The 115,572-nt window shown below is 45.5% G+C and overlaps 1 protein-coding gene and 2 long non-coding RNA genes across 6 annotated transcripts; 2 read left to right on the top strand and 1 right to left on the bottom strand.

The window, feature by feature from the left end:
- Positions 1 to 4,416: 4,416 nt before the first annotated feature.
- Positions 4,417 to 97,611, bottom strand: FOXO3 (forkhead box O3). 4 transcript variants are annotated; one of them, XR_012834486.1, is made up of 4 exons: positions 95,607 to 97,611; positions 18,677 to 20,111; positions 16,381 to 17,396; positions 4,417 to 5,780 (listed from the first exon to the last, which is right to left on the bottom strand). XR_012834486.1 is itself a non-coding variant. In XM_075747842.1 (4 exons), exons 2-3 carry the CDS (start codon positions 96,186 to 96,188, stop codon positions 18,711 to 18,713), a joined length of 1,983 nt encoding a protein of 660 aa, XP_075603957.1. In that variant the 5' UTR covers positions 96,189 to 96,806; positions 97,263 to 97,608; the 3' UTR covers positions 4,417 to 5,780; positions 18,677 to 18,710. The 4 variants fall into 4 exon arrangements, 3 of the variants coding, with proteins under 3 accessions (XP_075603957.1, XP_075603956.1, XP_075603958.1); XM_075747842.1 differs by lacking the exon at positions 16,381 to 17,396 and having other exon boundaries at positions 95,607 to 96,806; positions 97,263 to 97,608; XM_075747841.1 differs by lacking the exon at positions 16,381 to 17,396 and having other exon boundaries at positions 95,607 to 97,608.
- On the top strand, positions 35,372 to 47,976 carry LOC142600970 (uncharacterized). The gene is made up of 2 exons (XR_012834487.1): positions 35,372 to 40,294; positions 40,401 to 47,976. It is a non-coding gene; the product is annotated as an uncharacterized LOC142600970 (long non-coding RNA).
- Positions 97,612 to 103,423: 5,812 nt separating the features above from the next.
- LOC142600969 (uncharacterized) lies at positions 103,424 to 115,067 on the top strand. Its single transcript, XR_012834485.1, has 4 exons — positions 103,424 to 103,745; positions 104,784 to 104,959; positions 107,992 to 108,179; positions 111,290 to 115,067. It is a non-coding gene; the product is annotated as an uncharacterized LOC142600969 (long non-coding RNA).
- Positions 115,068 to 115,572: the final 505 nt, after the last annotated feature.

Here is a 115,572-nt window from a genome sequence, read left to right as displayed (position 1 = left end):
GCTCCACTTCACCCAAGAAGTCCTCCTTTTCAACAGGGAGATACCAGTCACAATGACTCCATCAGAAAAAGAGGTAGCCTCCCAGATTTGCTTATCTCGATCTTCTTGAAAGCACCCCTAACTTCCTTGGCAGCGGAAGCCAAACAAGAGCTGTTAAAACACTGTTTTCCCTGGTCTGGTCGAACTCGCAACTCAGCGTATGTGGTGGGGAGCTCCCAAAATAACTCTCGGTTGCCTCACCAGCCTCGGCAGCAGCTCGAAAAGCCTTTTGTCTTCTGGGACAACTTGGAGAAGTTTAAAATATTTGGACTTATTTTGAAAGTACTCTGAAAGATAAGAATGATCTATTCCAAGGCCGGGTGAACTGAAGGTCACAGCTAAGGCATTGCACAACACAACCAAGTAGGTTCGGCACAAAACTCGCATGGGATTTGATCAGCTCATCGTCGCTGCTGCTGCCCCTCCCTAAATTCAGGTCAAAGCTAAGACCCTTCCACCTGGCACCTCACCGGTCCAAATGCTCTCATCATTTGTCCTAAATACCAGTGGGGCGATGCCAACGAGGCGGAGGACGCGGGTCCTTCCCTGCCAGAGCGCTGATGGAGGAGCCTTCAGAAAAATCAAGCAAAACAGCTCCATTGCCAAGAAGCAGCTGTAATTGCTGCAGGACGAGTACGCTCTCACTCTGGGAAGGTTAATGCACACTTCATCCTGCTCAAAGGCTGTTTTCTGACTGGAGCTTGTAATGTTTCAGGCTATCTCTAGTCAGGACAAAGCTTGAGTGGCTCTTGCTATGTTAACCAAGGGATATCCCCGAGCTGCTCTTTATACTGCAGTACTTGAGCACAATGCTCCCGTGGGCTTTGCACGGACGACACGGCGATCGTCCCCCCCGGAGTCATGGGAAACCCCTCCCTGCTGCGCGTAAAGGCTCCTCTTTCTTGAAAATATCATTTGCTCTTGAAAAATGACTCAAAAAACCCATATACATCTGTGGCTTCCCGTCAGGGTGGGAGAAGAGTGTTTTGTCGACGTGTCTCATGTTTCTCAGCACGCTCTCCTGTGCCTCGGCCAGAGCCCGACTCGGTGTAACTTTCTGCTGAGTCAGGCTGCTGGTTTTCTTATCCCAAATCCCAAACGAGTGGTTTCAAGTACTCCAGGCATTTTTCAAAGACAGTTTGAAACCCAGCCAAGCCCACAGGGGGTTTAACTCTTCTCCTGACCAACTTGCAGTTGGGCTGGTTGTCTCCCAGCATGGGCGAGCTGGGCTGCAGCTGGAGGGTGCGGCTTCCATCCCAGGGGACAATTTCCCCTGCCCCCCAAAATCAAGTGATCTCTGTGACTTTTAGCAGCAGTAAATGATCCCATTGGGGGGGTATTTGACCACCAATACTACGCTGACATGGCTGAAGGGTTGAAGTGCAGAAGTCCACACAGATATACATTTACAGACTCCAGCAGATGCAGGATCAGGCCCCCTCCCCAGTCCCAAACTCCCCACCCGCTGCTTGGAAAGTCACCCCTTTTCCAGGTCCTGCATTTAGATGTCCATCCACGACACGACGAAAGACAGCAAAGGCAAATATGCAATGTAGGGATCCATTATGCTTTATTTACATGCGTCACCATCTCTTTTACAAACTAGATTACAATTTAAAATGGAATACACAAGGCAATATCTACTAACACCAAGTGGAGTAAGCACTGCGTCTCTACTTTGTTTGGAAAGGGGCAGGTTTTGCTCCAAAACAAACTTCCTTCCAACCTCTGTGTAGTAAGGTAGTATATTCCTCCAGGGCAGCATCTTTTTTCTTTTTTTTTTTTTTCTTTTTTTTAATATAAAATCCTCAGTAAGACTGCAAGATGAGAGTGTCTGCTTTCAAATGAAAGTACAAGATAGCCCAAATGAAAAGTATAAACTGTTCAGCTCTTCGGTATGTAAAGACGGCCATGCGCGATAAGGCTGTGGATTTAATATTCTTCCAATTTACATGGCTTGAAACAAAAACAGATAAAACAGTTTTACAGATACTGTATACATATTTTTTCCAATCATGCAACTTTTTTTAAAAAAAAGTTAAACATGTGAAGCCAAATGTACAATCCATTTTTTTCCAACCCATAGTAACGAAATGTATCTGGTCCCCCTTCACATCTGTTGGCAATTCCTAATGTATATCATGTACTAGAAACAATTACAGGACACCGATTGCCAAGCAATGACATCATTTTTAGAGAAATACATTACCTGAAAGGTAAATTTTTGAAGCGGTGGCACAGCAGTAGTGAACTATCTGATTGTTCTCAAGAGAAATTTTTTTTAACAAAATTATTAAATCAAGCCCCAAACCTGTGACTAGGAACTGCATAAATGTCACTTTTTTAGACCTTTTGTTTAGACCAAATGTTAAAACAATACCTACGTAATTGTTCTGGACCTTTATCTGTTTTACATGGTTTCAGAAGGAAAACTTCTAGGCATAAACATGTTCAAAGACTCAAAGCCCAAGGTTTTCAAAAGGTGGGTTCCCAAAATTAGCCATTCAAGTCCACATTTTGACACCTAAACACACGGCCCTTTGAATTCAGCAAGATTTATTCAGCGCCTCTGGAGAGGAGGGCATTTGCTGGGCACCTCAGCAGGCGTAGAGGGTGTTGACCTTCCCCTGGACCTGGGGGGACCCGGCACCCCTCCTTCCTTCGAGAAGCGACGAGAGCAGAGCAGCTCGTCCCCTGCAACCACGCTGCAGTCCCCCACGTTCGGTGCCTGACACTGGGCACTTGTGCTTGAAAATTTTGGCCGCAAAAAAGAGCAACAGAAACCAAACCAAACCAAACCTGAAGAGGTTGGCCAAATCCACTCCTCTTCGGCAAGCGCTGGGACGTTCTCCACAGCAGAGGCCCCATGTGTCCCAGACACACCAATGGAAATGCTTTCCTTGTCATTGCTGGGAGGCAGGTTAAGCCTTTCAGCTGCTAATGCTTTCATTTTTAAAAAAAAAACAACTCTGCCATTGATGGGCTGTCTCTGAATCTGTTTTTTTTTCTCCATTTTCTGAGCAGAGCGGACCATAGTTTTCTCTCTCATTTCTGCCCGCAGGAGCTAGCTCTGTTGAACTCAAGGGAGCTAGGCTGCTGTAGCAGAGCAGAAGTTCCCCCGTTTGGTTTAAGCTAATGGGCCTTCCCTTGCCTTTGACAAGAACTGTATCTGTACCAAGAAAATAAAATAAAATGATGGATTTTGGTCACCTCGGCCATACCGTCAAGTCAGGGCTTATTGGTGCTGTCAGTGACCTGGTTGGTGGTGTTTTGGCAGGCATCCCAGGTCCCACCGGAGGCTCACCCGTGCAGGGGCCAAACGCTGCGCCCCAGCACAGGGAGCCATTGAGTGAGCTCTGCGGGCAGCCGAAAGCAAGGGGCGGGGGGACAAGCCCAGTCACAGAGCAGCAGCCACGGGGGAGCCTCAGGGAAAGGAGCACCAGAGGGAAGTCCTTCGTACACTCGCATTTCAGGGCGTACTGGGAAGCAGAGTAGGCGGATGATAAAGCTCTCAGCCAATTTGGTAAGGTGTCTGCAACTGGACTCTGATAAGCAAAGAGACCCCTAGCCCCGGTGACCACTGTGCCACACCAGTGTCCTGGGTAGCTGGCTGCTGACAGAGATGGGCAATGAGCATCAGCTAACTCCAACAAAGTCAATAAACTAGTCCCCACACTGACAAATAGACCATGTCAGTGTAAAACAAAAAGACAAGGTTTTTTAAAAGGCAAATGATAAACCCTTGGCTGCTTGGAAAAGTCGATAGGCTACAGGGCTACGATAACCACAACTGCACAGAGTCTACACAGTCATAACTGCGGGGAGAAACCAAGAGGTGCATCTTTACGAGAGAACAGTGTGGGGGCTACGATACAAAACCAAAACTTCCATCACACTAGGAGCTGTGGTTTCACCAATATCACCTCAGGGACCTGGAAAATAAGGGGCGAGGAAGGGCCCATGAATGCACTTTGTGTGTGTGTGTGTGTGTGAGCACGCACGCGCACATGTGCGTGCGCGTGCATGACTCTGCGTGTGCGGTGGCAGTGGCGAGAGGGAGTCACTCCACATTGCACGGGACACGGGTCTGTGGGAACTCATGCACTGAGACTTTGGGTTAAAATGCTAGTTGGTTTTCCTAACATCCATGCATAATGATCCATTTCTGTACATAATAAAATATATTTATATATTTATATGCATAATGCTTTTATGCAAAGAAAAAAAACTTCATATATCGCTTTGGAGAATTATGTATACACTGTCCTATTCAGAACCTCTTCATACCGAGTTCCTATGTACCATTGGTGTTTTCCCCTCTTTTTTTGTATTCCCCCCCCCCCAAGACACTAATAAAAAGTAATCAAACTTTCCAGATTATAGAGAGGATCTATACAGCACCATACCTTTTATTATTATTATTATTAATTATTATTCATTTTACAAAAGAAAATTTTAGAAGCAAAATATATAAAACTGCCTTGTCTTTCAGTGTCATTTATCCCGTTACAATCTATGCTCATATGAAAAGCCATTTTTATGATACTGTCACCTTGCCATTCCCTCTCCTGCTTCTTCTGCCACAATGGATTATACATAATGAGAAGGAAAAAAATAATAAGGATATGTCCAAAACAACAACAACAGAAAAGAATCGCTGATGCAGTAACACACCCTGCAACGACTTGTGCCTCAACTCCCGGCGTTGCCACTTCAGGTCACCTGCCGATGCCCAGCTTCTACGCTTAGCTTTTCTGCCAAGTGGCATACTTCCCTTAATTTTTGGTTTTTTAAACACATCTTTACAGGTGGTTATGTTCAACTTGTCTGGCAGCTCAGCTTATAACTCCTTACCAGCTCGCTGCGGCAGTAGGGGCAGCCCTGCTAACGTAAGGGAGGAGGGGAGCCTGCTCCGGCGGGCAGCAAACAGGGTCCTGCCTCGGTGCGCAACAGCACCCGCTGTCAGTCCGTCCTCACGAGCCAAGAGGCAAACATCGCCGGCTTCCCTTGTTTTGCAATCAACCCTGGTTTGACGCTTACAGAAAACAAGGGTGTACCATTAAATTTAAGGATAGAAATAAGAAAGAAAGAAACAAACCAACCCAACAAACAAAGAGACCACACACATCACCTCTCTCTGGAATTAAGCCGGTTGATCAGTATAACGAACGCTGTATATTCAGAAAACCCTGACGTCTGAGCAGTGTTGGGTTATGATCGTTTCCTTGCGCATGCGCAGTATTTCAGATTCCCCAGGGAGAGAAAGCAAAAATGGTCAAAAATCTAAGGAAATCAAACTGGAGGTTGTGGGGGAGGAGGGTGGGCAGAAGGGGAAAACCTCCAAAAAGAAAAGCCAACTTAAAACATCCCATAAACCATTAATATATCGAAACACCACATACTCATTGACAAGTAACTACTGTAAGGGCTACACAGTGTGTTCTCAACAGGATGGTGCTGAACATTGTCTCCACAGCAGATGCTTGGCCATCCCAGAAAAGGAAGATTTTGCATACTTCAGAATGAGTTCAATTCCCAAAAAAAAGAAAAGAAAAAAAAAAAAAAGGAAAAAAAAAAAAGAGGATCTTCACTCAGGTAAAGGGCCTATTAATAGTCTGCTTCGTTAGGAAAATAATGCAGGGTTCACAAAGGTCATAAGCTGTAAACAGTATCACTGTCCACTTGCTGACAGCATATTTGGCAAAGGGTTCTCTCTCTACATCTCGTGTCAGTTTGAGGGCCTGGAAAGGAAGAAGAAAAAGAAGAAAAGACAGTGAGACTGCTGCATATAGGGAAAACAACAACAACAACAACAACAAAGGCAATCAAGCAAACCTCAAAACCCAACAACAGCTTACACTGACAAGTAATTTTAATTTGTTTGCACCCAGAAGCTTCAAACTTATAGCAAGGAGTAAGTTGTTCTGTGACCCTGCCTGAAAATGCTTCTCCTTTGCCAAGGTTTGAGCGTGCTTCTTTGCTGGCTTAGCTGCTCCCAAGCAGGAAAGAAAAAAACCTCTCTCTCCAGAGAAAAACAGCAGCCAAGTCTGATTTACAGTGCATCGTCTATTTGTTAAGCATATTTCCAGGTGAAGCACGGAAGGATCCTCCAGCTTTTCTCCATTTGTCATGACCCTTTCTCATTATCACCAAAAGGCTGGACAAATCTTCATCAGCATTTGATATCAACCATCACCCTTGAAGGACAGTCGAAGGAGGCTGCTCAAGACAGGAAGCAAGGAGCCCCAAATTTCAGTTCGGACTTTGGAGTTCTCCATTTTCCTGTTTGTGTGACACACCATCAATAGACATGGTCCACCCAGCTTTAAAAACGGGGTTAGGGTCCAGCTTATTCTGTAGCCATGAAACTTCTCTGCAGAGGGAGACTTGAAAGACACCTTGGATGCAGCATTGAGGTGACTACCAGGGGACAGAGTAAGTAGGTAAAACACTGAAAACGGATGAACATTTCAACCAAGGAGGCCAAGGGCCCAGGTTTTTAAAAGTACTCAGTAGCTTAAAGATACAGGCAGGCATTAAGTAGGCTTTTGGAAAGTAGGTACATTTAAACATTTCCATAAAACCTTTCACATCTTCAGAAAGTTCACCTGGTATCCATCTGCGTTGCTGGGTATGTAACTTCTGGCTCTGAAATGGCTTCTGAAACCAGGGCTCAGTCCCCTACACCACTGACAACCTGTCGAGGATTTTCCCTGAGATGACTGATTGGTAATTTTTTTATACAGTACAAGAACAAGGTGACACTTGCTGAAACCAAAAAGCCACTGGAGTTGATTACAGGAATGTCTTTAGTCTCAAGATCCTGGTATCAGGTGCCCTCAGGAAAAATGGCGGATTTAGGGGGACTGCTGGATTAATCTGGACCAGCATCTCCTGCAAGGGGGGTCACCCAAAGGCTTTCACACGATGACTCTCCATCACTGCCCCTCTCCTTTCTAAGGTGCCAGGCACTGATCTCATGATAACATTTTATTAAAATGACCTATTCTGATAATGCTAAATGATTGATGGAAATTTAATCATTTTGTCTCATGGTTATTAGAGCAACAGTGTGACAGCTGCTGCCTGCGCCATTAGGGGAGAACTTCATTCAGCACAGCTTAGGGAGCAGACAGATTGCGCGGTTCACCCAAACAAAATTTGGCTTTAGCCTTAATTATGTGGAGGGGTTTGGGGTAGACTGTTTGGTGAATAAAGGGATTTCCGACTGGATCAACATATTGATTTCTTCAGTTTCAAAGAGCAAATTAACGCTAGCCATTCGTTAATGTGACTGCCTGGCAACAACTCTATTTGGTAAGCGTGTCCTGATGGCCGTAACAAGGTCAGCAAAAGATACCCAGACAGGCCTGGTAGCCCCCAATAAAACCTGGCTAGTGGCTTGTATGCAGCTCAAACGAGTATATGCTCTTTTCTCTACTTCTCCTTAAAGCCTTGGCACCAGTGGTGACTTCCCAAAGCACAAACTGATCCGAAGGCAAGGCTCAGGTCCTGCGCATCGCAGCCCAGCAAGCCAGCTCGCTCTCAGGCAGCAGCCAGTTATGCTGAGCATGGGCTTAACTTCGGCATGTGTTGTGAGAAGTCTTGCCGAATTCAAATGGAGCTATTAATTAAAAGTAAATGAGTACAGAAACTCCCGATGAAGTACCAGAGTAGTGTTTAACATTTAAATTAAAAATGTATGTAAAATATTATACTATGAAACAAAGTGAAAAGAGAAAAAAACGGAAGACGGATGACGATGAGCATTATTTGTGGAAGCAGCACTGCCCGATATGTTTTCCTGAGGACGGCCGTCCTTCAGACAGTGCCAACGTTTAGGAGACAGATGCACAGCTGAGGTGAGATTTGCTCATAGCAGAACCAAATCACGCTCCATTTTCACAGCTCTGTTTACGTGGACTTTGCAAATGGATTAAAAAATGTAAAGAAGTAGATCGAAGTCTTAACCTGCATGCCTTCACGTTACCCCATTAAAGTCCGTAACAGATCCCCACACTCTCGCTGTCTCACCACAAAAAGCCTCCATTAACCCTGAGTTAGCGGCCTGCTGCTTCGCAGCAATGAAAATCGTGTCAGGCGGGGAAGTAAGCACTCCAGTTACGTCTCCATTTATCAGTGGTCCTCAGCCACAACTCCCCAGTAGTCCCCTCCCCCTGTCCCCAAATATCTCCAGCTGCATCCTGAGCCACCACAAGGTTTTCTCCCATTCCCAGCGGCTGTGGGAAAAGCTCGTCCTCTGGAGTGTCACCCTGAATTTGCAGAGGCAGATGGGGTTTCTCCTCTGGTGAGCCAGATGGTGTCCTCTAAGGGCAACACGCAGCTCTCCTCGTAAAGTACTCCTGTCCCTACTTTATCCTTTTTCCTGGACTTTACTATTGTGATGAAAAAAAAAAAAAAAGTAGAACAGAGGTCAAGGAGGGATACAAGAAAGGTGAAGTCTAGCAGAGCTGGTGGGTTAGAGCAGCATTTGCTAACTTGCTGCAGCAAAGTCATAGAGCCTTCTCCTACGTGTGACACGGTTTCTTGTTTCTTAGGCTGGGGGGAACTTCCAAACAGGGCACGACTGAAAAGCGTCCTCTGTCTGTATTTCTTAAGCCACTCCCTGGAAAATTCATTTCTCCCTTGAGAAGCTCCTCTGCCAAACCTGAAGCCCGTTTTCAATCATTAGGAAGTGGAAAGGAAGGAGGAACTTTAAGATCTTCTCCCAAAGTTTCCGAGACTTTCTTTTTAGCCTTAGACTTTCTTTTCTTAAGTCTTTTCTTAAGACTTTCTTCTGAAGAAAATGAAGACTTCCTCCTGAAGTGCAGTCTTCACAACTGAATTGATACCTGGGCTCTGTCACACGCAGAAAGTAGAGGCAATTCCACTATGGCTGTTTCTATCCCCTGGGTACAGAAGGTTGGAACAAGACACATCTGCTGGGCATCAGAAGAATCCATAATACTATATCAAACTATAGCTTATGCATGTGCATGTAGTCAGTAAAAATAATGAGATTAAAACAGAAACAGAAAAAACATTAAATGAGGGGTGAGGATGAACTCCTGCTTTGTCACATCCCACAGACATTTTGAACCCTAGGTGCTACATCTGTTTATCCTATTTGGTGGAAGAATATAAACCAAAAAGCAAATACTTCTATGTTTTCTAATTCTTCAGCTTGCAAGCAATTATGTGATAGCTGAGATGCCCCTTTCTTCTGTCCTTTTCTCTGCCCTCCCATCCTCTACCTTGCTACTGATCAGTTACAAATGCCACTCTTGCTTTGTGGCTGAGCTGTTGGTTGCGATTTCCCTCCAAGCAACAACATTTCCTCACCTCTCTCTCGCACCATTCCACCACTTAACTGGATGGCGGTCTCGCAAGCCCCACGCCAGCTCGCGCACCATCAGGGCAGCTCTGAAGGATCATCTGCTGCCTCCTGCTTTCTCCCTTTGATTCCCACTGGTGCCAATTACGCAGCACTGGAAATTTCTTCAGAATAGAAAGGTGACGCATTGACACTCCCCAAGAGCAAGGCACAGATAACGTGCACTGGCGGTGAAGTTTCTCAGTAAGCTAACGTAACAATCAGCAGATACAGTTTTTTGTTAAAAGTTATGTGCTCCTTTTCTTAATTATGATATGACAAACTACACTATCATAGAATCATAGAATTGTAGAATCAGTTAGGGCAGAAAAGACCTTTAAGATCATTGAGTCCAACTAGCACTGCCAAGTCCACCACTAAACCACGTCCCTAAGCACCACATCTACACGTCTTTTAAATGCCTTCAGGGATGGTGACTCAACCACTTCCCTGGGCAGCCTGGTCCGGTGCTTGACAACCCTTTCGGTGAAGAAATTGTTCCTCATATCCAATCTAAACCTACCCTGGCACAACTTGAGGCCACTTCCTCTGGTCCTATTGCTTGTTACTTGGGAGAAGAGACTCACATCCACCTGGCTACAACCTCCTTTCAGGAAGTACTGAACACAGTACTCGAGGTGCGGCCTCACCAGTGCTGAGTACAGGGGGACGATCACTTCCCTAGTCCTGCTGGCCACACCATTTCTGATACAAGCCAGGATGCTGTTGGCCTTCTTGGCCACCTGGGCACACTGCTGGCTCATATTCAGCTGGCTGTCAACCAACACCCCCAGGTCCTTTTCCGCCAGGCAGCTTTCCAGCCACTCTCTTCCCTGAGCCTGTAGCACCGCATGTATCAACACACAGCTCCTCTGTATGGCAACTTGCTGAGGACGTCCTGATTTGGCTGGAAGGCTTGTTGAGTGGATCGCATCTTGAAAAATACCACTCAAAGTTCTGTAGAACAAGTCTTTTTCCTGGGTACCACTCTGTATGACTCCCCAGGGACAGGAAATCCCAGTAACTACTTTTACTGTCCAGAGCCTGGGGATGCAAACATTTTGAAGGAAATTTGTATCCTTTAGTGAAAGATGTACGTTCGATCTAGCGCCTCTGCCCCTTGATTTGTCATCCTGCCGGCAGTACAGCTTCTACTCCAAAATGGGGGTAGGCTCAAAAAGCAAGACTTGATTAGGTGTGGGTAGAAGTTAATATTCTGCCTGAGGTTTTCACAGCTCAAGGCTGAAGAATACACAGTATTTTCTTAGAAACAGGGAAGGTAACTATTGCAGCCAATCCTTCTACAATGATAGAATTCCAACGTAAGATTTTTTTGTTTGACCAGGATAAAAATTAGGAATCCAGATGCCATGGCAGGTATGGCACAGTGACACGCTACAGGCATAGCATACGCTGCACTAGGACGGCTCTGTGCTGAGAGACAACGCTGAGGTCAGGGTGTGGAGACCAAGGGGAAAAAAGAGCTGGCAACAACGTATTTTTCTTTCTAAGGCCTGAACTTTAAGGCATGTTGCAACTTCACTTTTTCTTATTCTACTCATAAAAATAGATTTTTTCCAGCTCAAAATTGAGGACAGAGAGTGAGGGAGAAGGATGGAAAGAGGAAGAACGCTGGCACAGAACTAAGACTTATGGGAGCTAAAAAGTTGCTGTGCTGGTACTCACACAGACAAATAAAGCACAAAAGCGTCTCTTCCTTCTGTTGCTGCTCTTCCACTCCAAGAAACATTGCAAACCATAGCAGACAACTAAGTATTTTGGAAGTAAATGTAACTAAGGACAGCAGATCATTCTCTCACCCTGTATGAGCTCCCTGGGATGAAAGACTTGCCCAGAACTGTAGTGAGGTGCCACAACTATGGATATGTTATTCTGATATCCCACTTGTCTACAGAATCACAGAAACGTCCAACCTTCTGTTGAAGGCCGGGCCTTAGGTTAAGTTATTCAGGGCCCTGTCAAGCCAAGTCTGGAATATTTCCAGCAAGTAAGAGTCCACCACTCCTCTGGGCAGTTCTTTTTACCCTCAAAGGTGGGTAAGGTCCCTTCTACCCATTTTACAGATGAAAAGGAGACAGCCAGAAACTAGTCCGCTCATACTCCCACACTTAAAAGGAAAAGTAGATTGGGGTTTTCCTAATGTATCGAGACCTGATACTGAACAACTAAATTCACAGTTAATTCTGCACTTGCTTGCAAGAGGAGCAGGCGTGGGCAGACTCCACTACATATGTCACTGTGTTGTTGCCCATACAAGATGACCATATGCTGACACACTTGTTCTTACACCTACAGACATGTCAGCGTACAGTTATGCCGGCTTTCCAGCACAAGCACTGCCGATACCCAACTGCTGTTGAGAACCACCACATCTGGCTGGTTCAATCCTCTGCCCTGCCCAACAGAGAAAAGTTTAGATACAGGACATTATCTCTCTACAAGGTCTGCAGGCTTCTTACTTGACAACCTTATGGTAAATTTTATCCCTTTATCCCCTGCCTTTTGTTCAGGGGCCTGAGCAATGGGGTGGAAGCCCTGCCAGTTATGGGTGACACTGCCACTGACTGAGAGGCATCAGCCTGGGTGCTCAACACAGCACCTTTTAGGCAGGATGCTGCTGGACTAGAAGAAGAAGGGGGCCAAAAATGCTTGCAAAATACATCTTCTGTTAGGGGTAAAGTACATTGGCTGGATTAAGAGTGCTCTCTTTAGGGACTTGGGAGCACTGAGAAAGAGACCTCTACTGTGAATCAGAAAAGGATGGATAACTACTGCACCTGTGCAAGACCAGAGAAGGATTTTGCTTGCACTTTTGAATCTGAAGAATGAGAGCTGCTTTTAGAGTTAAAGCTACCTGTGTGCCTGGAAAAATCCTGAACTATGCATTTATAGTGCTATGGAAACGTGCTACATACTCTTTATTCTGAATGTCCTCATAGTTTCTTTTTCTCTGCCAGGTACCAAGCCTGTTTTAAAAACACTCTCTCTGCTATGGAGTCTTCTCATTTTCCTCTGTGGTTAGTTGAAAATGACAGGCCAATAATGCTCACACAGGTCACTCACAAGGATTTCCACCATGCTGGTATAAGGCAGAACATCCTCTGTCCCAACTTAGAAGTGGTAGAAAAGGCGAGAGAGGGAAGGTCCTTCCTCAAAACCAGATTTGCTCTACATTTGTATGAAATAAATTATCTATGAAAGCCAGGAGAAGCAGGCAGTACAAGGGAAAAACAATAGGCAAGATAACCAGCTTAGCTGAAAAAGTGCATAAACACAAGCCATTCTCCATGGCATCATCTGAGGAGAGAGGCTTTTTTCCTGGAACAACGGCAGACAACCATGGCTACACAGTGGCCTCCGTTAGCTGAGCTGCGCCTCCGTCCGATTACTGGTCAGCAGATGTCCACTCCACCAGACTCCAACAACTGCCACCGCGCGCAGTAATCTGAGAGGAAAAGCTGATTAAATGGCCCCCGTAGACTGGACCAGAGCGGAGCGGTCCCACCACCCAGCCACAGGTACCTGATGTAACGGGGTCAGTGTCCCCACGCGGTCGATCAGGAGCAGCGCTGATGGGAGCATCCTGCTGGAGACCCTCCAGCAGTGGCACTGGGAATCTGGGAGGGCATTGCGTGAGCATCCTTCCTTCACCCTGCCTCCCCAGGCCAGGAGAGAAAGGCCAGCTATTTGCGTATGGTACTACTCAAATACGTGCACTCCTGCTGGCCTACGCTATACCTGTGCTCTTCGGCTGTCATCAACATGAGACTTAAACCTCTCCAGCTGTCAGTTCATCACTTTGGCTGAGTGCTAAATTGCTATGAAAAAAGATCTCAACCTTTCCTCAGCTGCATGACGCTATGTTTCTAAAAAGGATCTCTTATTACGCACTTCTTCAAGAAAATATGTTTTTAGGGGTGCTATTTAAAAGTCTGGCTCAAAAGAAGGAAAGAAAAAAGAAGAAAGACCTGTAACCATCCCAGCTATCAGGCAACGGCATGTCTGGGGACCAACACTGATCTGTAGCTCTAAACAATCATTACAGCTCATTCACATGAAAAAGACGATTTGTGAAGACTCATTCTGTAATAAAACCTGCGTGCTGCCAATCCAGGGAGGAAAGCACTGGAGAGACCAGTTGATGCGGGTTGTTCTAAAAATATCAGTTTGTGCTGTCATCTGGTGAGAGTATGTCATCCTGTAATCTTGGCATCTGCAGGGACAGCAAGTTTCTGCCTAATTATTGCTGCTGAATCACATGACAAAGCACGAGGTACTAAAAAATGTATCTATATAAAACACCAACAGAAGAACACCCAAACCACAGGATCAGACCACTGTCCTGGCTTCAGCTGCTCTACACTCACAACACAAGCCTGCGGAGGCAATCCTGTTTTTTACAGATCTTTTTCCTCGGTTAATAAAACCCTAAAACATAAACCCAGATTAAAAAAACCACCAAAACCAAAAAGCCTTACTCCCAGGAAGAGCGAGCGATTCATCTGTTTGTGTTTCAGCTCCTGCTGCCTTCACACAGCAAAAGCCACAGCATCCCTGCAAGTGTAGGACTGGCCCCTACGTGCAAGGGGCTTCGAGGGGCACTGCAGCCAGCGGGACCGCACAGGGGGCTGCCCCAGTGGGGTTTGCCTGGCTTTCCCCTCTCCTCCCCTCCAGCAGCCATGAGCGTTGAGTTTGCTCCTGTCCTGCTGGTGTGTGCCCGGGGAGCGAGGAGTTTGCTCAGGGCAGGCCTTCCTTGCAGTTAATGGGATCCCTGTTCCCAGCAAAATACATTTTCTACACAGGTATTTTTGTTCAAAGACCAAACTTGGCGCGTGTGATGTTCAGCTAGTCACAAAACCACCTTTCAAAACTTGGGCTGACTGAAACAACACTTAAATGTTAGAAGCACGCCACCGCCTTAACCACTAACCTGTTAGAAATGGAGCAGAAGAATTTGCTGCTCCTGAATTTCCTTTAGATTTTTTTAAAGGCAACCAGTCCCATCTTGGCTCTGTGTAAGAAACCTGCCAGCCCTACCCCTAAGACCTCATTTTTGAAAATAAGAGAGCAAGAAGCACAGCTATGGTCCTGAGGCTGTCAGCATCCTCAGGCAAGAGGTCCATCAATTCTGGTTTCTACATTTCACCTTTAATGAATAGACAAAAAGCTTTCTGCTAAAGAATAAAAATCATCTTCCTTGTGACGTATTGTCCAGAAGCCTCTGATTCAAAACTGTATCCAAATGGAGATCTTTTCACTATCTACTTCAACTTTTAAGATGGTGGTGTAGTGAATAGTAAGTCATCGTCAGGCCTATGCATTCATCTTTAGTATGAACTTCACACAGAAACAGGTTGAACGCCAATTAATAAATTGGCAATGAGTCCAAACTGATATGAACTAATGAAATACCAACAGGCATTTTGTTATGTTTCCTAGGATTTTGCTTTATCAGAGATGTTAATCATCAAATTGTGCGAACATTACATGATGTTGCTATTAGTAGCTTCTGCACTCTACTGCTACAGTAAGATGATGTGGGACCTAGATGATGCTAGGGCAAAATGAGTGACTTTAACTGATCTCTGAAGTATTTTACTTGCAATTTTCGAACGAGTCAACGTGACTCCAGCACAGCTCTGTTACAGAGCCCAGAGGCATGCTGCTAAATGGTACATCGAAATCTCTCTCAGGAGACGCAGCTAGATGAGTTTTTCAGATGGAGAAATCAGCTCAAGAAGTTCCTGCCCTTCTTGCACTTAGCCATCCTTCAGCCCCTGCCTGAGCCCTGCCAGCATCGCTGCCTGTGCAACGCCGTTGTAAACTGGATCACTGAAACAATCGAGGTAAAAACGCAGTCTGTTTGGGACTACACTTTGGTGGATGCCAAGTCCCTTGGGACTCGCTGGCTGAGAAGGACCACAGAGCAAAGTGCAGAGCCGTGGGAACCCCAGGCTCAGAGAGGACCCATTGATTTGAAAAATAAAAAGTATTCTAGAGACAGGCGAGGGGATGGTGACGTCTATTTATTGATAAACAAGCTGAAAAACCAAGGTGATGGTTATTGGAGTGGGTGGTGGGCATATCCAGTGCTCTTGGGAAGCAGGCAGAGATAGAGGAACAGAGGCCCCAGACAGCTTAAGAGGGGAAAATTATGGCTGAGTGAATAAAGCAACAAAAAAGCATATTGATTTTCTCCTTTCTTGTAAGAGAAAAAACCAAAACAACCCCAAATTCGTTTATATGCCTTAATTACAGCCCTCTGAAAGGCTGGGCAGGGCCAGTGCGGTGGGACCAGGCAAGGCTCTCTCCAGGGACCGTGCACAGGCTTACATGCAGCAAATGTGCACAGTCGCTAAACCTGCAATGGTGGCGTCTCCTGCAAGGGTTTTTTCACTTCCCCTATGAAGAAACTGTAGTTGATTTTCTTCCAAAGTAAACCCCCCTCTATACCTAGAGTATGTATAAACGAAATACCTATGTATTTGGCTGCTTTCTTTTCTTCCCCAAAACTGACTCCAACGTTTCTCTTATTTTTCACAGAAAACACAGCACTCAGTATTCCCAGGTATGCCAATAACCCATTGTAAGTGCCTCTGCCTGCCTGCAAAAAGCACCTGGCTGCCCTCGTGAAACGGATTTAGCATGAGCAAGCGCCAGGCTGCTCTGCTGAAAGCATTCCCCAGTCTTCAAGCCTGTAAAGATTCATTCTTGGGATCATGAACATTGCAGAGAGAAGATTTTAATTGAACGGTCCCTATTGCTACAGCGAAGCGGAGAAGTAACCGAGAAAGCAATTCAGAATGATTGCATCCGATGTCACGCGAGGCACCCCTATATCAAAATGTGAGATGCTCATAGGGAAGCAAACTCTCAAACAGCGCTGCTTAACAGATGAGGAAGGGTGCATGATGAACCAGCTCAGCAGAAATCACCTGTGCTTGCACCTGATATCGGAGGCACCCCGCAACAGCCGGTCCACTTGTCAGAGAGGGAGAGAGGCTTCCACAGATGACTGGACAGTAATCCGCCGAGGAGAGCTGTCTGGTTAATACATCTGTCCTCTGCAATGAGACTCTGCTCACACACATGTGTCAGTTCCTTTATTTGGAGGGAGCAGCCTGAAAAAGATCACGGTGGCTACGCTTTCTGTGAATGGCACAGGCCATGACGAAGAGGCAGAGGCAAGCGTCGGTGAGGAGGTGGTGTGGTCTGCCTCCTCCGTGCTGCCTAGGTAGGTCTCCCCATGGGCATCTTCTACCCATACACAGCAAACGAAGATACGAAAGCAAGAGGCTGCCCTATTTGCCTGTGTCAAGCACAGCTGTCAATAACATCTATTTTTTAGGCCTCATTTGGCAGATTGTACTGTTGGATGTTTCACAGTGATAAAGTTCCTACCGCATTTTATTTTTTTCTTTTTTTTACCTCATGCAAAAAGGGTTTTTAAATCCTAACAGCTAATGCACGTGGAGGAAGAGAGACCTGGTCAGCAAGCGTGACCTTCTGCAAGTTTTTCCTTCCTGGTTCATGAGTCAATTTTTCTTTTTTTCCCTTTTCTTTCTTAAATTCTCCAGCACTGGAACTGAAGGAAAACCAGAATTCAGCTGTAGCCCTGGCCTTGCCAAGCTGCTGTCTCATGCAGGGTCAGCAGGACATGGCATTCTCTACAGCCTGCCCCCACAGCCCCTATCCTGGCTGTGCACTGCAACGCTCTCACTTTCAGCGAGAAGATGTGAAAGAACCAGAGGAAATCCTCCCACCAAAAGAGAAAGGACTGTGCAAACCAACTGCTCCACTGGAGCGAGGCAGCTTTGCAGAATGACTCCTGTGTGGTCTTGTTCTTCCTCACAGCCAGCGGATCACAGCACACGTCTCCTGTGGTACTCCACACACACAGAAGACATTTGGGAGGTTCACCACTGCTATTCACCTACTGCAAAGCTTCCCCTTGAACATCTAACTGTGAAACAGAGAATGAAAACTCAATTAAAGATGAAAGGTGGAAATTATGAACCATAAAGTCAGATGACACCGACTCCTTCTTTCCATCCTTCGTCCAGAAAATAAGAAAGTTGGAAGTAAGCTGCAAACTGAATGTATGCCTCATTTAACCTCACCACTGGGATACTCTACATACTATTCTGAAGTTAATAGAACACTTTCAATAATTTATAGCTAACCTTTTATCCTACTATATTGTGAAATCTACTCCCTTATACTAATAAATAAACAAAGGAGAAAGGGCACTTTGTCTGGCATCTACCCTGTAAGTCAGTGAATATGAACGTATGAGTGGGCAGAAGTATGGGCAGGAGCCTGCAGAATCACAAAAGGATGACAGAAATAATGTCTACAAGTTCAAATGCCCCCAGCTGTGGAAAAGAAGCAATGGAAAAAACCACATCAATCTGGAAAAAATTAATCTGAAGAGGCTAATATTTGAAAAGCACCTATGTCAGAACCCAAGCCTACGGAGATTCTCTTGGTGGAGTCCAAAAGAAAATGATACCCACCCCAGTCCTGGGGCAGACCAACGACTTTTGCATATTTAAAACATTAAACCCAGGACATTCCTGGGACCAAGATCCCACCTTTGCTATTTCAATATATAATTCCTCGATTTGCTACTTTTTTCTTTTTTTGCCAGGAAACGCAATTTAAAAAAAAAACGAAAATTTTGCTAGACTTGCTGTACCACGGCAGCAGTGCAACTCTAATTCAGTCCAGACCTGTCCCACACACCCGATCCTCAGTGCGTGCACTGGTCTTGCAAAGCCACTCTTCCTCCTTTCCTGCAGTACTATCGCTCCACTGACTGCAAAGCCCCTTGCCCCATCCCTACGTAACAAAGCTTGGCTACCTGCGGCATCAGCTGCAGAGAAGAATCCATCTGTTGTGACTTCAAAGAAGACAAGTTGGAGCTCTGTGATTCCTAAAACCCACAAATATTCCACCTTGGTTTGCCTGATCTGTCATTAACATTTCTCATGCCTAAATTAAGAAGGACACATAGCATCAGATGTGTGCTGACAGTGTTGCAGCTGAACAGCTTTTATAGCTTAGCCTCGTTTCCCTCCACATCTCCAAATGTTTCTTGGTTGTGCCTGTTGCATACCAACACATAGCAAGCCATCACAAGCAAAATTAATATTATTAGTGTGCACTAACTATTCAAGGTTTGGTGCAAACTCCAATAAAACTAAGGAATCAAGTATTTTACCACATCTAGGGGGCACTGACCTGTTTGCCCATTTTCCCTGTTCTCAAAGATCCTTCAGCCTGGTACCCAACTCTGTGATGAAGCCTGTTTAGCACCAGTGAAGTTCCCCACATTCAGACTGACAACATTCTGAGCTGAGATGAGGGAATCAAAGTTAAAATCCAGCCCATCTGCATCCATGAGTTCACTGCGGATAATGGACTCCATGTCACACTCCAAGCTCCCATTGAAAATATCCAAGTCCAAGTCACTTGGGAATTTCTCATGTCCCATGACCGGGAGGTTCACGCTAGAAGAGTACAAAGAGGAGCCTGAGAGCGGGTCAGAAAGTGTTTGCATAGACTGATTGACAGGTGACTGCTGATGTTTGGTGGATCCCAAGCTGTTTGAGTCACTCAAGCCTATGTTACTGATGGAATTGGACAAGGCACGGCTGCCACTGAGAGAGGAGTTGTGGGACTGGTGCTGGTGATGAGGCAGGCTCTGATTGACCAGACCGCCCTGGCTGGACTGCGCAGCAAACGACATCATGGGATCGTTGCGGAGCATTATATTCCTGCGGGAATTCTGGGCGGACACAGCTGTGCTGGCTTGTGACATGAGTGGGTCAGACTGTGTCATCATGACATCGCTGTGACTAAGTGCATCAGAGGCGAGGAGATCCTGCAGCGTCTGGTTGTTGTAATGAGAAATGGAAGAGAAGGTGGTCTGCTTGTTCTCCTGAATGGTCTGCATGGGCGACTGGCGGAGGGAATTCAGGGACGACGGCCCAAACACGGCATTGTTGAAACTACTTGATGGGGAACCCAGCCCTGAACCTTTGGAACCATATGGAAAACTGGAGCTTCTCTGCATTATCCCTCCTGTGGGCGACTGCTGGGATGGAGGGAGTGTTATATTGTCCAAGAGGTCATCCATGAGGTTATCTGTCAGTCCATCATTCAAATTCATTGTCCCAGCCATATCAGTCAACCTAGGCAACTCCACAGTACATGGTTTGTTTACTGATGGGGACAAGCTCGATGGACTACTGTACAGCATGGGAGAAAGCGGAGCGTCATCATCTTGAACATCATCTAGTTCGGTGCTTGCCAAAATCGGTGACAAGCGGCCACTGATCGTACTGGCATTTGAATTTGTACGGGAACGAAAATCTGTCCATGCATCCAGCTCGTCGCTGCTGCGGGAGGTAGGACTCCCTGGCCACTTGGAGAGCTGAGAAGGGCTGTCCTCGCTCGTCTCCTGGGCAGTCTGCAGGGCTGCCTTTTTCTTAGCCGCCCGCCCTCTGCTCTTCGTGTACTTGTTGCTGTTGTCCATCGACACAGCACGTCTCCGGGGCGCCTTGCCACCTTTTCCACCATCTGGATTGATCATCCACCAAGAGCTTTTGCCGGTGCCTTCATTCTGCACCCTGACGAATCGGCTGTGGAGTGACAAGTTGTGCCGGATTGAATTCTGCAGGAAAGGAACAAATCAAAACGTTAAAACCAGCACCCCTCTTCTTTTGCTACCCAAATCTCAATCACAAAATCAACATCACATGAAAACAGCAATATGAATAAAAGCATTGGGCCCTCCAGGACATCAACATGGGTTTTTTGGGTGGTAAATACGGGAGGGCTGGGGCATGACTGCAGCATGGCTGCATGCTGCTGCAAAGCAAACCCCGTGCTTGTAGTAGCTGTGCATTCCTAGGACCCACTTTTAAACCCCAAAAGTTGCATCCTAAGGAAAGAAGGGTGACACAGCTCCACTCCTGCTAGCAAGGAGGTAGACATTTCTCCCTTACTTTTGACTTAGGAGAAACACTCTATGCTATCAGCAATCTTGCCATCAGTTCCTTGAAATAAAAACTGCAAAGACACTGCAAAAATCTGACTGGAGGGGTAGTCACGCTCACTGCAGCCTCTGCAAATGTCTTTTAAATTGTTCATGGGCATGTGTGTTGCGTATTTGTTATAATAATTCTTGAGAAAACTGCAAGTGCTATTGCTCCTCTCCCACAGGCACTCTGTGCATGACTAAGCTGTACTTTCTCTCTCGATTAGAGGCACCAGAATTATGCCCGTACCGCAGTAGCCGGCCAGCTGTCCCCTCGTTATAGTATCCTCACAGTCTTCAAAACATGCTGTGACACAGTACACGATGATATCCCTGTCCCTGTAAGCTGCCAGATACAGAGTTGTACAAAGTTGCTGTACACAGTTGGATACCCCATGCTGTACAGGATGCTACGAAATACAGTACTTTTAGGGGAGCCCTTGCACAGTATTTCAGGGGAGCCAGCTTGCACTAGTCAGCAACATCTACTGTCCAAAAACCACGTTGGCTCAAACCGATGATATCACCTCAGGATGAGAAAGAGGTCAAGAAAACCAGCCCACACACTGTACCCCTAGTGAAATGGCTCTAGATTTAAATCAAAATAACTGAGATGAAAATCCCACTCCACTGCTCCTGCTGATCATGGGCTTAAAATACGGTTCAAAGGACAAGCAAATAGTATTTGTTGAGTGAGAATGTTTCCAGGTTTGGTTTTGGGCTTTTTTTCCATGTGCAAGTCAAAAGATTTTTGGCGCTATCCCATATTCCTTTGACAAAATAGTTGTGCTATTCTTCCAGGTTAAAGATGATCCAGTTTAAAAAGTTGCACGAGTTCTTTTTTCTTAATTTTTGGCAATTAACAGGTATATCTATAAAGAGGATAAAATCACATTTGTTCTACCAGCATGCTTTAAAAACACAAAGTCAACAGGACCATAGCATAATCAAACCATCCCGGATAAGTGTCCTTCATTTACAAAGCACTTAAGAAATTCCAGATTTAAATGGGCAAAGAATGAATCAATCAACAAATCATTCACAAGCATCTCGACATTTGCATCCTTAGGATAAATGGATGTTTGACATAAGTGCACTGGAGACACATTTGATGTACAAAGAAATACAACCCAGCTTTTTTAAAACAATTTTTTTCAGTATAAAATGCCTTTTTTTCCCCCCCCTGTTAAGTGTTGTGGTTTTTGTCAGATTGTGAAATGGAAAACACGCCTGAAGTTCTTCTCGCACGCAGACAGCAGACGCGGCTGTGATTATCACTTAATGAAAAGAGAAATCATATGGACCATGGTTCAAAATAGCAACTGTTATGTTTTAAACAATTTGCACAAAACAGCAGACCAGACTTCGCAGACATACTCAAGAGTAGTTTGGGTCAGTGCCTCAGCTATAAACTTGTCCATTTCTAAGTGACTATCATGCCATCAAAACATGGTGGATTGAGTTGCAGCATAATAGTTCTACAGTCTAAGGAAGGAAAGAGCTTTTTATTATTTAACTGATGACATTTTAACTGTATTTTGAGTCTGGCAACAGTCTGTTTCTAACTTCTAATAACTAGGCACCACTGCTTACTTCCTCAGGTTTCTCCCAACTGGCTGGGGAAATGTTTTTTTAAAAAATAACCTTTGTGCATATTCCAGCTTGTACTGCATCAATGCTGGTAGCTCTCACATTCATCACTTGTGACTTTCATGGACAACCACTAGTCAGAACATCTGCATGGGCATCCCTCCTCGCAAAGAGCTGGCGGTAGGACAAGGACAACCAGAGCTAGACCACCACACCAAGCCAGGCGACAAGAGGCATACAAACCATGCCATTCCCCACCTAAAAATGCTGGATGTGAGAATACACAGCACTGTGATTCTTGCTAGTGAAAAAAATCTTAGAAAACAGAAAAGAAACACCCAAGGTGGCATACACAGCATGCCACATAGCTTCAGATATAAAAACACTCAGCCAAAGTGCCAGCAGCTAGCAGTTTTCAACCTACAGTATTCTCATAAAATGGCTTATTTCTGCTGGTGATAGCCATAGCATGATACTATTTGGCCTAAACCCATGAAAAATCCTAAATGGTAAAATTGTGAGACTGAGGCACCTTTCAGGATGGGATCTCCTGCATGTGTGGATAGGTGTGTGCACATGTGTACTTTTCTTCTTATTGTATCTCTTTGCTCAGTGTTGGTATTACACAAATAAGAAAAGAATGTAATAATACTTTTGCATTGAAAATTGGTGGTTAGAAAAAATCCAAGCAGTTTGTTTTCCTTTACATTAAGCAATATGCCACGTATATTCCGGCTTCTGTTTTTCTTTACTTTTCTTCTGTAGGAAGATTGTTTTCTTAAGCATAATTATGGGCCAATTTATTTTTGTGTACCCCATCTCCACCCTCTGTTCAAACACTGCCTTAAAAACCACTTCTTTCATGTAACCTCCTCCCCCGCTAACCTCTTCAGCAACTGTATCTGAGTTTCTTGGTTTCTCCTTGTGTTGGATGCTCTGCCAAATCAAATTAGGACTGGATCATATTATCCTTTCACATGCAAGTTTTGCTACAGAAGTCACCGGGATTGACAACTCACATCAGTAAAGGCTATTGCGCTGTGCTACCAGGCTGCAATCTGGATGGAAATAACCATATTTTCTACCTGGTTTCTGAGCTGTCAAAGAATGTTCCTGTCTGCTGAAAATATAGGAAAAGATCATGGGACAATCTTTGCTCATGACCATGAGCATTAGTAATATATGACCATGCAACAAACTGCAAAGGAGGTGGGGAAGCAAAGAAAATAGAGTTTATCATTTGAACCCGCTGCTGATCAAATTAATGGGAATTTGTCTTTGACTTATGTGGGAGATGGATTAGGCCATGATGATGGAAACATAACACATTTTTCCATTCCAAAGTACATTGAGAAACTTTAAAAGATCTATAAAGGAACTTCCATCAATCTGTCCTGGAGACCATATGTAGATGGGCCAGATGCTAGCCAGGCTGCAGACACCTTGGGAAAAGCTCAGATACCACCGATGGGCACAACATATGGACTGTACAAGAGCAGAGGAGAAAAGAAATACGATGAGCTCCTCCCTTTATTAGTGTTAACTATTTATACCAGACTTAAAGAACGCTGTGTGTTCTGCTAAGAGCCAGAAGACCAAAGTTCCTGCAGATAAGATCAAGAGCATCCCATACAGCATTAAGCCCAGCTGGGTCCCGGTCCCCTGGGGAAGTGGTCCTGCAGGGAAGAATGACCAGCCCTGGAGATGAGGAAGACCCAGGGCAAAGGAAGAGACAAGGCAGGTCAGACGTGGTGTGAGCAGAGGGTGGTACAGTGGCACAGGCAAGCAGCGCTGCTACCCTACCTTGGCTTAGGCTGACGGCATCAGGAGAAGGGGTGCAGCTGGGTGCCCAGAGAAGCAACACGAGGGGTGACAGCACTTTCCCCAAACTCGGAGCCACGCTATCAGCTTTTATAAATGTCAATCCACTGCACCGCATTTTACTCAGTTAATACTCCTCGAGGGAACCAGCCGCATTTTGCTCACAAAAAAAAATGAAATCGGCTACAATGTCCTAATTACACGTGTCTCTCTTGGCATTTTGGTAAGACTGCAAACGGGTAAGCTCCGAGAGAGGACACTCAAACATCTCCAAAGTGCTGTATACCTGATTTGACACGAACAACTGAATGAGTCTCCCAGGGAGGCTGGGACTGCAGGTTATTTCAACACTCAGCCCCTGTCAGGCAACAGCAGCAAATGCTTGAGCCTTTAAAACAGAGAAAATTCCCCCTCTCTGTGCCTGTTTCGGCCTCTTCCAAGCCGTGTTTACCTTGTGGAGCCCGTCCATTAACTCAGACACCAGCTGCAAGTGCTTCCACTGCAGTACAGAGTCTTTTTTGTCTGGACGCAACATGTGGTATCAATTTATCATCCTCAACAACGCAACAAGGAATCCACTCACTTTAAAAATAAAAAGAGAGTTGTGTAACTTAACTCTTAAAAGCCCCCCGCTTTAAAAAAAAAAAAAAAAAAAAGGCCTAAAGATTAGCAAGATGAGGTGCAGCTGGTGGCTGCCGAGTCCAAGTTACACACTGGTCTGTTTTTATTTCAGTGTTTTGTAGTGAGTGGCTAATTCGTTATTTCAGATACAGGCTCCCAAACTGTAAAGTTATGGCTACAAATCAAAAGCAGTTTTTTTATTTTAACAAGTGGGATACTAGGACATTATGGGAGAAAAACAAACACTATCTGCAGACCCATAAATGCTGCTAATGCTCACTTGGGAGAATTACACTTTATTTTATACTGTATTAACATATTTAATGTTCTGACTTCACCGTATGAAGTTGTCTGGTAGCCACGTAGTTGAGAAAGGCATGAGCTCTAATACCACTGAAAAGAAGCCATGAAAACAACTCCAGCTTATCAGCCTCCAGCTGATTGGAGGGAGCCCTGCTTCTCCATGGCTCTGCTTGCTCACCGGAATTGCAGTTTCCAGCCTATGTCACCTTGCTCGAAATGCTGTAGCACAAATCTCCTTTGGGATGAACATCCCTACAGAGAACCTCCACCAAAAATTATTTCTTTAAGAAAAGCAAAACGAAACAAACTACTTTCTTTGCATTTGGTTGTTGCTGAAACAGGAGGCTGTGAATAATCCAACACGTTTTGCCCATGCATCCAGACCAGTGTCTGTGCCTTCTCATGAAGTAATTCAAAATTTGCTTCAACTACCAGATTTACATTTTGTTTGCTTTAAAGTCCCCAGTGAGAGTCAACTGCAAGTAAACAAGAAAACAGATACAGTGACTCCAAAATTACAAATAACTAAAGTTGCCAACTGTGTGCATGTATGTCGGAATTTCTGGTGAAAGGGATTTGCAACTCTAGGCAAGGAGATCTTTAGGAAACACCAATCTGTTGGTTCCATACAGTCATTTTCTGCCTGGCTCTGTAAGGCTGCAGTGCTGCTCTTCTCAAGGAACTTTGAAATCCCCAACCCAAAGAGGTTTCAGAATTTCTTCCTCTTTCCCATAAGTTTTTGTAAACCAGAAAAACATATATAATTTAATAAAGTAGTGAGGGTGCTCTGGAGATGCAGAAAAAGCAAGAACTAAAACATAAGGAAAGTCGTCCCACAATATCTATCCAGCCACGTTGTATCGACAGGCATCTTTTTCCATATAAACCCAAATACTATGTATTCCAGATTGTTATATTTTCCCTAAATTATGGAAGTTGCAGTGGAAAAAAAAAGCATTAAGCAAATTACACACAGAGAAAGAAATCTTTCCTGACACCCAAATGTTCTTGATGCTCGATGTTCGCTATTATCTGCAAGTTCCTAAGGCAGCTCCCGCAAATCCCACCAGATGTTCAGCAGAAGCAGGCGGCGAGAGCGCACCAGGGTCCCGCAGAGTACGTCCCTTCGCACCCTGCTAGCAAAGGCCATCGTCCTCACAGCCCTGGAAAGGGTAAGTGGGATGACACAGGTTCAGCCCTGCCCCAGCATACCCTCTTGAAGGAAAAGGGAAAAAAACCCCCAGAACCACATATTTAGGGGAAAAAAGTGAGCTCAGCATGTGAAGAGTGGCTTTGTCGATTCCCCTCCTCATGCTCTCTTCAAAGGAGTATTTCTGACCTTGGTGGTAGGGGAATGGCTAGAAGAGGTCCCCGCTGTAATTAGCTCTCTGCCTGCATCTCTTCCCGTCTTCCCCCACCCCTAGGAAGAACAAAAAGCCTTGAGGGATATTAAAACTCCTTGGGAGAACATTAAGTCCGGCAAAGATTTATCCTCCGAAATGTGCTGGCTCAGATAGGAGAGCAGTACACGGATCTGCCTCCATCCCGCACGCAGGGCGCCACGCTGTGCCAAATTACGACAGGAGAAGGTGATTAGCACAGGGAAAACAAACCCTCCCTAACGACACGCACGTCGCTCCCCGCTGCTCCAGCTGCTCCTTGCCACAAGGGCAGGCGTCGAGCAACGTACCCACCAAGGAGGTTTATGCCCTCCCTTTTGAAAAGAAAAGCATCTCCATGCATGGAGCTATGGGAACTGAGTCACAACTTAATCAAAAGTTTTTCCTTAAAAAAAAAAAAATAAATAAAAATTTAATTCTAGCTAAAACAACTGCTGCCTCACTCTTTGCAAACAGTGATATTGCAAATTGCTACGCTGACGTAAATAAATCTTAGCTGAAAATATACACTGCCTGGAAATTGTCTCAGAGTATCACGCTTCCAGTTAGCAGAAAAATCTCCAGTTATTTTACAGTCAGACGTCCTCTGACCACAGGAGGACTCTAATAAATAACATTTGTTTTGCTGTGAGTAGAGCATGATGGTTGTCGTTTATTTTTTTCCACTGAGTGTTGGGAGACGGGAAACAGAGAGTGAGGAAAATGCTGAAACTTTAACTAATGCAGCTGTGGAGCAAGAACAAGGTTGGGCTCTCCAGCAACTCCTCCCACTGTCACGAGCCATGTACCCCAGTACCCTTTGCTATAGGAAGCCCCCTAAAAATATAGCACTAGTCTCTGCATGCTATGCTGATGCTTTCCCATGTTAAAACAGGATTTGGGAACCAGGAGGCAGGCACTGTGATCGGGAGGTTGGTAAAGGTACCTTGTCAAGAGCTGCCTTTTGCACTCTCTTCCACATGCTTCGTATCATGGCTTCCCAAAATTCAAGAAGACAATTAATTTCAATCAAAGGATTTAACTTAATTAGAGTAGGAATTTACTTTAAGGCATTGCCCTTGCAAGGTGCTGGATTTTTGAGAATCCCAAGGCACCTCAGTGCAGGCTTGACTGGGACACGAACAGAGTCAGTGAGAGAATGGAAGATGTTGCCCCATACTGAACTTAAACCCAAGGAGTTGCATACAAAAAAACTGCAATGAACGCAACATAGCTGTGTCTCTGCAGAGTCAGATCAAAGCAGTTCTAATTTCTGTTCAGGGGTGGCATCACCAGCAGATAACATCTTTGGGTTGTTTTTTTTTTTTTCTTAATGGCAAGCCCCAGCATTTAAAGCGTTTCCACTGTAGGAACTTTGGAAATGACATCATGCTGTATTTGTGGAGCCCCTTCAGCAGGGCATCACTGCATTTCTCCTCCTCTGTGCCACGGAGCCCCAAGAGAAGTGCAGGCACACACAACTAATCAACCCAAATATTATATGTACAGTAACTCTCATAAAAATAGCTACCACTGTCAGCGCAGCCCCAACCCACCAGCTGCTGAAGCTACTGGAAGAGTCCTCACAAACCTCAGTGGTCACCCAGTTAGACCTCAATGAAAACAATGCAGTTGTGCTGCAAGGCAGACTTTCACCCTGAAGGCTTTGGGTTTGCTTTGCTAGAAAGAAGAACTAGAAGAAAAAAAATATATATATCCCTCTGTTTTTCGTTTCTTAGATGCAAAGCTCCCAGCACAACCCTCACGCAGCGTTGTGGAAACCAGAGTGCTCAATTCTATTTTCGCTCCTTCTCAGCATATGGCCGTTACTATACATCGACTATTTAGAAACACGTATGGGCGTTCTTTCATGCCTTTATAAATAAATGTGAGTGATGTTACTGCTTATAATAATTCACTAAAAATAGTAGCTTCCCATGGAAGATCACAAAAGCCTCTCATTGCTGAATCACCTATTATAAATCTTTATTTTTTGAAAATTTTTTGTGGTCATGTTGTGATTTTTTTTAACACTTCCTAAGCCTGTGAAAAGCAACTAAAGCAGCAATAACTTCCACCAGACAGCGGCAGGGAAAGAGTAAAATCTGTGTGCACGAAGAAAGCCTTCCAGGGTTCATTCCTTACTGAAGTGCAAGGCTGCCTTGCACGCAGCTCTGTAAAGTCCTAGCTCTGAAATGATAGATTGTTAAATACCCGGGTTGGATTAATTGGAAGTGTTGAGCTGCACACATTAAATTGCAAATCTGGTGACAGTTACGGCTGACATGTGACTGATGAGAGGAACAGATCTGATACGCTGTCGCCTGACCGAGTTTGATCAGGCCTGAGCAAGCCCTTCAAAAGCCGGCACAGGCACCCGAGACCTTCTTGCGAGAAAGCCTTCAAGCAACCTCCGAAACAGCCCCCGGCACTTCTGCTATGTAGACTAATCTGAAACAGGACCCCTCTCCTGTGCTATTTTAAGCATATAATTAGTTTATTATTGAACCAGAAGATATTATCTGATTTTAAAAAAAAAAAATAAGTGCATTTTAAAATACAATGCGCTTCAGTAGGCAGCTGACATGGCAAAGAGAACGGTCCTGCTCCATGGACCCAAGCACCGGGGGAAGCCGGGGACGCACCTATGCCTGACTCTCAGTGGGTCTGACCCACTGGCTGGCTCCTAGAGGCAAAAATTCCCCTGGGAGCCTCACGGGAAGGGCAGCCAGGGTGGGAATGCACAACCACAACTCCAGGTATTCACCGAATCACCGCAGTGCCGGTGGGTACAGGGTGTGAGTTAGGAGACGAGGGATGAGCGAACAGATCAACTTGAAAAACAGGTATCTCTTCCTTCACGACTCAGGACGGGGTAGCTATGGCACTACCAATAAATACCTGCATGCTCTTCAAAACTTAATGACAGCTGTAAAATATTAACATCTTTTGAAAGTAGAAAGTGATCAGTTTTCCTTTTGATGTATTCTGATGTGTGTTCTTCTCTCGTCCTGAGACTAACACATGGGTCCTCCCTACCTAGTCTTTTCCCTCTTGCCTTCTTACGGCTTCCTACATTTTGCCTCTGCGTTGGGGGAACATATTTTAAATGCTGTATTTAGGAACAAATTTGAAAAATCATATAGACTTGCTTTCCATATACACAAACTAAGCTCATGCTGTGCCAGATGACACACGTGGACAAAAACATTCATCTCCTCACTGTTTTTACATGAGTAAGCTGGGTTTACTTCAGGAGTCTTTCCCCAGCCCGTTCTCTAACCTCCCTTCCATGGGCGCATTGCATCGAGACACTCAGCCTCAAAAACAGCCCAGCCCACAAACTGCCGAGGCACGAGGCTTTAGTTTCCACGCGGTGATGCCCTATCTGCAATTTCCAGGTTGACAGCATTTGATTCTTTTTTTCTTTTTTCCTATGGAGAAAAGTTTTTTACAGCCTTAAAATGTAACTACTCTCACCCAGTCTGGGCAGCTCCAAGTCAGACCCTGACGTCCAAGCTACTGACAACGGTCTCCCCTTGGCAGCCAGTGGGGAGAAATGGGTGCCTCCAGCAAAGAAGCCCACCAGCCCATCTTCCTGGTTTCCCCTGCAAGTGCCTAGCCCTCTTCGCTGGTGGAGGTGGATCTCACCCTTTGCGCAGGGAGGCTTTGGGACTGTGGCTGTTCCCAGCACCTCCCAGGGCATGGTGGCTTCAGAGAGCTCGCCCCCACTGGGACTCACTAAACTCTCCTTCTACTACCCCTCCTGATTAATCCCAGTCCCACCTAATGCCATTTACAAATTGTTTTAGTCTTCATGGAACCGAACCTCACTTGGATGACTTGCATGTTACTGGTTTTACTAGATTTTTTAAAATTTATTTTTCTGTTCACTGTGGGGGTAAAATACACCTGAGGAACTGACAAAAAGGAAGATGACACCTATTACACTGCCAGTGAATCAGCCCTTTGCTACAGCAAGCAGGACATTCCTGTTTCACACGCAACTGGCAGCAGCACCATCCCAGAAACCTCACAACCCAGGTAAATGCACAGGTATGAAAGTCATAATTTCTTTTTTTCAGCTGTTTACCTAATCCGAGAAACTAAGATCACTGTCATTGATACAGCCACAATCACAAGTGCTAAAAGTTGAGCCTAAAGCTAGGCTATGTCAAAACGCTTCGGTACTTCCCGGTGCTTTGTTAGCGCCCCACCCCAACACCAGAGCCCGAATAGCAGAATGATGAGTGGAGGAACCCTTTCATCTACCCAGTTTGAACCTGTTTACATGAGTAATCCCTCCTGAAGCCAACACTCAGGACATGGTGGGGCCCTTGTATCGCTCAGTACATAGACTGGGACATCTTTCAGAGGCAGCTGCGGACCCGCAAGGGCAATGCAACAGCCAAGTTTGTCACTATGTACTAGGAGAAGAATTACCTACCCTGTAGGCTGCAGTATGGTTGAGCTCCCATTGTGGGAAGGGCTACACAAGTAGAAGACACTTGCATCTGAAAGTATGCAGCCTCTATAGGCTGACAAAGAAGCCTTAATTCAATAAAGATGCTATAGAACATAAAATCGAGAGGCTTGCTTTGGTTTCATTTGCTAGCGCAAACCAGCCTGGTCTTACCTGCCCTTCAGGTAAGCATCGAGGCAACCTCTTGGTACACTCAGATGGTGTCACTTCACAGACACCATCCTCTGCTCTGGAAAATTTTAAGTATTGACTTGCCAAATCAAAAATCTATGCATCTTGGCATCGCAGTAGTTGTATGTACTCTGAGATGGCCCCACAATTCCTGCAGATAGGTACTCTCTTACAGCGCTGGACAGGCAGATGAATTTCTGCTTCTCAGAGAAACTGGTCCCAGACCCCAGGTGGGTTGGGTGGACACATGTCACATCCTGCTTTTAAGGGGAAAACGTTGAGTTATGTTAGTGAACTACACTACTTGAAGTAAGTCCTTTTTCAACACCCACATGTTCAAGACACAGGGCAAATTTTAAAGGACAATGCTAAGAATGATGGCGCCTTTGTACATCACTTTTTTTTTATGAGACTGTTCTCAGTATTCATAGCTCAAGAACGCCAGGCCTCCTGAGCATGCCAGGTATCATTTTCATAACAAAGGTACATAAGAAACAAGCGCCTTCAAGTTGCAGCTTAATAGAGGAGGACACAAAGAAAGGAGCATTGGCAAATGCTCATGGGGATATTTACCCTCCTTCTGGGAAAGGGAGGGGACCCACTACCAAGCACCATGAGCAACATGTATGAGTATACATTATGACAGGTCTGCTAATACTTCTATAATATGAACTGATATGCAGAATATAAACCGGGCTACCACAAACTAGCTTTATGCTTTTTTTCCCTCCTTCTTTTGCTTTTCATTTTTTCCTGTGATTAAAGTTTAGAGGAAATGGGATATGTGGAAAAACAGAAATGAACCAGGCTACTTTTTGAACCAGGCTATTTTTTGAACCAGGTTAAGATTAGCAAAGCGGGGAATGAAAAAATTAAGGAGATGGAAGAGTCCACACTTGTCTCTAGTCAGATTTTTTCAAGAGCTGGTGGAAACTCATTCTGTTTGTAGGATCTTGACCATGTGCCCTGTTGCAAAGTGAGATTCTCACCTGCAAAGGCTTTTGCATGTATCTAAGTAAGCTGCTTTCTGGACTTGAACAGGAATACCCTCAATGTGTAGGGTTAGATATGCACCAGTCTTTGCCAGACTTTGCCTTGTTGACAAGGATAAACAAGAGGAGACACACTGAAATTTCCAATTTCATTCACAAGCAAGTTTCAAAGCTTGCAGAAGTTAATGAAAACCTTCTAGTAGTTTTGTATCAGGCTTTTTTGAGGTGAAAATGCAGCATATTAATTATTTTCAGCAGAAATGGGTTCTTGATGCCATCCAATCACAGCTATAACGCCAGCGACCCTTCCAAAGCAGAGTGACAGCTGAGTCACTAATGTTAAAACAGGGATGAGAAAAGGAAAATTAAAAAGAAACTAGGCTACTTCCCCTGAGGAGCTAAATACAGTATTTAATGGCATCTTTTTATAAGGTTAACAAATCAAATGCTTCAGCTATGAATTGTTGCCATCATCATAACTACAATAGGATGACCCTGGACAACCTATCTCTGTCTAGGTTTTTTTCCTCCTGTGACACATAAATAAGGAGGAAGAGGCTGGGAGGCAGCCCAGCCTCTCACCATACTCTGGGCATTTGGGGAGATGAGTAGTGATAGCCACAGAAGGTTTCGGCAGGACAAACAACAATGCTGTCAACAGAGGGGGATGACAGCGGGAGGGAGCAGATGGAGTACTCGTCCTTCCCTGCATCTGCAGCAGCTGCCATCTTCATCAGCTGTTGCCCCTGTGGGGCACTCCGCCTGCATGGGCAGGAGCAGGCAGCACTTGGGTTCCTCTCGTTTAACTCATGCTGAAGAGTCGTCCCCCCCTGCCCCACTGGCCTTAAATGAGTGTGTCAAAAGCAATTAAAGTCAGGTGAGAAATCTTAAAGCTATAGGCATAGAAGAGCTTCCTTTTTTCCAATGCTGCAGAGGTGCTGGGCACTTTGGACTCCATGTCGTTCGTACGTTGCAGTTTAGTAAGTTACATTTTAGTGAAGTAGCTCAATATCTGCATATGCCAGAAAACATCTGTCCAGCAGAACAGTCAGTATTGAAGCTGATTTTCCAGGAAGGTAACTGCAGCTACCTGACAGGCCTTCTGTATTAGGAGACCCTAAATGTACTCATAAGGCATTATGGCACAACAGGGTGAAATTTTTGCTCATTTTCATCTCTCTCCTGCTGCTCCAGCACCACGCTCGTGAGCAACGGCCCTGGCTCGGTGCTGCACTGGTCAAGGTGCTCTGCAGCTCCGGGCCCCAACAAATGGTTCCAGCTGCAAGAGCCAACAACGTAATCGCAAATGCAACAGGAGTACGGGGTGGTTTGAAACCCCGCCTCCTCATTTGATCTCAGTGCCATACATGGAAGCACACAAGATACCGGCATGCAGGGAACTGGGCCACCTGGGCAGATACTTCCTGGAAAGATCACGCGTGCTTGGACTAACCTTCCTCCTTGGGGCCAACGCCAGGGAGTGCATGTTGGACACGCGTGGCACTGTATTTATATGCGCATTTTAGGGAGCCACTTCCTCTGAGTTCCAGAGTTTGGCCTAACTCAGCCCTGCTTGCCAAACAAGCAAAATTTCTATTTAATTAATCCCACACACATCTTCAGCAGCCTCTTCATTCAGTTGGCTTAAAGCACCCTATCCATGCCTTATCACAAACTCTGGCCATGTTATTATGATAACTTTAAGCATAATCTAAGCATGATGCTGAATAGCAAGTAATCGCCGTTCGTGCAAGAAGTCTGGCTGACCTCTGTGGGACTCTTTGTGGGAGAAAAATTTTGCAGGATTAGGACTGAAGCCTGAAGACAGGGTCATCTCTTCCCTCTGCCCACCCCCTCTCCCTTGGCTCTAGCATCCAGTACATGCTGTCCTCTTTGCTACTTCGACACAGTCCTTAAGGCTTTAGATCCGAATGAAGAAAAGCAGAACGAGCAAGCTCTGTGATTCAGGGGTATTTGAAAGAGGAAAAAAAAGGGCAACTGTTAGGCAGAATCTGCCAGGAAGAGGAGAAGGAATTGGTCTGTGCGCCAAGAGGCAAGAGGCCATAGTCTTTGAATTTCAAAGGCTTTCAGGAAAGACGACCTCAAGATACCTTCACAAGCTACTTTGAACGAGTCACAGTTTGGTACTCTGCCGTTTTTTTCCTCCTCTCCTTTTTTCCACCTAGATAACTTTGGTTTTTTTGCTTGGTAAAAGGCAAAATACTAACTTTAAATAACTTTACTTGACCATTTATGGGCACTTAGATGTCATTTAACACCACATTGCTGCTATATATTGAGACTATGTACACGCTTGGAAAAGAGTCTCTGGGAATTACAACACTGTAAAACGCCTTGGTGCTTCAGCCCCATCCCATCGCTCTGGTACACCGGCCAGCGAACACAGAGCGCTTTCTTCTGCCATGTCCCTTCTCCGTCCCCCACTCCCCCCCCAGAGTTAGGGCATTGCTGGAAATGGGTACAATGCTGTTTGCAACCGTACACATTTAAAATAAAAAAATGACGTCCTGTACAAAATCAGGATCACGTGCTGCAATCCAGCACCCTTACGCTGCCCAAAAACACGAAGTCGGAGCTTGCACATTTAGATAAGAACTGTAGCAAAATGAAGACAAAAACTGTAAGCCAACCCTTTTAAATGCAGACAGGGCAGGGAGCGGCTGCCAAGACGTGCTGGCGCTAACTGGGGCTTTATGAACGTTTGACTTGTTTCACTCCCAGGTTTCCACCCTGAGTCCCGGGTGGGTGGAAGTCATTCGGGGACACAGGCAGACAGGGGAGAGACCCGCACCTGCAGCTCCCCTCCAGCCAGGGAAGGGGCCAGCTGGCAAAACCAGAGGAGGGCACAACATTCAGTGAATCCAGGCAAACAACCCAGCCAATGCAGGGGGAATAACGCCAGGCCTGTCTGCTCAGTCCCAGGCACGGACCGAGAGAGGTCAGCCTGATGCGGGGCGTGTTGGAGAGGTCTCCACAAACCGGGGGGGGCTCTGCCTTGCAGAGGAGCAGCGCTGTCAGAAAGGTCGTAACGGCGCCAGAGCCGAACTCTTGTAAGTATTAATAGTCATCACATGCTCGTCAGGAGGGGCGTCTACCCTTTCATGAGCACGCACCGTCAATAAAAAGTCTTATCAACAGCAGATCCAGGACACCCCAACAGCATGTTTTGCTAGGAGAGCATGGGAAAAAAATAATCCACAACTCTAGTCTTGTTGATGACTGGTCCCTGCAATGTGCTGAACGCCATTTGCCAGGTACTACACCCCCCTGTTCATGCTGACTCTTACTGGAGAGAAAAGCAACCACCTACCTGTTGCTGCTGACAACGGGACTGGGTTCAACATAGAAGAACTTCTGGAGCCCCACGTGTCAAATGACAACGAACCCTGTTGTTTTGGTGGGGTTTTATTTTTATTTTTTTGGAAGTACCCAGAGAAAAGCTGGGTGGAGAGTCCCACCATCAGCCAAGTTTGCAGGGGTACTACTGAGAAAAGGAAATAAACTGGCTGGGAAATGTCATGATGTCATGCTGTTGTCCTAATTTTCGGACATCGCCACACACACTGCAGCGAGCTCTCCACCCCAGAGCCCAGCGCTCTCTCCCAAACGCTACGATAGAGACACTTCGCAGGTTAGATCACATCGGTCCTCCAGACCAGCAGTGATTTTGGGAAACAGTCTTCTTCAAGAACAGGAAAAATTCAAAGAATCCAACAGGACATGATCCATGTTCCTCCATGGCCATCCCAACAAGTAAGGCTAAAATGAAAAGCCTGGGACAGACGTCAGCAGCTCCCAGAGGCCTGACAAGCACTGGAAAGGAGTGCTTTTCAGCACCAAGAAAAGGCTGGGAGCATCACCTTCCCCTGGGTACATAGCAACAGTTGCTAGTATTGGCAGGCGGTGAGATGCAGCGCAAGACGTGAGGGTGACATCATTTGATTATCACCTCGCTTCCCTTGGATTCAATTGGGTTCCAATAAGAAATTATTTTTAGAATCGCTACAGACAAAAGCCTCGAAAACTAATTTATTACAGATTTGGGTAAAGGAGGCTGGGGACCGTATTTCTACCAGACAAAGTCTTAACAAGGCCCAAGTATTTGGAAACCGAAACCACAGCAGAAATAACATGTACATATTAGCAGTGCAGGTAATTAACCTTCTGAAAAACACACTTAAAGGCAGGGTAAAGTCTCCATTGCCTGAAGTTTTTGCATTTAAGGCTAGATATTCTTCCAAAAGGTGGCATGCAGCTGAAACTGGATTTAGGATGTGCTGTTGGAAGAACTGATGGGAGCTCTGAAGCTTTCATTCAGAAGGTCTGCCCTTAAAATCTTGAAGTCTGCCTGCTGCCTGTACTTGGGAAGCTCAATTCCACTTTGCTAATATAGGCATTTGCAATTATGAAAAAAGTTAAGAATTACTAGAGGATATCATGACATATGATGTAAATATTCCAGGGAAAGCAGTACAGGGGAGGAAAAAAAAAAGCCCTCCAAAATGTTTAGCAAGAGGTCCAATGCTTTTGCCCCAGACACTAGAAATGACTGACATCATTCTTGTTACCCCATGCCACTGCGAGCTTGCAAGTAATTGATCTTGCCTCTGATTTCAAGTTAGCCATGGTGTTTGTTTAGGAGAAGAGGTTCACATGACAGACTGGCGGTTTTGAAGGAGATCTTTTGCTGAAGCGGTAGCAGCTCTCTGGAGATAAATGACTGCAGGGATTCTCAGGCAGCCATGGGTTTGTCAGCAGCAGTCCACTGCTTGACAGTGCACGGCACTTCTTCATTATGTTTATGCAACTACAGGTATTAGTATTTACAGCAAACGGCTTCTTTTTACATCCCTTACTTTGAATATTTGATATCCTTTATGAATTTTAATGGACCGTTGTACTGTCTTGTGTTTTTTAGCTTATCATTTAATATACTTGTACACAATGACAGACTAATGAACTACTGAGTGGTGTGAGGAACTGTGGGGTATGTCACAACAACTTGTTCTATAAAGTAACAAGGCAAAGCTTTCTCTGCTTTTATAGCAAGGACAGATTCTCTGCTCTGCTTGCCCCAAATGACAGCAAGAAAAAAATGTTTTGAGTAAGAAAGGGGGAGTGGGGGGTGGAGCAAGACAGAAACAAAACTGCAGTGTCAGGTTTTCATTTTGCTACAGCCCTCGTAATCAAACCCGGGAATGCTACTCAGTGAAGGGCCCTGGACTATCACATCATCCCCAGTGCAAAACTTCTGACTGACGTAAGCAATTGACTTGTCTGCTAATTTGATTTCTACAACTCACTGCGTCGGGACGTGACCGATAAGAGCTGACTAGCAATTCCCACAGATAGGGATTTTGCAGAGCCTTGCACGCCATACAGCACAGCCAACTCCACCCATTTTTTTCTGCACATGACACTGTCACCCGCAAATCTGAGGCAGACACACAGGACTCTCTATCAGCAGGACCATATGTGTCTGCAGAGATAGCAAAAGCCAAGGCTGCCATCATCTAGCCAAATAAACAACTTCACATACAAGAAATGACAAGTGGCAGGAGAGATCCAGGAAAGGACATGGTTTAAGCCTCCTAAATTCAGAGGCTGTTGCTTCAAGTAACGCCTCTAGCAGATGCAAGAGGCAAGTCAATAGCCACAGATTCCTCCGCAACACAGGTTCCTGTTACAGAGAAGTCAAAGTCAAGAGGGACAAACCTTATCCAAAGCAGAGAAGATGGACTTCTTTGAAAGTGATGCATCTAAATTGAAGATTTTTATGTGTGTGAAAGGCCTCGGATAAATACTTTGCTAGAAGGGAAACAAGGGGAAAATGGACGGTAAGAGACAGGCCAGCAAGTAACATGAGTAATTTGAAAATACTTGGTGGGGTAGATGGGCAATAAATTACAAACCATCTGGCCTGCCGAGATTTACAAGAGGCTCTCTGCCAGCAAGGCCAAGCAACTCCTTTTTCTGGAGAGGGACAGGTGAGGAAGCACAGGGGGACAGACTGAGACTCTTGTTTATTGGAAAAGTAGATTTTTAAAACCCTCGGAGAAGGCAAGACAGACTGGAAAGGAGACTGCTCAAAAAGCTCAAGCTTCCTGGAGCTCCACGCCTTGAGCTGAAGGCTGTGCTGGTACCCGTGGCCATAACTGCCTCCTACAAAGGATGCGGCACTGCTGCTGGAGGGCTGGGAGGTGCCTGACCTTACCTGCCCAAGTCCCATCACACCCTGCTCCTCAAGGGCCAGCAAGGATTTACTGCTTCCCCTGGGGTGTGCAGGGGCAGTGCACAACAGAGTGGCTCGAAGCGACAGACACGCTCCCCGGCACGGTTGCACCCCTTCTCCCTCTCCAAAAGCACCCACCGGGGCTTGGGGACTACAGCTCTGCAGGGTGGCACTTGGGGACCCCGGGGCCCATCGGTCGCTGGCACCAGCCATCCCATGAAACAGCTTTCTCAAATTAGAATACGGTTTACTACTAACAGAAGGTAGCAGCATAATGTTTTCTAAAACTGATACAAAAGAGGACATATGTCTCTCCTAGCTCAGTCCTGTGCCACCACATTTCGGGAGCTGCTGAGAAGCCGCGATTCCTGCAAACTCACAGGCAGGTGTCTGCTCCCAGCGAGCAGCTCCCAAACAACTGGCCTCCTTTCTGTCTGGAGAGGGTTTTTTAACTGTTTATAGTTCCTTTGATCTGTTCCTTCTTAACACTGGCAAAACAAACTGGAGCTGAGGAGGTAGGATCTTCCCAGTTAATAGCTTCGGCATTGTATCTTAATCCCCCCTGAGGCATCTTCCCAGAGTAATTTTACCAGCAGCCACTGTCTTGCCTGCATGGTTGTTTTTAAAACTACTTTGATATTAAACCAACCCCACACTGCCCTACAGTAAACATCCCAGTAGGGGGGCATACACTGGGGTGTATGTGCACCACGCTGGGGACAGAGGGTGAGGAAGAGCAGGACGAGCTGCGCTGCCCACCTTTAGGCATCTTGGATGTCCAAGCTGGGAGTTGAGGCTCCTGAAGCATCCTGAGACCTGGGGCTTGTTTCAGAGCACCCAAGATCAAACTGCCTCGCTACTCATGTGCGGCACAGAGGCACCTGAAGTTAAAACCATGATGATTTTCTCCTCTTCTCTCTCCCTGAAGTTATTTTTTCCTTTAGCTTCTCCTTTTCATCGCTAAGATTACAAGCTCTGTGCAAGCTGTTCTCATCTTTGCATGCCCAGAGAAATAAACCAAATGATAATAATAGCATATGAAAAAGGGGAAATTTGTCTCAAGACCATGATGTTTCTATTAAAGTGACTGGAGGCACAACACTCATGCCCCAAATGAGGAGGACGCAGGCAGTGAGGTACGGGAAGAGGAATTAGTACTAGCAACACACGCGGTAATTCATCTGAACCAACAGGGGCTACAGACTTTCTTCTTGCCCTTCTCAAGTAAATGACTTGTAACAAACCATAAAGGTTTCTCTACCAATAAAACAGATGAAGCACTTGATATCTGTAATTTTAGCCTCAGAGAGGAAACTATTGAATCCTTTTTTTTTCATTTTACTTCTGAAAAGATCACTAGCTCCTCACTCTGGTGCCTCCACAGCAATTTAACAGACATCAAACAACAAGATAACAAACTGATAAACCTCAATCCAAAGGAGAAATCTCTCTACCCTCATTCAGAGCAGAAACTTTCCTATTCAGCTCCCTCTGAGAAAATGCAGCATAAATAAATACAGTGCTTCTCCTACCCTCTTCATTTAGGAAAACACCACCACCACCACCACCACGTGACACAGCCACGGCTTTCTTGAAAGAAAGGCCACGTGAAACAGTTGTTCCTAAAGAGTTTGCCTGACTGCAGAAACGGTCACACCAAGCAATGAGCAGCCTGACGAGTGCCTTGAATCACACCTCACAGCTGCTTCTCAGTCCTCCGTGAGGCTAACGCAAGGAAGCATAACCACTGTGGCCGGTGAAGGACAGCGGGGAGGTGGCGAGGAAATACAGGGACACTGCCACAATTTTTACGCTGACTGTACTTCTGTCTGACAGCTCCTCAAAAAGGCAAGACCGCCTAGCCACCAACAATGGCCAGGCGATGGGTCATGCCAACAAAAGCCCTGTATCTTGGTTCTGCATGACTGTGTGGCAGAGCAGGCAGGGAAGCAACGTATCAACTGGAAAACTACCATGAATGAAAACACAAGCATTACCACAAAAACACGAAAACCCGGGGCGGGGGGGGAAGAAGTTTCTGTGAAAATACTGTAATAGGTTACCTTTATGTGGATGACTCTTCACGCTTGCCTAGACTGAGTCACTCTGTGAACTGCCTCGCGGTCCATCTGTCTGCCAACTCCTGGCTAAACTTGAACATCCTGTGACTGAAATGAATGCATCAAAGGCTAAAGCCCTGCAAGGTAACAAGGTTTTCTTTGTCCAGCACTTCCAGATGCACCAGCATTCCCCTTAAGCTAGCTATTACGTATCCTCTGGCTCTATATTTGGTATGTTTCTGACTTTCAGAGCCTGTAAAACACTGGTAGACTCGATCTTTGCCTCTCACTCTGCTTCTACAGACCTCCTCAATCCATCCCTTCCCACGTACCGGTGACATCGCCCTGCAGCCCGCTCAGCCCTGGCATTGCACCACCACTGTTCACAGAACGCAGAGAGCCAAAACAGCACTTTCAATGCTGACCTTACTGACAATACCTGCCCTCTTCACTTGCAAAGCATCGCTACAACAGCAGCACCGTGTCTGCTGCTCCCCTGGTGATCTCTACACCCCCAGTATCACCCCCAGGTCAGAGATGCTGCAGAATCACCTGCTTCCCACACTGCAGCGAGCCACCCTCCGTGGACTGGTTAGTGCTCACCTTTGGGTGCAATTTAGCCAGGGCCAAGCCTCCGTGGAAAGAGGCTTGCAATATTTCATACAAGAGATATTACAGGGGGAAAAAAAGTACAGTTTCAGATGTGGATCTGTTTTCAATTTTTGCATGGCTTTGGATAGAAAATTTTGATGCCACCTGTATAAACAATTATCAAATACTGAAGGACACAATTGCTGCAAACAAATGTGGCGACAGAAACCACAACGACACCATCTCTTACAGAAGCAATCCTGTATTGCTGGATTCTACATTTCCATTGTCTGCCTTTCAATCTGCTTGCAGTTGTAGTGGAAGAAACAAAGCAAAAAAAAAAAAGTATTATTTTCCCAGCTTTCCTCCCCAAATCAGGAACACTCTCCTATCTCTTAGGTGATAATACAAACTTAAGTAATTTTTCCTGCCCTCACTAAAACCATTTTAAAACCAGTAGTCAGGAACTAAACAAATGTCCCAGCTAATGTAATGTGTATTACTCAGTGATGATAAACACTATACACCCACCTAGACTTTTCACTTGATGTGGTTGGAAACTGCTATGTAAGGTGGAAAAAGTAAGGTAGGCTGCTTTTATTTTTGGCATTTGTTTAAGAGTTTAGGCTTACTGCAGCAGTATATTTACCCTGGCTCCTCATGCTGCTTGCAGCTGACTGTGTAAAGGCATTTTGTGGCTATTTTTGGGGGGAAAAAAGAGGTATCACCCCCCTGTGCCTCCTACTCCACTGTGCTGCCAGGCTGAAAGAAGGGAGCACTGCTGGGAGGGGGCCTTCTCTTCCTTGCCCACTAGAGCAGAGGTCAGCAAGGTAAAGCTCTGTCTAGCCAACAAAGCTCTTTACAACGAATATCCTTATTAAACACAGCCTTATCAGAGACCAGTTTCTGCAGGCTGAAGCAGTCAGGAATTAACTGTGTCAATATTTAAAATTTCAAGCCAGGATTAGTGCCCAGACCCAAGGGGACGCAAGCAGGCGTGCAAGCCACAACACACGGACCCAACCGTGCTCTAGCCGTGCCAGGGGGCTGCCCAAGCAGCCGGGGCTCAAGGCTCTGTACCTGCAACCCTGGTGGTACCTGGCCCCCCAAAGGGCTCGCTCCCCTGGGCTGCTGCAGCAGGAGGAGTGGGATGCTGAATCTTGCCCCTCTCATAGGATGCAGGGAAAAAGCCACGCCGAGACTTGCATAAGGGATCGGGCTGGGGAAAGACCCCAATCCCAGTAGCATCAGCTGTGTGCAGAGGGGAGGGAAAGCCTGCCTGGAGGGGGGCAGACAGCACCCTGCAAGCATAGCCTGGGACTGTTGGGATGGGAGGCTCACCACCCAAAAGGGTGCCTCTGGCCAGCAAGGTGCACAGCCGGGATATAAACTCATTCAGTATGCTCCTTCGGCAGCCTCTGGCTATAATCCCCACCCACAGGATCAGGCTATGTCTCCTGCCTTATCCACAAGACGAAGCCGTCCATCCCTGACACAGCCCTCGGGGCAGGGCTGGCAGGACCAATGCCGCCTGTCTTCCCTCCAGGGTGAGCCTCCACTCACGGCTGCCCAGCACAGAGAAGGTGTGAGCTTCACCCCACCACCCCGTGAGTCAAGGTCTTAATGGAGACCTTGCTCCTCCTGCTACATATTAAAAGCTGGCAATGCTATTGATGGAGACTCCATGAAACACGTTCTTAATACCGTGCTAATGAGGCAGCAGCGAGGCTATTGTGCCCTGTCATTAACGATCCTGGTGAAAAGCCTTCACACTGCCCTTTCCTACAGAAAGAAATCTCCACCAAAGAAAAATAATCAATGTTGCTGTACTGCTTCTGTCAAACCTACTAAGTTTGGCATGGAGTCCTCAGGTGTAGGTGCTGGGCTTTCGCTAGAAAAAGTCAGCCTGGGTAAGCGGTGAAAATAAACAGTATGTTACAGGAAACACTGCAGTCTGCATTTCCCGCCCCCCCCCCCCGCCAGATGATCTATTGTCCCAACCCAATACACTGCTCCATACATTTAGTGCAAGAGGATGCTTGCAGTGACTGGCACTGCAAAATAATAACTCACATGTCATGACATTAATCTTAATACTCAGGATTGTAATAAGGGATATTCCAAGCCTGCAATACACTCTGTAGTATGACATTGCCCTCTCAAGTGAAAAATGGAAGCACCTTTCCTGGGACTCTCAGTATTGCTGCTAGCTCCTTTCCACTGAAGACATACAGAGTTTGTAAAAAAAAGTATATGAATAGGTAGAATGACATGAAAATCAGAGGTTATGCCCACCAGCCTTTTATATTTTTCTCCTGGTGTTGTTAAAGCCCAAAAAAGAACTGGAAAAAAAGGTTAGAAAAGTTGTAGGAATAAAGGAAAAGAGCACCAGTTTTGATCCTACCTTCATTTGTACTATATCAAGCCTCTTAGCTGAATTATAGCTTTGGTTCAAAAACCAGAACATGTATTATTTGCTGTATAATAATCTACATATCCAAATCATCCATGCTAATGATTGCCTAAGATTTCACTGCAAGTTCCCTTGTATTTCTTACAGCCCATAGTATCTGTGCACCTCCCAGTAAAGCTGAAGTAAATATATTTCAGTACACGCCTGAACACAATGACTTTTAAACCCTCCCACTGAGCTTACTTTACAACAGGTACTAAATGGTTAAGCTCATTACTGAGTCCAACTATGAACATGGTGAAAATACTTCTGTCACTTTTGGCATAAAGTGCAAAAAGTTGCCTTTCTGCTTGACTAAAAACGTGAAAAACAAACAATGCACGTAGCATACATTGTTTAAGAAGTGAGTGCAAACAAGCTTACAAGCAGAGGAACTTTGCAGGTGTCCTGCAGGAGCAAAGCAGGCAGAACCTAGTGTTCCCACCCCACCACCCTGGGCAGCGGGTGCAGAAATGGCCGTGCAGTGCTGATTGGGATCCTGACCATTAACCTCCGTGTCAACGCTGGGAAATCCAAACTTGCACCTCGGAAAATAAGCAGATATATTTTTAAAAAAAAGGTACAATCCTGGTCTCTCCTGCAGCTACAAGAGGATGTCTGTTGAACATCGGTGGGAGCTTGGAAAGCGGAGCTGGAGCAGAACATGCCCCATGATGCAGAGGACTCTTGTAAATGCCTGGGTGTTAAACCCAGCCACAAACAGTAAAACAGAAACGCAATTATACTGCATGTGCAATTATAAATTATTAAATGTTTTAACTTGCTCTGATTTAAACATAACAGCATTAAGTTTTTATGGTGCTTATGCTATATCAAGGACTGGATACTATAAAGAGACAGGAAAAGATTTGAGATAGAAAGTGCAGACTGCGCTATGTGAGATGTTTTCAGTTTCCTTCAAAGTGGTTTCTTGTTTAAAAACAGGCTTTGGTGTGAGCTTCTGAAACCTACTAACTATGCAAAACCTGCTATTACCTGTGTGATTGTATTTCTCCAGCATTTGCAAACTCCTCATGCATCTAACAGTCCGTGCGCCGCCCGCCCCCAATAAATATAATAACCAGGGTTAACTCCGTTAATCAAAACAAAAAAGTCACTGAGAAATTGCACTTTGGCGTTGCAGGAGACAACCTGGGAAAAGGTGTGAGGCTCACAAAGAGATCCAAAGAAACAACCATCACACACACACCTGTGCTAGAAGCCAGCCTGGTGTAGCAGTCACATGGAGACATGGTCCACCATCACCAAATTTAACAAAAGAAGGAACAAAGCAGGGCAGCAGAAAGTTCTGGCCATCTGCCTCACTCCCTGCAGTAGAAATATGAGACTAAAAAAAATCACGTAATGAAGCCACTACTAGCCCCAGCATTTAAGGCTTCACTTTATTTAACAAGGCTTTCACCCCCAAAGAACACGCACTCCTTATTTAAAGACTTATTCATCCTTTTCCAAACAAAATGAAGCAGCTTTCAGTGAGCCAAAACCTGTAGGGAGATTTTCAGTCACCAGAGGCAGTAGTAGGTGCCTTGATTCCTACTCAAGTCAGCAGAAATCAGGCGCCTAACCCATCCGCGCCTCCAAAATCCCCTCAGTAATAGCTTAATGCAACAAAAGGGAGAAGCAAACGGGGTTTGTCTATAGGCTGCTTCTCAAACAAAGAATACAAATTGCATGTGACAGGCTGCTGCGCGAGTTTGGCTGTATGTGTCTACGTGCAAGTGGAAGAGCGAATGGAGAAGTATGCCAACTTTAGAAGGGCATATTGCTGCCAGTCATTTTTAATTTAAAAAAAAAAAAAAAGGCATCCCAGAGATCCTGTAGGCCCTGTTACACAAGACCCCATGATCTGAGCAACCTGCAATTTGGAAGCAGCATGCACCACTACCTGCCCATGGCCAGGGATGCCATGGGCCACACGGCTCAAACGTCAGGGCTGGCTTTGCCCAGCACGGTGCACTGACAACACTCCTGTCCTACTGTCCTAATAGCTAACACCAGTGACCCAGACCTTCCCCTTTCTCTTTAAAGGCATTCATCTTCATGTCCCAATGCATCTGTGTGCAGCAGCATCGCATCTCTGCCGCTATGGATGTGAAACATGCACCTGCCAAGCAGGGCGAAAGACGTGCTTTGCAGAGGCAACATTGCCTCAAGCAGGTCTCTTCTCCTGCTGCCCAGGCCTGGCCCTGCACTGGTTTTGGCTGGGGGAGAGTTAACGTTCTTCAGAGTGGCTAGTATGGGCCTGCGTTTTGGACTAGTGCTGAAAACAGTGTTGATAACTCAGGGATATTTTAGTTACTGCTGAGCAGTGCTCACACAGAGCCAAGGCCTTTGCTGCTTCTCACCCCACCCCACCAGTGAGGAGGCTGGGGGTGCACAAGGAGTTGGGAGGGGACACAGCCGAGACAGCTGACCCCAGCTGACCACAGGGATATTCCATACCATATGACGTCATGCTCAGCATATAAGGGGCTGGGGGAAGAAGAAGGAAGGGGGGGACATTCAGAGCAATGGCCTTTGTCTTCCCAAGTCACCATTAGGCGTGATGGAGCCCTGCTTTCCTGGGGATGGCTGAACACCTGCCTGCCCATGGGAAGTGGGGAATGAATTCCTTGTCTTGCTTTGCTTGCGCATGTGGCTTTTGCTTTATCTATTAAACTGTCTGTATCTCAACCCACAAGTTTTTTCAGTTTGACTCTTCCGATTCTCTCCCCCATCCCACCAGGGAGGAGTGAGCCAGCGGCTGCGTGGGGCTTCACTGTCGGCTGGGGCAAAACCACAACAGGCCCCCAGGATTGTCTGGAGCTGCTTAGGTGGTTGCATGAGAGGGTCACCAGCCCAATGTAAAAATACCCTTGCTTTTCTCCTGGTGCATCATTTTCCACCCTTAGTAGTTCCCTAGTCTAGAGAGCTGCCTGCCTACACCCAGGCCCACCATCACGATGTGAGTGCAGGCTCATGTTGGGTGGCACTGGTCCTAACAGGGCTCCCAGCTCCCACGGGGTGCTTTTTTTTTTTTTTTTCTTCTCCTTCTTCCTGACAGATTTTGCCCAGATCAGCTCTCTGAACTGGCCTGCTAAAGAGCAGAAGAATTGACATTGGTGTAGAAAGGGAGAAAACAGCGAACCGTGGGGGGACATGGGGAGAAGAGGGAGGACACAGAACAACCAAAGCCCTTCTTAGGGTCATTGCCATGGAAGTCGTGGTTGTCAGAAGCAGTGCTCCTCTCTGTGCCCTGAGATGAAGTGAACCTCAGTGAGCATGGGAACATCCCCTGGGAAGCTGCAGCCATTGCTTCAGATGGAATTAGTTTGACCAAGCATCTCAAATTCAAGGATTTTTTTTAAAGTTTTGGATCATCTTTCAAAAGTGGAGAAAGAGCAAAACACAAAGTTTAGATCCAAATCTTCCTGTGTAGGATGCCTGGACTAAGGGAGGGGGGCAGGTCAGGTACATATTAATTAAAAAAATCTCACCTGGACCTTGCTAGCTTCCAAAAGGCTCTTCTGCTCATAACTTCATACTACTGCAATGGAATCATGATTTCCTCCTCCCACCACTTTATCTTCTGCAATTCTCCCTGGGTGATAAATACTAAAGTTTGTAAACACACTGAGATTTTCATGTGGTTTTTTTATCACAAAAATATTCAAAGCAACAACAGTGTTTGGCAATACTGGAGAAACCATAAGCAGAGAGTTACATTCTCACCCTGAGCATCTGGGGAGAAACATCCAGCAAGGTGTCGGTGTGTTAATGTGAAATTGGTTCGTAAGAGCCAGCACCTCCCTCAGTTGTTAGTATTTAAAAGAGATCGAGTCTCTCAGAGGGACCCAAGACAATTAGATGCTCCAGCCTCATTGAATTTCAATTAGGTTTGTGCACTTACTTCCTTCAGGTTCTTCTAAAATCAAATCCATCACTTACACCTATAATCATACTTAAGTTTTGAAGGCCTTGCTCCTTTTGTGTGTGTGCAAGTCTTTACTGGGAAAAATCTTTTGTGTGGATGATTAACTTCAAACGTGCTTAAGTATTTCTTGAAGTAAACAAAACTTAAGCACATTTAGATTTAAGCAGGTGCTCGCCTGCTTTTCTGAAGAAAGATGAACTTAATTACATGTCTACCTACTTTTCTAAAGAGGGGCCCTTCGCACATCTAGTATTACTTTTTGCATGTTTATTCTTTTTTTTTTTTTTAAAACAAGATGTTGACACCACACTACAGAGTTTATAAACTCAGTTATTTTTAGATCCCTGTAATACTCTCAGACGGGGATATGTAAGTACAGAATATACTTACTTATTTTGAATATATTAATTTTCATCTGAGGAAAACTGTTTACACGTATCCAGTCTGACTACAAATGTAAGCAGTATACGATTAGCACTAATTGTTGGATATGCCATATTACTGTGTAATATGCTGATCTTCTAAAACCTCAAGTTGTAATCTTTAATAATCTGTCCCTAAACAGTGGTCTAAACTCAGCTTCTCCACATAGTTTGCCTTACCGTATTTGACTTGTTAATAATCTTCCCAAAAGCTGCACTCACAGGGCAGTAAAAGGTAAAGATCTACGTTAAGATAGACATATTTGGATTCATCTTGTTAGAAATCAGTAATGGTAGCTTTCATATTCTGAATAATGCTTAGATGAAAGACAGGCTGTCTGTCTGAAGTACTTCCCAATGAAAAGCGGGGAAGTCCTTCACAGTGCCTTATGCAAGATTTTAAAAAAAAAAAAAAAAAAAAGCACAAGCACAGCAGAAATTGAATAACCACCCTCATATACATCTATATACATACATCTAACTTGTAGTCTGAGGAACTTTTCCCTTGAATCTCTCCAAGCACAGAGCTTGGCCAGAGCACTGTTGGGAGAACCCAGGCCGGGGCTAAGGCAGGGACACTGGCTGAGGGCAGCTCGCCCACTAACACACTCCATGAAAATTTCAGCTGCACCAGAGTGGTTTTATGCAGAAAGTGAAGCGACTCTGCCCTTTTGCGCATCTGCGATGCAATGCACTATTAAGCAAAATTAACTGATTATGTAGAAAACACGGCAAAATGAAGCACTGACTCCTCTGGCAGTGCTATCTCCTTTTTAATGAGGCACAGAACAATCTGTTACCAGGGCTAGCACTGCAGACAGTGTTTATGGTAATCGGTCCCAGCTCATCTATTTTTTTTTTATAGTTGACTACGTACCTCAGATGCCAGAGGTATCATACATTAACTGCTGAGCCTACAGGGGCACAATATCTGGCCATGTCACTGGAGTATTAACAAGCTTGTACAAAGGACCTCCAACAGTTTAATACGTTTCATGACATCTATTCTAGTCCTTCCAATCTGTTCCAGAGGCCTCCACCTTGCCTTGTAAACACTCGGCCCAACCCATTCACACCTGTATGGCTCATCCTCCTCCATTACCTTGAACTTTTCTTGCCTCCAGTATGTTGTGCTGGCCATGCTTAACTTATCAGGCTTTTGTAAAACAAGGAGCGGCTGAAGAACATTGCTAGGAAACTCTACAGGCAACTGCAGAATCAGCTAAACTGTGCACAAAATAGGTCACTTCTGCATTATCAAATGTACATAGTGCAATTGCAATCATAGAGAACCATCCTGAGCTGGAAAAAAAAAATGTGGTAAGGAACACAGAAGAAGAGAAAGTGAGCAACAGCTAATGTGAAGTCCTGTTTCTTCGCAAGAGAATGTTTTCCACAGGTCACCCTGTCCAGAAAATGATAGGCTTTAAAATGGACATGGCTTTTATCACATAATTAAAGGCTACAAGAGGACACATTTAGGTATTCTAGTACTGTGATGAACATCAGAAGCAAGAGCATGGAATAAAGCATTAAAAATCTGTAACAGCATCCTCTAGAAAGGAACCAGATGGGAGCTGCTATCCATGCAAGAATATAGGTGGGAAGCCCATCCTTCCCAAGAATCCCACTGTCTTTCCGCAAAGCCTCCTCATCGTTTGAAACTTCTCAGAAGAGCACGTTGGAAAGGGGAAGAATGTGCTTTGCAGGGCTTTTAGCCTGTAAGACAGAGTAAGAAACATTTTTCAATTCCCAGTTCTTGAAGGAAAGAGAAGGTCTCTGGAATCTGCTCCCCAGTGACCACTGACACCAAATCTTCTGCCTGGATATTCTGTGTAAAATTCAAACCCAACTAACTCTAGTGAATGATTCTGGCTAAAGTGAGGTTCTTCCCCCCAAGAAGCCAGAAAGTCTTGCATTAAACATATCCTGACATGTGAATGTCTTGCATTAATGAAGCAGTTTGGCACAGAACATGAAGATGACAAGTGCATTAGTGAGCATCTCTTCTTGCACAAAGCAGTCCACAGGCTGCACTTCTTCCCCTTCCAGACAGAATCCCTTGCAATCCATTACAGGCTTGAGTGTTTCCTTATGCGAAAACACACTCACCTTGGAAGCTGGGATTCAAACCATTTTGAATGAGACAACCAAGCCAAGGTGTGCCCTGATGAGCACGACTCTCACTGTGTAGTACGCAGACTGACAGGAAAGCATCATGAGGTATGGGGTATTTCATGTCAATCAAATTTTTTCATGTCAATTATCAAATTATTTCATGTCAGTCAAAAATTACTCTCCACTCCATTCTTAAGACACTCTCCAAACAGGCCTTAAGCATTACTGAAAACAACAAGACTCCTTCATTTTCTTTGCGGCATGGTTTCTTGTGCAAAGTGAATGTTTTCATCATCTAAACAAATGGGTTTCATAAATGAAAAAATATGTGAAAATAAAACTGTTCTGATTTCTTGCTTGTTTTTAGTACTTCACTTGAGAAATACAGCTCTAAAGATTACATACAGGATAGCATTGATGCAGAAAGTGACTCTGACACCACACAAAACCATAACAAGACTAATTCTTCAATCTCCTCCTAATCCCTCCAAGAATGCAGGATATTTACTTTTATCATCACCACCATTTGACTTCCCAGCCCTGATTGCCAGTTACAGTTGTACACTATGTACTGTTCAGAGTTGCTGAGTCAAAGAAAAAATAGCTCAAGCAACTAGAAAATAAACAAACAGAAATAGACTTTTCTTTCTCTCCATCCCCTCCTTCTCAAATAAAGCAACATCAGACTGTGAATCACACCATGGCCATCAGATGTCCATATCAAAAGCCTCGTACTTGCTATTTCTTTTGCTGTGTGTGTAGACAAGAGAAAATGTTTCACTGAGAGTTAGTCATCATAAAATACCTGCTGAGCCAATCATTTATCTTTGCAATGCAGGGGATCTCAAGATGTAGGTTGCTGTTTATGGACTGCAGATTATTGGAGAGGGAATATTGACTTGGGAGAGGTCACATCATATGTTTGATCCTAATATTTGTTGGCTTAGGAGCAGCATGGTTTTGTGTGACTCGCTCAGTTTTAAAACGTACCTGCCAACACTGAAAACAATTTAATTTTTACAAGAAAATCAAGAAATGTAATATACTATGTTATATACACGCTCTTTCTCTCTTTGTGCCTCCGTGTGGACCACATATATTGCTAACACATTTACTGGACCCTTAAAATCTTCTCTCAGACTGAAACTGAAAATTAACAATATGTGAGCATCCCAAGCAGTAGGTGAACAACCATTTAAATAACACCAGAAAAACTGGAATCAATTTACAGTAAGTTTTCAAAACCATCATTTAACACAGCCATAGAGCCTTTAAGCCACACGAGGATGCCTACATCCAGGTAGGGATATGCTACAGCTGCGTTGAAAGGCATGGGCAGAATGGAAAATGTACTCGCTTCAGCCAACCGCTGCCAGTATATATCTCTCTAAAGAAAGCAAACGGCTGAATAATCAACTGCAAATGACTTCTGGGTCACAGAAGGAGGTGGAGAGGTTGAAACCTTGAACTACTGCTGCTGATGTACAGTATCTTTATCTCCCTGCTCCCCATGGCGTGTAGTTGCTGGTTATCTCAAAGGATGAATGACCTGCCTGCAATGAATTATGCCTGCTTATCTTCCAGACAGGGTATACACTAAGTCATTAAGTCATCTAAGAGCATAACCCCAAGGGAATTACTAAATGAATGCAAAATCCTGCCCTGCTCTTAGCCGTTGTGTCAGACTTCCGCGTGCTGTTGGTGCAGGCACCAGGGGGAGCAAACAGGGGGCATGAACATCTCTCACCTGTTGGCTACCTGTTTTCCGCTATTCACTTTTTCCGCTTCTGACATTGCAAAGTTAGATGATGGCAGAGTAATGACATTTCCTTCAGAGGAAGGGAAAATGCAGCCCCCTCTGACCACCTGATTTCCAAACCACAAATGTACCAGCTGACACATGCAGCCAATGTGAGACTAGCAGAGAGCTCATGGCTATCGTATTTGTGTTGGGATATAATGGGTCTGGTCCAGATGAAAGGGTGTACTTCTTCTGAAAAGCACCGCATTTTTTTTAATTAAAAGAAATTGATTCAGTGACAGGATTTACAATAGGGTATTTGACAAGCCCACTGACCTTCACACATACATACAAATGACTGAGGCTTGATGCATTCAGAGAAGCAGATCCTCATTTGAAACAATAGAACTGTTAAACATTGAGATCACTGACTCCGGTAGAAATCAAGGAACACCCCCCTAAGCAAAGTGTATCAAAGGAGGCTTAGGATAAAGACTGATCTGCACAGCAAGCCTTTCCAGATAACATCTCATGAAGTCTGGGGGATAAATGACATCTTTAGAGAGGAAAGAGCATGCCTGGCAAAAGGGTCACCCATGCTTTATTACAGCCTGGCAAAGCTCTAGCTCACCATTTGCCTGGGATGCTCTATTTACTGTCCCTAGTCCCATTGCTCCTTATACTAAGTTATGCAGTTAATATCTCCTTTCAAGTATTCTTAGTACCCACAAAAGAAAACAGCTCAGCAGCATCCTTAATGAGAAAGGATCACAGCAGCACCTCTAGACAGCGCTAAATTGTTTGGCACCCAGCCTCTAAAGCTCTTTTCAAGGGGCTGTTCCTCAGGTTTGGTTTCAGTTTCCCATTATCTGCAGCCAGGGTGATGAGCACCCTTGGAGGTGTTTCTTTGGAAGTGGTGGTGTGGCAGCCTCCGCGCTCCACCCTGGCTGAACAGCAACTGCACCTCAGCTTTACCAGGAAGAAAAATAAGGAGTCTCCTCTGGGAAAGAAAGCAAGCCTGTCTGAATGTAAATCTGTGCCTTTACAAAAGGGCAACAACAATCTCTAACCTTCTGCCTGGTGATACCTATGCCATACATGAAGAAACAATGCTCAGCACCCCCTCCTAAATTTAAAATGAGAGAATAAAAAATAATAAAAATTTAAAAGAAGCAGCTCAGTTTTCTTCTTGACTTACAGGCTTTACTAAATGAACACCCCTCCCAGTCTGGTCACCCTGATAGGTTTCCCTGAATGTTACCAGATAAAAAATAAAACCTAATCCTTGTTAGAACGTTCCTGGGACGGGGCCAGGATATTTATATCTTTCCAGGGCAAAACTCAAACTAGGCCTTGCACTGTCATTTGTGCCAAGAAAAGTCTTGCTAGGACATGGAAAGAGGAAATTGCTCCCGTTTCCATGTGGACATCAGAAAACTTTGGCTGGAAACAGAAGATGCCACACAGACGGTCACAGAGCAACCAGACTTCCTTTAGAAATCTCCACACACGACACTTCTCAAAACTTTTTGGAGGACGGTTCAGGCTTGTTGTTCTTCTGTGTCTGTGTTTTGTTTTTCTTTTTTTAATCAGGACCTTCTACATTAATAAAAGCCCTTAAGTAATCCATGTTTCTTTTGCAAACAGTACTTCACACCCAGAGATGTACTGGGCATCTCCGGAAATGTGATTTTAATCTTGTCTTCCTATGCATAGTCGTTTATATAAGGACTTAATTTTTGTTCTCTTATATAACACCTATTTTTTTCAGACTGTGCCTCCAGCCACTACCATAAATGAGGAGTTAAAATGCATGATGGTGAAAAGATTTCATTAATAGACTAGTTTCTAAGTTTGTGAGGAGTCTGCTAAAGCAAAAATAAAAGCAACAGATTTTCAGTTTTAGTAGACAAGGACAGCAAGGGCTCCCTTGTTAGCTTCTATTTATGGTCCCACAGCAGATGACCTGAATCTCCTCCATACTCACCCCCCTCTACAGAGCCTATAGCTTAGATTATTCACTTCTTAATGAATACACCACCTGCCAGATGGACAAGAGAATAATTACATTACACTTACATTAATAAAATACATACGAGTCCCGTTTGCTGTGCACAGAGCGGTGCTTTACATCTGGATCTTGTACAGTAGAAAGACACTCAGAAACGGGATTTTCCTTGCTGTATTTTATGGTAATGAAGATCAAGATCTGATTCGTGCAATTGCCTAACGCAAATCTACTTGATGTGGGAAAGGCAGCTCTTGGAGTAATAAACAGCCTTTCCTTATCATCTGAGCTCGCTGGGTTTTGTAGGCCAGGGTTCAACTATTGCATCCGCAACGTGCTGCCATTCCCACCTGAAACCCCAAGCAGACAGAAAGGCACACCAGCAGGAGCTACACACAAGGACGGAGTTCTAATGGGAGTCAAATAGAGGCAGGGACTTTATCTGAACTTGATAAAAAAGCTTTGGATTTAATTTTAGGTGTGAGCAAAAGTTCAAGCCAATTATGCCCCCATATCCCTAATATTATCCACAGCATCAACCAATAGCATGTCCTACCCTGGCGGTGTGTCTCAGGGAGCATTTCCACCTCTCTGCTAAAAGCCTCATTATTCATGTTTCTGGGAACCACGGGTAGAGAATTAGAAAACAAAATGCCTGAATGGGCAATGTAGCACATAATAGTTTCATCATTAAAAAGATGGCCACAGAATGAGTCACTTACTGTACGGCCACGGCTGCATATGCGTTGAGCTGAAGAGTGCAGAAAATTGATTTCCCCTCTCCAGGAACATCCTGAACCTTTACAGCTTTTATCCAGGAGGGCTGGTTGAATCCATTTCTCTCCTCCCCCAAGAGAGGCTACATCTTTAACCAAAAAGGCTACGCTGTTAAAGTTTAACCTCCAGAAATTCTGTTAAGGTAGACATTTCAGTGATACTATTTTTTTCTGTCTGTGCCGCTACTCCAAACAGAAGGACTTCTCTGGGGCTAGTGAGACTTTTCCAACTTATTCCTGCTTTCTTGGCTCTCATTCCCTAGATGAAGCAGAACTGTAAAAGATCCTTTGGGGACTTATCGATCCATGTTTGCAGACACTTAAGGAAACTATGGGTTGCTTTGACTGAAAACTTGAATTCTGCCATTCGGTTCAACAGTACCAGAAATGCATGACATTTGCATCTCCTGGATGGCAGTTGTCCTCGCAGGGTGAAAGAACAGGAGCACAGCCTTCAGTTTACACCTGGTTCACTCCCTCTGCTACTGGGAAAAACAGTAGAGTTTCTCCTTAAAAGGACTATCATGATTTGGGGGAGTAAAGAAGATGGAAGAAGCCCAGAGCTAACATTAAGCAATCCTGCAAAAGCGTTGCACACAAGCCATCCTGTCTTTTTGGCTGACGACTAAACACATATTTCCTTCAGGGAAGAAAACATCTCCATCAGTTTGCCTGAGACCCGAACGTCAGTCCTAGCCAGACAGCAGTCCTAGTTTCACCAGGAGCCAGACTCCAGCCCTGGATGGTTTCCATCAGGATCCCATTAAGCCTGTGCATGTGCAGCTCTCTCAGAATTCGCAAGAGCCACGTGTGTATTCAAGAGCAGATTTGGATGTTGTGTTTGTTTCTGGCTTCGTAATGGTTCTCATGTCCCTTAAATAACAGCTTTTTTTTCCAGAAATTCAGTTATTTCTTAAACAGGTTCACAAGTTTATCCCTCTTATCTGGCAAACAATATTGAAGCTATCAAATGTCTGTAGCTTTTGGTTTTACTTTTGAAGACAAAAGATTGTTTCTCTGAAGGAAGATGTTGGCTAGACTGCGTACTTTGGTACTGCTCAGGCATCTTTTTCCTTTACCATACCAATGCCTGCAGAGGTCTTGCTGCTACATACGGCTCCAGGTTTGTTTCCTAGGTTCCACCGAGTTAGTCTAACCAGATGCGAGGTGTCATAGAACTGGACTAACACTTGTGTCATGAAACCAAAAATTACCTCTGAACATGAAATATGCAAAGAAGAAAAAACCTCGCATGGGGTACAGTTCAGGTAGCCTGTGTTGCAGATCATCGGTGATCCCAAGCAATTCCCAATGTTCTTGGCAAAAGCAGGGTATAGATCTAAATTCCCGAACGCTGCAATGTTTATTGCACTAGCTCGGTGATTCACTAAGTACAGGATGTGCCCAATTATTCTGTGTATTTTTCCAATCCTATTTCATAAACTTCAGTTGCACAAGTACAGCAATACGTTCTTTCTTACTTGTCCATTAAAATTCATTTTAAGAAAGGCCATCCGACTCAAACAATAAAATCACCAACTGGCTATATGCGTGGCTTTTTTGTTTTGTTGTTGTAACCATGGAATCAAAAACTTCGGCTGTTAAGTGCATATATTCTGTGATACAATCGCTTTCTTTTTTGTCTCAACCTGCTGAGAAAAGTTTTGCTTTTAACTTAGGATGCTGGGTTTGTTCCAAATCCAAAAATTGAAAACAGCAGTTCTGAGGGACACAGATATCTAAGCCAACAACATTTGGCTGCCTAACATAAAAATTAGCAGAATTGTTATTACTAAAAACAAACCATTAGATCTTTCCAAGATAAATAAAAACTTAGAATTCTGACTATCAGTCCACAAACAAAGCTTCTAATTTAGCTTGTTTGAACACCACACCATGGATAAAATAGATACAACTTCAATTTCTGTATCTCTAAAGCTAATTTCACTACCTTAAACAAGCTGGCTGGAAACTGAAACTTCACCTCTTTTTCCTACTTCTTTACTACAACTAAACACAAATCTTTCTATTGCCGTTGCAATATCATCAAGGTAGCGTGGCTGACGGCAAGCGATACCTTGACAAGAATGTTCCATACTCAGGGCTACACGTTCAAGATTATTTTATGAATTAAGTGTGGGTTTTGTTGTGAAAGTAGCAAAGACGACAATGTGGAGGATGAAGATGGTGCAAGGTCCCCATCTCCCACCACAACACACACTCAATGTTTATGAGAACCCCAGCAGCTAGGAAGTATTCAGCTGTGGTATTTTTCCTGGGCAGCCACGTATTGCACTAACAAATCATTTTATGCACTAAATTTGATGAAGAAGGTACAACTGACCTTCTTCAAATTCCAGGTGAGAAATTCACAAGGCAGACTGGACTTCTGGTTTAACAGTGTTGACAATGCAGGTAGGATTTGTGGAAAGTGGAAGTGTTTAAGACCAGGTTGGATGAGGCTTTGGGCAACATGGTCTAGTGGAGGGTGTCCCTGCCCATGGCAGGGGGGTTGGAACTAGATGATCTTTAAGGTCCCTTCCAACCCAAACCATTCTATGATTCTATGATTCTATGATTTTATCCAGCTCTTCTTTCACCGTACTTGCACATCTGTTGAACCCCATCATAGCAAGTAAGCTGGGAGCAGTTCCCTCCTACCAACCTGAGCAACATCTGAAAGGGAACTGCCATCGTTTGATGTGACCCATGAATTAGACCACCCACTCTTCCACTGCAGCTGAGAAGGCAGACCTGAACTGCTTTGAGACACTAGGATCTGACAAAGTAATGCCAGCTGAAACAGGCTGGCCAGTTTGAAGCAAGCCTGCCTTCCTCCTCTCAGCAGAGGTTTACCTCTGGCACTTCAAGGAAATAAGTGTCACCTCACCACTCGGTTTGCGCACCCAGCAGTCACTGGTCAGGCTTTGCAACCTCACTGGAGAGAGACACTAGAGTAAAACAGGCCAAATTAAAACCCTAAGCCCATTAATCACACCCTCATGACTTCAGATAATGCAACATGCAACGTGCACCATATGCTTATGTAGGTCTTGCCTTCGGCCATAATCTAGATTATGGAATAAGAGAGGAGCAGGGCTGTGGTGAAAAAAAAAAACAAACCACAACACAAAACAACAGAAGTGGGGGGGGACAGGCAAGGGTCACATGAATTCATTCTCTCGACGAAAGGCAGTTATGCAAAGAGTTCATACCTGAACTCAAACGGCTCGATTAACATTCCTGAAATGAAACTCATCAATTCTCCACGTAAAACGAGGCCAAAACTGATGGCATGTACCCACTCTTTGACACGCTCAACGCTTGAAGTAGAGTTCAAATGGATCATTGCAGTTTCACAAAGTTTTCTGTGAAAAACTGGCAGAGGAGCAAAATTATGTGAAATACCACTTCATCATTCCTATGGTGGGAGCAATGTGCAATCATAGAAATGGCAGCGGAAGAATGCAGCTGAAGTAGTTCCTCTGACCTGCTGCAAGGCACTGAGAAAGCTCTTCAGCCTCGCTGGTGAATTGCAGGGAGTTAAGCAGCACAGTCATTTCATGCCTCTATTTGCAGACAATGTTGCATGGTATTTTAAGACCTGCATTCATAGAAATCCTTTAAATGAAAAAAAAAAAAATCAAATGAAAATTGGACATACTCAAATTACATTATTTCCATGCTATGTTAAATATGAATTCTGTTCAGTGTAACTGCAGAATATTTCACGTGGAAAAAAAAATAATTTTGAGGGGGAAATGAGCCATGTGGAGATTTACAAAGATTTAAAATCAAACGCATCAGAAAATGAGTAATCCTATTAGACCTGTTGTTTAAAGTCAATGTCTTTCTAAAAAACGTGCTGTATTTCCAACAGATTCTGACCTGACATAGGAAGTTTTGGATAAATGGGTATGGTACACAGGTACATGGTTGTTTCTGGTCCTAATATCTGTATGTGCTAACAGCTAAACTAGAAAACACCTAGCCTGTTTCCATCTCTCTCGGACCAGGGAGTTTCATGAAAGCATGTTGCTGAAGGAGCTTGTTACCTCCCGTGGCAGTAGCCATGGAAAACACAGCCTTCAAAAAAACACCGGTGGGCCCTCTGAGTATCGGAGCAATGCTGCGGGCTGCCCATCGTGCCAGGTCTGGGACAGAGGTGTCAGAAGAGGGATCTATTTCTAACTTGGCTTCACTCGCTAGTGTGACTTTCAATCCTATTACTCAGTGGGAGAAACATCAAAAGATAGATACGCACCTCAAGAAATTGCAAAATTTGTTCCACTTACATGTGGAAACAAATCTGCCACAGACACAGATTGCTCTGGAGTCCCTGACAATGGACACAAACAGTGGGTGGGGCGGAAGAGAGGAAGAGTTAATCCCGAATATGCACGTTTTCTGGACGCTCAGTTCCCCCCAACTCCCCCAACCGACTCAGACATCTATGCCCAAGTTTTTGGGCGATCTTAAGCGATCCTTTAACGCTTAACATGTTCTCTCAACAGCCTTATCCTTCACATACAAAGTGCCTGAGTTTTGGTTTTATCTCCCAGAATCTTTTTTTGCCTGCAGATAGAGAAAGATTGTTTCTAGGTGATAAAACTGTGTTAATTCCTGCAGCTCCACCTGGCAGAAACAGCAGGGCACTTTAAACTACGTGGTTTGCATGGAAGTCATTTACCTTACATGGGGCTTTAATGAACACAATAGCAAATGTCTTTTTATCTTCATCAGAGACCTGCTATCAGCTCAAAATCCCATTAGCTTAATAAAATAGAAAAAGAAAAAAAAAAAAAAGACAGAGGGTGGGACAAGAACTGCCCAGAATCTCATGTGTATTTATAGTCCCATTCAGCCCACCTGAAAGGGCTTGTTTATACCCAGGTGGAAAGCCGAGACTAATGCTAGAATTGGGAAAGAGTCTTTTTCTGATGTAAAGAGATCAGATTTAGATACCTGTGGTACCTAAGTGGAAAGGTACCTAATAGGAAAGGTGGGGAGTGGAGCAAGTTTCCTCGAGAGCACAATTCAACCCAGCGGAGATGTGAGCTGTGATGTGGAGGACCCTCTCCTCCCTCACCCAGAGAGAGCACCTTGGGCACACACAGCCCTTGCTGGGGTGCCTACGTGTCAGGGCATGCAGCAGTGCCCAGAGGAGCTGATGGAGGGGAGGCAGCTCTGGGTGATGCCGGTTCCCCCCAGTGAGGCTGGGAATGCAGAGGACACAACAGGGAAACCTGCAGAGGCGACTGGGTTTTGCCCGAGTTCTTTCAGTTGAGAGTAATCTTAGATAATATGTGTGACAATAGTAGGTAATAAACAAATGTGTAAATATCCAACCCTAAGCCTTCTGAGTTCCTTTGATCATGCCGAGCCACACCGTCAGACACTTGCAACGCTGCAAACCCTTGCCAGGAGGCTGGGGGGAAGACACCAAAAAACACACCACCAAGCATACCATGCTGTCTCTCAGTGAAAACTAATCTGCGCTAGCTGCTCCGCTGAAAAGCAAGCCACAGAGCCAGGGAAAGGAGAGCTCGCCCTCCAGAGCCGGTGCTCTGCCTGGGGACGAACACCGGCCTGGCTGGCATTCCCATCCCACGCACACCCCGGCTGCCACCGCACAGCGTGGGTGGGCGTCCTGCCTTCCCAGCCGGCCCAGGCGAGCCACATTCTCCTGTGTTTAGGGCAGAGATGACTCAAAGGCTAAATATCCTTCCTCGACAGGGACAAACCATGATTTTTATTAGCAATTCCTGTGCTGCAGACTGATGCTTTCTCTAAACATGTCAACATGCACCATTAGAAGCGTGCGACACTTCTACCCCTTCCCAACCAGTCTGGTTAATAAAACACAAAGGCATCCTTAAGCGACCTTCCTCATGTAACTCCCCCTCAAGCCAACAGAAGCCAACCACTAAAAATAGTTAAAGGTAAAAGCTGCTTCGTGAAGGTCCTAAAGACAACAGCAGTGCTGCATCCCTCAAAGGAATCATTTATCCCTAACATCTCAAGCACTCAGAGATGGACACAAAGACGCTTGGCTTAATGCTCCTTCCCCTCTCCCCCTCTTCTCCTTCTTGGAAAGGGTATTACGATTGAACACTTTGCTCCAAGTACCCGTAACCGTCCCTGGCTTTAAATGCCTGTTTCCTCCAGGAATCATTTCAATGTAGGCCACTCTATTTATGCTGCTCTTCTGTAATCGGAGGATGAAAGAATATCGTTTGCAAGACACAACTGCTTGGTTCACAACCCATCTCCAGGCGGTGCCAACAATAGGACTGCTTACGGCTAATCCATTTACTCGGCTTACCTGTTATACTTCCATCCTCTTAATAAGCGCTACACAGCAGCTTCACCCAACTCGGAAACTGCTAAGTGACCTGTAGTAACCTCCCCTGTGCCACGTACTTGGAAAGCTGTGGATTTGGATTAAGACAGAAGCAAACCAAAATTGTCATAGAGCTTCCAGTGGCCTGCTGATGAGAGAAGATGTTTACACCTTTCCCTGCGTGGAGACAGTGCTGTAACCACCAGTGGATGCAAGCACCTCCCTCTCCATGGCTAACCTTCAAGGAACAGAAGCCAGACATGACACAAACAGCAGCTCCCTCTTCAACATCTCAAAAAAAAAAAAAAAATCACATTATACTACACACTGTCTCCTCTGGCTTTTTACCCACCCATGTAGGCAGATGAGGTTCCCAACATGCTGCTGACCTTGCTGGTAAGGGCTTGCAGCCTCCTGCAACTGGCTCTGCTACACCAGAGCTTACTATTTCCCGTCTTCTCTTCAAGAGCTTCAGCGCTACTTCCCCGTGCAAACTGCAAGGCAACAGGCAAACAAAAAGCAGTGGGAAATGGAGGCTGGAGCTTCAGTGGGTTTAGAAGATCTGCAGCTCCTGCATCCACAAAAGGCTAAATTCTTCATCACATGCACAGCAGAGAAGGGAAACGGATCAAGAATACAGAAAAAGGAATGGAAGACCCACATTATTTCCACTTAAATCAAAACAAAATACTTAGCATATCTGGGTAGGTAAAGAAATCTGTCTTTTGCTACAGAGAGGAGCAGAGAGGGAAGTGGAGGTTTTGGAACTCTAACATATGGAATATTCAATTACAATGCCAAGCAAACAAAAACCCAGAAAGTAAATTCAATTAAGTCCTTCCTGGATATTATTAATGCACTTAATTTATTCATATAAATTACTGTAATACAAGATAAAGAAGTGACCAATAGTACTGCATCTTGCAGTTCACAGTGAACAGGTTGCTTTATCCAACAGCACAACACCACAAACTTTCTACTTGTGATATAGAATTGTCATGATAAATTCCACCACCCTGGGTAGGACCAGCAGTCTCTCTAACCCAGCAACCACAAGTGGTCCACCAGAGAAAAGGCTAAGAGGAGGGATGGCACAGGGTGATCCCTCCTGCTGCCAACAACTTAGGGACTCCAGAGAGCAGAGGTGAGATTTTCATTGTCGTAAAAAGCCCTTCCACCAAGCCCACTCCATTAACCTCTGCCTACTGAATTCCACTAACTGTATAAAATAACATTTGTTCCTTTATGTCCCATGTAAACAAAAATCTTTGAAGAAAGAGTCACAATTAGGAAGAATAAATCATTTGTAGATAAGAGCTAATTTTCCCATGAAGACTGCAGAAATGCTCTGGAGCAGACATTAACCTGTGGAGTAGCAGCACTGCAGGCTACTGAGCAAAAGGAAAACACATTTGTACCTTTAGCTTCACAATCAAATCAAACTCAAAAGATCCTGAATCCCTAGTTATGAGAATCAATTTATTCATCTCCTGGTGTATACAACACTTGACACTACACAGGGCAGCTCGACTGGCCTTCACTATACCTAATTATTATTTATTAGACCTACAATTTATGATGAACTATCACTCTCCAGATAACTATTTTCAGCCAGGGAAGGGATGGGGGAGAGAAGTTAAGAGACAATTTTCTAAAACATGACATATTTGTCTCTCATCACATCACCTGGCACACCTATCTAACCCTCCCAACTCTTGGAGCAGCTAAAAATAGACAGTTCCTCAGTCACTCAGTGCACAAATAGTTGCCAACACATATCCTCCACACCTAGCACACAAATTACACTTTGTAGTGCCTACAGATGGATGTGGAACTAGTACTCGATGGAACAATAAATAGGGTTTTAGAGAATTCCATTATTTCAAAAAGCTTACAGTGTCTGCAATAGGAGAAAAAAAAAACCCAACCCAAAAAACCCCCAACACATTACATAAATGATACTAAGAAGAGTGAAGGACTACCAGAGTAAAGCTCTAAAAGACATACCTTTCAGGGAAGACATACCTTTCAGGGAGGACAGGAGTTGTCCAATTGATTCAAATTGTCTAAGAGAAGACCAAGAGGTGACCTGGTCATGTGCACCTTCACTAAGCGAAGATCTCTGACAGCAGACATCAGCTGAGGTTAGCACACAAAAACAGAACACAAAAAAACCCCAGTGGCTTGACAAATTCAGAGTGGAAAAGAAGTACCAAGCTTCTCATAAAAAACAGGTAATTAACCACTGGAAAAACTTCCAAGAACTTTATCATCTCAAGTCTGAAAATCAGGACTGGATGCCTTTAAAGTACTCTCAAGCTCAGCCAGAATTTATGTGCTCAATGCAGGAATTATTAGATGAAATTCTATGTCCTGTATGTCACACAGATGTCAGACAATGAGCATAATGGGTCCCTCCAGCTTTAAAATCTATTAATTCTTCTCTGTATGTGCTAGGAACTCAATTATATTTTGTAGCTATACAAGTATTATCAGATTGCTGCAAAAGACAAGCTAAAGAAGAAACAGTTTGTAAGTCACAAAGCGCCACAAAACAAGGCTTCTTCGTGCACCTTAAGACAAAATCGCACAAAAAAATTTAAATTTAAAAAAGATGCTTTATAAAACTCATCTAGACCTAAGGCAATTGCTCCTCATATTACCTCAGTGTTAGCTCACAATTTTTTTAATAACTTTTCTTGGTTAACAATTAGCATCAATAATCACCTATTTTCTGCACATGACTGGAAAAAAAAAGAATAAAAGGAGAAGAATTCTCTTTTCAAATCCAACACCTGGGCCTTAGCTGATAAGAAATGCTCTCTTTATAGATGCTTTATTCCAGCATGGAGAAAAAAAATTCTTCGAGAATAAAATACTTTGAGTTGAAACAGCAATTTCCATTATTAGCACTAGCAGACATTAGCAGTTAATGTCTTTCTCATAAGGATGCATCCTACCTTGTGCCTGGCCTGGATGAAGGACTCATAGGGCTAGGTGCTATATGAATGCAGAACACCAAGAGATGCTCGCTCTCTCAAACAGCTTGTTTAAAGCAAGTTCTCTTTTCCACGTCTTGAGGTAATGCAGGTAGGTGAGAGAAACATACTTTTCAGAAACCACAGCGGCACTTTGCATCACTCCAACATCTCTCCCTTCCCCTTTGTGCCAGCGCCTCCCATCCCTTCTTGCTAAGGTTGAACGGTATGTCCTTCCTTACACTTGTGAGTTGATTAATCAAGGATGCTGCTACAAGTAGACAGAGCTCCATCATATTTCTACATTAAAGTCACTTCACTTAATCTGATCTCTTTATTATACTCAATCATTAGGCATAGTTTTCAAATTTGCAGCTAATTATTAATAGAAAGAATTTTCTGATGATTTTTTTTTCCCCCTAACAAAACAGAAAAAAAAAAGGACTAGCCTGTCATTTTTTGAGAACAGGCTTTTTCTTAGTAATAAAAAGGATCATATGACAACAGTTTTGCAGTGTATCATGCAAGCTCTGTTGGAATCAATCCAATTTCTATACAAGTGCTGCCATTTGGACAACAAAGCCGCCTTATTGAAACGGGCAGGCTTCATCTTAATTCTGGCACTACTGAATGGAGAGTACACACTAGCTGGGGAACAATGAACCAAGAAAGGAGTTACAAATCTCTCGTGACAACTGCACGCCAAGCAAGAGAAGATGCATTATGATAGCGTTGTTTGCTCTGCTCCTTCCCAAGACCACTTTCAAACAAAGAAGGCTTTTTGCACCCAAAACTGAAAGCTCTCTCCAGATTTTGCACGTGTATCTCGCCCATCCAGTGAGACCCTCCATTACAGCTCCGGTCCTCGGACAAAGGTGAGAAAAAAGAGGCTCCCACCTTCCCACTCCCTTCCCTCTCCTCCTGTCCTCACCCATCACCCCTGTTATGAAGAGCCTCCCATGCTATTTTCATGTTTAAGGCACATACAACCAGACTATTGTATTGTTCGGGGGGAAAAAAAATGTATTTGCCCTTTATTTGATTTATGTCGCTTAGTTCTCAGTGAAATTTAACTTCTGAACTCCTGAGACTTCCTGAGGTTTAGCTTACTGCAAGAATGCCTGCCTGACCTCGGTTCCTGCAAGGAATGGGGGTAACTTGGCTCACACTGGCCCCCAATTCACCTGGGCACACAAGCTGAAACTCCTTACATGAAGTGTTTTGATGCACCGTTACACGTGGCTGTAGAAATATATGGTAAATGTATCTTAAAAGTGTACAGGTGATGAGATATATTGTTCAATAGTGTGCATTAAATCCCTTACAGAGCAGGGTAAAAAAATGCTATCTCCTACCTAGTGTTTCCTCCCAACATGTATTTTTAAGTGGGAGAAGAAGCAACCAATGGGGAAGATAAAATAAAATAAAATTTCAAGGTAGCAGAAGATCACCTGCACACCTCTTATTCATGCCAGCAATTCTCATGTGGCTGGATGTGACGTTGCCAAGGGGAATAGACACTCCTAGGCAGAAAGGGTTTGCGACTCCAGGCCTGGCTCTCGCTTGCAGCAAAGCTTTTTCGCTTTGCTTTCGTCTGCACGGCAGAAAGACTCCAGACAGCCTACGTGGGAGCAAACCAAATCTTTCCTCGCAATTCAAGACAATTTTATGAGCATTTGCAGTAGTTCTAGAAAGCGCAGCAATGTGTATTTATCCCGACCAAGGATGATTACAGCTCTTCAGGCTGCTTGCATATATTGGTAGGGTAAATGCAAGGACACACATACACCCATATAAACATGCATACACATAGGAAGATAGGACAAAACCTCGTGAAACCTGAGAAACAGGCCAGCTCAGTCCATGAGCTCCAACATAATGAGTTTCTTAAAACCTTTCAGGTATTTACTCTGGCAAATACAACCTGATAATACAGGTATTTGTAATATAAATCAAATACAGGTGTGTGCATGTTTTTTTTTAATTAAAGCAATTACAATCTTTTAAATATTTTAATATAAAGCTTTGCTTGGTAATTTGGCTAAGAAGTTCAGTAAAATACCAGCTTCAAAGACTCCCAGAGACAAATACCAACTCATCACAAAATGTTAGACATTTACAGAGATTTCTTCAAGGACAGCAGCGACAGCTTTTTCTTCATAACCCAGTAAAAGTCAAGAGGAGTTGAGAGACCAACTCTTCTAGTACACCTGAAAGTCTCCTCCTTACTGTTCAAATGGAAACACTGGAAAGCATGAATGACTTTACATTAAAAAGCATTTAAATTAAAGCCATTTCTGTCACACCTGGTTTCAGAAACCTGCTAATTGTAATGCTGATTTATATGAAATGTCCCTTGGAAAGGGGGGGATTCAGGGTCAAAAGCACAACTGGTACCCTTCCTATGCCCACACATACAAAATGGGAAGGAGAAAGATCTTGCATTTTCTCTTCCTTATTAATAAGTAGCTTTGAATTCTCACTCAGCAAAAAGGAATTAATTTTTTCTTCGGTGGATTGCAGCGTCCTGGCAGCAAACACAGAACCCAAGTTTAATCTTCCTAGACCAAGTCCACAAGCTTCGATGATGTGAATGAAAATATGCGAAGGGAGTTCTTCTCTCTGTGAATAATTGCATGGGAGGGAGATGAAGCAAGTCACAGACCTAATGAGCAGATTTGCTCAGCTCAGCCATTTTGCTGTCCAGCCAGGGAAGCACAGCTTTTGTTTTCTTTGACAAAATGGGATTACTGCTCAAGTTTCTTCTGAGACTAGGAACCTGGGTCCACAGCCTGCTACAACTGCTGCTCACTTGCCTCTAATCTGAATTACTGAAAGACAGGGAAAATTAAAAGCCCTGGAGGCTGGGAAATTTTGAGAACATCAGAAAGAGGTAAGAAAGTACAAAGTCCAGTCACCCGAAGTACTCAGAGAAGCCCCTGGAGCTAGAAGGGATATGTAGGAACATGCGGTCCAGGCTGGGGAATGTCCTCCAGTATCGCTAGAGCAATGTGCACAGCGAGACAACAGCTGACTCAGGCTGTGCCTAACAGGTACTCCCACCAAAAATAAATTAAAAAATACGATGCAAAAGGTACCCTAAGGTAATAATCACCAATCTGCTAATAAAGACAAAGGTTGTTTAAAAAGCTGCTAGACCAGCTACATGAAGATCTCAACTCACCACTGAACACTTTGCTTGAAGACGACAGCTAAAGCTGGCTGACATAAATCAGTCAAGAGTTCAGCTTTCTGTCCATCGGAGCTGGTGCTCACAGGGCTTAGAAACCCATAAATATGGGTACAACACACTGCACAAGGGGCACGGACATAAAAAAGACAGCTGAGGTCTCCAGCAGCTTTTTGGGATCCTGAAAGCCCTGCAGGATCCTGCCTTTGACTCCCAGAAAGTACTGAGATGATTTGGGTCCAAAGGCTCGGACTGCTCTGGGAAAAATCTACAAGCAGCTCTCATCCCAACTGTGTCAACCTCGTTAGAGAAAAAAATGCAATTATCCAGAGAGTCCACCACAAGTTCTAACTGACAAAACATCTCTGCTGATGAGAGAAGAAACCAGGTCCTTCAATTTTAGAAATAAAAAATGTGCTTTTGGCAAGAAAAATCTACTAACTTGCTCCCTAGAACTTTTGACCAAAGCTCTAAGAGAAGCAACTGAGTGGTGAACACAACCACCTCCCTCATCGCTGTTCCATATGGATTTAAATCCATAGGTTATCACTCTGATAAAATATACCAAATCTTGGACTCAGTTCTACTCCACTGCTAAAAAAAAAAACCCAGAAAATAAAGAACATCTTGCAAATTTATCATTACAAGTGCCTAGAGAAGAGGGTTCAGGGTACAAGGTTACAACTACCACCCATCCTTCAAGCAAAGGAAGATGGAAGGCAACTGCTGTGGAGTCAGCCCCATTGTCCTTCATTCAGGTGCCAATGATTGAGAAATGCAATGCAACTCAAAAAATTCAACAAAGAGAGTTTGTACACTCTATCTGATTATCAGGTGTCTTAAGATTACACTTAAATAATCAGATTAACAATGCAAAAGGAAAGAAATACAGCTTTGGCATGAGGGGTTTTTTTTGTGATCTTTTTTCTTAAAGTATCATGGAAAGCACAGATAAATTTCCAGCACAGTAATACTGGAAATCTCCTTCATCTGATTCAGGAGTTCCAGAAAGGAAAAGAAAAATAGAAGAAAAAAAAAAGCTGTAAATAAGGAAACATTTAGAAGTGCCCAGTCTATTCAAGGGAACTTTTAAAGTTCAAGAACCAGCTCTTTTAAATCTTCTGCATTTGACTTTGTTTCCAGCCTTATAAATTCAGCCCAACCAAGGGGAAATGAGCATAGATTTAGAAAGAAGTGCTGGGGAAATAAGATGAGCTCCTTTATGTTTCCCAAGTGAGGAGAGGTTGCTCTTTAAAACAATGTAAAATATGGTATTCATTTCAGTCAGCTTGTCATAACACACTGAAGGTCTGAGCTACTTTCCAGCAACACGCTGAGCCAGACTGAAAACAATAATAATAATAAAAGTCCAACTCCCAAATGAGGTTCTTCTTGAGCGCTGAGACTCTCAACACAGAGAGGTGGGCAGCAGAGCCTTTCGACACCAAACGAGCCAGCTTTTGTGCTGCCTTAACGTGACTGTCATCCAGTCACAGATGCATCCTGCTTGACTGCGGAACAGCCCTAAGTCACAGTGATGTCCTCTCATCTTGTCCCTTCCCATCTCGAGAAGGGGATGCTTCTGGGAAAGTGCCCAACTTCTTGGACAGACCTTGTTTAAGCACAGCCTAAAACCTCTCCCCATGCCCAGCCGTACTGACTCTGATGGAGCCACTGTCATGCTAAAGCAAGAGTTTGTAAAATGATGCTTAAACGTGGTAACTGAAAAAAATAAATATATTTCTCAATATGTTCTTTTATTGTTTGGGAAAGTTGTTCACACTGTTCCTTAAGAGTCTGTGGAAAAACAGAATTGTAGTCCAAAATTAATGTCACATTATGACATTAACTCAATTTTCATTCCCTCCTTTGTGAGTCAGAAGACACAGAACAACATCCTGCATTAAACCAAAAATATATGGAATATTAGGTGCATGTAAGAGTTCTCTGGCATAATTTGGGTAAAATCAAAATGACAAGTATGCAATTACAAATTAATTTTCCTTTTTTCCTGCTTAGAATCCAAGTAACTCCTGTCAGGCAGCAAACTATGACCACCACGTGCACAGGGCTAATGAAACTATCCCACAGAAAAACAATCAATGGAGACAAAGAAAAGGGAGAGGATACTGGAGGGCAAATAAACCTAACCACAGAGAAGTACCTAAAATAAGTAAGGGATTTACAACACTGTTTTCAAATTCATTCCATTAAATCTAACTTCTGAAATTATTTCTGCTGAGGAGGAACCATTTCACCTAGCAAATTATGCACCGATAAAGTTGTCATTCCAGTATGCAGAAGCAGCTCCTGACCAAAAGGGTGATCCAATGATAATGCCAACCTACTAATATTTGCTATAGCAAAATTATGCACCAAATACGTGGCCCATTGTATATTTGTTCTGAATACACCTAATTGCTTACAAGAGAATGAAATTTTTAAGATATTGCCAAAGAAACGTTTGGGGTTTTGAGTTACCTGCCTGAACGCCACAATGAATGGAGCCTTTTGGTCACTTGGCTTGGACTGACCCCGGCTCCTCCCGCCTGAGGGAGGATAGCTGTAAATCACACCCTGCGAGACTGTGTCAACATCCTCCATCTTCAAATGGCCTGGTAGGATCACCCCATACCTGGCAACGCTTGCAAGATCACGTAGGCAGTTGCCTCTCAACCTTTAGGATTTAAATTTTGCTGGCCCGACATGCAAGGGAGTCAGAAAACCTCCGAAATGCGCGGCCTCTGAGTGAAACCACTTGCACAATGTGGAAGAGCCTGAGAGGAGAGGAACGTTTTCGGTTTTGCTCGTCTTGCAGAATACTGAAAGATCTTAATTGCTTCACGTATTAGAGATAATAACAAAGGATCTGAGTTGACTCCATATGGAGGCACAGCACTTATTTGAAATGAATTCCCGGGCTGAAAAGAATAAACACAACTGACTAAATAAAATATTAACTGGAGGTAGCAAAGGCAAGCAAAGGTGGGAAGGCCAACTGTGTCCCAGCACCATAAAGAAATATTTGTTTCTAAAGGAAGAGATTTGCTTTCCCCAGGTGGCTGGGGGAAAAAAGAAGCAGAAAGTTCCTAAAAGACAGGTTGCCTTTGATCCTCTTAATACACTAGTTTAAAAACAATTTAATTCCTTTTTGCCAGAGGTCTTGGGACCATCTGTACCTTGGCTAGCTTTAAAATCCTTAAAAAACAATTCAGTCCCATCTCTTGCTATTTATTCCTTTAAATGACAGCATTAGGTATGAGAGGCTAGTTCCTGCAGCCAAAAAAGTATTTAAACGCAGACATGCTATCCAATCGAAGTTATCACATACATTTACAATCTTCTCTTTACAGCTTTCCGGTCCCTGACTCTGCTATCTCCCCAGGGGAAGAGGGGAATCCTGAGGAAGATGGGAAGTGCCCACCACCAGGTCTCTCAAAAGCCTGCAGAAGTCCTAGTGGACACAGCACTCATGTCCTCAGCATCCACCCCGACTCCAGCATACCAGCACCGATGCATTTTACATGCCGGGGCCGGGTTGTCCTGACTGCTCAGGGTGTGGGGACCTTCGCCCACGAGAAGGAAAGACATAGCAGCCACTAATTATCATTTTGCCATCATAAACCTTCTGGCGTTGATTTGGCCGATTTTCACATTAATTCATGAGGTTTTAAACAGCAAAGGACTCAAGTTTACCGAGGTGAGCAGTAAGGGCAGGGTGAAACATTTCCTTGGCTTTGGCTGATAATGTGCAGAGCCAACATCTTGAGAAGAAGCCTGGCCTTGCAAGAAACTGCATTGGGAGCACGCCAGCCCCAGACGCCTCTCTCCTCATGGCCCAAAGGCTGGTCATCATCTCCCCTTTACAATTCGCCACCCCCTGCAGCAACAGCCAGACCCTCAGCTTTAGCGAGCGCTCCCCTAACCTTGCTGAAGCTACAGCTGCCAAAATACTCAGCCGACAGGGCTAGCCAGGAGGCAGCCAGCAAGGGAAGGAAGCACCTGTGGAAAGGGTAATGGGGGTGGATATTTTATACACCACCACGACGGAGCAGTACCTATAGAAGTGAGCTATGCTGACTCTTTGCGTGCCCCTGTTTGTGTTTCCAACAGCGTGCTGGGGAGTACAGACCTTTTTCCTTTGGTTGCCCCTAGCAGAAGCGGGGAGACCCGAGCAGAGGGGATAGAAAGCTGCAAGCGTCCTGGCTAAAGCTGCTCTGCCGGGCCTGCCAGCATCCTCCCCTCACAGCCCCCGGCAGCAGGAATACCCTTGAGGTACAACAGCTGCTCCAAAACAGGAGAAGTGTCTCTTATCTGGCACAGCATCGCCTCGGCAGAGGAGCTTGTGAGAGGCATGCAATAAAAACAGGGTGGTAACCATAAATCGCCGGGATCTTTTTGGCTGTGTGGAGGCCTTTCAGAGCCATAAGGCAAGGCAAGGCTGCTGCCCCAAGGGATCTGGAACCGCATTTGGGCTGATAACCACACAAGCACACACACACAAATGGGCGCAGAGCTAGAAAAGCCAGGGGCAAAGGGGAATCACATCTAAGGACTGAAAACAACAACTAAAAAACTTTCTTTCCTCTCCACAAAATGATTAGATGGTTTTGAGTCCATTCAGTCACGGCATTTTCACTCAGGATTTGTCTAGGTAAACAAATTGCTTTTAATGAATTTTGTTAGCCCACCCAAGCCATTTGTTAAACGCAGGGTAACTGCAGAAGGTGGAGGTGACAGTTTTACTAAGAACCTTTTTCCTCTAGAAAACTCCTTCACCTGCTGCTAAAAAACAATCTGCACTTCATACCAAGACCACTCTTAAAAACCCACTTCTCTCTTTTGGGAGAAAAAGAACACAAGATCCACACTGTGCCTCTTTCAGAACCAATTTCAAAAATACTAAATACTAAAACTTGCTAGCTAACACCCAAAAGAGTTTCTGTTCATCAGCAAGATAAGTGAGGCTGCCTTTTCTAACCAAACCGAGCCAAATTCAGCCCGTGTGGCACCAGCCCAGCCTCTCTGCCTCTCTCCCGACAGATGGACAAACCGAGTCCTCGGATGCAGCATCAACCCCACCCAAAACCCATGGATGGCACAGGGGCTCACCCCCTCTCAAAAATATTGTGAACAGCCGTTTTAATCCTCCCTCCCATTACATTTATTGAAAAGAACGGAGCAGCGGGGGGCAGGGGGAGGGGCGGGTAACCACCTTGCCTCTCTGCATCTCGGCCTTGTCATGCCGCACCGACTTCAGGCAATATTTAAGATGAGTTGGGAACAGTCCAGGTAAAACAAAGCCAGGCGCGGGACGGCGCGGCGGCCGAGCACAGGTTGCTGTACTGACCTGTATTCACGCCCCGGCAGCTGAGCGGGGCTCAAATCATCTGCGTGGGGTGGGAGAAGCAGCCAGCAAAAACCTGCAGGCGAGCAGCCCGCGCAGCCCAACCTCAAATTTCTTCAGAGATACCAATAAAAGATCACATTCGCCAAACTAATAAACGTTACACCCGTGGCACAGCTTGGCCTCACGCGGCAGACTGTACGTCTTCAGCCTTTCGGAAGACCTCAGACACCGCGGGAAGTGCTTGGGTTGGATTTGCTTTTGTCAAAAACCACAGACAGCACGGCGATGGGACCGGTGATGGGAAAGGGCCTTTCATTTCCCCAGTATCAGATCAAAATCTCCCACCCAGGTCAGCTTCTGCTTGTTGCCTGATAGCTGTTAAAAAGCCTCTGTAAAACAAGTTGGCTCTTTTAATCCAGTTTCAAGTGGATTGTGCTTAGATCCCAAGGTGGTAAAAGCTTTAGCAATCAAGTGGACAGGCACATACCCTTCACATAAAGCTCAGTACAACCAGTACTAAGCAGCAGCAGCCATGCAGGAGAGAAGCCAAGGACGGAGAGGAGGCTGGAAATCCAGTTACCCACTTCATTCCTAGAAATGATTCAACTAGATTGGACTTAGAGCAAATGGGCAGAAGCACAACAAGTAGCTTGTCTTTGCTCCCTACGTTTTATGAATAAGTATTTCAGCTCCTGAACCCTTGATCTTTCTTCCCATAAAATGCTAAAGCCAACTCATATTTTCCACACACATGGAAAAGTATTTGCTACCCATTCAATTCCTTTGACATACACATACTCACCAGCTTTCTCCCTCCCCACTTTGCATTTTTTCTTAAAATTTTTTCTTGCTTTTGGGTCTTTTGTTGCAATATTACAGTATTCTTTTTGCCTGTGCCATCACTGACTTTTGGAGGGGAGCAGATGACTTCAGGATGATGCAGTAAACCCTTAAAATGCATACTAGGATTTGTGCTTTCTGTTCACAACCTTATCAGAGGATGGTGTTTTCCTGTGAGATTTTCACTCTTGCAGAGCCGTTGACAAGTGAACAAGAAATTAGTAAATGCCTTGTCTGCATTGTAATAAAATAATTTTAAAAAGTCTCAAACCCTTTAAAGCACAGCAAATAGGAGGGGTGAAGGGAGTGTTTTGGAAATCGTACATGTGCAGTAACTATGTGTTACTTCCAAAAACATGCTTCCAGCTGTTACATACAAATATTGGCTCGAAAATGAAGCCCTAGACGAAATGCCGGCACTAGTCGAAGCTGTTGGCTGGTCGGGCGCTGCTCCGCTGACACCATGTACATGCCGTGCTGTCAGAGAACATGCTGGTCCCTCCCGTCCTGGTGTGTCACTGGCATTGCATCACTGCCAGTGAAATAACGCAGCTGCCTCGCTGCTTTTTTTTTTAAGTGACAGTGAATTTCAACGCAATAAATCTCTGAGCCTGTGCCTGGCTCTATTGCCCAGGCAGGCCAGCTTCACTGCGGTACCCTGCTTTTTTAGGACCCTTCTTTTTCCCTGCCGTGGCCTCATTTGGGAAAAATAACCCTCCTGCCACCTGAAAGATGTCATGATTAAGCTTAAAGATTGGCAGCCATGTTATTGCCTGTCATTATCCCCTTAGGCCTCTGGGATTACTGCTTTCACTGACCATTATCGGCACGCTCCCAGGAGCTGTGCCACGTTAAATGGCCTCTCCAATGGCCCCTGCAATCCACCGCAAACCCCAAACGCTGCTAAAAGGCCCCAGCAGCCGCTGAGAAATCCCAGCAGCAAAACACATGAAACTTTTTTGGGCGCTAAGACAGAAGCAGCAATAGGTGTGATAAGCATCGTCTCGCCAGGCTGCTGCCCTCCATTACTGTTCAGCAGGCAGATGGCCACGGCCAGGTTGCCCAGGTGGCTTTCAAAGAACATCTCGGTGCCGTGATAGCAATGCAGAAATGTTCCTTTTTCCAGCTTTACCCACTGTTTACCTATGGCAAACCTGTGGAGTGTCACTCTTCACAATGGCAGAGCTATCCACGGCCACTGCTTGTCGTTTTAGTAAGCTAGCAAAGGACACCAGAGACCGTGAAAATATCTTACTGTATGGTTCAACCATAATTTCAGAAAAAACACTGCAATTTCCTTCCAAAAAATTCCTAAGAAAAATCCTTTTCTTCCGTATTTTGACAGCGGAGGAAAACTTGAGTGAGCTTTCAAGAGGGTTTCCTGAATGATGGACACAGAGAAACCATTGCTGATCTCTCCAGAGCACATTCTTTTAATTTTGACAATTAAATGCATTAGTGTAAGGTTCAGCATTGGTTGCAGCTGCAAACACTCTAGCTGAAACCTGCAAGCTACATACTTGTTCAACCAGATTCATGTTATTATCTTTACCCTTTCCCTTCATTGTGGCAAGAGTAACAATTTAATTAGATGGGGGAAGACACACACACACAAAAAAAAGCCCGTATTATTTATAACTATAGCGCAAGACATTATTTTTAGCTGAAGAACTTAAGAAAGAAACAGTGCCCAGACTGATTTTCATGTACAACTTCCTGAATTTGTGATTCAGAGCCAAATTTCAGGGACAAGTTTAATTTAGGTTTTGATCCTTTTGACCTCAGCGCGTTAACAAGAGCTCCGGTTTTAGTGCTTGTGGCTTCGTTGCTTCCGAGCTCTATAGATCTAAAACTCAACAGGTCCATCGGCTGCAAAACCAGCGACGCTTCAGAAAAGGCAGTGTTTGGAGAAATAAAGCTGTCAGCCTCCTGTGGTTCTCGGGGAAATTTGGGAGGCGGGGGAGTGTCCACCCGGGCACGATACCACGCTGACAGAAGCGGGACGTATCCCATTACGGGAACTGTACGTTCACAAACAAGCACCGGAGTCACAGGCTGTTCTGTGCCGTGTGGCGGAGATAACACCAACAGGCTTCACACTGAAAATCCACCCTCCCCAGCAACTTTTTTTTTTTTAACCTAAACTATATTTGACTTTGCTGTCAAGTATTTCAGCGCAGCTGCTATTCTCAGGTTCTCCTAAAATACACACAGTAGGTACTGTACTACTGCACATATAAACATCTACCTTCCTACCGCAACTATTTATGATTAAAATAACTTTTCTCCATTTCTGATTTCATTTCCTCTCTCAGGGCCCCATTCTACGTTGCACAGGAGGTGCTTTCAAGACTGCACCATGAAATAAAGAAATGTTAGTCTAGTTAGAAGTTTAGAATTTAATGTCCAGTTTCCCTTTCAGGTGACCTACAAGCAGGACTTGACCTCTGATGCTTCACAGTTCAGGGGAAAAGAAAGGATTGAAAATCAACAATGGGCTGAGGGGGTGGTGGAGGGGAGCTGCCTGTCATCTGCTGTTCCTCAGATACCACCAGAGTCGGTTCGAGTCTCTGCTGGGCTTAATTCCTATCTTACTGGTGCTGCACAGGACAAGTCCTCTCTAAAGACCTGACCCAACTGCAGCTATCATGGCCAGAAATTGTGCAGTTGCACAACAGCTGCACTTAGCAGTGGTGGATCTTACTCCATCTGAAATCAAACTCCTTGGGTAAAGAAGACACATACTTTTTTTGGCTGCGCTGGACGAGGATAAAATGGTAGTGTGCAATTTAACAGGCTCTTCCACCCTTCTGGGACGCTTTCACAGTTCAGGGCTTCTCCACTGATGTGATGCATGACAAGGAGCCAGTGGCTCCTCGGCATCTGGAAGATGGCTCCTCTGCATTGAAACCCACAGCACCACCTCCTAAATTCACCCGACCAGCTTGGCAAAGGGTCTTCCTCACACAAACACATCTGGTTTCCATCGACCCTTGCACCAGGCAAGCGTGGAGGTAAAAGCATTGACACGGCAGTTACAGAGCTGAGGGGCTGTGCATAGGACAGACACCTCCACCTCCACAGCCACTAAGTTTTCAGATGAGCTCCAAGCAGCAGCTCTTCTCTCCTGCACTTGGCACTCGGTGGTCAGGATGGTCAGACAGATGTTCCCAGCACCCAGTCCTTATCTGAAACCTCCCTCAGAAGTACCTGTTCCACTCAAGGGGATCTTGCTGTCAGTGCACATATCCTTCCATAATCAAACACGTTCATGCCCAAAGCTTCTTTTTCTCCCAAAGCTCTTGCACGATTCATAACTTCAGCATGACATTAGCTGTGACACTTCTGGAGGGCAAAGGACGACCCCTCCTAACTCTCAGAACTGTTACTCTGGACATAGTTGAGCAGCCTCATGTCTTGTCCGTGACCATCTTGGCCAGCTATTAACAAATAATTAACCCACCCTGAGGCAAAGGCTCCTTTCCGCCTGATGGGATGGGGCCTCAAGCTTTCAGCGCAAAGCCCCTTTGTATTGAACCCACTATGTCCTAGAAATCTTTCTGTGGGCAGCCGTACTCTATAAAAACAGTGATATAAACAGCAAAGATTAATGGGGTTCATCTCTCACTGTTAAAGGAAAACAAACACAACATTCTGAGGCGATAAGGAATTCGGGGTGAGTGAGGCTGAACCCAGACGCCATGACCCCATGGCACATGTCCAAGCACAGCAAGAGGAAGCTCCTGCCACAGGGACCTGGAGACAAATTATCCAGTTCCCTAAGCTGAGCCACAACCCAGCCCAGCAGGTCCCAGCCACGGACACAGGCACTAGTGCAGCAAGGCTGTGTTTCGGCAGCATCCCACTCTGCTCTGTCTCCTGTACGGCCACTGCCACTCATTTACCAGTGCTTAAAATCGGCGGCATGACTGAAGTAGCATCGGGAGACAAGCAGCAGCTCCATTTGGTTTCAGGGGAATGCAGAATATGGGAAGTGGCTAGCACTGCTTCATGTAATTTTGGTCTGTCTTGGATTCTAAGAAAGTTGCCTATTGCTAAGATTCTTGCCACTGCCACTAATTCATGACCGCAAAAAAATGTTATTTACCTGGTCCTTTCCTCAAATATAATCTAACCAATGCCCTTGTCCCACTGGAATGGAGATGGTGCAAATTCACAACCCAAGTGGCACACAAGCACAGAACAGCTATCCTAATCCTGGGGTTGAGTCCCACCAGGCAGTTGGATACCTGCATACACAGACACACTCCAAACCTGTCGCTTCCTTACACAATTCGGTAGTTTTCCTAAACAGCCATTTCACAAGAGCCTTCGTCTTCCTTCTTCTTGCTTTTAAGTTCCCTTTTATTTATAATAAAGGACTTCACATGTGGACTTTACAGAAATTTACACTTCTAGAGTGGAGAAGTGAAATTTGTGATTAGATGCTGTAGATACCCCTATATGTCAGTAAATGAGGGGCCAGGGGTTAAAAAATTAATAATACTTGTCTGTGTTGCCTGTTATCCCTGCTCCAAAGCCTGTTGCTGGAGAGGTGAGGCTGGTACTCTTCTGACATCTGCCCATTTAAAATGACTGCTGGATTTGTAGTCAGAGGAAAGCCCCCTCCTTTGTCCTGCCCTCAAGATCAGACTGACAGGAAAGGCTGTTGGAAGATTTTTTTGTCCTGACTTCTGGCATGGGATCCTCTGGACATCCTGCACCAGCAATGCCCTCAGTTTCCCTTGGTCGTTGCACACAGTAGATCAGTGTTGTGTCTTCTGTATTTTAATAATGGGGCTTTGGTTTGTCTTAAGGTAACAGAATAGCAATTTGTCTGACATGGTGTGTGGGATTACCTGGCCAGATCTCTGTGCACCCTTTGGAACAAGCAACCCATTGCTTGTCTGTCCTCTGCTCTCAGGGTTTGGGCTTGGCAATGCAGGTGACTGGTCCAGACCCACCAACTTCAGGTCCATTAAAACCTCTTTCTTTGTAGGAGAGGAAGGTGCATGTATATTGCAAAAATAAACTTACTTACACATCAGAACCCAAAGTCATATAGTTTTCTTTGATTTTTTTTCTGCCTACTTTTCACACCTTTTAACTGAAAGAAGAAGTGGTTTACAGCTTGGACACTTGCATTAAACAATAGGCTTGATGATAGCCTATTCTCAACCCATGGCATGTTAACTCAAGGTTGTTACCTCTCCTACCTCCTTTCCTCACACACTGGAAAACGTGGAAAACAAACAAACCCCACAAAGGGCAGATGGAAAAGCCTCGATGCAGTACTGACAGGACAGATTTTCTGATTTACATTGAATCTCTTCACTTTTCTGTTTTTCTCAGACATGAGGTGATATGTACAGGTTCTTGTATCTACATAGGTTGCCAATTTCTAACTGGTGTAGGCTGCAACTCACAATGTGCAGCATGGAAAACAAAAGTTATTTAAACTCCTCCACCCTCCACAACACATAGGAAAAGCCCAGCTGGCAGCCAGCATGCTGCAGTACTGACACTCTCTAAAACTTACAAACCAGCCCCCAGCATGTATTGCGGTGCAGACACTTACCTGCACTTTAAATACGTGCATTTGCATTTTTTAATGCACAGAAAGCATGCAATGTAAAAGGAAATAATTTTAACATGACACAGAGCTTAACGGTAACGCTCCCTCCGTGTTATGCAGCTAAAGCTTCAGCCGACAGCACCGGCTACATGACAGAAATACTCCATCAAGCCAGTGCTACGGCTCTGCAAAACTGTAAATGATTACAGAATAATGCCCTGCAATCAAAGAACAAAATGTGTGCTGTAGATTAATCACTTTCCAAGACGGGAAAGGAAAGATAGGCTTGAGAGATAAATCTGGCTGGAGTGTTTATGCAAGCGTATCATGCTCCTTAGTACTGAATGTCCCAGAACTTACAGAGGAAGTAAACAATGTGCTGGGGGGGTGTGCGGGGGGTGTGTGAGGGGTGTGCGTGTGCCCGCGCTCACAACCTGAAATAGGACAGCTTGTGAAAAATGTCTTTCAGTTATGAAACCCTAGTGTCAGAGGTCCCCCGATTGCCAGCTATATTGCCACTGCCTGATAAAATCCGAAACAAGGACCCGTTCAGATGCAGCCGACGCTTCTCTTCGGCATTTCAAACTTTCCTATAAAACTCCACCAGGATGCCCACAGGCTCCTGAGCCCTCTCCCCCGCGTCGCCTCAGTGGCCGTGGCAGGCAGAGAGTGCATCAGAAAGCAGGGAGTGCAAGCACTTCTGGTTGGGATTTACTTCTGGAGGCACACTCTACAGCAACCTACATTTTCAGTGTCCCTCCAGCATATAATCACGCTGCTTTTGGCTGCTTAAGCAATGCCCATTTTCACGCATTCCTCGTTTTTGTGTAAACATATTTACATTTGTAACTCCTAACTGGCTTAACGCTATGCAGGCATTTTGACGAAAATCCTACCAGCACTTGAATTCAATGCAACACTTTGACAGACAATTATGAACACAGTAAACAACGGAACTGCTGAACTGGGGGGGAGCTGCATTTCCACAGAAGGCTCCCAGTGACTTCAGCGACCGTGCGAGCAAAGGCTAACCCAAGCGTGGCTTCGGCTGAGCAGGCCTGCGAAAACACCACGCTGCGCTGGGACAAAACTGAAAAGCGAAAAAGGGAAGCAGCCCTAAGCCCGACCCCAATCTTGCAGGGCGAAACCGTGCGGTTCAAAACCGATGGTGGTGAAGTGGGGTCGCAGCACACTCCTTTGTCACCTGCCAAGAGGCGTGTCCACAATCTATTAGGTCATAAATTAAAAGCACCTGAGCATGTTGCGTCATGACTGCTCCGATGGGCGCAGGAGAGGCCAGCGACCTGGATTTAGAGCGGGGGCTGCCCGTAAAAACTGAAGGGTTTGCTGGGAAGCCCCTCTGCATGAGCTCGCCGGGGGCCTACACCACAGCAGCCTCAGTTACAAAAGTGAGTCCCCTAATCATGATTCAACACATTTCCAAAAAAAGTTACAAAATCTCCATGCAGACAGTTTCAGTTGTCACTGCCAACTTAGGAGGAGGTTGGGGCACCACGCAGCAATTCCACACCTGAGCATGACAATTCTACACCAAACGTGTATTTCCACACAGGAGCTGCTGAAAATTTCACCAAAACAAAAGTGAGATACTGATGCAGTGTGTCCATGCACTGCAACAGAGCTGCATATAGGGAAAATACTTCAAAGAAACCAACTATCTAAGGTCCCTCCTCCCTGCAAATGTCTGGCCTGTATTAAAACCAATTAACAATAATCTACTAATAACAAAACTGTGATGTAGCTGTGAGATTCCCCTAAAGCAAAATCCTGCCAATGCTAGTAATTGATTCGGCAACATGCACCAGCTCAACGGCACATGCGTCTCCAATTCTTGGAAACATTACATCCAGTCTAATTCCCCCCCAAGGTCACCACAACATCAGAAAATCCCTATACATCGTGACCCAGAGAGCTGTGACTAAACAGCTGTTATCAATAGCCTGGGAAACTGAAGCTCGGTACCTGAAAAGCATCAGCTACTACCAGTGAACCCCTCAGCCGACCGAGCTGCCAAAACAGCTTGAGGAGCAGTGGCGGAGAATAAACCACAGATTTCTCTTGCGGGAGAGGAAGCAGGGCATGCCAGATTTGCCTTTGCGCTATTTGTTGCAATGCCTGTTTGCATGCACTTTATTGCGATGGAAAGAGGACAGGCCACCCTGTTACCTGATTAAAGTTCCTTCCTGATAAAGCTCAAAACAAGGGACTCATAGACTGCTCACTCTGTGCATAAGCTCTTTAAAAGGTCGATATAAGGTTATTCACACCATTAAATGACTTGATCTAGCACCAAGTCCATTGGAAGCTGCCTACTGACTACAACAGAAACCAAATCATGCCCAGCAAAAGCAGCAAAGGCATCCAGCAAAAGTGTTTAAAGCAACAATTCAGTATGAGATTCTCAGTCTAATTCTGCTCTCAAAAAAAACGTGATCAGCTTTCCACCCAGATGTGGAGGCATTTACCAGAATCATTAAAGACCAGGCATGAAGTCGGCAGCAGAGGCAGAAAACCAGGGAGCTATGGAAGGAAAAGGCTCTCTATATTTTCTACTCTAAATACACCAAGTCAGATGGCACCTACTAGAGGATGCAGATTATGGTGTGACTACAGACTGTATATTTTCATGTCTTATATACTGTCAGCAAGGAACTCGTATGTCTCCTCTCTTCTCACTGATAGGGAAGGAAAAAGGAACAGCCCCTCACCATGGAAATGAGAGCAATTACTACACGTACCATTAAATATTTTAGAGACAGCTCAGTAGCCCTATGAACTGTATAATCTTAGGCACTGTTTGCTATCTAGTACTGGCCACACAAAAATAGAGATCAAAGTCTCTCCAAGGCTAGATCCTCCATCTCTTACACAAATGAGCAACCCTTTTGCACCCAGTATCAGCAGAGGGAACAGGACTACCCAAATGACTAAGGATTTGCACACTGACAGCACCAGGACTGCTTACCTAAGGGTGGATTAGTTAAAAAAAAAATAAACAATGTTGTAAATTATAGGTGGTGCTGTGAGCCCCACCTACACCTCATATTGTCCAACACTTCCTACTATAAAACCCTGTTCCCCGTTGCTAATAGCTTTGCAAACCTGAACTGAAACTGGGATTAGAAACAGGATTAAGTGGCCTGGGATAGGAAAGATGGCAAACAGGGAATCCTGGGGCAGGGGAGAAATGTGGAACAGGGAGCTGGGAAGAAAAAAACCAAAACCAACAGGCAAGCTGGAGAAGCAGAGCAGATATGAAAACCAGGGGAGGTGGGAGATCACAGGGAAAGGAAGGAGACATGCACAGAGCAGGGCTGGAAATTGCAGGGAAGGAGGCTGGGACGGGACACCATGGGGGGCAAGGAGCTTGGGGAGGGAAGAAGAGGATGCAGGGCTGGGACGGCGCTCATCGGGGAAGCCCACAGATACTGGGGAGGCAAATGACACAGACAAGCACATCAGGAAGGGCGTATTTCTTTACTCAGAGCTGAGTGCAACAAATATGGCACAGGGCCCACACAGAGATGACGGTGGATGAGCCGAAACCCTGAATACCCCTTGAAGTATCCGGCCCAACAAGGAGACCGGGGTTGGAGGGAGCGTGCGAGCTCGTTACTAACAACAGTGTCATAGCCAGCATGAGAAGTAATTTCAAGTGTTAGAGGCAACTTTATTTCTGACATTTTGTACTTCTTAAGCACTTGGCTTTTATATTGAAACATTTTTTCAGTGTAGATTTTCATATAAATGAAGTACGCTCTTATTTAGTACTTCTGCTGGGCACTTCACTGAACAGTGAGAACTATCCACAGAGACACTCCAGCCATCTGCAGTTAATGGTCAAGCCATGCAAAATCCAACTTTCCTACTCCCTGTCTTCTCCTGGAAAATGGGAAAGGCCCATCACTCGCATTGCTCGAACCCACCCGCTGTATTGTGGTGCTTCTAGGGAGAAAGCTGCTGCCCCCTGCATGCCCCCATACCCACCTGGCAGAATCGGTGATTTGATATCTTATACAGTTTCCTGCAGAAATTAAGGAAACTATCATCTCTCAGCCCATGCAGAGGTTTGGGTTTGTGGGTTGTTTGTTTGGGTTTTTTTTTAAAAAAAAAGGCAACCAACAACTATGCAATGAAAATATCAAACCAGAAACCAGGCACTCAAGACTGGATAAATTTAGTAAGATGTCATGATTCAACTACAGTTGAAGGAAATCCACGCTTAATTTCTCAAACAACTGCTATCGTACAGTTCAAGCAAACTGTTTTTCCTTCAGGCTGAGGGGACACCAAATCCACACAATTTCTCAATTTACTACTACTTTTCTTTTTTTTTTTTTTTTTCCCTTCAATTAGAGAACATTGTCATTCCACTTGCTTAGTATGAGCCTGAATAAAAAATGACACGTGAGAAGCTTGGGTTAAGTCCCGACACAGCTGTTGGAAAAACCCAAAATGAACATTTTATCCTGGCCAAATCAGTGTTCTTTTCACTATTTATACTCTTGGATCCAGCAGCTGCAAGTGACGCTACAGGTCATGTTGTCCTAAACGGACAAAGAATCTGAGGATACTCTCAAGTTTTGGAGGTTTGTTTGTACTTCTGTTCTCCTTCTCAATACTCAGCAGCACTGCTGCACCAATGCCAAGTTGCTGTGAGTTTAAGTAGGGTACCAAATTCTGGTCAGAACAGATTTTTCAGCTAAGATTTTCCACCTTTACAAGAAAAAAAAAAAGAAGAAGAAGAAAAAAAGGACTGTTTTTCCTGCTTCCATTTTTCAGCACCATAGGATCAACACTGGCTGCGCAGTTGATAATACCCCTCTTTATTTGAGGTTATTTTTCTCCTTTCACCACCCACATTCATCTGGGACTTATTCAGTATTATTCTGCCTGACACCAGTCCAAAACAGCAAACAATTTCTGTAACGGCACAATAAGCAGAGCGGACCCTAACGGAGGCATTTCGTTGTCTAAGAATCCCCTTATGCAACATCCGGATATGTACCAAAAATAATGTCAAAAAACTTGTACGGAGGTTAGATACAGCTGTGCCTTTAAGAGAACAACTTCTCCAGTATCGGGACCAGCATTTTACAGCAGGGGAATGTTTCTGCTGTACTTTGGCCTCCCGTCATCAGAGACAGGTGGAGATTTATGCCCTTTCTCCTTCTAAATTAGACTCTTTCAGTGCCCTATTTTATATTCTTCCTGACAGGTCCCTATTTTGTATTAAAAAAACCTGCTGTCACTGTGTTGCATAGCAAAAGACCTTTCCAGTCAGAAGAGAAAACTCCTGCCACCGAGTCAAGCAGCAAGAGGTAACTCTGTGGTTAAAGCTGCAAGGATAAAATACTTTGCCCAGCAACATATTAATTTCCAGCAGGATTTGATAAAATTATAATTCACTGTCCAGAAAAAGACTAAAACATTAAACATATTATACTGAGAAAGTCAAAATAGGTCATTCAATCAGCGTTATTCCCCCTTCATTTCAAACATAATACAAAGCAGTTAAGTAGTTTCTCTTGCAATTAGCATCATCTTTGTCTCCTTCGCGCCTAAAATACACTGGAGATACGGAGCTGCTCTGACTGTACAGCAGCCCTGGCCCCGCTCCTTGCCAACACCGACTTCTCAGTAAACACACCAGAGGTGAAATCCTATCTTCAATGATTTCAACTATGATGGTTTTCTTTGTTTTTTCCAATTCCCTGGTTATCACCTCAAATGACAGACCTTTTCCCACTGATAAAGGGGACTACGGAAGAGCTTGAGAAGAACCCCTACACCTCCAGCTGCTAATGCACATCCCACTCCATCCTCCGACCAGGAGGACTTGCTACTCCTGGCAGAGCCCTGAAGAAGGTGGGCTAGAAACAGCCTTCCTGGGGAACGGCAAGGTTTCAGAGATCTTTCCTGGATGTGAGAAGTCTGACATATGCTTCAAATGCATTTTAATTTAGAAAAAAAAATGTTGGAAAGATTTTATTTATGTTTCTAATTAGGTAAACAGTATGCTTCTTCCACCTGCTCCAAGCTACCCCACCAGGCCCAGCAGACATCAGATGTCTATGAACATACATCAGGTTGATTTACTCCCTACTGCTAGTTCACAGAATCCTTCCTCCTCCCAGCCCTGTATGCCACTACATCATGGCCTACACACCTTCCCTCTTTTTTGTATGTAAAACGGCCTCACTATCGATTCTCAAATACCTTCTGAAGCACGCAGCTCCCTTCCCTAGAGCTTTCTAAAAAACAGCTCCTCATAAAAGATTTCTCTCCTACCTCAAGTGTGCAAACCTTCTAGTACATTTTAATCAGAAGTATTTTTGCTGTGCATGAACCAGACTGCAAGAGCAATGGGGCAAGAAATAAATCTCAACATGCTATGGGAAGCAAGAATTACACCATCAACATCATGATTAAAATAATAATATTAGGTTCAGAGCTTTTGGCTGCTGCACAAACTAGGCTGGAAACCTGTGGCCCAATCCATGCAGAGCTCCAACATGATTTCCATTTGAAAATCGAAGATTTTAGATGTGGCCCATTTATCTGGGCCACATATACGGCTCAGGCTATGCAAATGCAGAAGGTGCTTGCACAAGATTCACAAAATGCTTCAGAGTTTTTACAGCTCCTCAGTGGCAGCATCATTGTCGGTGCCAACGTACAAAGGCATTGCAGGACCAGCAGCCTCCCATTGTAGGTCTTGATGAATACTTAAAGAAGTACCATTCACTCTGAAACCTGACATCTCAGACAAATGGTTTTGAGTTCCCCCATACAGTGAAACTTTTAAACACAACAGATCGTGTTGCACAAAAACAGGGGCAGCAGCTCTATGTGTCTCAGCTTACAAGCATCTCAGGACACGGCTTGAACTGGTGTCACCTTCTCCTACGAATTCCTGGAAAAATACATTCTCTGAAAATTAGTTAAGGTCCACAGCAGTTTTGCAGAACAAACAGTCGGTTATAGGCTTTCAGGAAACCACATCACTGCTCTCAGCACAAAACCAATCAGCAAAAGGTGATAATGTGGGAGCCTGTAAGTGTCACACAAAGACATTCTTTGTTGAGCGCTGTTCTCACTTATCAGACGCCAAATTTATTTACTAAGCATATCTAGAACTTTATATATGAAACTGATAAATCCTCCATGAAGTACTAGCAAATATATTTACACAAGATAGGGGTTCACAGCCTAACTTCACAAATACCCACAAAGTCAGAAACTTTTGATCTGGATTAAGTCTCACATTTTAAGGTATATTTACACTGCAAATTTCATGTGAGAAAGTAGGGCTAACTTTAGTCATAATGTCTTCAGAGAGCTGAAACATCTGCTTGAAGAGGTAGCATGGAGATACAAAAAAAAATACAAGTTTCAAGAGCACTGACACATAACTGGAGTATATATCAAGATAATTCAGTCCACATTCTAGAGAAAACAAATATGGCCCTGGAAGTCGTGTCCTAAAATTATTTCTTTAGAATAATGTATTTATTCTTTTTCATTCTATTTTGGAAAAAATGCAGAAACCAACATGGTACAGCATGAGAAACACTAAGTTATAAGGGCAAATCATCTACAATGTCAGAGGTGCTGGCTGTCTAGACTAGGAGAGTAGTTTGTATTAGAATATTATTAGGTAATTAATATGTTTTTAAACAAAGCTTTGCTTACTTAAGTGCAACACTGTTACTAACACTCCCTGGTCAGGCTCAGTCCTCACAGGGAGTCCATGCTCAGCTGCAAGCAGGATTTTAAGCACTGCTTGCTTGAGTCTTATTTACATTAATGCAAACGCACGCTGCTGCGGCACGGTAGGAGAGCCCCAGTCTGCTGCTTTAGCACGGCTTTTAGCAGGGACAGGACTCAGGCCCTGCTCTCTTTACTTCATCTACTCGTGGAAGCTGCACCGTCATAAACTGGGCTGCCTCCATGCAAACCAGTTTTCATTCCCACTACGAACTGAGCAGTCGCAGCAGCCAGGAGGCAGAGTGAAGCCTGAGCGGACGCATGCCAATGTGTTTGGGTGCTCCTCTATCTGTCCTCCCCCACCAGATCGCTCTTGGTCCTCATCAGCCTTCCAACTTATCTGCTGCCTCCCACTCCTCTGTGGTCAGGATAAGCAGATGTTACCTCCCTGTTCAAGTGCTGGCATCCAGCCCGGACCTGCTCTTTTTGCTTACACGACTCAGGAGCCAGCAAACCTACTGAAAACTTTTCTCCTATGACTGTGTCCCACCCGCTGGTAACAATCCCGGGTGTCCCCATGGCATTTGCTGCTCCCTAGGGAGAGCTGAAGGTTTAGGAAAGCCAAGGATGGGGAGGTGGGCTGGCCTGAAGGCACTGCAAGGCTGAGGACTGGGTTATGAGCAGCCTCCAGGCAGGCCCATAGCACAACATGAAGTGTGAAGGCAGCCTCAGAGGTGTCAAAGGAGAAAAACTGCACCTTTGGCAGCACTCCTGCCTCCTGCCCTCATTCCGGAGCTCTTGACACAGTTTTGGTATGGAGACGTCAGCATGGACCCACCCTTCACCTCGACACGGGCAATGGGTGAAGGGACGCAGAAGTGGCATGATCCAGTGACTCACCCCACAGAAACGCACCTGACCGCCAGCAGCACTCAGGTGTATGGCAGCCGGAGATTGCGCAGGCAGAGCCCCACACCCACTGTGAGCAGCCTCCTGCCCCCCAAAACTGGCAGGCAGCACTCTCCAGGAAACCCAGAGGCACAAGCTGCAAAGGCCCTGACGACAAGCTGTAGGTACTGCATGCTGCCGTCCTCGCTTCAAGTGGATCTTCCTCCAGCAATGATCTGTAGGCTGCCTCTGCCCTCCTGTCCCGGCATGCACCTCCCTCACACGTCCGTTTACACGTAGTGAGCGGCAACTTTGCCAGCAGGGGAAAAATAATAAAGAAAAGCAAAAGAAGCAAAAGAATACCTTGCCAAATAAACATGTTCAAGTGAGAACCCAGCATTTTACAATTCAGTTCTTAAGTACATAGCATGTCGCGATCGAGCAAGCAATCCATTCAACTCGTTAGCACAAGTCTGCTATAAGAGCTAATTTTCACAAGGCATTTCTTTACCAGTACAAATGCTCAGAAAGACATTTCTCTGTCAGCAAAATCTTACAAAGGTGTTTTATATCAGAAGAAGTATTAAAATAGCCTTTATGTTTAATAGGTACCAGTGCACAGATAAAGAAAATTGCCCCAATAAGCAAAGTCCAGGTAGGACACACACACAGAGTTATTAAGAAGACACCAATGCTGTTAACTCCTGACCTGCCTCAAATTCCCTGCAAAGCGGCATTATGAGCATGTCAGTCCTTGAGCAACCATGTAAGTGGGGTAGCCCAGAGAAGGACTCTGGCTTTGCAGGGCAAGACTGGCTCCTCCTGGGCCTCACAGCCAGATGCAGCATTCTGGCAAAAAGCAATGGGGACACAGCGATGTTCCTCTGCTCCAGGCCCACTGAAAGGCAGCTCCAGTGCTATTTCGCCACAGGGATGAGGCAGAGCACTAATGCAATCGCTCACTTGTTCTCAACCCTTTACACTGCCCTGAAATTGCACTGTAGCCTCCATGCTGTATCCCCAACCGAAATGCAGCTATACTCTGCAACGTGCCCCACACAGCTACGAGCCAGCCCTCCATTTCCCACAGAGGCACCCCATGCACCATGCAACCCCCCAGCTGGTGTTGCAAATGGAAGGATGGAGAAGGTGAAGTAGGACATAACATCCCTGGAGTCTCCCAAGACAGGAATGAGGAATTGGGGGACTGGAAACTGAGGAATGGATTTACTTTTTTTTTTTTTAAATATTGGTATTTGGAAATTAAATGAGTGCTCTCTGCATGTTACTCATCTCACAGGTTTTAGACTAATGACTTGTGACAACCCTTGCCCAACACATTACCCAGAAGATACCGTAGGTAACGTAGCTGATGAATACATCAAGACATAACTTGCTGTTGACGGAGACCATGCTCCACTCTGGCAGCGGCCTGCTCTCAATGGCTGCCCGACCCTCAAGGTCCATCCTCCTGGGCTGTGTAGAGCTGAAGATGCCCTCCCTGCAGGGCACCACAGTGCGCCCCCACAACTCCTATGCGTCCTGTCCAGCCTTGCACACCTGAGCTTTTCCTACCCACCCACCCCCCTCCAAACAGGGGCTGGGGCCACATCACCACAGGCCTCCGGATCTCCCTGCAGTTCCTGGCAAGCTGAGAAGCAGGGCTCTTTCTCCGGCTACCTCAGAGAAGCAAGAGCTGTACCCACTGCTAGCAAAAAACCACTTGGAAACAGGCTGGTTTGCTTGGGAAAGCTAAGCCTATGTCAAATAAATGTCAAATACACACAGGTAAGGAGTTGGTGCCTGTCAGTGGTGCAATGGTATCCCATCACACACAACTGGCACATCAGGAAACCGGCACAGCCGTGCAGAAAAGCACGGGATACCCCATCCTGACTTTGTCTGAAGCAAGTTAGAACAAAACATCTCACTCTGAAGGAAAATCCCCTTCTGTAGACAAGCCACTTTTTAATAATAAGTGCTAAATGGACTATTCAAGCAGGTAATTAATGTTAATTAACATATGTCAGGCCATAAATTGGCTAAATGCACCTCATTTTCCAAGCTTAGTGTGTGGCAATGCTCAGGAACTTGTAACAGAAAAGAACAGTCTAAGTTTGCAGAAGCACAAAAAAAGAGCAAATAAAAGGTTAAGCTTAACCTTCATTTAACTCATGGTGTGCTGAGCCAGCACTACCGAAAACTGAATGACTATGCACATTACTTGAACACTTTATTTTGATCCTGAACCACTGCGCTACGTACGTATTGTCAGCCCTAAGAAAAGCCACATCAAAAAAACCCCTGCAGCTCCCCGAGCATTGTGTTCTCAGGCAGGCCCTTATTGGGATGCTCACTACGTGCTGCTGGACCTGAACGCACCTCCAGCCCCGGGACCTGGCAAGGCTGGTGGCCCATTTCCAGTGCCAACTTCGGAACTGCAGGTTTTTGTGGCAAGGGGAACGAAACAGGGGTGGGGGGATGCTTAGAGCTCATCCTGCTCCAGAGACATTCTGTCTCGAAACACAGAGGGCCTCGTGCCTTTACAAGAAACTAATGCTGCCGTTTTATAACCCTGCCCTTGGGCACGTTTTCTGTGGCAGAGATGGGAGTAAGGCTTTTTAAAAACCAGGAGAGAAACAAGAACATGCAAAGATTTTAGTCTAAGTAACAACTTGCATTAGGAAACACTTTCAGTTTCTCCCTTGGCAAGCCGCCACTACACCAAGACCTACTGTAATTGCATTGCAAATAAGAAACAATCCTCACAAAAGATTTTCCACACTTCCACACTTCCACACAAAATAGTTGGCTGCCAAAATCTTGCGGGGCACCTTCAGGAGCCTGCCACCTAGAGAAACGCTTTGGCTATTTACCCTCAGTTTTCCCTTATCTCCAAGGCAATCCCTTTGGCCTCCCTTTGAACTTAGCACACCCACTGTAATTTTCTGGGGTGATTTCACACTTGTTCTCCCCATCCACCCCACGCAAGCTGGCTGAAAACAGCCCGGCCATTGCAGAGGGGTGTGAGGGGGCTGCACCCGCCCCAGTGCTGCCGGCCTTCTGCAAAGGACGCCACCGACTCTGGGTTTCTACTTTGTCCATGTCAGCACAAAGAGCTTTCACAAAACCACCAGGCTAACCCTAATCACTCGCCTTTCTAAATGCACCAGCACGTGCCCAGCCTCCCCTAATCTCCCAGGCTTACAGCAAAGTGGTGTAGCACCACCAAAATGAACCGAATACAAAATGGCCTCGCATGTAAGGCACCGCTCGCTTTACCAGGACAAAACCAAGCAGAGACAGGACGTCCCGGGGCAGGAGCGCCAGTACCTCTCTCTTCCCCAGCCTGATAGTCTCAGACAGTGTTTGTTCAAGCCAATACAATACAGCAGATAGAAAAGTCACTAAGGTGATTTAGTTTTTATTAGCATTAACTGTGTACTTTCAAACACACAGCTAAGTGTAGGAGCCAACCTCTGACTCTCAAGCTTCCTATTTTAAATATGCTCAAATATTGACACTAATAACCTGTTACAGACAACGCCAATGTTGCATGACTGTTTTAGGTAACCTTCTGTCTCTAAAGAACCAAGGAACATTGATTCCAGTATTTATCATGCAGGAATACCTGACAGCGATACTATCCGGGATCATTCACTGGAGGTTTCCCATTCACATCAAAAGTTAAGTTTATCAGAGCCTGTGACTCTTTGCAGCAGACTACATGCACCAAGGCGATGTGTTTATATGTGCACTTAACAAGTCCTTCAGCGCTCCTCACTGTCACACTGTGGATCAAACAATGTCAATGATTCTGGGAGAGCTACTCGGTCTCTCTCTCTCCTCTAATAGCTGTCGCCTGCCTGCATGAGCTGGGGAAAAGTGAGATCTTTGATGTACGTTACAGATATAAAATAATAATGTGCGCTAATATCTACATATGGTTTCTACTGGAAAGTTTAAAAAGTCATTTGTTACTTTGATACTAAAGTATACTCCTCTGATGCAAGAAGCTTGTTATCTAGTGGTTTCAGCTCTGGGGCTGGAGCCGCACATCTCTCTACCTTGCTCAGCATAACATTCACTTACAAATGTTACTGAGTATTTTGTTAAAGCACAACATAGTAAGGCTTTGATCAGGTAAGATGCTTAAGCAGTAAGTTTAAGCACACAAGTAATCCCACTGAAGTCCCAAGGATCCATTCACGTGCTTAAACCCTGTGCTTGCTTCGGTAGATCAAAACTTAAAATAATCAGGCTACAGTTTGTAACCCAAACCCTTCTGTAGGGACAAACAAGGCAGCTCAAAATTAGAAAAAAAAAAAAAAAAAAAGTAAGAATATAATAGAAGGCTGGAAAAAATATCCATGCAAGCAGTTAGCTGGGAAACACAGTCTTTGAAAAAGAAAAAAAGGCAGCAGAAAAAACCCCAAACTGATGCAAACTCCAGTTCTACGCTGCCACTCCAGATAAAGACGCTGTGTACCATACTGAGGAAGGAGAAATAAGAAGAACAGAGAGCGGTGTTGCTTCCTTCCCACATCCTTTGCAAAAAGATGATAAAAAAAGTCCGACACATCTTGCATATCAGCATCTGGGTAACAGATTTAGACATCTGTCTACATCGCTGGCAAATTTCTCAAGTCTTTCAAGTCTCAATAATTAGAGAGGAGACTCATGCATTTGCTACGCTGAAGGGACTGCAGCCCTTCGGTACGTATTGGTCAATAAAACATGGTAAGGAATGATGAAATGTCCATGTAGAAAGTTTACAAAAATCTCCCCTCCAAAGTAAATATCCCAGCCACTGGTGTTTACCTTTTATGAGGAAGATGAATGCAATAGGTGTAAAACAAATAGGCTTCTGATATAAAAAACATATCAAAGCAAATCAGCTGCATTTAAATTTTGGAACTGCTGGTATCTGTGTATAAAGAACCAGATCTGTAGTCTTGCGATACCGCTCAACAAAGAGGAAAATAGTCCCCCTAGTGTACTCTTCATGTAGAAGAGACTGTTTCACAAGATAGTGCTGCAAGAAATTACAAAATAACATTATAGGAAGAGATATGGAAGTACTTAAGCTATAGTGAAACCGGGCACCTCTACTGTATATACTGACACAAAGGTGTTTCAGTTTTGTATTTCAAGATCATTAAGCGAAGTGAGTTACTACATCCTAAATATTTGAGGGGGGAAAAAAGTAGCACCATAGTTTTGTGACTGTGAGATGTTGATAGGGTAATGGATACTTGAATTTGTAAAGACAGGTAGATCTGGTCATCCAGGAGCTCTGTTGAAACAACTGCAACAGCCAGCTGCCACGGTGCATTTCACAAGGGTGAGAACAGCTCACCCTCAGACCTTTTCCCCCTCTCCAGTGATGATAAATATAAATACTGACCCTCTATAAGTATTCAAGACAGTAAGCAGGTATTGAAGCACGCACCTAAACCCTTCCCGGTGATTTGGAAGCGTATGGGATTGCATCAAACCAGGCTGCCCGTGGCATATGACAGTGTCCGCAGCGTGCCGGCTCCACAGCAATGCACCATAGCTAGCTGTCAGGCAGTATTAGGTTAGCTAACATCCCACCGGGACCAAGGGGAGAGGGAAGCAAAGAAGATTGTTGGGGGGGTGGAGGGGTGTATTGGGCAAACTTTATCTGAATTAGCGGAAATGTAATATATGCCTTCTTAACCACATCTGAAATATTCACTTCTGCTTTAATGCCCTAGGCCAAAAAAAAAAAAAAAAAAAAAGTGGTAGTTGTAAGTTTAATTTATAGCTCTTAAAATAATTGTTTTGAGGAGCATAATCCCAGCTATGTTTACAGATTATAGCAATCAGCACATCTCACTGGAAACGGTTTTAATATTTCATATATTATAATACATAAGATAATAAAACCAAGTTCTCTTCTTCCCTGTGTTTAAAATGACAATTTTCCCACTCAGTGCCAGAGCAGAATATCGTTAAATGCGCTTCAAAGATGAACTTAGCTCTGCAAAAATATTCTAAATTACGATAAAAAGCTTTCTGATACAGAAGTATCTTCTGTTCATTTAAAATCTCCATGTAACCAGCAATCTGAAAAAGTCTGATGTGAAAAGCTGACATTAGTTCCTGAAGAGTTGTATTCATTACCTGCGAGGGAAACAAAGATGATAACAACCTATAATGTGTTTTAGCACTGAGAGACTAAAATGGAGTCTCCATTTAAGAGTGTTGCCTCTGCGTAAACTAATTTACGTTCCAGCCAAGAAACTGAAATAGTCCTCTGCTGAATGTATACGCATACATTAAAAGAAACTCTAGCCCTGCTAAGTAATTAAATTTTGCAGTTTTGGATGCCTGGCAAATTATTAGCTCCTGACCTCTCCTTTGCCCCTTTCAGTATGCCCCTACCACCCACGCACAACTGCACCCGCCGTTAACGCGGTCGAATGCCTTACCCTAACTTCCAGAGACAGCTCACAGTCATTAGAGGCAGAATTTTCTGCTACCAGTGTGCTTGCATCTCCTGAGAAAGGTCATCTTAAAGGCTTGTGAGAAACTTCTGAACTAAATTATATCAGAGGAATCTCAAGGGATCCAAGTTTTTAACATTTTAATTAGCTCCAAGTACCAGTTAATGCTGCTCAGCAAAGGAATCAATATCAAATTAACAGTATAAATTGTCAGAAAAATTGTGACTGTATTAAGCATACTAATCAATGCAAGCACTTTGCGTTATGGCCCAGATCCTGCTACTGCTGAAGCGAATGGGAGTTTTGCCACCAAATTCAGCCGAAACACTATCAGCCCCATTGTTCACTAAATCTTCCTTTGAACTGAGTATCCAGAATTTACTGAAAATTTGAAGTATCAGATGAAAAGGCTGGATTTGTCACAGCGGCTGACATCTAAAGCCACTGCTTCTGTGTGAAACCAAACAACTTCGGAAGGCACAGGCTGTTGTCGGAAGATGTAACCCTTTATCACGCTCCGTGTCGCACTTGTAAAGTCAGATCAAAATTCAACACCTAATACAGAGGCAAAAGCTGTAAAAAGGATCTGTGTTTTTAAAACCCTTGTCTTGAATTAGCTATGCCACTGATAAACTTTGTGTTTATATTTTCCCGAGCCTGAGACAAGTCTGTCAGTGAAATGCTTCCTCCACAGTGCTCCATTTGGAAGGTAAAAATCATATAGCTGCACTTCAATTCCTAGCAGCGAGTCCTACTCAGGCACCAAAATATGAGACAGGGCTGCTAATATGAAAACTGCCACAACTGTTTCATCCACACAGTATTTCTGACTGATTTGTATACTGTAAGCTATCCCCTGATCCAAAGCTAGAGAGATTCAAAGAGGAAATTTAATTTCTCTGTAACACAATAAAACTTCCCAGCAAATTCGCCTTCAGACATCCATTCAAAAAGTCAGTCTCCGATGCTGCTGGTATTAGCCCTCGGCAGCAACTGAACCATACTAGGATTTCCCTCTCCAAACAGTATTGACATCAAGCACCACCTGCATTTCTGTATAGCTGCAAGTACGCGACATTTCGGCGTCCGACAGACACTAATAGATAGACATGGAAAACAAGGACAAAAAAAGCAGTTCTGGAAATCACTTCAAATGTGCTTTACGTGCAGCACCAGCTCCTGGTAGGCCTTATTAGACTCAGTCTTTGAAAGTAAAATCCTGCCTGCCTGCAACGTGCTTTTGCACGCGCCGAGTAAACAAGCCACAAAACCAGATTTTTTTTTTTCCCCCCTCACTTATTAAAAAAGTAGTGATCTTAGCTGCTAACTGTCGCAATGCTGGACGGAAAATGCTCAGCTATAAGGGATTTATCATACACTGGCACCACAGGAATCGCAAACCAAGCGTTCCCGTGGCTGAGCAGCCAATAACTCCACGCTTTGATTAACTTTATGAAGAAATGTCAAGAACCGAATTTCCCTCTATTGCCTTTGAGGAACGTGTGGGAAACCACTGGGGTTTTTCTTGACAAAAAGAATAGAGTCATTCTGTATTTGAGCTTTGAGACTCAGATTAACCCTGCATAAAAGCAACTCTGCTTATTTCTAGCACAAGGAACACCAAAGGTACCTATAACTTAAAAAAACAAAACAAAACCACACACACCCCCTTAAAAATATTTTTCCTCACCCCCCCCCTTTCTCTTTCCCTGCTTATGTGCTTGTGCACCAGAGAAGCCAGCACCGCTTCAGTGTCTCCCCCTGCTCCCACAGTTAGGAGCCCTCACCGCTTGCACACAGCAACAGGAAAGAGCCAAAACTTTTCTTACCCTCCTCCCTTCAAATAAATAAATAAATAAATAAATAAATAAATAAATAAAACCAAAGGCGACAGCGCGATCATCAGCACGGCCAGCAGCGGGGCACAGCCGGCTGCCGTCGGGGAAAGCCGCCGGCACCCCCCACTCCGCGGCCGCCTCCCCCGCGGGCAGCCCGCCCGTCGGGGCGGCGCGGTGGGTCCGCCGCGGCCCCGGGACCCCTCCTCACCTTCCAGCCGGCAGAGCTGTTGCTGTCGCCCTTGTCCTTGAAGTAGGGCACGCAGCGGACCATCCAGTCGTAGATCTGAGAGAGGGTGAGGCGCTTCTCCGGGGAGCTCTCGATGGCGCGGGTGATGAGGTCGGCGTAGGAGAGGTTGCCCCACGCGTTGCGCCGCGACGAGCACTTCCTCGGCGCCGCCGCCGGGCCCCCGCTCAGCCCCCCGCCGCTCGCCGCCGCCGCTCCCCCAGGCGAAAGGCTCGGTCCCTCCGGGCCGCCTCCGGGCAGCGGGGCCAGCAGCCGCGCTGCCTCCTCTGGGACGGCGGTGGCCGGCGCCGCCGCTTCTCCGCCCGCGGGGGCCGCGCTGCCGACGGCCATAGCCGAGCCGCCCCCCTCCTCCTCGTCGTCCTCCTCCTCGGGGATCATGGAGGCGGCGTCGGCGGGCGGCTCGCCGGCGGGCTTGGCTGGGCTGGCCTGCAGCTCGGGCCTCTGCAGGGGCCAGGTGCAAGAGCGGGGGCGGCTCTGCGGCTCGAACTCGGGGTCCAGCTCCACGTCCAGGGGCGAGAGCGGGGCGGGGGGCGACGCCTCTGCCATCTTGGCCTCCCCCGTGGGCGGCTGCGGGGCGCTGCGACGGGGCGGGCGGCCGCCGACCCCGCTCCTCCTCCTCCGCCTCCTCGGTGCCGACGGGAGCCTAGCAGGCGGGGAGCCGCCGGGCTGGCATGCCGCTCTCCGCTAAGGGCTGGCAGGCTCTCCGCTGCACCCTGAGCCCCGCTCCCCGCGGGCGATGCGCACGCCGGAGCGGGGCGGGGGGGGGGGGGGAGAAGGAGGGAAGGGGAGGGAGGGGGGAAAAAAAAATCAGATTAGGAGCCGGAGCGGCAGCGCAGGGAGGGCAGCGCGGGGCCGGGCGGGGCCGGAGGTGCCCGCGGCGCAGCCCTCCGCGCTGGCGGAGCGGCGGTCGCTCCCGCGGTGCGTGTGTGCGTTTGTTTATGTTTCACTCCATGCGGATGCAGAAGTAGCTCCAGCGGGAACCGCACTGTATCCAGCCGGGAGAGGACCCCTCCTGCTCCCGGCGCCTCGGAGCTCGCTGCTCGTCGCTTCTGCAGATATCTTCCCTTTTGAGGGTGGTGGTCCTTTGCCCCCTTCCTCGGCAGGAGGGCAGGGAGAGAGGTCCGTCAGACTACGCCGAAGACTTTTTTCCTTCTTCAAAACGCCCTAAAGGGAGACGAAGTCTTAGTATACATCCCACTGCATACTAGCGTAAGCCTGTCACTTTGCGGTGCCCCCCAAGCCACACGCAAGCAACCCCCCAAAATCTTACAGAGCAGGGGGCGGGAGAAGGCCACCCCGAGGGCTGGTCCGTTAAAAAAAAAAAAAAAAAAAAAAATCCTTCTTCTCGCAGGGCAACACAACGGGAAAAAATCAAATCGCCAGTCTTCCAACAGGTCCAGAAGCTTTAAGCCCTCCCTAGGGCTGCCAAAGAGAATAGGTTTTGTTCCAGCATCAACACCACATTCATAACCTCCTTGCTCCTGCTGCTGCCATCTTGACAGTTTTTTCCCCCCCCTTCACTCAAGTCATTTAAAAAGCGCAGGCAGAAGAGGCAGGGAGAGCCACATCGGGAGGGGAGGGAGGCGGGGAGGGGAGGGGGGGGGAAGAATCAACAGCCACCTCCACACCGGCAGAAATCAAGATCCGAATTCACGGGAGGAAGAAGCAGCGCTGCTGCATGGTTCCTGCTGCTCCTGCGCCTTCAGCTCTGAGGAGCCTTCCCTTTAAAGGCGAAGGAAGGGAAAGCGGCAAACCGCCCGCTCCCTCTGCGAGCAGCCGGCGAGAGGCAAGCGATCCGCCCGCGCCGAGCCAGCCTGCCGCCGCAGCCCGCCCGAGCAGCCTGTCACCCTGCTCGCCGCCGACTTCCACATCCCTCCTCCTAACAACCACCGGCAGCAACACAAAGTTATAGACACACGCAGGGAGCCTCAACCTAACCGCACGGCACGCCACGGCCCGCCCACGGGCGGAGGGCGGGCGGTGCCGCGCAAGGGCCGCCCCGACGGGGCGGGAGCGCCGCGCCGGGCCGGGAGGGAGCCGCTGGTGCTGGGCGGGCTGGAGAGGCTGCCGGGACCCGGCGGGGAAAGCGTCTGCCAGCTCGCCTTCCACTAGCTCCGGAGCGGCACCTCCTCCCCGCCAATGCCGCCGCGGCTGTGCGTCCCCCGCCGGCCCGGGGCCTGACCGTGCCGCCCGGGCCACGGAAAGGCGGCGGCGGGAAGCGCTCAAGTCTCTCGAAGCATACGGTAACTCTTTCCAGGGGTTACATTAGCCCTGGCTCTCTGCGCTGACTAGAATTTAAATGGCAAAACCAGACGCAACTGTCTCAGTTTTCCATAGGTCTTATCGGCGTTAGGCCCACCTGGCGGGAAGGAACACAGCTTCGGCACTCGCTGCCCTAACTTCACCATGAAACCGGCTCTGGCTGCTGGTTGTGGTGGAGGAATAGCGTGCTGTTTCTTTTCTGACTTGTTTCCACTGGTTATAAATTATTGGTACACAAGTTATTCTGGTGAACCTTAAATTTGGAGAACAATTTAGTCATTTTTTGACAACTTTCATTCAGCCTGCAGGTGATGCAGGAGTGTGTTCAGGCATGTCTGCACGTGAATGTAATCCTGCTGTCCTTCCTCCTCGGAGACTGTGCCCTGGCAGAAAGCCCTTCGAAGCAACTCACTTGAAGACATAGTTAATTATGGGTTGGATAAAGGGGTGACCCACAAAGCCAAGGAATATAGAGCTATTAATATAGCTGTAGTTATAAATACATTACATAGCAATGTATATGTATCAGTTCTCGCCTAGCTTTGTATTGACCTAAACTAGGGACTAGATTTAGCACAAAAATAGTGTTGTCTCTTATACCAGATATAGACAACTGTACGCAGGAGGAGCAGGTGTGCTTCTGAAGCATTGCTAGGTAGAATTAGCAGACAAACTAAATTATTCCTGTTGTATTTAACATTACAGACAAGCAACGAGATTTGAAAACCATTTGGTTTGATTAGAAAACAGCAAGGCCCTGATCCTGCATGCCTTACACGTCCTGCTAAGTAAGGACTAAGGCCTTCAGGGTCTAGTTAGGTTTCGAATTCAAATGGCACTCAAGTTAGGAATAGTTCGGCACGATTTTATTACAAGGGGCAACATTTCAGCATGCATGCAATTAATCCTCAGTTATCTAAATATAGTAGGAGACACTGAATTAATCAGAATGAATGCAGGTTTGAGTAATGGAAATAATTTTCTCTGCAGCTCCGTTTTGGGTCACGACGTTGCACACCCCACTGTGGCTTTCATTGTAATGTGGCCCCTTACGGGAATGCAAGGCAGCTCTGAAAGACACCAGGTACTCTGCAGTTGTGATGCTGACATTCACATGTGTGATTTTGCTAGGGGAGGAGAACCACAATAGCATTGAAGGGCCAGTAACCAAAATCAGACGAGGCCATGCACTATGAGAAGACGCTTAGTCCAACACCATGTCTCCAAGGAGCCTCTACTTGTGGCGTTCAGCAGTTAGCTGGAGAAGGCAGCTGCGAAGCTGTGACTGACACTCAGCCCCTTCCCAAAATCTGCTACTGCCTGGGGCTGATTTTGACCAGTGCAGAAACCTCCTCGTGGAGCTCTTCCTTAGGTCCCGAAGTTCCAGGGAAGCACTTTGACCTTGGGCTGGATTACAAGCTGCAAATCTGGTCCTAAATGATAGTATCATCTTCGTTTATTTATTTAATTGGCACTGCATTACTGTACAGGCATTGCCATTAGGTCTCATTGTACTGGCTGAAGGCCCTGCACGTGCTAAGAAATGCTCCACTCCCTGGCAGAATTGCAGTCTAAGTAAGGCAGGCCAGGGCGGGAGAAAGGAAATAAGTAGTAACCCTATTAAAGAGATGATGGACTGAGGCACCGAGCAATTATATGACTGTGCTGAGGTCATACAGGAAGCCCATGTCAGAACTGAGAAATAAAGCTAGATCTCCTGAGTGCCAGCCCAGGGCCTTTACTGCAAGATTATCTGCCCTCTTCAGAATTCACTGGTATATCAGCCATGCAGCCTTCATCGCATAAGTCACGGTACCAGTTCTTCACAGCTCCACACAGCATGCGTGTGCCCATGATACTGCAGTTTAGAGGTGGAATTAAAACCACAGCATAATTGTTCCCACACGTTTTACTAAGCAAATGTGCACGAGCAAAAGAGAAAGAGAAAGGAGCCCTTCTTACCACCGTTCATGGCTGGGCCCACTGAAATACGTATAAAAACTGATCAAAATTGAATCTAAAGCTTGCACAATTTCCAGTCTCTTCCTTTAAGTACTTTAATGCCCCAAGGGTGGGATTTTCAAAAACGCTCCATTTATGGGAGTTTTATCACTGACTTCAACAGGAATGAAGTTAGGCCAGCCCTGAGGCCATTTGAAAGCCTCACTCAGTTATTGTGCCTACTTCGACTGTGAGTATTTCAGGACAGTGCTACATTTTCCTCTGTATCTCCTGTTATCTACTGTCCCTGCTCAAGTTTATATTGAGAAGATGTGTACCCATGGCAGTGCCTGATTATATGGCTCTGGTGGGGTCACAGTTACTTTGCAGCTCTGAGTCACGTCTGTAGGTGATCTCGGCCACACATGGACCACGCAAGAGCCATGAGACGCGAGGCTTGTGGCATACTGCTTTGGGGAAAGTAACATTCATATGACAACACTCTGAGTGGGAATCCTCATAAGTGATTTTTGCGTTAACTCTTTTGAGCTGCTACGTTCACCTACAGCAGGCTGTCACCAGCTCACTTTTCATTCTCATTCTTCCATTTTGTTGATTCAGAGAGTTGGCTTCCCCTAAGATAAGAGTGTACCAGTTCACAGTGGTAACGCAGATACGATTGCTCCTTCATTCCGCCATAACCTACATTCTCCTGGGCTGGCAGCTAGAGGAGTGCAGGTCACATTTCTGGCTTTGCCTCTCACACAGATATCTTACTGCAGAAGCTAAGTGGTCGGAGCTAAAGGTGCATAGACGGTGGGGGAGCTGGAACTTCCCCTCATCATTACATCATCATAGAAATCTACTGTAAAGTATACTGCAGCTCAATAAAACAATGGTATATTGCAGTTAAATTAAACAACGGCTGCATTGTCTTTGTGGTCTTCACACAAACAAGTATACGATGGGTTGTTTTGTAAGGCACCTGCAGCCTGGTCTTCAAGAGGTTTGTGTCCACTGCAATAACCCCGTCTACTCCTCCCATCTCCACCCTGTGAGACAGCGGCTGTGCCAGTGTAGTTTTTGTTCTTCCCACAGTTCCCTACTACGTCCTTTAAACACAGACTGGGCAAAGGGCAGTAGGTTTTGTGGCCGATTTGGGACAAACTGTGTGCTGATTAGAAAGAAATGTCATCTATACACCAGCCAACTTCATACTTTGAGACTTTAAACTTTCTGCCCAGTTTGGCTAAAACTGGCTAATGGATTCCATGGTTATTAAGGGGAGAGAGGCTGACTGGCAGATAGACACAGAGCAAGGGTCTGAACTGTCCCATAGAGATATGAAGGGTTTGCCAAAGATGGCTACAGAGTTCTGACTATAAAATTTTCCTGAAAGTGATGAACAGCAATTTAAAGATCAATTGAAGTTGGACTTCAGCCTGTGAACTGGCTGACTGACCGCTGTAACAGAGGGGAGGGGAAGGAAGAGAAGTGCAGTTGCAGAAGGAAACGGTGACATTACTACTGTGGAGACAAGAACTCTTTCCTCAAGTGATCTTGACAATTTGGGGACTGAACCCTAAGGCTGGAAGCATTCAGTTCTGCATACACCTAAACTTGAGCACCTACTGCTGAGGAATTCTTGACCCATTTCTGCAGTGTGTGGACTACGGTGATTACAGTCATCCACATTAAGAAACAGGATCACCTTTCTGGAAGAAACAATGTTTACAATGAAACCTCAAAAACGACCTGTGAAGCTGAGGAAGTGGGAAAATTCAACCCTATAGCTTCAAAGTGTCATTAAAGTAGCCTCACGTCTGCTGAAGCTGCATTGCCAAGGCCCACTGAAAAGCTGTGCCTTGTAGGCCAAGAAAGACTCTCAGCTTCTCGTGCATAGAAGTAGTAGGTTTCTAACAGTGTTTCATACACTTAATAACAACCACAAATAGTGCATAGCGGTGCTGCCAGCTTTCTCAGCTTTATTTATGAGTCCTTCAATACTGGTGTTTTCCTGAAATCCCTGTTCTTAAAGTCCCATTAAAGGAGCATCTCAGCTTCCATTTTAAACCAATAGCCAAGTTCCTGATGCTTGATGGATATGACCCAAGTATACTTTTAGGGCCAGGAAGAAAGTAGGAAAAAAAACCCCAACCCTAACTGCACATTTTAAAACCTTTTTAAAACCTGATTTTTAAGCTGACATTATGCTACTCAAAAGCTTGCATCATAATTTTCGAATACTTGGGAGTACATGCAATTATTGAGTTGCTATCATTAGGGTGAAATGGTCAAACTGCTTAAGATCTGGCAAGAAACTCCACCTTTTTTCCTTTTTTTCTCTTTTTTTTTTTTTTTTTACGTTCAGCTTAGATGAAAGGATTTCATCCTCATAACAGCAGTTTCTGTTAATGCTGGTTTTGATTTTTGAAAATGCAAGGAGACATTTAATCATCTCCCCTCGCATCCTGCCCCACCAGGACACCTCCATGAACCGACTTCTCTCGAAGGAAGGAAAGAAGGAAGGAAGGCAGCTCTCCCGCTTGGCTCAGGCTGGTCAGAGCGGGTAAATGCTGTTCTGCTCTGCCCCTGACTCGTTGTGTAACCCGGGCACGTCACTTAACCCGTCTCGGTTACCCCATATGGGCTTAATTATACCCACTTATCGCTTAATTATGCCATTATTATAATGTAACACATTCCTTTGCCCACACACCGGGGGGCAGCGGCCCTGCCCGAGGAACCGCGGCGGGGTTACCTCAGTGGGGCGTTTAACCGGCGCCTGGCTGAGGCGCTACACGCCGCGAGCCCAACGGCCGGCAGCTACTCCCCACCGAGTGGGACGCGGCACCTGCCGCTCAGAGGGCCACCCGGCGAGCCAGGGTCACCGGCACCCTGCGTCCCGCCAGCGGCGAGGCGAGAGGAGCCGGGAGCCAGGCCGGAACCGCCGGTCCCGCCGAGCCGAGCCGATCCATTCCGTGCCACACGGCGGCTGCCCAGCTGCCTGCCTGCCCGCCCCTGTCCCGCCCCTGTCCCGCCCCTTCACCCCCGCCCCGCCCCCTCGCGGAGGCCCCACCCCCTAGCGGCCGCCCCGCCCGCACCAAGCTAGGCTGCGCCGTGCAAACAGATGATGTCATGCTCTAGGGCCGCGCGTGACCGCCGGGGCCCGCCCTCGTCGCCCATTGGCCGGTGCTCGTCGCTCGTCAGGGCAGCGGCGTTTCCCGTTGGTCGACGCCTCCACCCTGCCACCGCCCCTTGGAAAATAATAAACAATCGAGTAAAATGCGGCGCGGGGAGGGGGCGCGAGGTGGGGGGAGGGGTGGCGGCTCCGGGCGCCGTCCCGGTGCGGAAGATGTGGGCGCCGTCACCCCCCCCCCCCCAACTCGCCGTGATGGCTTTGGGCAGGTTCGGCCGGAGGCCGCTCCCAGGAGGCGGTGGCGGGTCGGGAGGGTTCGCTGGGCGCCGGGCCGCGCCTGCTGCGCGACTGGCTGCCGGCCTGGCGCGGGGTGAGCGCCGGTCGCCAGGCCCTGGCTGGCGGGGAGGCGGCCGCTGGTGCGCGGGGAGGTTCTGTCAGGGACCCTGCAAACCCCGCTGGGCCCCGGCACATGAAGTCGGCCCTTCGTTCAGCCGGGCAGCGTGGGGAGGCTGCGGGCGCTGCCTGCAACGGTGCTGGGAGAAAAACCTTGCCTGAGAGTAGCGTGACACGCTAAAAATCACCTTCTGCCAGAAGCTGCGGCTGCACCCGAGGATCAGGCAAAGCGGTCTCTCGGTTTTCCCCTTCCCCTTGTCTCAAAGCTAAGTTGAAGCCCACCTCTGGAGAGGACTCGCGGCCCGGCGTGAGGGAAGGGGGCCGGGTACGCGTCTGGCGGCGGGATGCAGCGTGCAAAGCGCCCACAGGTAGGGCAGCGACAGGCAGACCTGCGAGCTACGCCTCGGAGGCCGTGGCGTTGCTGGTTGCCTTCACGGGACAAAAAATGTCACCGAGGCGGCTGTCCTGCCTACGTGGTGCTGTGCAGAGAGATGTAGCCTCGATCCTTGCGTTGTTGTAGTGGTGCTTACACACCACAGCCCGAAAATAACTACCTTTCACAGTCCTGCTTCCCTCTACCCGCAGACATAAGGCACGCTTGTATAGCAGGGGCTTTAATCAGGGATCAGGTGAAGAGAGTGAGGGTTGCAGGAAAGGATTTCCCTTTGCTGAGACTCGCAGCCTGGCCTCTCCTTTTGAGACCAGGTGCCTGCATACAACTTATTTCAGTTCCTTCAAAGAATTAATTATTTTCTCCTGTGTGTGGCCCCTGGAGGAAGAAGTCCAAGCACCTCCCTCCCTCTCTCATTCTGTATCTCAGTTACCAGAGCACTTGCTTAGGAGTTGAAGACGTGGCTCACAGTCCTTTTCCCAGAACTTTGTGTTTTGTCCTCTGACAAATGTTTGATGTAGAGCACATAGAGCAGACTTGGAAAAGGGGACTGAAATCCAAGACTGTTCCCCTCCCTTCCCTATGGCAATGTTATTATTGCTAGGTCATGGCCTCTCCATGATTGCTCCCGTGAATCCTGAATCCCCACCTTCTCCCCCAGGCAGCAGTACGGGTTCAACAGGCTGGTTGAAAATGGAGTGTGTGTTAGGCTAGCCTACATCCCCGTAGGTGCTCTTCAGGCTAGCCTATGTCCTGGGTAAGATACTCTTCAGGAAGGTCAGAGGGAGGCATCTGAAGCCTATCGGGCAGGAGTGGGGAGAAGTTGACCTTGGGTGTCCTGGCGTGGGGAACACCACAAAGCGCTCAGGGAAGGAAGTCCCCCTCCAGGGAGTTGAGAAAGGGTTCAAAGGGGCTGGTGAAGTGTTAAACAAAAGCAGTCAGTGGCTCAGCACATGGTGGGGAAGTCGGTGATAAGCATTTGCAGCTGGTTCTCTCTCTCTCCCCCACCCCGGAGGAACTGGGCTGCTGCTGACTCAGGAGCTGCATCAAGTCTGAGGAATGGGGTCACATTTCCTGAGTGCCTGAGACATGCTGCAGCGAGCAATGGGATAGCGACGGGCACCTCCTACCTCCTGTCCCATATTGGAAGAGCGATCGCAGCCCTGTGCTGTAAGGAGCTGAAGCCCGCTGGTACGTGTTGGATGTGCTCTGAGCAGGCTGCGCAGCTGGGGCTGTGGGTCTCGTCTTGCCTAGAGGCGTGTCTGAGCTCCAAATTCCAGTGCTGGGCTCAAGGGGAAGAGAGGCATGGAGCTGCCCAACGTGGGGTGGTTCTGGGTATGCAAAAAGCAGAATGTCCTGTATCTTGGGATGCTGACAGCCTAAAAATAGGACTCCAGAGCCTTTGGGATTAGGCATCAGTTGAGCGGGAGCTTTTGGGAAGGCAGTTCTGAACTTTATTGCCTCAGTTCTGTCCTGGTCCTGCTTCTGGTATTAAGGCCTTACATTCCTTGCAGCTCATATGAATGTCACTTAAACGTGCTTGGGGCATGCAATTACAGCTAACTGCCCTCCAAACACCTCATGGAATCTGAAAAGTTGAATTCTTCCATTTGTACGCACCCTCGCCTGCCCTGCAAAATCATTTCCTTCAGTCTAGCAAACTGCTGTGTTAAAGGTCTGCATCTTAAGTCATTCACTGCTTAACGTTCGCTCGTTTTACCTCTGGAGACCCAATGAATTTATTGGAGAGATCTGAATTTATTTTTTTAATTATTTTTTGGGGGTACCATTGAAGTGAGCACATGTAATTGAATACACACTGAGAACTGATCTGCTGAAGAGTCTGCTGTTTCTAAATACAGTAGCTACTCTTTGTGATAGGCATGTTAGGCTTAAAATATATCTAGGTAGAGGTATTATAAGCCTTGTTTTACCAAAATGGATTTTTTCCTTGGAAGTAAACAGGGAAAACTGGGGAGGAACCGTAGCTGAGGTCTGACAGATGTTCAAACACGTGAAGCTTAAAGAGGAACGTAAGCTATTCAGTTTGCTCACAGAGGCTTTGTGACCTGTGTCTTTGCAGTAATGATGACACAAGCTTTTTTGAATAAAAGGAAGAAATTAACTGCCTTGGCTAATTGTACCCTTGCTAGCTAGCTAACCAAGGACACCATTTGACTGTGAAAATTACTGGTGCACCCAAATCTCTCAGCTGGGGAGAATATCTAAACTGTGAGTGTTTCCATATCTGTGGGTTAGAAGGGCTATTTAAAAATCTTCCTAATTGGAAAATTAAACACTATTGCTTTAAAACAGTGGTGCACTGCTTTGAAAAAGACCATATGGAATCATTTATTACTTTTCAATATGTATTCAATCTCTGGTGCAATTTTATGTACCTGCTAATGCATAAAGTCTTTTGGAGGCGGAATAAAGCACCACAAAGCATGATTTAATGCTATAGGCTCACCAAATCTGTTTCAGATTAGTGGATGTTTCAATCTGCTGAGAAGAAGGGGATGTCCCTGAACCAATGAAACAATGACGGGGGGGTGTGGGGGGGAGAAGCCCATAAATCTGAAATGCTTTGGAAATATAGTGCACTTATCAACAAGAACTTTTAAAGGATTCAGTGAGGATTTGGTCATGTAAGAGATACTGCTATGAAACAAATTATACTAAGTAACAGGAAAGTTACAACAAAGTCAGTATTAATAGTACAATACTTGGTTGCAATTTAAAGCCTCTTAAATGAATCATGTTTTCAAACAGTACAGGCCCACATAAGCATGTGACTGTAAGAGAAAATAAGAGCAAGTAATCTGTGAGTGCACAAAAGTGCTTTTGTTTATAGTTCTGCGGTCATTGGAAGTGCCTGTTACTGTGCTTATTCACAAACACCTCTGGCTCTTTCTTCCAGAAATCCTATCCAAACGTTTTTGTTCTGACTTTGTTAGAAGAGGACTTTGTGCTTCAGCTCTTTTCGTACAACTTCTATGAGGTTCAGTCTTACAGTGCCCTTCCTCTGGCAAGGGACTGAGATGGGTCCAATGCCTTAGCTGCTTTTTTCTTTTTTTTTTTTTCCCCTCCTCTGAGTGACAAGCCATGGGGCAACCTTTGCTCTTGAGGCCTGAGCATTTTCCTTTCACTGGTTCAGCAGGGACCAAGAAGCAGCTAAGGCTGACAAGTTAACCGTGCGTGGTCTGTGCCACCTGGCAATGAGCTCTGCAGGCATGGGAGGCAGTCTTTATGCCTTTATCATGAACCTGAGAGCAGTATAACCATCTGGCTAGTTATAATTTAACAAAAACCCCATTTTTCATCTTGCTGTGGTGGTGCGCTTTCTTTTAAATGTCATCTGTGGAGTCTCCCAGTGAGTGGAAGCTTCGGTTTTGCTTTGTATTTCTTACAGACACTGACAAAAACATTTTAATATGAACATGATCCACTAAGTGACTGAAAAAGAGCCAAATTCTTTCTTAGAGGCATAAGCAAGCTAAAAAGAGTTTGAAATAACTTTTATACCTCAATCAAACTATTTTGTCAGTATATATTTGTCATTTGTAACCAGTACAGCAATTGACCAGTTCTTTTATTAAGGTTGAAATCTTATATTTTTAGAAGAGTTATTAAGAAGGTAAATTAATCTTCAGCTTGCCTGTAGCACTGAAGCTTGTTCATCACTGCTGTGCCTTGCATCATTCTTTAAACATTTGATAATCAATAGTAGTCCTTTCAAATAAGTTCATATCTTTTGTTTAAAATATATAGAGTATGCATACTTCTTCTGAATCGAGACCTTAATGTGACCTCCCCCACATGCTTAAATTACAGCATCAAAATAAAATTATTCAGGCAAAATGAAGCCAGTTGAATGAACACATAATAAGGATTAAAACAAATACCATGAGAAGTAATTGCTGTCTTTGATTAACTTTTATCCAAATCCTATATCTTAGCCATTGGAAAATCTTAAATAAAATCCTCTCTAAAGTCCTTTCAAACTTTCCTGAGAGTATTTGTCAGTTTAGGTAAGTATTCCAACTTTAAGTTGTAAGTATGACTGGTAAGACTATTACTTGCCCATAGATGGCAATAGCATTACACTGTTGAAGTAGCCCCCAGCCTATGAAACAAGGCTGTGATGGTGGTGAATATTAACTTGGGGAATGGAAAGAAAAAAATATCTTGCTTTTTTTTTTTTTTTTTTCCTTTGGCTGCAGCAGTGGTGATGGGCACTGTTTTACTTGTAGCAATGTTGGGACTAATCATGTGAGAAAAGATCCTGGAGTGATGAGGCAGCATATTTCCCATGTTTGAGGTCAAGATTTGTTCTGTGAAGCTGACCTTTAAAACAGCCTGAAAATGAGGAACGTGGCACCAGAGAGCAGAGTAGGAAGCATGAAATGATGTAAGATATGTTTCTTCTGCATATGAAATACCTTTTTCTTAAAAAAAAAAAAAAGCTCCAGGTTTGTGATTCAGCATTTTCTGCCACTGACAGAATATAAGAAAGGGGAAAATTCTATGGAAAAAGAGAAATTCCTATTGTTCTCATCAAAATCTAATAAAATATTAGCCCTCAAGTATTTTTGTTTCCTTCTGTTGAGATGGGGGGGGTGTTACCTTTTCCCCAAATCACTTTTCCCTCAACCTCCTGATCTGAGAACCCTGGAATGGTAGAAAAAGAGGTATTTAGGCTCAGCCTGGACGCCTCATCTACCTGTAATGAGCGTGAAGTGCCACCAGCTTTGTAGGCTTTGGATACCCGGGTGACTGCTGTTTCGACTCTGACATGCGACAGCATTACAGTCCTGCTGTGGGAAAGCTTCGGGGTGCCGGTGCTGGGCGGATGTTTGATGCAGGGTGGGCAGGTCAGGGTTCCCCATGGCTAAAGCATCGGCCCACGTGAGGTTGCCAGCCTGTGTTTGGTGCCAGCTGCACGCACAGTGATGCAAGACCTCAGACACAAGCCCTCCTCGCTGACCTTATGCAAAAATCTCTTTACTGTCTTTTCTTCCTTATTTCTTGCCTTTTCTTCCTGTGTCTTTTCTCTTGCTGAGATGCATGAAGCTGTACTGAGAGGCCTGATGCGCCTGCTGGAGGCTCTGCTGTGATGGAAAACTTGCCTCTCCAGTGTCAGTGCGAGCCCTTAGACCACCGCCGGGCAGGAAAAGGATGCCCCAGCCTGTTGCTGCCTCTCTGATCTGTCAGGAAAGAGGGTTTGGAAGGAGAAAGCAGGGAGTCACTTAATCCTTCTCCCTCCTTGGAGGCTGGTTCTGTGCTGAGATGATTTATCTCTCTTGGTAAAGGGGGGTGGGGGTGGGGAGCCCTCCTGGGTACTTGAGCTCAGCTGGGTCTATGGCGAGACTGCAAAATGGTCCCTGGCACAGTGCTGGCCCAGGCATGGATGTAAAATGTCTGGTTGCATCCACTTCGCTTTGATGGGTAAGAGGGTTTAACAGCCTGGACATGGCTGCTCTGTGCCCGTTGGATAGTTTATCCCTATGGATGTGGCCTGGTGTGCCTGGGGCGATCTGTGCTCAGAGCGGTACCCTGCGCAGGGGCAGCCTTGCTTTCCAGTGTTGAATCGCGTCACAGTGAACAAGCAGGGAGACTGCCTTGTCATGCTTTCTCTTTACCCGCTGAGATGGCAGCACCAGTGAAGGTGACTGATGGCTGTTTTTCGGTTGCTCCAAATGCCAGCCAGAAGGAAGCTGGCTTGCATCTGCCTAAAACACTGAATAGATTTTTTCTTTTTTTTTTAAAGAGTCCAAAGGGACAAGCAACTGGGTATAAACTGGTACTGTGTTTGTGAGACTGGCACCGGGATGGCTTGCGTGTTTCAAATTGATGTTGAAAAATGGGTGCTGGAACATTAGAGCCATACAAAATGATTCAGAGCCTGAAGAAAATGCTTTGCGATGGGAGATACGAAGCACTCGCTCTCTCTAGCTTATCAAAAAAGACTGAACAGGGAATTGATTATGATGGTGAAGGAACTTCCTTGGGAGAAAAATATCAGGTACTGAAAGGATCTTTAATCTAGTAAATTATGGGAATGTGTAGCAGCAAGCTGAAACCAGATAAATTCATATGAAAAACTGGGCACAAATTTATTGGCATGAAGGTGATTAATCACTGTAACAAGCTGTCAGGGCGGTTGGCGCATTTTCCAGATGTGTCCAAGCCAAGACGAGCACGTTTCTGATGGATGTGCTCTAACTGCAGTTAAAAGCCTGAGCGACGCTCTAGTCAAGTCTCAGGCAAGGTAAGCAGGTGAGGTTTGAAGGGCTGTGATATACAAGAGGTCTGACTAACAGTTCCCAAAGGAGCCGCAAAGATCTAATGGTTCCCATCTGTCCTTAACCTCTGAGAAAAACAGCACCGAGCAGAAAGCGGAAGGGAAGAATCAAAATGACAGCCCCGTCACTGGCACACTGATGTGCCCTCTGTTTCTGCAAGGACTGTACCTTTTACCTGCTCAGGGCTTTACTAATGTATCCTCAACACCCGTTGCAAGACCGATCTTTCTCCAGTCCACCAGCTCTCTCTACAGATTGGTGTCAGTCTCTTTCATCTGAGGAGAACTTGAGTAAAAATCTGTGATGCATGTGGTAGCTCAGATAGGTATTTTCCTTTTTGTTTTTTGTTATTTCATCTTGAGCTTTGGACTTGCCTGTTCTCCGTGCCTCCTAGTTTCCCTAGTATCCATTTTCTTGTATTTCCTTTGCCACTGGGCTCAGTGCACTGTGCTGCGTTGATAATCTCTGGTGCAATAAATCTTGGAGGCTTCTTCTTACTCATTCTGAGACTATTTGTTCCTCATAATTTGACAAAACGAACCCTCTCTTACTTGCACAGATTTCACACGGGATGGGTATGTCAGTGATGTGCTGTGTAGATAAGAGCTTGTCAGGAACTTTTTGATAAAGTGCCTTTCACCCAGAAGAATAAATTTGTAGATACTGTACCTATTGACAGGAATGCACTAAGGAATCTATGCAAAATACCTGCAAGCTGTATCTAGAAAAGTGCTCTAATCTCATTTTAAAACCAAGATTTCTCTCCAGGAAAAAACAGTTGGTGGTGGAAATTGAGAATTTCTCATTCCCTGCTGCTTTTTTCCAGGGTCCCAGTGCTTTCCTGTTTCGTCCCCATCTGCTTGGCATGATGCAAGAATTTTATTCTCTCAAGCCCTAAGTCAATTCTACTGGCTTCTCCTTGCTCCAGAGGGTAATTTTGTACAAAGTCAGAGCTGAAACAAGGCAAATGAAGGGGTGGAGTTGTCCACCAGTTGTCATCCGGTTGTCATCAATACCCGCAAGCCATTAACCTGGTGCATGGACTCTCTGGAACATGGGGTGTTAGAGGTAGAGCAGGGGTTTGAGCTGAAATCTCCAAATATTAAATGAGCTTCTTCTCTCCAGAACTTATTTTGGGGGGGATGGGGAACTAACAACTTTTTAAGCATAAAAATGTTTTTAATTTTTTTGTTTGTTTGTTTGTTTGTTTGTTTAGGAAATGCAAGAGTCTCCCGTGCAGTTTTCCAGAGGCCCACATGCCTCTGGAAAGCAGTAGAAGTATCTGCATGAGCAATAAGCTCATACAGAGGGTGTAAGAAGAATAAAACTGTGGCTGGAGAGATGGAAATGGCTTAGCTGGGGCACCAGGTGAAGTCCTGTGATGGCTGGTCTTACTTGCAAAGACTGCAGCTGAAAACAGACCCAGGCAAGAGCTGATCCAGACTATTCCCAGCCTTTGGGGAACATTCAGTATTGGATCTGAAGGACCCATGTTTTAGGCTGAACTGAACCCATGAGTATAAAACTTCTTCAAAACTCTGGGGAGATGTTGCTTTTGACCTCACTCTGTAGGCTGGATCCATTTGCTTAGTCACTAGCTGGATGAAGGTTGTTCTCAGTGTCAGGAAAATATCTACCTTTGCTCTGTGGCTCAGATTAGATTACTGTTGCCTCCCAGTTTATCTGCTTTTATATGCACATCCTGCTGCTATATGTGGGTAAAATAAATGGCTAGTCATTTTACACTCCTTCCTTTTAGCTTGTTGATCACAGGATTCAGTCATATGCATAGTAATGTGTAATTGAAGGGTGGTGGCTTTGCACAGCTGGCTTAGATCTCACTGAGCCCGTACTCAAAAAGACCTACCTATTCTGAGCAGTGTGGGAAGCTCTCCAGGGCGCAGAATGTGAGAAGTAATCAATTCCTGTAGAAACGTTTCCACGATGTCATGGAATCCAGCCAAGAGACACGATGAAAGTGAAAACTGTTTTCTAGGACATCCAGTTTCATTTAATTTAGTCATGCCCATAGAGTTTCTCAGCAAATGTCTGTACCCTTCTGTGTGTTGATTGTGTCCTGTGTCCTTTTGTGATTTGGTTACCCTGGCAATCCAACTAATTTTCCAGAAAAGTCAGCTCCATCAAAGTTCATTGACTTGTTACATTAATGGTCTGCTTGCTCCTTCAGTAGACTCAGCATCCATTGATTGCAGGTTCTTTCATAGGCTTGCACGTTTATGAGAAGAGATCTGCAGAGGGTTATGCCCTGGCATGCTTGATTGGAGCGGATATTTTTTTTCCTTGTTTCTTCTTCACTTTAGCTGGACTGATCATCTTTCATGTTTCTTGAAACACTAGGGCAGCTCTTCTACATATTACCAGGCTTCTGTTCCAGCAGGTTCTCTACAGGAGTGAAGTTTTCCAGTAAGAATCTCTTCTTGCATGCCTCTTTTCCATGTGTTTGTACAATAGTTTTACTTGAAAAAGTCTCAACGTCATTTCTGTCTCTAGGCAAGCCACACAGGGACCAATGCATAGCAAGTTCATCTATATTTTCCACTTGAATTTAGCATTTTTTGGAGCTTGAGGATTAAGAGATACAGCCTAAAACATACTTAAATATGCCACAACACTGAGCATTCAAATGCCTGGCTCACTGAATGCCATGTGGGGTGCTTGCGCTCCACGTGGGCAGAGTCAGGTGCCTCAAAAGAACAGAACCTGACTGCATAAGGAGCTGCCTGCACCAGCCAACAGAAGACACGAGCCTGGAAGGGGAAGTCATATGGGGAAGCCCATGCAGTCAAGAGCTACTTACATATAAGAAATAATTAAAAAATAAAAATAATAAAAAACCCCTAACTAAACATTAAATGTTAACCAGAGGTTGACCCATCTCCTTTGGTATCTCCCTCGCTTCTTTGCCCATGTTTGCGAGAGAATACAGCCTGCACGTTCTCCTCAGGATACTGGCAATGGAGAGGATTGCTGCAAGCTGAAGCACGTGGGAGGAGGAGGAGTGGAGACTGAGGTGATGAAGGGGTGGCAGAACAGGCCTGGGAAGCTTCCTGAAGCTTTTACTGCTGCAAGCCCAAGCAAGGGCCATCTCTTTTTATAGAGGTATAGTCATGGGGTTTTCTTTGAGGAGTCCACCATAAGCCAAATCCTACAAGTGCTCTGGATCTCAGAACATTGGGGTTTCAGGCTCCTTCAAAGGCCAGGCCCCTCCCAGCTGGAAGGCTGGTACTATGGGGGAAGAAATGAGGCTGTACTAACTCCAACTCCCTTCTGGGCATTGTGATTTTTTGAGAGCAATGTCAGGATCCCAGCAGAGGAAGGAGAAGACATGTGGCACTAAGGAGATTTCTTCACTGAGATACAGAGAGCAACTTGTCATCACAGCTGCCCTTGAAGTTGGATAATTCACAGCTGTGCCTGAAGTTGGGTGATTCTCCCTTTCTCATAAGGCCACTTGTGTGCACAATGAGCACTACAGAACTAAATAAAATCCCAGGCATGGGTGGCACTACTCACCAGCTCCACTTGCCAAGAAGCCCCCATATACAGGGGCAGCAATAACTCCTCCAAAAAGCTTCTGCACCCCAGGGTGGAGAAGGCCTCCCAGCACCAATCCAACGTGGTGCCGACACATGCTAAAAAGGGTAGGGAGGCTGGAGACAGTGATCCAGGTGAGGATATGTCTTCCTGAGAAGTCACGAGGTGGCCATGCAGAAGCCCTGGGCTTTCCAAACAGTTTCGAGGGCCTGCCTGTTGCTTTGCTCAGGAGCACGCGTGTCTGGTACCCCGCATGCCAGGAGCAGGGCTATTTGGAGTCTCTTTGTATTTTTCAGCACTTTCTGAAAGGAATCTCTACCGAACCTAGCACAGTATGTTTATTTTACTTTGTTCTCAGTCTGACGGCAAGGTGAAAGCCTAATTCTTTTTAGAAATGAGCTTGCGGCATAAGCGAACGCCTTGTGCTGTGCCGTGGGTTCCCCGGCCGGGGCAGGCAGCAGGGCTGGGCCGCGTGTGCCGCGATGCCGCCCTGCCATCTTGTGGGCTTCGCCTTGCTTGCAGGCCGCCTCCGTTCAGCCTTCACAGCTCAGAGTGTATGCTCATCCAGCGTATTTTTATTTATTTGGGTTTTTTTCCCGTAAGTTTTCCAAAGCAGTTTTAAAATTTGAAAACTCTTTTAAAAATAAGAGTGGGAGAAAGCCTGAGGCACCGTCCTGGGGCACACAGTCCATTTTCTCATCATGGGAAATGGCTGACTGCAGAGCAAGTGGACCTGTTTTCAGAGCCCCAGTAGCCCCAAACTTTGTTGGGGGTCATGGACTGTCTGGATGTCTCCTTCCATTATCCTAAGGACAGGTATCCCAATACATCTTTGTCATTCTAAAATTTTATAGCCCCAGTTCACTAATTTTTTACCATCGGAGAGACCAGTATATGCATGCTCTGGAGAAGATGAGGGAAGAAGAACAGGGAATGTATTTCAATTGAAAGTGCTACCAAACTGCACAAATAATGAGCGTGATTTATGTGAAATTGCCTGTTTGGTACTATTGAAACACCCCGCTGAAAAGAGAGCATTGCTAGTGCTTGCACGTTGGTGCGCGAAAGGGTGAGGGGGAAAAAAAAATTTCTCTCCCCTGTGGCAAGGGATGAGATCCCAACGCACGGTGGAGCTAGATGATGGCGTATGATGCACCCAAGTACAAAGGTATTCCTATAGAACAGGATTAGGGACTAGCTTTCTCTCGTCAGAATCAGCCTTTCATGCTAATGTACTGCTTATCCTGTCTTAGCCCGGGTTCTCCAGTTTGCCTAGATTATGGAACAGTGGTGCCTCAAGTCACTTAAAATACAGCACTGAACTTGGTCTGTTCCCAGCGATGGTAAATGCGCTACAGTTAGGTGAGAGGGAGCCACAAATCATGACTGCGTGTCTAGCCTCTCCCTTCATCAGGAGCATCTCAGCCCAAATGAAACAGTAAAACCTTCCCAAGAGCTGTAGCACAACAGGGTTTTGTGCATCCCTCCCCCATGTCCGTCTCCGTCCCCTCCCCGTGACCGTGGGAGAGCTGTGAAGGCAATGGGAAGAGGGGAGCTCGTGTCTGGTTTTAAGCCAAGAAATGGGAAGCTCTCCTGAAACCCACTTCTCCCTGCTTTTAGCCTCTGCTTACCCTGTTACATGCAAGACGTGAATTGAATCATCTTCCTGTTTAAAAGACAGGAGGTGCTAAAGCCCAGCTCCTCCCTTGTGGGGACCTACCTTTCACTCTAGGCACCCAGGTACATTGGAGGAGTTCCACCCAAGGGCCGAAGCTTTTGCAGCTCTTTTCTCACTTGGGACATAGACAGGAGCATGTGGCATTAACAGCTCCAGTGGCTTCAGCTCCAAATGAGCTAGCAAAGACGTTCTCAGCCCAGAAAGCTTTTTTGATTTCTTTCCAGCTGTAGCAGTTGATCAGAGAAGCAGGTGGTTTACCAGGTGGT

This window comes from Balearica regulorum, chromosome 3, assembly GCF_011004875.1.
Source record: "Balearica regulorum gibbericeps isolate bBalReg1 chromosome 3, bBalReg1.pri, whole genome shotgun sequence".
Lineage (NCBI taxonomy): Eukaryota > Metazoa > Chordata > Aves > Gruiformes > Gruidae > Balearica > Balearica regulorum.
Note: the sequence above shows the minus strand (reverse complement) of the source record. Positions and strands in the feature narration are given on the sequence as shown.

Excerpts from the sequence above, each read along its gene's own strand:
- FOXO3 (XM_075747841.1), bottom strand. The coding sequence starts at position 96,188 with ATGGCAGAGGCGTCGCCCCCCGCCCCGCTCTCGCCCCTGGACGTGGAG. Across the intron at positions 20,112-95,606 it reads ACAGCTCTGCCGGCTGGAAG|AATTCAATCCGGCACAACTT; the intron begins GTGAGGAGGGGT and ends CCTTTCCTGCAG.